Here is a 103,505-nt window from a genome sequence, read left to right as displayed (position 1 = left end):
CGGGGCGGGGCGCGGCGGGCGGTGCGGTGCGGGGCCGCCGGGGCGCGGCGGGGCGCGCGGCGGGGCGGGGCGAGGGGCGGTGCCGGGCGGGGCGCGGCGGGCGGTGCGGTGCGGGGCCGCCGGGGCGCGGCGGGGCGCGGCTGCAAGCGGGTGGAGCCCCGCGACCGGCCGCGGAGGGTGGGGCCGGCTCTCATTTGTCACCAGGGGGTCACTTGAGGGGCCGTCGACAGTAGCTTTCCAATGGGCGCCCAAGGGCCCCGACTTCCCCGAGGGTCTGATGAACCGGCCTCGTGGGGTCCTGTTTCCTCCTCCTCGAGGTCTCAGGTGCTCCCGGGAGGGAGCCCTCTCGAGGGCTGAACAGTTAGGAAGCTGGTTAGGCGCCCAGTTCCGTTCTGGGGGAGCTGTGCCCTGGCTTTTTGGCTAACCACTGCAGGACGAGGCTGCCTGCGAAGCCCAGAGGTGTTTTTGTGGGAGACCATGGCTTTGACAGCCTTGGGCCATCGGCCTGATGGCCCCCACCTGCCTGCCCGGGGAGGGGTCCTGCTTGGTAAACACACAAGTATAATTCTCCCTTCTAAGACTAAGGAAAGGGGCACTGCCGTGTATTAGCGCCAGAGACCTCTCACCTGGGGCCAGAGTTTTGAAATAAAAAAATCAGTACATGGGAATACTGTCTAACAATGCAACGGAATGGTGGAAACCAAACTGCCTGTCTTTCAGAGCTTTTGACGCAGTAGCAATAGATACACACTCCCCTCCGCGGGGAATAGGAAGTAAGAATTCAGGGACTGTCACTCCACTGCCACACAATAGTAGTTCACCAGCCCCTTACCTCACAATGCACCCCTTTGGAAAGGGGGGATTTTGTCATAAACATGTCATATTGCACAACCTGACAAGGGACTGTTACTTACCTTGCTCTCCACCTCATGGGACTGATCTGTAAGCACGTTTCTAAAGGTTCTGGAAATGCGCCTAAGGTAGAATTGGGCAACATTTACCGGCAGATGCAGTTTGGCCTGCAGTGAGTAGGGTGGTGAATTCAGTACTCGAGTCCCTGGAGTCTGATTCGACAGCTTATACTCCTAACCACGGCAAAATGCTACCTAATGTATTTATTAACTATATTAGGTATTTTTGCCAATATTAAACGGCCCAATCTGTATACACCAGGTAGTTTGGTGCCATTCCAGTCCATTCTAAATATCACATCAAGAATTATTTTACCAAATTTACGGAAACGGGTAATATATTCCACTGCTCAGAATCATTTGATGAAGTCCAATGTCTTCTCCCTCACTACAGTGAAAACACACCCAGCACTTTCTCTTCACCTCATTTGTTGCCTAGGCTTGAGGAATTCCTTCTCCTCTTACTTACCCCTAAAACACCTGCCCGCCAATCAAGGCTCAGCTCCTCAATCAAGATTCCACCTTCTCTGAGATGACCTCTCAGATTCTTCCAGGTGGATCTCTCTTGCTTCCACACAACAGAGTACTTGGAACCTTGTCATCCAGTCTGCCTTTGATCAGTTATTTATGTATTGATCTTCCTCCCCTCCCAGCTCAGAGAGTGCCAGGACCACATCCCTGCACCGAGTGCTTTGCTCAGTGCCTGACAGCCAGTAGGCAGCCATATTTTTTCTCACTTTCTATTTTGAAATAATTATATACTCACAGGGTTGCAACAAAAAGAAAACCAAAGTTCCCTTGTACCTTTCACCCATCCTCCCTCAACAGTATAACATATTACATATCCATGGTAAAATAGTCATCCCTAAATTCTCCTTTGATTGTTTAGCTGAATTGAATTCCTTTCCCTAAGGAGAAAGGACATCTTGGTTTTACTTTTTGTGTAACTTTTCATCCCCATTTCAAATCTTCTTCCTCAGTATCCTCAATACCTAGGCCAAATTCCCACAAAACATTACACAGTGTCATGTAGCCAGATTAGGTGCACCTGTTTGTGAAAATAACCACTTCAAAAAGTCACTGACTTTTAATGGTTTGGAAGAAGGCAGAGTTGCAGTCCAGAAATCACTTGGTTAGACTTGGGGTATAGCAGAGTTTTCTGTTTCCAGGAGTCAAGCAATCTGTGTGGTTAGAATTCCCAGCTTTAGACCTGCAGGTTAGAGTATTTACAATGATCAGGATAGTTCTGTGGTGTAAATACATGCTTTTACTTCATTTACTTGCTTTGATTAAATTTGCATATTTATACTTGATACTTTGTACTTTGAAAGTCCAAATTTTATGTACCTTACAAAATTATGTTGGATAAACATGCAGTGTTCAATAAATGGATGACTAAAACTTGCTGTCCTCTTTAGAAATGCTTAATTTCTATGTCAGAAAACAAAATTTCAAAATAGAATCCCTAAGATGTGGTAGTTGTGCTTTTGATCTGAGATTGCAAAAGCAATTTAGGGTTAGGGAAACTGATTTCATTCAGAGACATTGTTCTTAGCACTGTCTTATTTATATACTTTAAACATTTTTATTTATTATTCTTTTATTTTCTGAGTGCACATCCTACTGCTTTAAAATGTTTTCCATGGTATGATCTGAGGAGTACTACAAAGAATCCTCTCCCTCAAAATTCTCTTCTCCACCATCTGGGGTGCCTGAAACTCCATCCCAAATTATTCATGCCTTTGGATTAGGCCTATCATTTCTTAGAGGAGACACATTTATCCGAATTTCTTCCCTTTGGGAGCATTGAGAGAGAATGGCCCCAAATCAATATTGAGGCAGAGAACTAGAGGGGACATTAGCACAGACCCTGGGATCCTGTTAAAAGGCAGATTATGATTTAGTGCAGCTGGGGCAGGGCCAGAGTGCTTTCATTTCCAGCATACCCCCAGCTCCCTGCTGCTGTTGCTGTTCATGACCACATTTTGACGAACCAGGGACTAAAGCAGGAAGAGCAAAGCCCTGGAAGGCTGGAGGGCAGGCGCCATCTGAGCAAGGCCCTGGGGCCCCAGCTAGAAGAGGGATGAGGTAGAAGGAACAGAAGAAAGGACTCGGGGGCAAGTAAAGGATGAGAAAGACCAGCTTGACTCAATTTTGCTTGAGGCTATTGTTTCAGGGCAAAGGAGACACACACACACATATTTTAACCTATTACCTAATAAAATCTACTGTATAACTGAGGTCTACTTGTTAGTCTTGAGAATGTTGGTTGTTAGCGAGGTTTTTCTAAGATAATTCTGTGCTTCTCAAACTGGGTGCCTTTTGCTCCCTGATAATGCATCTGGAGGAACAAACATCCCTTCGAAGATCTGGGAAGAAAAAAATATGTTTTTGTATTAAAATAAACTCACATATCATGGAGTAGACTACAGCATGTAGATAAATTTTAAAGAGTAAACGTGAGAGTTTATGCTCCCATATCCTGCCCCCTTCCAGCATTTTCCTTTCTTTTGCAGAAAGGAGTGCCTCTGGTCCAAGGGTCAAAAAACTCTGACTAGGATAATGCCTATAAAGCAATTATAAACAGGACCTTTTTCTTTCTATTATTGATTTTTTTAATTGTTGTTTCCTTTTTCCTTAGTTCCTTTACTGGTAAGGAGATTTCTGGCTTCATTTCTGTCTCACTGCCCTTTCCTCTATGCAAATAATGATGGTCTGTCTTCTTTGCCTTCCTCCAGCATAACATTGCTCTTTGGCCTTGGCCTTTTCTGAGCCCCCTCTTATCACACACACACCCCTCCCCAGTCTGTCTATCAGTCTTACTTAACTTCTTAAATGTGTGAATTACTAAGGGCAGACTTTGGGTCCAGAGTTATGCTTGCCTCTAAAAGGGCTTGACAAGCACGGAAAGAGCCAAGGAACAACTCATCTTGCCAATGAACTTTTGTTTCAACTGCTAGTATTTAGCTCTGACTGTGAGTTATTAAGATATGCATTTAAAAAACAACAACAACAACAACAACAAAACAACCTGCAGAGAGGCTCTGCCTCTTTTTTGTCATCTCCACCGTTACTGTAACTCTCTCCAGTTCAATGGTATCTCCCAGTGCAAGATCTAGACGTGAACACTCAGGAAGTGTTAGACTGGGCTGGCCAGCCCAAAGGCACTACATCTCATAGCCAGCAGGGGACACGTTATTTGGCTTCCTAGTGCCTGGAATTTTACCAAATGACCACATGACTTCAAACCAGCTTTGGTTTATTTTGAAACATGGCTCCCCTCCAATGACCCATTGTCTCAATCCTCTGAGAAGGATGCCTTACAAAATTTGAATAATGGCTCTTTTCCTTGCCAAAGGGTTGCTAATAACCCCTAGTTTTTTTTTTGTTGTTGTTGTTGTTTTATTAAAAAAATTTAAGCCAAGGTTTTTAAATTGATGTCTAATGTCTTTAGGTTTTCTTAGGCTCCAAGACAAGAATGAGGGTGAGAGTAGAGTAAGAAAAGGAGGACTCTCTTGCTTAAGGACACCTGTGTACATGCTTATCTATAAAGAATAGAAGACTTCTTTCTAGAGTAATTATTGCTTGGGAGAAAAAAGAAGTTAGGACTTGATTATGCAAGGTAGTGCCAAGTTTCTTTCTCAGTGACCCTTGAGAATCAGTTAAGCCCCATTGCACATTCTGAAACCTCGCCCTGGGCAGTGTTCTACTGCCTCTGCAGCCTCCCTGGTATTTTGTTCCTCATAATCTACTCCAGATAGAAGGAAAATACTTAGCTAGGTCAGAAATTGCTCAGGCCAGTGCATTTGGGTACAGAGAGAAATTATCAGGTGACTTTAAGAGTCCTTTAACAGCCCTTTCAATCAGGCGCACTGGTCATTCCATTTGAGGTTTTGTTTCTCTAGTACATTCTAAATCATCGAAGTTTAATTACAAAGGACTTAATAAATACCTGAACTTTTGGTACAAGGATGGTAATTGAGTGGTAAAATAAGGAAATAAACCAAATGAAGATTTCAATTTTAAATCAATTAATGTTATAGGGATAGTAGGAAAAACAAAAACAAAAACAAACTGGTCTCCCTCTACTCCTAAGAAAGAGAGGCCAAAATTGTATTCCTGGAATTCCATTCAGGGGAGCTTGCACAAGGGGAGAGGAAGGACATGGTGGGGCAAGCCTGCAGTTAGGTGAGTGGGGAGGAGCAAATAGTGGTCATGGAGGAGTAAAAGTGGTTTTGGATGATGGAAGAAGGAGAGGACAGGATACAGGAAAGGGAGAAGGTGACAGGGCCTGGCTTGCCCCTAACTTTGGCAGCCCGGGTCCGTAAATAATTTAAAGTTATAAATCAAGCTAACTGATGGTTAATAAAATAGTTCTATATTCCAGTCTTCACAAGGACATCTTCATAAAGACTCAGAAGGCCAGGTTTGAATTTAGTATATTCAGATTCTTCAGAAATATTTGCCAGAATACCATGGCCCAATGCCAATCTCTGGTCTCCCTACTCTTTCCACCCCAGCTCCTTCCTGCACCATACTGTAAGGGGTCTCAGGTGGACACGTGTAGATGCTCCCCCCCCCCAGCCCTCATCCCCAGGCTCTAGTCATACCCCCCACCCCTCAATGCCCTGGCAAATGGATGCTTCAAGGCCATCCCTTGGGCCTGGGGGTGCATATACTGGGACTGAGAACCCATGGAAAAGGCCCACAAAGGCCCTAAAAGTGGGCTATGGTGTGGTGAGGGTTCCAAGTGGGCAGGTCTCCTTGTGTCCATAGACTCCCTGCCTTGTGGAGGGAGCTATGGCTGGAGGAAGGTCAGAATCAGGCTCTCTAAAGCACAGGGGCCATGCCAAGGTCTAAGGCTGGTACCGGTTGGAAGACCTGGCCAGTGCTCCCATGAAGAACGTCTTCAGAAGTGGCATGTGAATATCCAGGCTGTGTCCTTGAAGCTGAAAGGCCCCAGGCCCACACTTGTCAAGGAAGTTTCAGAGTCTCCTGTCTTAAGTGGACCATACTGGGTTGGACCCACACGCATCTCTGTGGTCACCAGTGTAGACTGAAGAGCAAAGGCCTTGCCTTCTCTCCATTTTCACGAGACCAGGAAAGACCCCAGATCCCAGGTGACCCAAGGACTGTGGTAGGAACCCCCAAACAGACAGTCTCCCTGGCTAGTGGGGAGCACACAGTCATATTTAATCTTATTTAGAAAAAGACTGTGACATATCTGTACTCCCTCCTAGAGTGATACATACATTGATTATAACAAAAACATAAACCACATTATCCAACTTCTGAATCTTTGTAGTATTCTTTGTAGTGCTTATTACACTGGCATTCTGCCTTGTTTCCCTTTGTGAACTGGTCTTAAACATTATAAATTCCTTGAAGGCATTTAGTGGCTTATTTATCAATGGGTTCTTGACTGAATCCATCACAATGCCATGCACACATCAGACGTCAAAACTCATTTATTGAGCTGAAGAAGATTTCAGAATTCGTTATAGGAGTGGATAGTTAAGGACCTATTGCCTTGTTTCAATGTTTCTTGGAACAGTCTAGTGGTTTTTTTCCCTGCTTCTGTATTAATTTAGATGAGAACATTCATTAAACTCTCTTTTAGAGTAATAAATGTGATCCTTTGAAATTTTTAATAAATATTAGTGTCCCCCAATACTTTTTTGGTAAATTCCCGTGACATATAATTTTTTTTAAGTAGAGTGGAATGTAAACAAAATAAGAGCCAAATTATGGGGAAACTAAAATAGAAATGGTAGCTTCTGACATTTTTTTTTTGCTCTTGCAGCTTCAAAATAGACCTCTTCCTCCTTACTGAAACTTTGTAGTATGTCAGTAGCTTTAATAGAAGATATCATATATTAAAAAGTAATATTAAATTTTAAAAAAAACCTTAAAAGGAAAAAAAATTTTAAAGTAATACTAACTAGCACAAATGTAGTGAGAGAACAGAAGACATGACTGGGGAACCCAAATGTCATAAGGGTGTTTTATGGTCATGTTTAGGCATTTTTATAAATGGCCTAACAAACTTGACCATGACTTGGCAAAGCTGGTCAATGTTCATTTGCTTTGAGTTAGGCAATCAGCTCAGCTTCAGCACTATGGCCCTCACTGAGCAGCCAGACTGCAAGGGCCACACTGCTTGGTTTTGCTGCACCATCGTTTATTTGGTTTGCACATAGAGATACGGTCTTCACATCTTTATAGAAAAGTCAGGCTTCCTTTATATAAACTCTCTTACCAAATTCCGTGTCAATAGATTTCCTGATTAAAACAGGTGTTGACATAGGGATTGCACACATTATTTCTGAGTTCATGAGAACACAGGAGCAGGTGTGATAGTCAACATTCTTAACAACCAGTAGATTAAGATGACCAATGAATCAGAGTAGAAAAGGAAGCCGACATTGTTCTGAAAAGAACTGTACAGTTTTGCCCCCCACTGTTCCCACATATACTCCAACTCCTTGGATTGTCCACCCTTCCCTTTCTGAGCCCTACAACAACCCAGATCTATGGTGACCATGACAACTTCCCAGCACAATCTGGAAAGAAAGGATCATCTGACGTGTATGTTGTGCCAGGATTGATTCCATGGGCCCACCTACAAGGAACAATGTATTTAGCACCTCAAACAAAAGGCCAAGAAGGAAAAAAAGAGGGGGGCGGTTAAGAAGGAATAAATAGTAATGATGTGATACCTCACTCATACTTCTACTCCACTCTCATAACTGAAATTTTATTTGTAGTATCAGGAAGAGTGGAGGACATTGCTGAAAAGATTAAGTAAGACCTAATTCAAATGTGTCTCAACTACTAGGTTCTTAAAAACAGCTTCCCTTCATTGCAATGGATGCCATCAGCAAACCTTAAATCTGTAACCACTCTGTAGCCTGCAACAGCCCTTCATCATGAGGACCAGTTAGTGGAGCCAGGATGCCACACTAGCGGAGGGGAGATGGAGGTCTTATTTCCCAGGCTTTTGTCTTCAGTTCTGCGTCTGGCCACACTATCCTAAACACCTACTGTGCCATTTCATCATAAACACCTCAGAGTTACTGTATCATTAATTGAATGCTCTTTGCATTCTACTGAGAAAACTTGTTGGAAGTTATAGACTTTAAGAAGTCTTTTAGTGAATTCAAATGTGAAATAAAGCACAGATCCACTGGTGTTAAGCAGGCCTGTGTGAAATAAACACTGCTTGGCTTAGAAAAATCCATTAGATTTAAGAGAAAGATGGTTGTTAAGAGTCTATCATCAAGGAAAGGACTGTGGGAAGATGAGTAGGAAGCTCCAGGAATCAGTCCCTCCACCAAAACTACTACTGAACTGGCAGGAACTGTCTGAGCCAGCTATTTTGAAGCTCTGGAGTCTACTGGAACACAGCGCAGCATCCAGGGAGGAGGAGGAGGAGGAAGAGGCTAGTAAATCACAGAAAATGCCTGTGAGTTCCAGCCTCCCTGCAGCAGCTATAATGCCACATCCCCTGGCCTCATGGCAGGCAGCAGTGGAGGCTGCAGCTTGGGCTCCTGACACGGCTGGGTGGGACATGAGGAGCTAGTCTTCCACATTCTGGAATGGGGATGTGGGGAGGGATCTGACTGCTGATTACTGTTTTTTCTCAACTACCTCAGATCATAGGAGGCTGGCCCTGAGGGTGGCCCTTGTTCCAAACCCCCTTGGGCAAATTTGGCCGAGGAATCTTGAAAACAGTAACCTTCCTCAAAACTACGCAAAACAGTGAAAAGGCTGCATTAACTGAGCAAGTGCCAAGTCAAGAAAACACAGCATCAGAAGCCATAGAAGGAGCTCCTGGCACCCTTGCCGGCCCCTCCTTCACCCCCTCCACAAGAAAAGTTGTGGCCAGCTTCATCGTGGGTTCCTGGTCCTGTTCCAGAGGGAGCAGAGTGGCCTCTGTGCACAAACTGGGGTGTATGTCTGTGACTGCCAATCTATTGGGTGGAAATCTGAGGGACTGAGCTGGCAAATTTGCCTCAGGCTCATTCTCCCAGAGTTCAGCCTGAGGGCAGAGAAATTGCTTGCATGACACTTGGCACATTTTGAGAAACAAGCCAAAGTGGTCTGGGATGAAGGACTACCTGCATGCATTAAGTCACACAAGAGAGCCCCTAGGAGGGAGTAAGTCTATTTCAAATGGAATAGAGGAAGTGTTCACTTGAGTTCCTGTAAACTGTAAAGGGAGGCATTCCTAAGGCCAAGAGCCAGCACAGGCCCAGGAAAAGAATCAGGCTCCATGGCTCCAACCAAGTTCATATAAGACAGAGAAGCACCTGAACTTCACTGTTGCCTCAAGCTGATCTTCTTGATGGGAAGGCTGAGCTCTGAAGGAGACCACCAGCCTAAACAGAGCCAATTTGCAAATACTGTGCCAAGTCTACCCATGGGAAAGAATTGTCTCTTCAACAGATGGCACTGGGAAAACTGGATGTCCATATGCAAAAGAATGATGGTGAGCCCCTACCTCACACCATATACAAAAATCAACTCAAAATGGAACCAGAACTATAAAACTCCTAGAAGAAAATATAGGGAAGCATCCACAGGACCTTGTGTTAGGCAATGGTTGCTTAGACTTTACACCCAAAGCAGAAGCAACAACAACAACAACAAAAATACATAAATAGGACGTCAAAATTAAAAAGTTTTGTGCATCAAAGGACTTTATCATGAAAGTAAAAAGGCAACCTATAAAATGGGAGAAAATATTTGGAAACTACATATGTGATAAAGGTTTACTATCCAGAATGTATAAAGAAATCCTACAATTCAACAACAAAAAGACAAACAACCCAATCAAAAAATGGGCAAAAGGCTTGAATAGACATTTCACCGAAGAAGATATATAAATGACCAAAAAGCACATGAAAGAATGCTTCACATCACACACACTTGAGTAGTTACTATTTAAAAAAAACTAAAATGTTGGAGAGGATGTGAAGAAATAGGAACAATTGTTCCTTGTTGGCGCAGGCACTATGGAAGGCAGTTTGGCAATTCCTCAGAAAGTTAAGTGTAGAATTACCACATGACCCAGCAATCCTACTTCTAGGTATATACCCAAAAGAATTGAAAGCAAGGATTCAGACAGATATTTGCACATTGACGTCCACAGCAGCATTATTTACAATTGCTAAAAGATGGAAGCAACCCATGTACCCATCAATCGATGAGTGGATAAAGAAAATGTGGTGTAGAAGTATAATACAATAGAATATTATTCAGCCCTAAAAAGGAATGATGTTCTGATACATGCAACAACATGGATGAATCTTGAAGACTTCATGTTGAATGACACAAGCCAGACACAGGACAAATATTGCATGATCTCGCTGATATGAAATACTTAGAATAAGGAAACTCATAGAGTCAGAAACTAGAATACAGGTTATCAGGGGCTGGGGTGGGGATAGGGAATGGGGAGTTAATGCTTAAGTTGCATACAGTTTCTAGTTGAGGTGATGGAAAAGTTTTGGTAATGGATGGTGGTGATAGCACAACAAACTGTGAATATAATAAACAGGACTGAATTACATTTTGAATGTGGTTAAAAGGAAAAATTTTAGGTTGTATGTTACTAGAATAAAAATTACTGGAATAAAAATTAAAGAAAAAAGCATAGGCCTGAACAAAACAGTGAACACTAATGTTAATCATGGACTCTAGTTAATAGTATGATTATAAGAATGTTCTTTCATCAGTAACAACTGTATCACTCCAATGCAAGGAGTTAATAATAGGGTGATATATATAACTCTGTATTTTATGCATGATTGTTCCATAAGCCTAAACTTCCCTAACACAAAAAAAGACTCTACCACAATGTATTGTGCAGTTACAGTCTACTGTTTTAAACTAAATTAGCTGCTTTTGTTTATTCTATAGTTTGTTTTTTAAAAAATAAAGTACAGGGAAGCGGACTTGGCCCAATGGATAGGGCATCTGCCTACCACATGGGAGGACTGCGGTTCAAACCCCGGGCCTCCCTGACCCGTGTGGAGCTGGCCCATGCACAGTGCTGATGCTTTGCAAGGAGTGCCCTGCCATGCAGGGGTGTCCCCCGCGTAGGGGAGCCCACACGCAAGGAGTGCACCCCGTAAGGAGAGCTGCCCAACACGAAAGAAAGCGCAGCCTGCCCAGGAATGGTACCGCACACACAGAGAGCTGGCACAACAAGATGATGCAACAACAAAAAAAGAAATACAGATTCCTGGTGCTGCTGATAAGGATAGAAGCGGTCACAGAAGAACACGCAGTGAATGGACACAGAGAAGAGAAAACCGGGGTGGGGGGGCATGGGTGTGAGAAATTAAAAATAAATGAATAAATAAATCTTTAAAAAAAATACAGTGACCAAGCACAGATAATAAGGACCAAATTGCTGCGTTCAAATGAGATCTCGTTTGCAATTTTTAATTGAGCAATCCATGCAAACATTTTTTTTTCAACATTAGGAGGAAAGAAAATGACCACGCTTGGGTGCCTGATGGACAAAAAAAAAGCTTTCTCATTGCAATCACGTTTCAAAGCAGTCGAGTGCAGGGAGGCAGGGCCCCGGCCCTCAATGTTCTTCAGGATCACTTGATTGCAAGTCTCTCAAATAGGAATCAATTATGTTAGGAGGCACACCTTGCAAGAGGAGCCTGCAGAAGGAAAGCCCACCTAAGGAGAAAAAGAGGAAGAACAAACGTCAAAGCCGTCTACAGGAAAAATCACTGAAATAATACTCTTGGACTAGCTGCCTGGAAAGGCGAATAATTATGTTCCAGTTAGTTACAAAGATTCATTCAGTCCCTACTTGGAAATCCTCTCCTGGTTTTAGTACATTTAGAATTTAAAGCATTTGGCATCTGGAAAGAAAAGCAAATTCCCAGCAGACCCTTAGCAGTTTTTCTTCCTACTGTTATTCAAGCTTGGTTTAAATTCCTAAATGGTTGGAAAGTATTTTTTACTCTGTGAGAGGTTAGGTGATTCCTCTACAGATAATTTAAGTGTTCCAGCTCAATGACAGAATAAATGCATAACATGCTATGGATCCATGGGAAGGTCTGTTTCCAGTTTGTTAATATTGTCTTAAGCACAGAGTTCTGATTCAAATACACAGGAAATGGGAAAAAAGACTACTTCTTTAATGTTGGCTGTTGCACATTCAAAACATTGTCAAAAGTGCAAAAATTGGAAATATTTTGTTAAAAATAGTAATACCTGTCCAATACCTTCTGAAGGTGAGAGAAACAACTACTAATGTTTTATACTTACCTTCTGGGTTTCTGAATTATATATTTTTTAAAAGTACCCTTTAAGAGAGAACCCATGAACCCATAAAAACTTATGGTCCTTTGGAAAAGTGCTTCACTACTTGCTAATAAATTCACGTACAGACAAAAACAGCATGCTATTTGAACATTCTTAACACTTCTTTAATGCAAATCTGAGAAAGTCATTCTCCTTTTTAAAAATAAAATTCAAGTCACATATTGGTAGAAGTGATGCCATTTATGTACATGTCCATTCCTTGATGCAAAGAGTTCAGAATGCTTGGGTGCCACTCAGTTTCATCTACATTAAATGCTTTAATTCATGCATTCAACAATTTGTTTCATGTCAACAGGAGATTTTTGTGACAAATAAATACTAGCTGTTAATCTCAAGATAATGAAATACAAATTAAAACTACAAAGTTAGCCATTTTAAATAGTCTATTTTCATTGGATTACATAATGAAAATCATGCCATACTCCACAGGCTTTGTATGGCTTATGATAGTCATAAGCTTCATATGCCAAAATCATATGAAAGCTTACCTTAGATGACAATATACATTCAAAAATCCTTATTGTGCTACAACTAAGGAAAAGAGAGAGAAAGAGAGAGAGAGAAGTTGTAAGCATTAATAAAGTGCTAACACCAAAATTGAGTGCTTGTTGGATGAAATTATGGTCATGATTATGATGAGGTGATTTCATTAATCCTTAGTCATGTGAAAGACGTAGGAAAATAGAAGCACATGGAATGAAGGGCAGGGATCCAGTCACTGCAAAAGGATAATTAATATGTAAAAGATTTATTAATAGGCACAACCACAAAAATTGATTTCTACCACTTTGTTTGAGCAGGTGGCAGAGCCAATCTGATTATACAGTGAATATTTGTAGAAAAAGCTTCCAAACCATTAGCTTAAAAAACAAACACTACAACATATATATATTGTGTTTTTCAACAAAAGAAAAACATAGACAATAGACAAAGCATTAGTATACATATATATATGTTGAAATTCTAAAAGGCAAAATTATCAAGTAGATCTAAATATTAGACTATTATGTTTTATAATATTGTATTCTGAATTGATTATATATATATAAAACTGATCTAAAGAAAAATAAAGTTTAGCAAACTTAGGCTACAAAGTGACTATATATAATCTACAAAACCATAAAAAAAGAGCCCCAATTCTTTCCTCTTTTGAAAAGCTGACATTTCTGGGAAATCAGAGAACAAGCTTTGTAAACTTGGACAAAGATCTCCTCATTATAGTTTACATTAGGCTGCTTATCCAACAACTCTTAATCTGCTCTTCCTAATGGGGGCAAATCATGTGTCTATGATAGGACCCATTTATAACTTTATGCATTTTATAATGGGCCCTAGGAGTTTCTTTCTTTTAATTAGTTCATAAATATATGAAACAATTTCAGTCCATGAAAAGGTCAAAAATGTCCAGCAGATAGATGGATTAAAGATATGCTACTGGTTAATTTATAATTGGAAAATCTTAAGTGTGAAAGTTTCTATAGATAGGATCTATTTTTGTTTCTGTCCTACCGCCATCAGAAATTCCCAGAACACTTTTTCTAAAACTTAGCAATTTAAAAACGTTCAGTTTTCCAAGTTTCAACATGAATCTATACTGGAAGCTGTCTTCAAGAAAGAATATATCTCTCCATATCTGAAAAAAATGATAATATTAAAGAAATGTCATTGTTTCAAAGTTTTGATAGGCTTATATATATAAAATGAGGTCATCTGCAAATGTAGTTTTCTGCCTTTACAATTTGGAACCTGCAGGAAAGTATTTAGTTTTCTGACATAACTTGGTTCTATATTACTTAATATCCTTGAATAATTTGGCCTTCCTTGTTCATGGCATAAACACTGTATGCCATGAGCTGCTAAAAAATATAATTAAAAGCAAAAGAGAAAATCAAGCTTTACATGCAAAGTGCGTTTTCATGTAAGAGGAATGGAACGGAAAGTAGAAATATCCAGTGGGATATGAACTTTTTAAACCTGTTGCTGCCCCTCCAGGAAGACTGGTTGTCCAGGGGTATTTACTCCTTGATATATCACTGCAGAATTAGAATATTTGTACCAGTATTTATTTATTCTCATTTGACATTCTTACCTTTTTTTTTTTCACAGCTTTACTTGATTCAAGTCACCTATTATCAGATAACAATCTGATGATAAACAATCTCAGCTTTATTTTTAGGACCAAAAGCTTTTACCAATATATCAGTTGATACCTTATTATGAATTTACATATAGAATACATTATTCATATCATTTAATTCAATTACAAATTATAAAGAATATGCCATCTGTATTCATAACATTGTAAAGTCCCAAATGTTGAACCACTTATGAAAATATTTTATATCATTAGCAACATTCAATTATTTTCAAAGCATGTGTAAGTGGTATTGTTGATAATTTTTTTGGATATGTTGAAACATCAGTAATACCTTAGAACTAATAAGGCTAAGAATTTAGAGACTATATGTATTTGCAACTGTCATCTTAATCTGCATTTAAAGCTAATAAGGCAGCTGAAAAAATAACATATTTGTAAGGACTATCGCAGTAGTAAGATTTGAAATTTTCTAAGAATATTAAATGCTTTATACTTGAGAGGAAAATGAAAAATATTTTTCCTGTCACTCAATAATGAATCTAATATACTGTATACCTGACAGAGAAACTATAAAAAATATATATTGTTTTTTAAAAAGTTATAAAAGGAAATTATTTTTTTCAAGAAGTTCTCTACTATATTTGTACTAGATTTATGACTAAAAACTTAAAAAAATATATATATACCCTAAGCATTTAAAATAGATATTTACATTGTAGTTTTGTATGAGTAAAGCCTAGTAGTCTTTCTGATTTTTAGATGATAATTTTCTCATGTAGAGAGGTAGGAAAAATAAAGACCTTGGTTATACAGAATGACAATATATTACAATAGGAACAAAAGAAAACACATTAGGATCACATCATCTATTATAATGGTGACTGGCAGTTGCAGGAATTTTCATGGTGTTCTTCTAAAGTAGGTTTTAACTGACAAGAAGACATTCAGTATAAAAATTATAACTAAGTAATATGAAAAAGTTGATTAAGCTTGCAGGTTATAGTAAGACATTTCTATCACATAAATCCTTATGTGTTTTCTTGGTTTAAATTAGTTGCAACAATTCTGACAACCAGTATAAATGAAATGCATACCTATAAATAGAAATTCCCTAGTGAAATTTAAAAAGCAGCTGCTTAAAAGATGTACATGCTATATTCTATATACATTATATCAAATACTAAATTTTACCTCCCCTATATATTGGACATTTCACAAAATAGTAAACTGAGCAAAAATCAGCATGAATTCCTTAATTGCAGTTTCATTAGATGATTAGAAGCACTAGGCTTTTATTTACAGATGTACTACTTCACCAAAGTAATAGCCCCTTGACTTTATGTATTCTCATCATGCTGCAAACATCTTAGCATTCCATTGAAATTAATATTCCTTTTGTTAAGAAGAATTGCAAGGGATAAAAAGAAGTCTACTTAAATAATCAAATAGCCTTAAACAAATAAATCAGAATGAATGGAGAATGTCAAGTTCTTTTCTCTCCCATCCTCTCAGCCCCACCCTGATAACTTTGGCAGGCAATTGGATTTTGCAGGAAAAACAATAATTAAGTGATTTTCTTTTAACTTTAGCCTCCTATAAATGAGGTCTTGGATATCATACCTTTCACCTCCAGTTTGCATTCGATCTCCACCGTCCCAAGGTCATTGACTGCTTTGCAGCAGTAGGTGCCTCCATCATAGGGGCTAGGCTTGCGAATCTCCAGAGTACAGACGCCCTGGTTGCTAAACATCCTGTATCTTGGGTCATCCACAATAGCAACTTTGTTTTTCATCCAGGTTATTTTCGGCTGAAATTAAGATGGAAGAAAGTTAGGTAAAACTGTACTTGTATTTAGCATATTAATAGTCCATCAAAATCAGTGACAGAATTTCAAAGCCTTGCATAGAAAGAAAGCACATCTAAGAAGAATCCACATCTACTTTTTTTTTTTTAGCTTTTTTTAAAATTCGTTTTTTTTTAAATCTTTTTAAAAAATTTATTGAAGTATATCACTCATACATAAACTCCACATCTACTTGAGCACTGTTTCTTTCCAGTGAAATTCTACTCAGTGCTTGGCAAAAACGCAAATGAGCGGTCCTGGACAAATTAACCAGATTTCTACAGAGGACGGCTCAACGGCAATCTTCCCAAACAAATTCAGTTACATTTAAATCTGATCTACAGGTCCATGAGGTTAATTCATTCTAGATAGCATATATTGCTGGGCATTTTTCAGATAATCTCCTCCAACCAGACAATGCACGATTAGTAATGATCCAATTGCCCAGGAAGATGACTCCATTCTCCTTGGAGATTCTCTAAACTACATTTCATTCCATTGATCCTTCGCACCTTTTTCATAGTCTTCTCCTTCTTTCTGCAAATGTCCCCACCCTATATTCCCTCTTTCACCTATTCTATTATTCTAATTTTTGCTCAGATCCTAGATGTGGGAAAGTGTGGCAGGGGGAGGGGACGGGGCATATGAAAATGCTCTGTATTTTTTTAATGTAACATTTATGTAATCTAAAGTTTCTTTTAAAATAAATAAATAAATAAACCTTTCTAAAACTCTTCAATTAGATGTAATTCTCCCTTCCTAGCACTCTGTGCCCTCATCACAGCACATTTTATATTCCACCTTGCATTATAGTCTACTAGTCATTTTGCTTTAATCTACTACAAAAAATTTGATGAATCAACATTACCATCTATTTTTCAGATGACACGATATTACCTCCATCTCCTTACCTCTCAGTTCTTTTGAAAATAGGTCGTTTGATTTCCTTGGATGGTATCCCTTAGTTAGTAAAGATATATAAGCATTGTGAATAGTGTACTTAATTAACGACCAATACTAACACCCCCCATCTCCCTCCTCCATCTCAAAGACGCACTTGGAAGGTCAGTTGATATTATTACTTACAATTATAACATGGCAAATATAAAAGAATGAGTTTGAGGTTGAGACAAATTTAACTCATGTGATAGAAGAGCACAGTACCTTAGGGTTTCCTCGGACACTGCAGTTCAAGGTGGCATTGTAACCAGCTATAGCATAGGTGTTTACCAAAGGCTGAGTAAACATGGGTGCCTCAGTGAAATCGAAGTCATCATACACGGGGTTTTTGTAGATTTTACCTTAAAAACACGCATTAAAAATTTACAAATCGATCTGAGAATATATTATTTTTGGCATATTTTACTCATGATTAAAACTTCCCTGAGCTTAGAAAACCTATAAAAACATGAGCATACACTACACGCATACATTCAGAAGTGTACTCATACATAGCCCATCACGCAAGCCAGAGTGGCCCTTTGAAAAGGGAACAAATCTTGAGAAAAATTTGGTGTCTGTTTGAATATTTTGATCAGAAATGTCTACTGATGTGAAAGAAACAAGGATGAGCTTTAAGAAGGAGAATAATTTATGAGGAAATGAAAGAAAGATGGACTTCAGCTTCTCCTTCCATTGCAAAATGGAATAAAAGTAGCACATGCTCAAGAAATATTAATACATGCCTATTGTCCTATCTTCCCTGTAATTTTAACCAGTTACAGACCAACTGACCAAAAGATGGAATGAATCAAAGCTATATTTTAAAAATGCAATAATTATATGACTTTACTTGAAAATTGTAATTTTACTTGACTTTTTTGCTGTAATTTAAAAATGCATGTTTTTAAAAAAATTAGTTTCTTGTTCCCTTTTTGCCACATCTCTACTTCTTTCAGTCTTCCCCATCTAGTCACTGAAAACCAGTCCACCACCAACTCACCATCCTTGGCAATTAGGGCACTCTCTTTAGTCATTGTTGCATCCTCACTGAGGCCACACATGTTTTCAGCAAAGACCCGGAAATAATATTCATTTCCTATGACCAATTCGGTAATGGTGGCATTGGTTCGGTGATAATGCTCAATAACGGTAAACCATTCCTGAAAGAAAAAAACAATAATTTGAGGACAGTCACCCAAAAATACACAAACTTTGCAACTGTTGAATAGAAAAACATAACAGGGATGTCTAATCAGTATTGACTTTGAATTATGTACCCCAACAAGAGACATGTTCTTAATCCACATTTCTGTGAGTGAAAACCCATATGTAAGTAGGACCCTTTGAAGATATATTTATCAGTGAAGGTGTGGACTCATTTATGACTAGGATCTCCTAAGATTCTCTTTTGGTGTTAACAATGGAATCAGAATGGACCTTAATCCATCTGACTAGAGGCTTCATAAAGAGAAGAAACTGGGAAGTCAGAGAAAACCACACAAAGGAGGTAAAGGACATGTCCATGTGAGGACTGTCACCACCAGAAACCTACAGACTTTGGAGGAGGAAGCATGATCTTTCCAATGCCTTGAGTTGGGACTTCTGGCCTCTAAAATTGTTAGCCAAAAGATTCTGGTTGTTTAGGCTAACCTATTGCGTGGTATTTGTCCTAGCAGCATTAGGAAATAGACATTAGTTTAAAGAAAATAGCACCAAATGAATTCACATTTTGAGAATAACAGTGTATATTTACTTTGTTTAATACTTTATACTTTATTTACATTTGTCTATATCATTTAATCTTTACTTAAATATTAAATTAATACCCTAGATGTAACCTATAACTTTTATATTTTCTTCATAACTACACTATTATCTACCATCTTTCTAACCATCCATTCATCTATCAATCATCTGTATCTTTTGTATAATGAAGTATAATTCTAAAATTTACTACCAACTTATCTATTACGTGGAAGAGATGATGCTAAATCACTATAGAAAAATTTGCCCAATATTATTAAATTAGGTTCTTTCAGATGTTTGCTCAGACATCACCTCCTTGTAGGGCCCTCCTCCCTAAACTTCCTCCTACCATTTTGGTCATACTCTATCACTTTAACCTGGTTAAATTTCCTTCATAGCACTTTCTACCTTAAGCTATATTATATATTTACTATTTTACTTATTTACTCCGTATCTCCTCTACTGTAATGTATATTTCATGATGTTAGAGACTGACTTTTTGTTCTCATCCCTTCCCCAATGTCTGCCACAGTACCTGGCTCAAATAAATATTTATTGAATACCTGAATGAATGAATGACAACTTAAAGCTACAGTAACTTTTTTTCTATTTTCACCTCATCATACCAAGAATGACAGTGGTTTCAAAGTTTATCCTTCAATCAGCAGAAAGCCACATTGTACCACAATTTTAAACATACCACGAACTGAGAAAATATATTTGCCGACAAAAAAAGACAGTTAATAATGGAACTTTTAGGGACCATTGTTACCTATGAATTTGAGTATTTTTAAGACACCAGGCAAATTTAGTTACACCCTCCTCTATTCCTAAAACATCTTATGCAAACCTTTATTCCAAATTTATTGTATTATCATTTGATTTTACGACTTCTCGCCTAGACCGTGAGGAGGAGCAGTCTTTTTTTTTTTTTTTAGTTACTGGATAGAATACCTAGGAAGTGAATGAATTAATGAATGTTTAAACACATATAATGAAAACAGTGTCTAGGAGAGGTATGAATGACTACAGAAATACACGTGAAGAACAGCATCTGTAGCCACAATGAGGTAATGGAGTAATCGCCTAGGAAGTGCCCTGGGCAGAGCAAACATCTTCTGGTCTCTAGGTGGTCTTCCTCTGTCGAAATGCAACAGACACACTGGCATATAGGGGTTGGGAATGTCACCTTTCTTAGGAAGATCTCAGTCCCATGGAACAGCAGGAAATCCCTGGCTCCTTGGGACTTGACTGAATTTCCAAGAAGACAAATGTCAGGCTGGTATCATGGGGCAGATGAATGGGCGGCGGCGGGAGGAGGGGGTGCTAGCTGAAGGGTAAGCCTGGACTCACTGCAGGTATCTCGCCCAAGGCCAAGGAGGAGCCCTCATTGCTAAGGAAGTCCAAGCTATTCAGGCCCTTCCCTTGCAGAGTCTTCCATCTGCCCAGCCCTCAAGCTGTCCAGGTTTAGATGAAAGATGCCGCTTTAAATGCCAACTCTGATTTCGCCATGTAATACCAACCCAGCGGGGGAAAGATGTGCTAGAAATAGCTTAGGGAAAAGGCTTGAAATCCTTTGGTGATGAGTCTTACGGCTATTTAGACTGCCTTATACAACCTTCTCCCTACATAACTTCATGAACTAAGATCTTACTGAAGTCTACTAGTAAAAATGCTTAAAGCCTTCCTGTCAATAGCATGAAGGATGATGTCTAACTCTCCCTCTGAGGATAAAAAATGGTTCTTGGTTGCTGTGTGTCCAATGTTCATTTTTTCATTCATTCACTTACAGTTAGAGCAAAAGTAGAATGTAGTGGACAGATTCTGATTTAGAAAGACCCAGACTTTGCCATTTAAATGCTGGTGACCTCCAGCAAGTCATTTATCCATTCTGAGCTTCAGTTTCTTTATCCATAAAACAGGGATAATAATTTGTATTCCATCTGGGTTGTTTCTTGAGCACCCAAGCACTTTACTTCCTCAGAACCTATGCACATTTTATTCCCTTTAGAATATTTCTTTTCTAACTGTGCCTCTTTTTAAAAAGATATAAATTCACACTATCCAACATTTCACAAGGAATGTAAACCTCGGTCAGGTTTATATGAGTGTAAACCTGAGTCAGAATCCAGAGTAAACATTTGTTGAACAAATGAAACTGTTGAATCTCATTAGGCATTGTGCCAGCTGTTTATATTGTTTGGTCTTATAATAACCAGGCAAGGTAGTAGTGCCCCCATTTTACAGATGAGGAAAATGGGGGATCAAAGAGGTTCCGTGACCATTCGTGGACACGTGGTCCCACGTGGTCGTGAATGGCCATGCCAGGATTTAAATCCACCTCTCTGGAGCTCCAAAGGCCCCACCCTTTCTGCTATGCCACACACCTTCTCCAAGGCCCCTGTGGTTCATTGCCAGAGAGGACTTCACACCTCCCTCTTTACCTCCAAGAATATGGTATTTTCCTGATTTGAAAGCAAACTCTTTGCTGCTGCTGAAGCAGAGAAAGCCAAACCGTACCATGCTCTTCTTGTCAGCCTTCTGGATTGTGTACCCTGTAATGGCAGCGTTCCCATCATCCTTTGGTGGTGTCCACGTTAGAGCAACATTCTCCCCCCAGACGTCCTCAATCTTCACAACTTGGGGTGGGCCTGGACGGTCTACGAGGATAAAATCATCGGGAGGACAAAGTCATGGCACCACTGTGAGGCCACTTTCCCTTCTGACCTATGGCTTGTGACCTGGGGGATAGTTTTAAATGTCTTCCCTGTCGTACGGTGGCAGTGCTCTACCAGACCTCTCCCACAGGGGCCTCTGAAACCCTGCACCTTCCATTAGAATGGTGCCATGTCAGAGCAGCCTCAACATTCCTCTCAACTCAACAAAAACAAAGACGTCTAGCCAGTGGGGAAAAATGCTTAAAGGACACAGGGAAGCGGACTTGGCCCAATGCATAGAGCATCCCCTACCACATGGGAGGCCCGTGGTTCAAACCCCAGGCTTCCTTGACCTGTGTGGAGCTGGCCCACGTGCAGTGCTGATGCGCGCAAGGAGTGCCGTGCCACGCAGTGGTGTCCCCACATAGGGGAGCCCCATGTGCAAGGAGTGCACCCCGTAAGGAGAGCCACCCAGCACGAAAGAAAGTGCAGCCTGCCCAGGAATGGTGCCACACACATGGAGAGCTGACACAACAAGATGATGCAACAAAAAGAAACACAGATTCCCAGTGCTGCTGATAAGGATAGAAGCAGTCAAAGAGGAACACACAGCAAATGGACACAGAGAGCAGACAACTGGGGGGGGGGGGGGGGGCGGGTAGAAATAAATAATAAAAAATAAAGGACATAAACTTTTGTCCAAGGGGAGGCTTGCCACAGGAAGTTGCCCTTTTAATTACAGAACATCAAATTTCTGCAAATTGGCTAAAAGAAAATAGTAAAAATGTTTGGAAACAAGGCTTCTCCTAGATCACTTCCTAAATTAGTTTCTTGACATTGCAAAAATTGTAAAGCAGTTCAAGTGAGAGGGGTCCACCTGTAAGGGATCCATTCTCTATTTCTCTAACTCTGGATATACAAAACTAACCTTATTTGTTATTTGGACAGGTAAGTATAGCCCTTGGAATCAACAATTCAGTGCTTAACTATTTAGCTTTGTTTAACTATGTCTTCCTTACATGCAATAAAAAGTCCTTACTCTTCATTAGAACGTCATTATTAGCAAATTTTAGTGGCAGTAAGAAGCATGTTAAACTATATTTAGAATTTACCAAGTTTTTTATGCAAGAATTAAACACAGGAAATGGTTTTATCACTGGGGAATTGAGAAACCAAGAGTAAGAGAGAAGTTGGATTGTAACATAGTCCAGACGGTTTTCACTAAAAAGCACATACATTAATTTTCTTTTATGAATGCCCTAAACCTTCCATGATTAATCTTTTTATTCAGTGAAAAATTATTTTGAAATACTAACAAATCTTACGGCCTTGTCTATTTTTAAAAATTCAGAATTTGATGTAGAGGCAACCTAACAGAAATCCCTTCTTCTACCTTAGTGACGAGGACAATTAGTCCCTAGACTGCTCTGACAGACGTTCTTGTTGCTCCCTCCAAACCTACCAACGATCTGGATATCTATCGATGCGCTTTCCACAAACTTGTCCACTTTGACTATGAGATCATATTTCCCAGAGTGGCTCCTCTCTGCTTTTCTGATAAATATGATTGTATCAGTCTCAGAGTTACGAATGTTTATTTGATTCTTATCAATTTCGGCACCGTTCTTCTTCCAGGTTAGTTCTGGTCTTGGTTTCCCCTAAAAAAGAAAGACAGGAAAAACAGAAGGGGTGAGAATCAGATTGTCTCGTGACGTTCTGTTCAACATCACAAAGGCAACAGTGGCTTAACACTTTCTCAGCAGTGCTGCAGGACACAGTCTGGCGGTGGGTGACTACAGCAGAAACGGTCATTCTGTGGGCAAGGTGTGATGTCAGGAGCATGACGTTTCTCCTCACCCTTTATCCTCACATTGAGATAAGTATCATTATCCTCATTTTGAGCTGCAGAGTTAAATGACTTGCCCGACGGCTTACTGCTAAGCAAAGGCTGGAACCAGGTCTTGTACCCGTGTCTCTCCAGCCCCGAGCCTGCACAGTGCAAGCATGATGTTGAAGAGCATGGATTCTGGGCCCACAGAATCTGTGTTTGGATCCTCTACCAGTGATGAGTTGTGTGACTTTGGGCAGGTTACTTAAACTCTCTGTGCCTCAGTCTTCCAAGCTATAAAATGGGAACAACGATAGTACCTAACTCACAGGGTGGCTATAAAAATTAAGGTTCTTAGAAAGCTTTTGGCACACTACATGAGAATTTTATTAATATTATCTAAATGTTAATGATTCTTGTTCCACTGTATCATGTGGCTCTCATTTCAGCTGTGTCTATAATTCTCTGTGCTATCTGCTGAAACTTTTCAAAAGCAGCCCTTTCAAAAGTTATAATCTCATTGATGGATATGAGTTTGTTTATATTACAAAGGAACTTCCTAGAATTTCTGAGGACTTAGGCTCTCCTCTGCAGACAAGAACCAAGCATTCATCAGCTCAGGCCAGCTGGGCACAGCCTTCCTAGGTACCTCTACTGGGGCTTTCTGATAGGTTACAAGAAGTGATGTGGTCCACAGAGCTTAAAGAACCCCTGCCCACAGAGTTTGAAAATAGATTGTGGGTGCTGTGACTTGCACATGGGAAGCAAAGAATAATATTGTTAAAGGTAGATAAAAACAGTTCCAGGTCTTACTTCTTTAGATGTACCACTTGCTATTAGCCATTGGGGGGAAAAGTGAGTTCTCTGATTATATAATAGAATGGGGAACAAAGCACTGGATTACATTTCAGGGGACATGGTCTCTTCCATTTACTTGTTGTGTGACCCTGGGCAAGCCACTTACCTTCTCTGAGTGTAACTATACAAACTATAGAGTTCCAATAGACTATAGTGTGCAAATACACATACTATACTGTACAGCAATACAAACAGTATGCCCAAATCTCATCACTACCCTTCCTAGAGACTAGGCAGCCCCTGGGACGTAATACTTATGAGGTACCTGTCCTCATGCTGCTTTCCTCTCCCGACCCAGCTACAGAAGCTAAATCCAGAGATCCCCCAAGATCCAGGAACCAGGATTAGCTCTAGTGGTAGGAATGGTGTTAAAACTAGAGGGCTGATTCAGCAGCCGCAATCCAGAGCTGGGTGGTGCCAAGGGCCTGCCTTGGAGCCTCTCCTGGCTTGATTGGAAGCTGTTGGAAGGTGTGGGAAGAATCTTGCCAAGCCTGTCTTTCCTCCTCTGTTTCGCATTCTACTGGGCTTTTGTTCTTACTTCACACACGTGTGTTTATGGGAAGATACCTGCCTCTTGGGAGGGCAGTGCAATGAAGACCCTGAAGAGTTTCTCACTTTAGCTTGGTTTTCATTGGCAACTCTGTGCATGCATATGTGTGTATATGTTCACATATGTGCAGGGACCTAAATTCTCATTCTAAAGCCATGCTGTCTGAGGCAAAAGCCACTAGCTGCATATGGCTATTTCAACTAAAATCAATTAAAATGAAAGAAAATTTAAAATTCAGTTCCTCCATCATACAGGCCACATTTCAGTGGACACATTTGGCTAGTGGTGGCCAAAGTAGACAGCACAGACTGAGAACATTCTCATCAACACACAAAGTTCCATTGGACAGCATTGTCTAGAGGCATAAGAGGAGGCAAATGAAAAAGGAGACGGGTGGACAGTGTGTGTAAGAGGCCAAAAGCGATCACTGTGGGGAAGTCTGGGTAATCTGGTGAATGACAGGCTCTTTGCTAGAGCAATGATTTAATGATGTCCACATATTTCAGTTAGTGGCATCAAGACTTCAAATTTCCTGCAAGATTTCAAAATTATCCCTCTTATTGGAATTTAGTTTTGGTTAGGGGTAACTATGGGAGGAAGCATTTTACTGAAAATGAAGATCAGTGTTACGAACTGGACAGAAAGAATTTTCAAGATTTTTTCTTTAGGTATTTTTCTCCCTTTTCCTCCCTGTCCCATCCTACCTAGGCCAGAGCTTCAGGCAAGACTACCTCTAATTTATCTCATGCAGAAGGAAAATCTACAACAGTTTTATAGATTTCTCTACATCTGTAGCAGAAAATTGTTTAATCTTCCCACAAATCTCTTCCATTATTTACCTACTCTTCCTTTGAAGAAATCCTGACTTATGAGGAACTCGAGTGCCTCTCTCTACTTCTTAAACACCCCAGCACTGGGAAGAGAAAACGAGTGACCCTGAAACATTACCTGGAAAGGTATAACCAGATTGACGGCTTCTCCAACTCTCCGGATATAGGTTTGCTTCAGGTGCCTTGGGATGCGGATTTTTGGAGGCTCTGAGTGAGGGTAAAATAGCATAATTTTGTAATGAGTATCCTTTACTAGAAATAGGCTTATAGAAACATAATGCAGGATGCTCACTGGGAGATATCCCAGTGGTCATGTCTCTGCAGTGAATCTTAGATTATATATGGTAACTTAGATTCAAAATGTTTCTTCAAGCAGAGAAGGGTTGTTTTAACAGTTTAACTCAGCAAATTTTCTCTTGGACCTCTCTGACTTCACTACGACTTCATGTTTTCATTCTTGTTGTGAGCCTAAAGCAACTTCTTTGAAAACCCCTAAATTTTTTTTTTTGGACCTTATACATATTTTCCATAGTTTCTAAGAAATGATTATATTGTCTAATGAACATTCCATAAAAGATCTGCAGGTGCTGCTTTAGCTAATAGACCTGCTCATTCTTTCTCCCCAGAAAAAAATGTTTTAAGCACCTGCTATTAGCACTTAAAAATGTTTTAAGCACTTGCTATTCAGGGGATTCAGTTGAACCTTTTTAGGTGACTAGGGTGAAGGACATAACAGGAGGCCCTAGCCCACTGTCTATTAATACTCATTAATTAAAAAGATACTATCACATGTTGCTGCAAACCCCTCACGGTTAGTGAGTCAAAGGCTCACAGGCTCACAGGGACCAAGCAGGTCTCACTACTTGGGTGCTTAGTCTGTGCTGGACACTGGACTAAATGCTTACATGAAACACCTAATTTAAACCTCACAGCCACCCGAGGGGGAGGCACCACTTTTACCCCCACTTTATAGAGGAGGAAATTGAAGCACAGGATGTGAAGTAACTCGCTCAAGGTGGCACAGCCAGGATTAGAACGTGGAATCAGAGGAGAGTGCCTGCGCTCTGCCTTGAGGTGCTCACCACACATGAGGTGTTTATTATTGTTGCTGTTACTGTCATTGAGTGTTACAGCCAGAACTGACCTTGGAAACCCTCCAACTCCCTGTATCTTTATATACGAGGTTCCTGAGACCCAGCAAGGGCCCACAGTTATTTAAACCATAATAATAATAATAGCTAATAATATTGAGTACTTAATGTGCCAACTGCTCTATTCGCCACTCTTATTTAATGCACACAACCCCTTGACATAGAAAATATTATTATTATCTTCAACATTTACAAATAAAGAAATTAAGGCTTAGAAAGATGAAGACTTGCCCATGGTCCCACAGTTAATAAATGGTGGAAATAGGATTAAATCTATGCAGATTGTCTCTAGAGCCTACTAAGAAAATGTGCACGTATCATTCTTTTTTCTTTGATTCCTCTATCTATTCATCCTTCCATCCATCCACTCATCCAAGTCTTAATATATTCCCGGAAGGTGTGAGGCAACCACACCATGAGTCGGTGGCAGAATAGAGTCCAGCACCTGGGTCCCTGGTCCAATGTTCTTTCCCATGGAGCTGTGGTTCTCAAACTTTTTGGTCTCAGTACTCCCTTGCACTCTGAAAAATTGTCAGCCTCCCCCCAAAGCTTTTGTGTATATGGGCTATATCTATCAATATTTACCATTTAGAAATTGTTTAAGTATTTGTGTATATAGTCATTTGAAAATATTAACATAATGTTTTAATATAGAATAATGATATATTAATTAACCAAAAAATAGTGAGGGACGAACTTAGCCCAGTGGATAGGGCGTCCGTCAATCACATGGGAGGTCCGCGGTTCAAACCCCGGGCCTCCTTGACCCGTGTGGAGCTGGCCCACGCGCAGTGCTGATGCGCACAAGGAGTGCCCTGCCACGCAGGGGTGTCCCCGTGTAGGGGAGCTCCACATGCAAGGAGTGTGCCCTGTAAGGAGAGCTGCCCAGTGCGAAAGAAAGTTCAGCCTGCCCAGGAATGGTGCTGCACACACAGAGAACTGACACAACAAGATAACGCAACAAAAAGAAACACAGATTCCTGTGCCGCTGACAATAACAGAAGTGGACAAAGAAGAACACGCAGCAAATGGACACAGAGAGCAGACAACGGGGGGATTGCGGGGGAAGGGGAGAGAAATAAATAAATAAATAAATACATACATACATAATAAAAATAAAAAAAGACTTCATTTTTAAAAACTAGTGAGATGAATGGCATTATTTTACATTTGGGCAAATCTCTTTTATGTCTGACTAAATAGAGGACAGAAGGATTCTTATATCTGCTTCTACATCCAGGGTGTTGCAATATATTGTATTGATTGAAATATATAAAGAAAATCAAACTTCCACAGATAGGTAGTTGGAAAATGGAAGAATATTTTAATAAAATCTTAGATAACTGTGGATACTCTTCTTTGATTCTACACTAAAACATAATAAATGTTAGTTTCTGAAAAGTTGGTTGCAATGTGGAATCTGAAATCGTATCAGTAAACTTTTTGTATTGTTACATTGAAATCCACTGGTCTATCTTACACTTTGAATGTCTCTTTCACCCATGAATGATTTTGTAATATGCATTGGTCATTTGAGAAATGTTGCTACTAAATTATGCAGTTCTTCTAAATTCTGATACATTCCATTACATAATATTTTGAAAATTCATTCCTTAATATCAGCATCTATTTTATCAGAAACATCTTTAAGTATTGGGAAGTTGTCAAGTTCAGGGTGATGGATACAGGTTTTCCAAAATTCTAATTTTTGCTTGCAAGTTCAAATTTCATCACTGACAAGTTGACAACAAATACTGTTTTCCTTGAAGTAACTAACTCACTCCATTCATTTTCCAGGCAATGTCTACCAAATACCCATCACTGATGAACTATGGTTGGTCCTGGTCATTTTCTCAAGTAAAAATGGAGTTTCATGAAAAAAGTATGCAGTGAAGCACTTCATACATACTTCACATTCCATCCGCCACACAGAGCATTTAAAAAAATGTGTTCTCAAAGATCAAGATTTAATAAAATCAGTCCTTTTTACTGCTTGATCAATAACCTTCTAATGCAAAACTGGCCCTTTTATTTGAACTCTGAGTACATTGTGGTGAAGAATACAAGGGTTACTGGTAGCTTGGTGTCATTGACTTGATTTGTGCTGAGGCACCAGCCAATTTACTCAGCATCGCCTTTGCACCAGTAGTGCCAATGTCAAGACATCGAAAGGAGCAAAGTGTTTGTATTATTTTGAAAAGTGTTCTGACCTGGCAACCCCACATGAGCCATGGCTGCAGCTCCAGGGGCAGTGTGCACTGCTGCCTCCATCCACTCTCTTTCCAATGTACTAGACTAGGCTCAGAGGACCTGGTGAGGTTCAGAGCACCAAGTTATAACAACTCACCATGATATCTCACACTTGCTTGTCTCTTTTCTGCCTGAAAAAACAAGAGCTATTTTGTTCATTTCAAACTCCCATGTTGGAATGAATAAAATATCAAAGAAGTGATGAAATAGGTTTTGAGGAAGAAAGTTTTTTTTAAAAAAAGTAAAATCAAACATTGTAAATGGAGTAAGAATTTTCAAAGCGTTGCCACCTACCTATTATTTCCCTCACAAGAATGGGCTGAGAGTAGTACTTGGGCTCGCTGGCGCCGGCTTTGTTGACAGCCTTCACGCGAACAAAGATCTTTGCATCCGTGGGCAGACCCGGGATGGTGAACTTGGTCTTATCGATCAGGTCTGTGTTTGCAACTATCCAGTCCTCAGCTAAAATCCACAGAAGAGAGAAAACAAGGAGGAAGAGTGCTCAGTGAAAGAACTCATCCTAACCATTACTGTAGACTCCAGATTAGTATTTTAGCCACCATTAAAGCATTTGGAGGGAATATCACTTTGGTCTGGTTTAGGCAAAAGGGTGGACATTTTTCTTATTTAAATGAAAAATGGCCTAAAATGATTAACACAAACAATAGGAAGGACAAACTATTGGATTCAGTTATTTCTGATAAAATCTCTTATTCAGGATACTAGTGTGTCCTGAAGAATAATAACTGTACCCAAGAATTTTATAGCAGTTTTATTCCAATTTGGATTTATAATGATTGATATAAGCAAAATATTTATCCATCTACATACATAAAATTCAGAAAAACAGGAAAACACTTTTCTTAGGGGTGAGAGACACAACTTTATACTGAGATAATCTCTGTTTTATCTTGGCTGATTATTATTGTATGACACACATCAGTATAGGGAATCTGATCACTTTCACATTTGTGAAGAAAAGCAGCTTATATCTATGGCAAAGAGGAAACACAGCTCACAAGCCAAAGCCTCATAAGGAGTTGGCACAATTTTTTTAGTTCAATCAAAAATTTGATTTAAAAAATTTTATTGTAGTAACTTTATCTTGTGCATTGTCAAGAAAATCTAAACCCAGCATCTACAGCTTATAAATATTTGAGCTTCTAAAAGTATGTATGTATTACACCCACAGGAATTTAAATAAATAAATAAATAAAAGCTTGGATCCCACGCTATCGATCCATCTCCCCAGTTCTAAGGGCTTTTTGTATGTGGGTGTGGGTGTGCTTCCTGCTGAGTCATGGAACATTCCCAGAAACTTTATCATATAGTAAGGAAGTTGAGAGCTTTCACAGAATACTTTACCTGGTAGATCATACGCAGCCTCCCCATTTTCATTAGACTGTTTTGCTGATGTACCTTTGAGAGTTCGTCATTAAAATTAATTAAAGACACCCACTTTTCACACCAGAAGAATATCGCATGAGTAGTCAGCATTCTCTGTTAGTAAAGTATGCAAAGTACGCAGGGACATTTGTCTTCAGTGCAGTGATGGAAGAGACCAAACACGTTAGTGGGGCTCCTCAGGAGAGGCACAGAGTGCTCTGTGGAGACTGTGGTTTTGTCCTGAGGCACCTGCCACAGTGAAGAGCAGGGAGAAGAAAAGAGAAGAGGAGACGGACATGGGCTGGGGGTTCCTCTAGCCGTGGGAACAAGAGGTAGAGAAGAACAAAGCAAAACCTGAAGAAAAAGGAGGAGAAGGCCCTAGGATCCCCAGGGGAGCAGAGCACAGGGGAAAGTCTGTCCTTGCTTCTGTCCCTGCCACTCCCAACCGGTGAAGGTCCTCCTAGGTCCCCAGGGATCCCAGTCCTCTTGTTGGGGCTCACTCATTAGAGCGACTCATTAGTCATTAGTCAAGGCACCTATGACTAGACCAGCCCTGCCTTACCAGGCCTGGAGTTCTGAAAGGAAATGAACACTGCCCCAGCAGCAGCTCGGGAAGAAGCTCCTGGTTGCGATGACGATGATCTCTGGTCAAGAAAACAAACTGAGCCTGCCCTGGTCCCTGCAATCCACATGGGTGGAGGGAAGCTTGCCCGTTCACAGGGCACATTGGGTATACCTCACTGATTTGGGAGAATGAGTTTCTAAATATCAGGAGAGGAGCATGTGAGCAGGGACTAGACTGGCTGCCCCTGAGAACATTTTCCTATCTCTTGTTCCAATGCCCCCAGGAGTAGAATGGAGAAGGTGGCAAGAAGCCACAATTATCTTGGTAGCTGGGAGGGGATGTGGATAACAAAAAATGACTTATGACTTTGCAAAAGAGACACAGCTTTAAGGAAATGGTCGGTTTGGAGCTCCCCTGTTGGTATTTTCACAGTCAAGAGACAATTGATGAGGAAGTGAAAAAAGGAGACTGAGAAAACACATAGGAAAGAGTAAAGTAAAGGAGAAATATTCAAGAGACAGCAGGATGGAAACAAGATGAAAAGGAAACAAAAACAATCCAGCCCTTCACACTGAACCACTTGAATTGAGGGAGACCGAGAAAAAGAAAATGGTGTTCAGGGGATGGGGGAAGGAATATGAAAGTTATTTAATACATGAAAGAAAGTTTCAAAGAAAGAAAAGAATGAAATAGAGTGAAGGAAGAAAACAAAGAAGAATAAAATGCTGCAGGCATTACAAAAAAACAACACCAAAAAAAAAAAAAAAGGCAGAAACAACACACAATCTTATATAAAAAAAGGGGGATTCTCTTACAGAATAAAACCTGAGATGTCTAAAAGCATTAAACACTACAGAAAATTAGTCTGGAGGACAGCAGCCATTAAAAGAGAAGAAGAATAAGGCAGCCACATAAAGGAAAGACCACAAGAAGAAAGATATACACGTTATAAAAGAACTTCCAGAGAAAGCTAATTCCAAAACGTTATGTGGCAAAATATATACAAAATAATGACTGTGTACATATACATATGTATATATGCATACATATGTATCTACACAGACCACACACAAAATTATGTAAAATACACTTCGTTGTATTTTATCTAAGGTGGGTAACATCAAAATGACAGCCATTTATCATTTTGCTGTATCTTCTTACTTTTTAAACCTATCAGAAAGAAAAGAGTAAAGAATTTGCTCTGTTTCATACATACATAAAATGTTTGTGCTCAGCAGCCAAATCACATATAAGACTGGGAAATTTGCTGGCTGGGCAATATAAAAAACAGAGTGGAATGCTCACAACTTTTTGAAATGTGGGGGGAAATGGAATCAGAATAACTCATATCCTGAAATGCTAAAAGTTTACCTGTTGCATTAGTGATGCTGGCCCCCTCCCTTGCTGGGCAGACCCTGGGAACTTTCTTATAATTAGTTTCCCCACTGGTTTTGGTGAGTGGATTTCCATGAGCGGAACACGCATAAACGGAACCAAGCATTACCAGCAAACTTCAGGTCCCCTCTCCTTCTCTTCCCTCTTGACCAGCAACGTGTGCCCCAAACCAGGGGACTGGGATTTCTTTCCCAGCAGTTTCCTCAACAGAGATTTCTTCTTCATAGCAGTTTTCCTCCCAGGGATGTCCTTTTGTGTTCACATTCCTGATTTCCCAAATGGACCCTGTAGTCTCTCCTTCCCTTGTAAGATCCATGTTAAAGTTTGGGGTCCAAAGAGTTTTCTTAGAGATTAAGTTGTAGGCTATTATTTGTGGAAATCCTAGCAGGCTTTTTTTTGCTAAATGGTTTACTACCATCATCTAGAATGAGGCTGGGACAGTTATATTCACCCATTTTCAAATGTCATCAACTTGTAGTCATGACAAGGGGGAACCGGAGATACGAAAGACTTGCAGTGAATTTTATGTCTCCTTGGTTTTCACGTACACTCTGGCCCATATTTGCTTTTGTCATTTTCTCTTGTTTCTATCAGTGATTTTAAATTTTGTCTTGTTTCTCTTCTCTTTCTGTATTTAAGCTATTAAATTTTTATATACTCAAGTCTGACATGTTACTGTCATATGTTGAATCTATTTCTTCTACCCTCTGAGATTTAATGCTTCTAACCCTTAGAGTTGTTAAATCTTTTTTTTTTTTTCTTTAAGAAGGCAGAGGATGCTCACCAGATATCCAATATATAGTCTCTCCTTATTAACTGGGAATAGGCAACTCTTTCTATAGCTAACCTTTGCGAGGTACAGGGTTTAGAATTTCCAAGTTGCTTCACCTAAGCTAGTCTTTCATTTTGCTGTGGTGCAACTGAAGAAGTAGAAGTCCCTGAAGTTTTGTCAGGGCCCTCCCTATGTCGTAATTCAATCATGTCAGCCTATCTGGGAGCCTCACCAGGATATTTTTTGAGATCTTAATTTATTAGCAGCAAGTACAAAGGAGGGACTAAATTTTTATACATCTTAGAAGGATGAACTTTGGCGCCATCACATTTTTAGTGGGAAGGAAATGAGCTCCCAAGAAAGAGAAACAAAAGAGGACACATTTCACCTATGATGGTGGCATTCATTTTAAGCCTAGGAAGTCATCTTAGTAGTTATACTTACTTCCTTCAAAGCAATACTCTAGCACATAGCCATCTAAACCTGCTGCACCAATCTGGTCTGGGGGCCGCCATCTCATCGTGACCGAGGTGTCAGTTACAGAATCAACAGCCAAAAGGGTAGGCGGGCTGGTTACAGCTTAAAAGATAAAAGGGAGAAAAAGAAGAAACTGTTAACTAGAGTTATGGCACAGGAAGTATGATAAAATGAACTATGATTGATATAAAATATATACAGCAGCCCCCAAATCTTAATAAAATTCAATAAAGACTTCTTGAGCATATGCTATATGTAAGGCAAAGACTTTAGAAATACTGCCAGATTCCCTCTACTTTGGGACATTGCTATAGGAAGACAAGAAACTGAAGGAAGTTGAAGAATCAAAATTTGGGATCCATGGATCTAGAGCAAATTTCCCATAACTCTCTAAATTTAACATGCAAACTCTTGTACTAAATCTTTTTTCAATCAGAAAAATGCATCACTATCATGAAATAATGGAGACATCTTCTGGGTTTGTTTGTTTTTCTTGCCTTCACTGAATTGAATTTTTTCATTCAAAAGATAATGTAAGGTGTGATTGTAAAGAAAATAGACTATTTTCCAAATGTGATTTGTTGAAATAATCTCAATTCCTTTTAGTTATAGTGTTCATACCAAGGAATTTCAGGAGGATAAATGGAAAATGGTCTTCTGTGAATGGACAAAGCTTCACCTTTTCAATGAGGAGTAGCAGCTGAAGCCACCCACAGCTGTCACAGGAATTCTTGGTGCTAAATTTCAGGGCCCGAATTGTGAAGATCTTCAATTCTACCAAGCTTGATTTTCAATTATTTAGGCAGCAAATTGTCCTACCCACCTCCAACCTCCTGCTCACCCACCACTCTAAGCAGAAGCTTCCAGGCCTTTTCCAGTGAGAGGTAAGAAGGAGAGTATCAGAATCTGGGACAATGATTCCCTTGACAAAGACACATCTCTCTGGACTCACCCAAGGGAACAAAAGGCTTGGAGGGCATACTGGGCTTGGAGATGCCGATGGCATTAACAGCAAAGATGCGGACCTCGTAGGCCACGCCTTCAATCATCTTCTTGGGCTCAAAAGTCGTTTCTTTGCAGAGATCAAAATTCAGCCGCATCCACCTGGAGCTTTGCTTCTTTTTCCTCTCAATAAAGTAACCTGGAGGTGACACAAAAGGAAAACTACAAGTTTTACCTCAGTCTTCAAAATTAAACTTTGGCAGATATTAGAAATTCTTAAAAATTTGCATAATCTCAGCATTCTAAGTGAAATAGTCCTCTTTTTATGTATTTTTAACCCATCTTATTCTTAATCAATCATTTGAAAGAGATTATAGGGAATACAAATATTAACATCATAGGATACTAATATAGATTGCATCTTTAAAACAAAATAGAATAGTTAAAAATAACAAGACTAGAAAAAATTAAAATTGTACCAGGAAGAGAAGAGAGGAAAAGATATTGTAGATATGTAGGCCATAGCAACTTATACAACTGCTCAAAATAAGCAATATATTTGGCTCTGAGTCCCAGCAATTAAGACAAGAAAGGGAAAATGGCCAGTTGTATGGGTCTCATTATCAATAAGGAGAAAAATTCTAGTTCCTTAGGGGAAGCAATTCCTTTTAAGCATTTATTTATTTATTTATTTTAAAAAAAAGATTTATTTATTTATTTAATTCCCCTCCCTCCCCTGGTTGTCTGTTCTCTGTGTCTATTTGCTGTGTCTTGTTTCTTTGTCCGCTTCTGTTGTCGTCAGCGGCATGGGAAGTGTGGGCGGCGCCATGGAGTTGGAACCGCAGACCTCCCATGTGGTAGACGGACGCCCTAACCACTGGGCCAAGTTCATTTCCCCCTTTTAAGCATTTAAAAGAAATTTATTCATAGGCCTATTCTATGGAACTAGACATTTCCTGACAAGAACAGCTTATATTGGACTTAGAGTTGTTTCCAAAGTAGACACTGAGTATAAATATAAAAAAGAAAACAGGTAATCAAATGATATTCTTCAGAGCTATTTAAATATAGACTAATTACAGAAGACCCCAAAATACATTTTAATTCCAATGGATATTTAAAGTCACAGTGTAATAAGTTTTCTTTTAAATGCAGTATTTTTAATGGATGCTCTGTGCATAAAGAGGACATCAACTCCATTGGCAGCTCCACAGGCTGACAAACATGCAGTTACCTAAGATTGGGGACCCCCCATCATAGACCGGAGGATCCCAGTTCATGATGCACCAATCATCTCCTACATCTGTCACATTCGGTGCCACTGGAGGATCAGGGATGTCTGTAGCAGATAAAAAACAAAATAAAATTAAAATAAAATGAAAGAGAGAGCACATGCAAAGGAAAATGGTAGTTGGAAAATAATGTTTATTAGTAATAGTCATAGAAGCACTGTTCTTTCTGAATACCTGTCTGTGTCTACTGAAAGGCAGTTAGTAAACAAATTTGGGTAAAAAGTCATGCTCAATAAGGGATAAGTGAAGGTGAGCCCAGTAAAAAGAAAAACAATGACTTCCCAAATCCTTTAAACTAATTAGAGAATAAGAGCCACGTGGAATGCAAGATTTGTTCTTTACCTAGAAAATAGTAACTAAGAAATTATTGTTTAAATGTTGGATATGGGTTTTTGGTTGATTTTTTTTTTTTTTAATACAAAACAAATCTCCAGCAGAACTGAATCAAGGCTAAATTATTGCAAATTTTACATCAGTTGGAAGATTCAAGACACTGACTGGTGGAAATCCAAGTTAGAAATGACATATCACTTGTCATGTCTTGTAAATATAGTTTAGTGTCTGATAATGTGATTTTTAGTTTTTATGTCAGTTTGAAATATGCTTCATAACAGAAAACTAAAACAAATAGAGATTAAGAGACCTTGGAATACCAGTTATCTCCTAGACCCATTTCACTTGGTTTCAGGCTTCAAAAAATGTACTTAGATGGTCATTTAAGCACCAAGGCAGATAATACTCTTCTCCAATGATTTTGATGTACGAAGTTATTTATGAATTGTGTTTTAGTGATATTTATAGGGCACCAAAATGACTGACCTTAGCTACTCATTCCTACAATAAGAGGCCCTCTGGAAGGCAAGGGAAGGGGAAAGGAGGGAAGAGGAAGGAAGGGAGAGGAGGGAAGGATAGAACTAGCAGTGGTAGAAAAAGAACGATGCTTACTTGTGAAATGCTGCTCTTCTGTGTGTTTTTTTTTTTGTTTTTTTTTTTGTTTTGTTTACTGTCCAGAAAAGTTAAGAGAACCAAAAGCCAGCAAAGTCTACTCTGCTTCTAGAGCTGTCAGCTTGATTCTAGAAGCTTGTTCACCTGGGGGACTTACCCACAACTTTAACCTTGATGCTTGCATGTGCTTCTCCAGCTTCATTTTTCAGATGTATGTTGTAAACACCCGAGTCATCCCTTTCAGCTACATCAATGACCAGAGTACTGCTGTCAGGGTAAGATTCTGCCCTTATCCTGCCACTGCCTTCCATAATAGCCTAAAAAGGAAAGAAAAAAATATGTGGCATGGCCTACATGACAACAAGAGCTACTTTGGAGTGTCTCAGAACATGAGCTAGACATTGTGCGAACTCCTACAATACATTTTCTCAGTTTAATCCTCCAACAACTCATATGCCAAAGATATTGTTACTCATTTTATACATGGGGAAACTGAGACTTAACTTGCCCAAGACCATATAGCTAAGAGGTGGTAGAGCTGAGATTTGACTCCAATGTCCACTAACCACTAACTCACCCAAGAGAAAGTTGGAGGACTAAAAATATAACTGTAGAAATTCTACATTCTAGGGGAGGGAGGTGTCTTTCAGTGTGAAATTAGAAATATTCAAACCCATAACAGAAATTAAATCATGATTTGTTCATTTCCTTAGACGTCTTGAAAATTTAAAAACAATAAAAAGGGCGAAAGAAGGTGGCAAGGTCAATTTTCTCAACAGATTGTTGAATACTGTTGAATTCTCCCCTTCTAATAGGACATGGAAGAATGAACACCTAATTTTCAAAGTGAAAACAGAGTAACGTTGAGCCTCCTATAATATTTACTTTCTTTTATTTTCTTCCCTTTTTACTTCTTTCCTTTCTTCTTTCTTAAACCAGAAATTTTAAGCAGCATGACAGTTTTCTGATACCCACATCATATTTTCTATATGACAACAAACAACTAATATACAAAGAGGAAAAACAGAGAAGGTCAAGGTAATATAAAAACTGGGTATTTGCCACTATTATGTTAACTCCCTACTTTTTTTGTATCTGGATTAAGCTCATTAATCTTTAAAAATATCAGATGAGGACAACAGTAATAATACTCAAAACGGTCTTCATAATTCTTCTATTTTAGAATAGAAAAAAATTTCCCCATATTAAACAAATTCTAGTTTTATGACTGTAAAAGATGCTCTGCTTTTTATTTTAATGTGAAAAGAAAAAGATTTACCTAGGGTGGAAAGAACATGGGTGTTAGATTATATTAGAGAAGACACAATGAAGCATATCTAGCACAGGTGGCTAGTTTGTCACTTCAGAAAGGTGATTTTCTGTCAGGAACTATCCTGATTTCTCCCAAAAGCCTCGATATGGGCAAGCCAGAACCTCTGCCTTAAGCTAGGGGATGACTTTGCTACTCCACTCAAGGCCCTATGAATTATGACATTTTCAAGTCTGATTGGGGGAACAAGCACTAATCCTGACCCTTTGTAAGCACCAGGCTTCTTCCTTTTAATCTGTCGGGATGATTCTTTCCCCAAGCTTGAGCAGTTTCCTCATAAACAAGCACTGAGAGGTACTCTACCGAATACCTGAAGGGCAGTCTCCACAGATCTCCAGGGTTCTTTCTCTTTGTCGTGCTCTCCTCCGATACATGTCTTGTGAAGCTGCTTTGGTCTCCCTGGGCTCAGGGAGTCTTGAACTCAGGGAGTCCACTGGGCTTTGCCCAAGTTCCCCTTTCCTGCACCACTGCCTGGAAATTCTCTCAAGGCAAGTAAGCTAGGGTAACCATAGGGCTCACCTCATTTGTCTCCCATTTCTCAGGGGTCACTGTGTTTCACTGCTGATTCCAATGTCTTGAAAATTGTTGGTTAATATATTTTTTCAGGGTTTTTTTTTGGGGGGGGGGATACATTTCAGATGAGTGGGTACACCTGGTCCCTGTTACTCCATCCTGGTTGGGAGTAGAAGTCTCATGTTCTGCTTTTTAAAAGTAAAACATTTTATGTAGGAAGCCACGGGGTCATGCTGAAGCTGGAATCCTCTACCATTCCAACTTTATTTTTCTCTCCCTGCTCACTCTGCCCCAGCCATGCTGATTTTCTTTCTATACCTTCAACACACCAAGCTCACTTGCTCTCCATGGCCTTTGCACTCAAATTGCCTCCATCTGGAAATCATTTCCCTTTGATCTTCACATAATGGGCTCTATATTTATTTGTTTATTTATTTATTTATTTATCCCCCCCCCCAGTTGTCTGCTCTCTGTGTCCATTCGCTGTGTGTTCTTCTGTGACCACTTCTATCCTTATCAGCAGCACCGGGAATCTGTGTTTCTTTTTGTTGCGTCATCTAGTTGTGTCAGCTCTGCGTGTGTGCTGTACCATTCTTGGGCAGGCTGCACTTTCTTTCGTGCTGGGCAGTTCTCCTTACGGGGTGGAACCGCACTCCTTGCACGTATGCGGGGGATACCCCTGCGTGGCAGGGCACTCCTTGCGAGCATCAGCACTGCCCATGGTTCAGCTCCACACGGGTCAAGGACGCCCGGGGTTTGAACCATGGACCTCCCATGTGGTAGGCGGATGGCCTAACCACTGGGCCAAGTCCGCTTCAATGGGCTCTTTTTTATTCATTAAAGCTGCCACGACCTAATCACTTGCTGTTTTATTATCTTCATAGCACTAATTATTATCCAAAGTTATTTTATTCATTTATTTATTTACTAATTCTTTGCCTACCTCTTTCCCACTCTATCCATGACACCCATTAGAATGTTAAAAGGGTCCTTGTGTTCACTGCACCTAAAAACATGCCTGGCACACAGTAGGTAGCCAGAAAGATAAGAAGTAAATGGATGGTTACCATATTTGTCTGGAAATCAAAGATCTTTTCTTTTTAAATGGAGTTACAGCTGGCATGTACCTCTGTACAATTTTTTTGCCTTCTCCCTTCTTCAGATGGCAGGGAGTAGAGAGGGCGGTGTGTGTATGCATGTGCACTTAGAGCAAACCTTATCTGCTCGGCTCCAGATGGCTTTAGGAGGAGGTTCTCCAGTGACGGGGATCTCAAGACGAAGTTTGTTTCCTGCGATTACTGTCACTGTATTGTCGGCATCAAGACCGTCCAAGATGATTCTCGGAGGATCTGGAAGATTAAACATGGTCTTTGTTATCAGACAGTCACTTGCATGGGAATATCTGGACTAAGTGTTTGGTGCTAAATGTTGATAGCAACCAATACGTTATCTAGTTAAGAGAACGTTAAGTCAAGGCAGTTGATGCCTAACACCTTGTAAAATGACTTCGTTGTAAGACTTTAAAAATTGAATGATTTATGGATTAGTGATTAAAACCAATTGATATTTTTTCTTTAAATATCACATATTTTAATTACATTACAATTCCAAAGTAAGTAGAAACAAACAAAAACAGAACTCCACAATGATTTCTTTTATCTACTCACCAATAACATGAACTTTGGCAGGCAAAGTCACAGAATAGGCATCTGGTGCAAACACATAATCACCTTCATCCTCAACGAGAGCATTGGCTATCACTAACTTGTGGATTCTAAGGAAATGAGAAAAACATATTTCTAACACACTGCAAAGATTTAGACGTCTATGACCAAAAGTGAAGAGATATATACTCAAATTATATGACTAATTTATTTGGTGCAAGCTGGCACATGAGAAAGAATTCTTAACTATCCTACTTATTGATTTACATCAATTCTTTATTTTGGATTATATAGAATTACCTCTGCAAAAACAGCCTGTTTATGATATATGTAAGAGTTTATTATTCCCTTTTCCATCTCATAACTTTAAAAAGCCTAAAATAAAACATTTCAATAATGCCATAGTTTAAGGTTTAAGAAATTACAAAGAATAATCTTGACTTTGGCTTCACATATCATACCTTAAACCAATTGTTTTTAAACTTATTTGGTCATGAACTCATGAATATCTGATGGACACTTTGAATCCACTCTCTTGAAAAGGACATGTATTGTTGTACACATAATTATTACAATTTCAGAGGATTTATAGAGGTCCTTGAAGTCCATTTCTCCTAAGGATCCATGGATCAAAGTTTAAGAAACCTTCCTTTAGAACTTAGCTAGATTCTAGGATTTATGCCCTAAAAATAAATTAGTGGAAAGATCAATTGAAGCTTATTGTTAATTTATTTTGACCAATTCCACAATTGGAATTCAGAGTCATTCTTACTTTATGTTTAGATGGAAAGAATCAGTCAATAGGTTTTGAATAGCAAACCACTGTAGGGTGGGGCGTAGACATAGGATAACTGGTAGAACCTGGCGTATAATAGAGAAATCACAAGCTCTTGCTAGTTGGAAATAAAGATACAGAAAAAAGACCCTTTCCTGATGGCCACTCTGCAAATATCCTCACAAAACAAGCAATTTATGAAGTGTAGAAAGAGGAGATGGGACCAACCCTTGCTTGTGGATCACTGCTTGCTTACCTTCCTTTGTGAACAACCTTTAGACGGTCACTCTCCTGAACAGGTAGACCATTTTTAGTCCATTTCCCTGGGATGTTTTCAGAGATTTCACATTTCAAACAGATTTCTTTCCCAAGTTTTACAGTCTGATCAGTCAGAGGTGTCAATATCTTCAAAGGTCTCACTATAGAAATAAATAAAACATTACAAATTTCAAACCTAAACTCTACACAAGGCAAAATGGTGTCATTTCATAATGGTACAATCAGTTCTGCAAGAGCAAATGTTTTGAAAATGAGCATCTGTTTCAATACACTTGATGTAACAGGGAACAGTTTAAGACTAGTACAAATTTCATGTTTGATTAAGCATGGTTGCACTCATGAGAAAAACTGGACGAATGCAGAAAGCTGCACCCAGCCGAACTGAGTAAGGTAGGAATGCACAAAATGCACTCCCACCCCCACACACACTGCAAACATGTCCCAGCTACTTCAGTTAACCTATGTGATATGAGCCACAGCCATTCACATCTGAAGTTCCAACCTTTCATTTGATTTCAAATCCTCCTTCTACCACTCCCAGTAACTTACAAGCTGCAACACTTCTGACATCCGCCTCCACAAGCAAATATTTCAAGGTAAAATGTCATATTTATTGTAGTAGTTATTAAGCTTTTAACATGTGTAAAACTGTGTTACTGTTTTTATTAGGTTCTTTGTTTTTATTTTTATTAATGTGTTGCAGACAGTTTTTAAAAAAATTTCTCTCCCCTCCCTCCATTGTCTGCTCTCTGTGTCCATTCGCTGTGTGTTCTTCTGTGTCTACTTGTATTATCATTAGGCAGCTCCAGGAACCGATCCTGGGACCTTCTGGAGTGAAAGAGAGCCAATCATTCTCTTGCACCACCTCAGCAACCTGGTCTGCTGCATCTCATATTATCTCTCCTCTGTGTCTCTTTTTGTTGCATCATCTTGTTGCACCAGCTCTCTGCATGGGCCAGCACTCCTGCGCAGAGCCAGCATTCCTGCATGGGGCAGCACTCCATGTAGGCCAGCACTCTGTGAGGGCCAGCTTGTCACAAGGGCCAGCTTGCCTTCACCAGGAGGCCCTGGGTATCAAACCCTGGACCTCCTATATGGTAGACAGGAGCCCAATTTCTTGAGCCACATCTGCCTCCCTGTTGCAGACAGTTTTTGAGTGTTGTGCCCATAACCCCATTTTCCCATAAACCTGAGGTTTTTATTGAGTGACTGCCTAACATAGTGATTTTCAAGAGTGTATATGTTGATTTATAGCAGAACTGACTATATTTGCTTTAAATGGATACAAATATAAGGTAAGAATCTATCTTTGAAATTTTTGGGGGGATATTAAACTAAAATTGCTAACTTCCATGAAACTTAAGAAGTGCATTGAGATTACTTCTGATATATGATGATCACAGGAATTGTAACTGGACTAAGAAAGAAATAAGGAAGCAGGACTTCTGCTCTGCAAATATTACCAATCATCCTGAGATATTTGCTGTTTTAATTCTCATGGGATGGACACTGCCATTGAGAACTATTATGGGACGTTTGGGGAAGTACATTAATTCTCTCATGCCTCTGGAGCCCATTAGCATATTCTCTCCCTTGGTTTGAATAACTTTCTTCCCTACAAATGTAATTGCAGAGTGTTGAGTGTTTATTTAAGGAATAGATAGGAAGTTTATCTATGGATTTAGCAAAGACTATTGGTGTTTGATATCACATCTAAGTATCTGCTATTTATTTATACGGTTTTGGGATTAAAATATTTCCTAAGCATTTGGGTAACTTTTCCTGCCAATGAGTTACAAAATTCTTCCCAAACTGATACTGTACTATTAAGTCGAGTGGAGGTTTCCCTCCCTTCTCAGAGAACCTGACCCAGATTGATCTGGCATGGGCATGCAGCTAAAATGGAATCTAAATTTATATATTTAAAATTGTCATAAGTAGGAAACGAGTAGATTGAAACTTTACTAAGACAGAACTAACACTTAAAATCATTAGTACGCTCAACCTGGAAGACATCTAAGGAAGTAAGGAAGTCTTACTTACAGTCAACACTAAGTTTAGCAGATGATTGTCCTCCTGTTGTCATTACTGAATATTCTGCAGTGTCAGCTTTTGTTGCACCTTCTATGATCAAAGTGTGTTTTTTGCCTTCAACTTTAATTCGGTATCTTGATCTTGGACCAGGGATGATCTCCTCACCATTCTTAAACCTGAGTTAAAATGGATTATTAAAAAGCCTTACAAAGGATCCTTCAGGAGACAGGCCTTGTTGGCCTTGTTTATTGCTTTATTCCAATGTCTTGCAGAGTGTCTGGCAGATATCAGACTCACAAGAACTATTTATTGAATTAAAGAAAGTATTAATCTATCAATGATGAGCATTATCTGCAAAATTACATTAAAAGACCACAAGCTGCCTCTTCTCATTTAACATCTTCTCATTTAGCATCATTAACATGCTAAGAGTGGATGTTACCCTCATGTGGGTTCTTGATGCACACTAGCAAGAATCATGTCATTTAATACATTTCAAAGATAGCCACGACTCTAGATTAGAATGAACAATCTACTTTGCACCAATTACTACAGATTCCTGTCATGCTATTTACTTCTCAACAAAGCATTTTCATGTTAAGGTTCTGACTCTTCTGTTTTCAGTTTTGAAATTACTCATAGGGAGCCTGAGAAAACCCTTCTCTCCCTGACCAAACAAAACAACAATATGCTTTTATTTTTAAAAGCAATTAGAGATTCTCAGCCTATAATATTTTTCTGAGGTATTGTAACATTAAGGTAAGTAGGAATTAAATGAAAAAAACAACAACATGCTTTTCCATGTAAGAAGATACACAACATGGAATAGTGAGAAGGAGCCTGATACAGAGGTTAAGTGCATCCATGGCCTTTGAAGTCAATGGTTAAGCTTGAGTCATCCACTTATCAGTAAGTGCCTATTCCTGCATACTCATTCATATAAATTTCTGGATCTTGTATCAGTCTAATACCTGAAAAAAATTCACGTGCTATTATACCATTTAGTTACTACTACCATGAATAAGATTGAGATGTTTTTCATATGTTTTTCATATGTTTAAGAGCTATTGCATATTTCCCATTTCGAACTATGAAAGTATATATATTTTTTGTCTCTTTAAAATGGACAGACCCCGGGAAAGCAATTTACCATTTCACATTGGCATCGTCCTCTGACACCTCACATTCTAACTCCACTCTCTCTCCACAGTAAGAGCTTACATCTTCCAGCTGTTTGGTCACCATAATTGGAGGCTCTAGTGTGAAAAATGGGAGGGGAGAGCAGAATCATTAAATGTCTGACTTGTTCACAGATGAAAAATCAACAGTAGGAAAGTATCTCTCACAGAACCATGGTTTCAATGGTAGTAGATGGTTGGTAGGTTTTTAATGTCTGTTCTGGGCAAAATAAATAGCTGGCAACCCTGGATTCTCCTCTGTTCTTGGAATTCCCCTAAACAAGTCATTGTTTCAGAAAGCAGACAAAAATGTCTATCAAATATCCTTCTTTTTGCACATGAAATGCCAGGTAGTTATTTCTCCTGAAGGAAAACCTTTACCTATAAAATTATTAGATTCTGGTTCTAAATGGATGATCAAGCTCTCAGCATTGTCTGTAATCAGAGGGTCTCATTACAAATAAAATAAATAATGTGTGGCTTCAGTGACACCCTCCTGCTTTTTCTACAATGTCTAAGTAAATAATGATCTTTAGTGCTTTCAGTGCCAGCCAATGATGCCTCCTTCCTAATGAAGCTTGTTTCCGGGGAAAACCTATTTGTGATCTGCTGAGGGGTTACCTCAGTAGAGTTGGTCAGACTTCAGAAACTATAACTAGAAGAATTATTTAGCAAAATAGTGCTTGCCTGGCACTAAAAACACAAAACACTCTTACTCAGCCGCGTTTTTTTCCCCTCCCCTCAGCTCTTCTAGTCCAACAAACCTGAGATCTAATCAGGGTACTCAATTACCAGAGTAGAGGAGCTTCGATGCAGAGGCAATCTAATAGGAAATCAGATAGTTTCTAGAGGATTTCCTCTACTCTGGAGCTGAATTGTTTACCACATCACTTTCATTTTGATAACTACCCCTGGAAGGACAGCAATCTGCTCTCAGGCAAGGCAGTAAGAGATTTCATTTTACCTCTTACAAAGAGCTCAGTGGAACATTTCTCATCACCAGCTGTGACATAGTACTCAGAATCATCTGTCAGTGCACAGTTATTGATAAACATGATTCTTTCACATCCTTTGTGTTCAAAGATGTATCTGTTTTAAATAGGAGGAAGATAAACAGAGTCCATGAAGTTGATTCTATTCTTCTCTTTCTGGCCAGCAAATTTGGCTTATAATTCAGTAATGCTTGAAAGCCAGACATATGATTTTTCATTTATGTAGTATATATTACATAGTTTAATTAACATCATATATGAAATCAATTTTCATCTTTAAAACACATACTGTAATACACAGACATATTTACATAAATTATTTAACTTCTGTGATTATTTTCTTTTACATAAGGCTTCTGTTTCAAATAGAAATCAGAACTATTTAAATTTTTCTAACCCACTGTTGGCTGATGGTGTCAGAGAGATTTTTAACTCTTCACATTTTCAAAATTAACAATTCATCTACTCCATAAGAGGGCAGTGGTTACATCTTATTCACTGATATATAATCATTAATATAGTTTCATTGAATATTGCATAGCCCAGTGGAAGAGTACATTTTGTTGGGTAAATAAATTAATATACCATCATATTATACTAAGAATATACTGAGAATTTGGAAACAGAAAACCGGAAGCTAAAGAAGATCACAAAATTCAATTTTCTGTGAGCTAAATTATGGAGAAGCATATTAGGGCATTATAGTAAACTAGAAAAAAAATTCTCATTTGGGAATTTTCCAAATTGAAAACTTCAAGACATTAAACATGTTTAGATAAAGAAAGCCAATTAAAGTTATGTTTTTGGTAAATTCATGTCATCCTCAAGAGATTTTTTTTACCAGGTATAAAGATTATCATTACAAAGTCATGCTATAGGAATGACCACATTAAGTAATTGGAAACCACTATGTATTCCAGAAGCGGCACATTTCCAAGATCAAAGTCTTTTGTAAATGCTTAAGTGGCTCCTATTAAAAAAATATATTGGGGTTGAAAATCTCAGGCAGGAAAGGATCTCTAAAAAGCAGTTTCATAATCAACTAGAGATACCATCAGACATCAGGGATTAGCCTTTCTCCTTCATTTGAGAGATAGCCAAAAAACAATAAAACACAGGCTTACATCCATATTTTAATGAACCTCAACATTAAACGGTTCTATTCGGATGTAATATTGTGAGTTAGTGTTCAAAACAGTGCTTGAAATGAATAAAGAAAATGTTTGGTCATTAGTGAATATAGATGCTATTCTGGAAAAACAAAACTCATCAAGATGATAAGCTATGATTCCCAGTTGGCATATAGAATATGTATTTCATATTTTTAAAAATGTTATTTTTAAAAATTGAGAGAAGTTTGGTATTGCTCTAAAACAATCACTTATAACCTAGGGCAACACAAAACCATCCTTGGGAATCATCTGCAATAGTTATACAACATTAAAACACCTAGAGTGAAAACATAAAACCAGGTTTGCTTCATATAGCACTATAATATTTTTTAAGATTTATTTTATTTATTTATTTCTTCCCCCACCCCTTCATTGTTCATGCTAGCTGAGTCTGTTAGTTATGTGCTTGTCTTCCTTTTAGGAGGCACTGGGAACTGAACCCAGGATTCCCCATTTGGGAAGGAGGCGCCTAACTGCTTTAGCCATCTCCACTCCCTGTTTTGTTGTGTCTCTCATTATGTTTCCTCCTTGTGTCTCTTGTTGCATGATCTTGCATCAGCTTGTCATGCCAGCCTGTCACGCCAGCTCGTGTCGTCCTCATCCTCCCTAGGAGGCACCAGGTACCAAGCCCAGGACTTCCCACATGGTAGGTGGGAGCTCAATTGCTTGAGCCACATCTGCTCCTCAGCACTGTAATTTCAATGGTTGCAAAATATATGGAAAGTGGTTTAAATTTTTACCCTCCCTCCATATGATTTTGCATCATAACGATTTAATTAAAAAGTGCCTTTACTCCCATAAAATGAAGTCAAACTATCGTTTGATTTAATTATACTTATCATTGGTTATTTGTAACCCTACTTACTTTGTACTGGGTCGAATTTCTTGGCCATTTTTATACCACTTCACCTCCAACTTTGGGTCTGCCAGTTCCACAACAAACCTTACTCTGCCTCCTTTATCAATCTGATATGCAGGATCAAGAATTTTTGCAAAAGCTGGTAGAGAGAAGAAATAAACATTCTATTAATGTATATATGTATATGACATTTTAAAAAATGAGTCGCTGAGAAGAAAAAACATGGGAATCTTCCAAATATCTTTTTATATTTTAGAATTCTGTGTCTATTTATATACAATAAGATGGTTAAAAGCTTAAAGGAAATTCACGTTTTTGGAAGAAATGTAAGAAAGTATAGTTGAGACTTTAAAAATTATTTTCCTAATTCTTCATGGAATGTTCAGTATAAAGCACCCAAATGAAATTGCACTTTTGGGACATGCTTACTTCCCTAGCATGATTATTATTAGGGTCACTGTAATTATTTCTATAAGGTCTGTGATATAGAAATCATAGAACTTATTAGATAAATACAGTGATTCATATTATTAAGTTGGATGCCTTTGAGTAATTGAAATAGTAGGCTTTTTGAAGCTTTTATACTATGGAGAACTGCCCAAATACTGGCATGTTTCAAACACCTCTTAAATGTGTGGTTAGGATCAGAGGAGTTCCAAATATTTTAATAAAAGAATATAGTAATTTTTTAAAATACTGCATCTAAGGGACCCTAAACAGGAGTAGTAGTTTAACTTTTTTTTGTTAACTCAGTAATGATTTTTTCCCCTGATTTTAAAGATAATTCTCATTTAGACAATTTGGAAAATACATGACAGTATGGAATGTTTCCTGAAGTTGTGCTCATATTTCCATCATTCCAACTTTATTATACTATTACTTAGAACAAACCCCATTCTACATATTTTAACAAGATGAAATAAACACTAAATGAAAAGGAAATTATGTATTATGCCTTCAGACATCATTTCAGGGTGAAGTGATGAGAATAAGAATGGCCAGTGTGGGGAAAGCAGATGTCAGCTGCTCCATACCTTAGCTGTCACGTTTGTGACTATCAAGTCCCAGACATGTCTGAAAAATAGAACTTCAGGAGTTCTGAGATTGTGGGAACGGCACAGTTAAGTGGGGAAAATACTTCTATATTTCCACAGTGGGTAAGGCTGATTAAGGGAGGACAAAATCTTTCTAGATTTCTCTGGGGTCATTTCTTAATTAGTTTACAGAGAGGTTTAGAAATAAAGGACAGATATTTTAAAAGAATTGGTGAGACTCTTTAAACTCTATTTGAATATTAATAGAATAAACAAACAGATTGATGTATTACCCCGATGTGTCATAAAACCTAGTAATTCACAATGACCCCCTTTAGGAAACTTTGAGAAGCTAATGATCAGGTAAAAATGTATTTTCCTTTCTTACTTTAAATGTCAACATGGCAAAGTATTTTTAAAAATACATCGAAAAGCACAATCACCCTCATCCATTCAGATCCCCAGCGAGCAGTTTCGCTGCTTTACAAAACAGTTACCCTATTGGTTGTGAGAAGTGAACTTCCCACCTCCTATGAAATGGGTGGAAGAATATGATGCAAAACAAAGAGACATCGAATCTACTCTGGAACCAAGAAACGAGAGTGAGGGAGACAAGGAGCCTTCAGAAAGGGAGGCTTCAAGGAGCTGAGAAGTTCCCAGCGGCTGTGGCATGTTTCATAATCTAAGTGGTATGTGAGGAGCTAATCTTCTTTGGAGACTTAAACTTCAGTAAGTCTGCCCCAAAGAAAACCAAGAGAAGCATAACTCCTGCACTCTATCCGATGCCACCCCAAATCTCGTGGGAGATTGAAAGTATCACGGGTCGGGTACCCGGTCATTTGCTTTTGCCCGCAAACGACAGGAGACACGCGCTCACCTGCGCTCTTCTTCTCCACCCTGCGCATGCGCTTGAGCCGCTTGAGCATGCCGCGCAGGTCAGTGATGCCGTACTGGAAGGCGATTTTCTCGTACTCGTTGGGGTTCGCGTTTTTGAGCAGCTCCCACACGTCCACCTCGGGTTCTTCCTCCTGCTGCTTCACCTCCCTAAAGTGGGAAGGATCGTTGTCTAGTTCAGTACTTGTTTCGGTTCAGTGTTCGAAGCTCCGTTTGTGGCCTGAGTACTTAAAGCTGAGAATTTAAGCCTATTTGCTTTGCTTGAAACCTTAGGGAAATTTGCAGATGTATAAGATCAAGTATGTGCACTTACATTAACACTTTCGTTTTCTTAGTTAGAAGCACAGTTTTGAGACGGGAGGCTATCAGGAAATATCTATACCTTTATTTTCAACCCCAAAGTCTAATTAGAAGATGGGATTTTGAGCAACGTAACAGTTTTCATATGGAATATGGATATTGAACTCATTTTGAAAAGTGGGTTAAGAATTGAAATATTTAAATATTGGCTTATGAGGGAGGGGGGAGATCTCTTTCTACCTTTGTTGATCTACATGCCCTAGCTATGTGTGGAGACACAATACATCCAGTATTTCAAACTTTTTGATTTTGCAAATAGCATTTTTCCTACCACATTAGTAAATATGTGCTTGAACCATTTTTGCTGTTTTTAATACAAAAATCATTTGAAACTCCCAGGAAGGTTTTTTAAAAAATGATTTTTATGCATATAGATATGCTTTTTTTCTAAATTGGCAGGGGGAAAGGAGAAAGCCAAATATTTCATACGAGTGCACTGTCTTTTTTTTTTTTAATTATTTATTTATTTTTTTAATTACATTATGAAAAATATGAGGTCCCATTCAACCCCACCGCCCCCGCCCCCCACTCCCCCCACAGCAACACTCTCTCCCATCATCATGACACATCCATTGCACCTGGTAAGTTCATCTCTGAGCATCACTGCACCCCATAGTCAATGGTCCACATCATAGCCCAGACTCTCTCACGTTCCATCCAGTGGGCCCTGGGGGGATCTATAATGTCCCGTAATTGTCCATGAAGGAGTGCACTGTCTTGAATGCTTTTTTAAATGTATGTGTTTTTTTTTTCTTTTGGAAATAGATTGCATATGATTCATTTAAAAATAAATGTAAACTGTAAAGCAAATGGGTTCCATGAACAAAGGGAAAAGTGACTCTTTAGTGTGGTTATCAATGAGTATTGATCACTGATTAAAGAATAAATATGACTAAGATTTAAAGTTCACTTGTCAGCACTTATTTCAGAATCACAAAATGAAACCATAACTCAGGAACAAACACTCTTTAGGGAAAGAGGCTTGGGGTAAATGCAGAATATAATTTGAAGTTATTTCCTTCACTGGCTAAATATTCCTGATTTTATTAAAACTTAATTGACTATTTTTATCAGGTTAATTTAGAGATCTTATAGTGACTACTAACTGTGAATAATGCTGGTTTGGATATGATTCTCCAGGAACGCTAGCCAAAACATCTTATACATCAATGTGAAAATGGATTCCTTCTATCATGTTAGGGAAAAATGAGGTGCAAATGTTGGGACTTTCTCATTAATTACACCGGTCTCAATTTCTTCTTTATACTCATATGCACTTGGAGAGGGAAATACTGGATTGTAATCACGAGTCAGGTAAATATGGGGAAGGGGGAGAATAGAAAAAGTAGCATATAGTTTGGGGTGGTAATGGGAAGGGGCCACTTCTAAATATCTAATTTCCATTTTACATTGTTCTGTTAAGTCTTTGTGGTATTGGGGGAGAAGGCTGAAGGAAATCTCCTGGAAAATAGAAGCGAGAGGTCATTGGTCCATCAGTAATGTTGGTGGGAAGGACTAAGGAGGAAATTTAAAAGTTGCCCTGTAATTGCAACATTGGTAATAATTTGCGAGAGCCACTAAATCTACTGCCTGAAAGCAGTCTAAATTTCAAATACATCCTTTAAGTATTACTGGAAAGTCCTGGAGAAGTGCAGTTAAAATGTATGTGTATGTACACACAAATGTATATATTTCTCTGCCTGTTTCCTCCATCCAGAATGTCGGCAACAGCCTCTGAAAATGATCACTGGCCCCTCTGACATTTTATTAATGTTGTATTTTTTTTTTGGTCACATTCCAGCCTAAATGTAGTCCCCAAATTGTAAAGTTATGCCATACTAGATTGTGTTAAATTTGTACTTCCAATAAGAATTACACAAATATACATGTCAATACCCTTCCAACACTGGTGAAAGGATATAAAGATATCAAACTAGACATAATTAAAATAGCTAATGAGGGGCAGAAGTCAAACACTTAGACATACCTAGATCCACGAGGTGAATATTTACATTAAGGAAGTCAGGAATAAAGACCATCATTTCCAGGGTGATTTCTTAAGTTGGTTTTGTTGGTGAATTCATAAAACCTATTATCCTCACCAGTTTTTCATTAATACACCAAAATATAATCCATCCCACCACATTCTTAGTCATATTAAATTCCATGTAAGAGCACCAATGACCTCTCGCCTATTCCTTCGAATACTTAATTGAACCCCACATTGTAAGGAGAAGCAGTTGTCATTTTGTACTGGAACATGGGATCGAAGCTCTCATCTGTAGCATTTCCTATAACTCATCTGGAATATGTTTAACGTCTTTAATTACCATAGTGGCCATACCTGACCTTCTTTACATAGCTATGTTAAGCTAAAGTAAGGAGAAAAATCCACATTCCTATAGGTAACTCTGCTTCCTTTTCAAGCATTGGGACAGACCTATATAACATCAACAGTACTTTCATCAAAGTACTATTCAAAGGACTACATCAAAATTTCTATAACTTGATAATCTCAGTGAATTACAAAGATAATATAGAAATTTTATGTAGAGTAAAATTTTCAAGTCTTTATATAAGTCAAATCCTATAGCAAATAGACATTAGTTCAAAAGATTTACTCTGTTTGAGCTAATGTCTATTTGACATAAGCTGGCTTTGCTCTTTTGTTGTACAGATGCTGGTCATAAGGATACTTATTCTGAAGGGGATTTTGCCACACACTCTTGAAAGAGCAGAAGTGGGAAGGAACCCCCTGCCATTACCACAATGAAAACACATGCAATTCACAAATTAGTAGGAAAATACAATGATTTTGAAAAATTGTACTAGTGGATTAGTATAGTATATTAATATAGTCATATTAACAACCTAATTATGAATCAAAATTATAGTTACAGAATGTAAAGAAAATGAAAACTGGAGACAAAAATGACTGCCCATTTTTTCTCACGATTTTTTTCTTTAGGCATTTTAATGATGTAATTAGCAGAGTTCTTTTACTCTGTGAACTACTGGTAGAACAAGTTTGTTCCTTCTTTTTCCTTTTTAATCAGAAAATGACATTTATTGTATCACAATATTTTTCCTTTTGCATGTATATTTTGTCTCTTGGAGAACATAAACTCTTCAAGGGAAAGTACCACATTTCATTGGTGGAAGTGAATATTTGATAACTGTTATGAGCCAGGACCTTTACATTTACATGATAACTCTATAAAGTAGTTATTCTCCCCTTTTACACATGTGGAAACCAAGTTTCAAAGAGGATATGTAATTTGACCGAAGTCACAATATTAGTGAATGGTAAGAGTTGAAACTCAAATCCGTGTTTTTCTACTACTTTATCCTTCTCACAAACATATATTCATTCTTTTCTGTGCCGAGCACTGATAGGCACTGCATCTCTTTTCCTCACAACATTTAGCATTATATTGTACACAAAGAAAGCATTTAGTATTTTCCTGGTTGAATAAATGATTACGAGGGGAAAAAAGTTCTCATGTCTTCTTTACTTTTGATTTATGTCATAACTTCTGGGAGAGATTCAGAGTGGTGTTTCTGGTATGCAGTCACAGGAAATAAGCTGACTCAAAGGGAACTTGGATCTGGCTTCCCATCCGGCCTCTACCTAGCAGTGTCACTTGGAATAAGTCACGTGACAGCTCTTGACCTTGGTTTTTTCACCTGTAGAGCAAGGAGCAGATGAGACTCGCTAAAGTTCACTTCAAAACTATCGTTATAAATAATTTTGGAAAATTAATAAATATTATTGAGGCTAATGATTATTTCAAGTGTCTACAGGAGAAAAGATATATTTAACTTTGCCAAAGTCTATCAATTGACCAATACCCATTGGCAATTAATAAACTGTACCTATTCATTTTTCTGTTCTCAACCTATATATTTAGAACTTGGGGTGAGTGTTTCTTTACAGGGACTTAAATATAGAGATCCAATTGAACTCCAAATATCATAAACACAAGCCTAGTTCATTACAAGTATCATTTTGTCCAGAAGCATATTTGTACTTACGCTCCTTTAACAACCATACAAAGCACTAGAAGTAATGAAAGGTGATCCTGAAAGTTAAATGAAAACTGATATCAGTATTTTATATTATTAATTTAAAATCGTGGCTTCACTGTTTATTTTTAAATTTGCTGAATAAAATACAATCCAAGCAAAAACCAATTTCTTTTAAATGAAAACTGATATCAGTATTTTATATTATTAATTTAAAATCGTGGCTTCACTGTTTATTTTTAAATTTGCTGAATAAAATACAATCCAAGCAAAAACCAATTTCTTTTGTTGCCTCTGCACTATTAAATATTTACGTATATATTACTTTATATCTATAACACACATATAATATAGCATATGACATGATTATGTATGGCTATGTATGGATAGAAATCCTATAAAATGGCTATTTACAAAATATCCATCATGAAATTCTATAAATTTTATTGCAAGGAAAAACAGTGTCAAGGGAGTGTGAATGATAATACTAACCATTTATTTCCATTTTTGCTACCATATTTTATCACTTCTGAAATGCATCTTTTTGGACATTTTTAACATCTCTGAAAGAAGGATGTATCTTATAATCGGTAGTGTGCCACAGTTATTTAATCGGGACAATTTTTTTATTGTCTGATGGCTTATAAAATATATAATCAACAGTGTGCCATAATTAACTATTTGAAGTAATTTTTTCATTGCCTAGTAGTTTATAAAATATGGGTATATCTTAAAATCAATGGTGTCTTAGAATTGATGAAATATAGTAAATCAAAAATAATATTTTAAAATAGGTCTGCCATTTACATGTGTGTGTATATATAATATATACACACATACATATATATAATATATAATATGTATAATATACATAAATAAAACACTTCTGCCAAAGTTGTGATACTGATTTTTTTTGGTCAGATACACAAATCAAAGGCAAGAGAATGGAATTTTGTTTATTCAATCATGAGAAGGAATGGTGTACAATCTTAGAGGTTTCTATGTGTTTGAATTTGTCTCAGTTTTCAAATCTCCCATCCTCAACTAAGAAAACATGTGAAGACTCAAGAAACATTTAAAAAGACATTTTAAAAGTGCTAGCTAAAATTTGCAACACAGATTAGTACACAGTTATTACTCTGTCTCTTTCTTAGTTGACTCTGTTAAATTCTAAAGGCACACCACATTTTAAGAAATGAAAATTCTTTGAAAAACATCCACTTTAAACTTGGCTTCTCTGAGTGGGTATCTAAAAGATCCAGGCCACAGCGCCTCAGTCCATCACTTGGTTCTCACCTACGTTTCAGGAGACCACTAAAGTCAAGTTCCCCTGCATCCTCTTGACCTTCTCCACTGTCATTAACAAAAGAAAAGCAAATCTGGGTTTAATGCCGGACACATACACAATTTCCCCAAACACTATACATATAACATATATGCAATTTTATACCAGCAAACAAGTCATGGGACTATGTCAACACAAACTATTTCTTTTCACACAAGTGACATTTTAAGTTTTTGGAATATGTACTTGTGGAAAAGTAAACATCAGCAGCTTATGTTATTCTATGATCTCATAAGACACATTTTTTGTAGATTGCATATATATAACTGCTTGGATTTGTGTTAAAACCAAGTAACACAAATACACTTAAACCAAGCAACACAAAGTACTTTGTTTTTGCAAGTTGGGGCCTCTGGAAACATACCTGAGTAAAAAGCAAAGGACTTTTGCTGATCTCTGTTATTCACATGAGACAGAGATTGGCTTGGTTCCGCCTTACAGGACAAAGTGTACCAAAGTCAAATATAGAAGCACAAAGCCTTATATTCAAAGGTAACCTCTTTATGTCCATGTCCCAGATAATGGGATAACAACACAGCATAAAATTAAAATGGAGCTAAAGCAGAGCTTTTAAAAAGATGCATTCCTTTCTGTTTTAAAGGGAAATAGTTATAACCTTTTAATTTTCTGGTAAATGTTTATACCTTTTAAAACTTAATTTTCAAAAATTTGTCTTTGAATTGTTAGTGACCCCTTCACTAGTAGTTTTTTAAAAGTGCTTTCCTCTAGAGAAATGCATCTTAAGTGAAGCATGAAGTCACCTTTGTGATTTCTTATAAACTCTAAACAGTAGCTATGGAGTTAACAGTTAAATGACACTCCACATTTACTTACATGTTAATTTTTTAAAGGAAAATTTTGTTTCCTGCTTTTTATAAATCTTAGTTATGGTCTGTGGGTTCAAAAGCAATTTGTGTAAATGTTAAGTTATAAGAATTGAACTCAAATCATGTGCTTTCAAAATTTCTTTAATAGCAGGTATCTGGAGAAGCCCTTTTGAGGTAAACACATTTCTGTTCTTTGAAAGCACAAAATTTAGCAAACCATGGCTCCATCTCTTAAAATATACTTGTACATGGTGCAAGCATAGTTTTAGACTCAGGTACTTGCTGAGCCTGGAGTGAAGAAAGATGGAATAGAATTTTAACAGTAATTTTCAAAATAGAAAAATATTAATCAATCACATAATATTAAATATCTTTTTAAAATAATGAAAATGTTTATGTAGTACAATTTAGGAGGGAAATATGTCTTTTATTAACAATAAATCAAGTTGTCTAATAATAGTATGGGAACAAAGATTCAAATTTAAGATGACTTTCCTTATAACAAAAAAAAAGAATATGGATTCAATCTTGGAAGAACAAAACATTTGTTCTCATTAGAGAATTTATATATGGAAGAATTGAGTACAGAGAGTAAATTAATGGCAGTAAGGGGCTAGTTCCATCTTTTATGGACTAGAAAAAAATGTCGGTTTTCTTCCTTGACCTCCTGATTTTCAGCCTTGAAAGTTGCATAATAAACCAAGGTATCTATGTTTTGCCTTTCTACAATGTTCTTTATTCCAGTAGACTCAATGGTTGTTTTATTTTAAAGGCTAATCTATTCTTTAAATGGTACTAACTTCTGTAAGTAGCCACTTAGTTGTGTTTTTTTCTCGGCACATGGTTTAACAGCTTCATAAGTGATTTCTAAAGAAAAAGCAAGCCAAACATTTTCTGACATTACTTAATGAATATCATGTAAAATGTGTATCTATCTATCTATCTATCTATCTATCTATCTATCTATCTATCTATCTATCTATCTATCTATCTGTCTGTCTGTCTGTCTGTCTGTCTGTCTGTCTGTCTGTCTGTCTGTCTGTCTGTCTGTCTACCTATCTTTTTGGCCATTGGGTGGAAAAATAATCCAATTAAGGAAGAAGCTATATATGAATAGACAGAAAATGCATCTTTATAAGACAACTGTGAAACCTGCAAACACGGGAGCTTCACTAGAGCAAGAACATTCTAAAAATTGATCAGTATATGCTTGATTTGGCATTAAACCCTTGACTTTTCTAGAACACCAACTTTTGAATATACGTATTTCATTATAGTGAAAAGGATTGCTGTCATTTGGAATATGTGATGTAGAAGAAAGGAAAGTTTGTTTTGGAAATCCTCCACTTCACATTCTAGAAAAACTACCTAGAGTCTCCTTTTGAAGTTACCTTCTCTTGAAAGCAGATCTGATGTCAATGTTTGGAGTAGTCCCGGTAGATTCTTTGAAAGGGAAGAAAACAATAAAAGAGACACCCGTTAAGAAGGCAGCTTTGTGTTCAGTTCCTGTGCAGGCTATGGGGATTCTTCAGATGGAAGCAATGCCAGTTGAAGGGGAAGGATGACTTTCTTCCTGGAAGGCTGAGCAGCAGAAGCATCAGCTGTTTGGGGTTACCTTGTCTAGTAGTGGTTCAGCCAGTCTGCCCATTGGAATGTAACTTTAAAAATATGTACAGCTCCCTGATCCTCCCTGATAGAGATTTTTATTTACCAGATCTGGGATGGGCATCCAAAATCAGTACTCCAGGTGATTCTCAGAGATGCCTTAATGTTAAGACAATGTTCACCTAATAATTTCCATCCTTTGATTCTGATCTGTTTAAAGTCTCTTGGGGTACACAGAAAAAAGGTCTTTCCCCTCTTCTGTGTGGCAACCTTTCCCCTATTTGCAAGGAGCCATCTCCCACACACTCAAGCTAGATAGGACCTATTGTCTAGACTGTTCATCCTCCTACTTACCCTAATCCCGAAGTGATCCAGGCTGAGAAATGACGCCCAAGGTCAAACACAGACCCCCAAATGTGGAGCAAGTAGCAGGCTACAGAAAACTGTATCATTCTTAAATCTAGATCTTGTACAATTTTAATAACTCACTTGAAAATTAGCTTTGTTCTTTGCAGCTGTATCTCACTTTGGATTCATCTTAAATTTATGATCTTTAAAGGCTGCCATGTCAACTTTCCATTTTGTATACTTATAGAAATGTGCTGGTTCCATCCCTTCCCCCCCAACCTAAATGCACACCTTCGTGTATATCCCTATTAAATTCACTCTGGACAGTACATTGAAGAAATGCATGGAGAGCTTCCATATCTGATATTAGTCCTTATAAGAGAAATACTCCCATCCACCTGGATCTCCTGACATCCTCATTCATATTACCTTACCCCCAAACCTGATAGGAATGAGTGGGCCAAATGAAACAGACATATTCAGTAGCAGGAGAAAAAAAAAAGTCATCACTCCCTTATCTAGGAGGTCAAAGGAAGAGAATTGGTCTTGACAAGAGACAGTTATCAATACAATTCCCCAAATTCCATTTTGAAATTGCCCTGTAACAACTGAACTCAACTGACTTGCTGAGACCACGGCAGTCAGAAACACAAAGTTTTAAAGAAGTCTTTTTCAAAATCTCATTATATTAGATAACTTTCTTCTTCATCCCCTCACACATTTTTTAAAAAATCACAATTATCCAGGCAAGAAGGCTCCCTTACCGTGCACTTCGAGATCGAATGAACAGCTGTCAAACTTATCCTTATAGGTGACCTCACACCTGTAGTTTCCTGCGTAGTTCTCTTTGGCCTTAATGATCTGCATCTCAAATGTGTACACCTGCAGTGAAAAGCACCCACACACCTTTCACACCTATCTTGCAAGCAGAAACACGCCATTGCATTTTAGTTATTTTTCAAATTCCTCAGCATTGGCTTAGAGACAGATGTACCTTTATCTAGGGATTCTAGTACAACGTTCTCAGTATAGGAGGGGCAAGTGCATTTCACTACCTATGGGCACAGCAGAGTGACCACAATAGGGTGTAGACCCTACAATAGCAACTCTAGCAGAATTTTCTGGCACTGAACTCTCTCAAATCTCACCCTGAAAATGACCCTTTTATCTACACAGAAAGAATGAGCTATCTGAGCTCCCGTGCAAGGAGTTCAGGGCCTTACCCGAGAGTGCCTCTCAAAAGTTTCCTTCAGCTGGAGGTGCTTCCCAGCTTTGCTGGCCAGGTCCATCCATTTCCCTTTAAACCATTTGATAGTGGGTTTTCTAAGAAGATCTTCAGCCTTGACTTTGGCTGTAAAGGTAATATTTTCACCTAGAAAAATCACAAATCAGTCAAGGGGTGATCTAAAAATACATGTGAGTTTTGACCTCATCTGGAAGGAGTTTGCTCAGGACTGTCCTGCATGGACTACCGTGTGATTGGCGCCCCCTGGAGTTGTATAACGGGATGGCCCTGATTTTTTTATGAGTTAACCTGAAAGTTCTCAGGATACTTCAATCTGTTCTGCTTTTGAGATTTATGGAACTGAAAAAGAGCAACAAGGAAATCCATGGAAATAACTATTCCATTTGGATATATATAAAAAATTTAGAGAAATGAAAGTGACAAAATATAGAAATATATTTGCGTATTTTGTCTTTTTTAATTAGGAAAGGTGACAGGAAGCCTGGAATTATGAGAATGTCTCTAAATGAAATTGATCTGTTTGAAGTGACTCCTGCTTATCTGTTTGTATTGACTAATTAGAAACTGAAGTCTTTTTTAAACTCTAGCCCCTCTGCCAGTGCAGCATCTCAGGGTCTCCCAGGAACAAAGAGGGAGTAAACATTTTTGTTCTCATGCAGTGTGCTTCTCATTCTAGACCTGAAGGAAATAATTTTGGAATATATTCAGCTATATGTGCTCTTTTGATAAGTGTCAAAGACTAGTTCTGATCACAATATATTCCTATAGAAAATATTTAATTAAAATTCCCGGAACCCTTCCTGGCAGGACCTTTGCTTCTTCTGTCTCCTCTGTGAGGCTCCATGCCCTCCAACCACAGCCCGTCCCTCTTCCAGGTCCCTCTCTAGCTCACCACCCTGTTTGTTTCCTTCATAGTACTTGGCTTTTGTGATTATTTGTTTAATTTCCTGTTGTCTGCTCCTTCCATTAGACTTTAAGTTCTGAGTGTTCACACATTATACTCAGTATTCAGCACAGTGCCTAAAACAGAAGGGTCAATGTTTTTGAATGAATATCTTAAAAGTTGAACCATCTCGACAACCAGCAAGATGGAAGAGGAGTAAGGAGCCTCCTAGAGTTAGTTCCTGCTACAGAGCAGTTAGTAAACACCCAGAGCTATCGGTTTGGGGACTCCAGGAGACCAAAAGAGCATCCTGCAGCATCCTTGAAGGAATGGAAGGAGAAGACTGCCCATCTGCGGAGAAGATTTGTAAATAGAGTGCCCCACGCCATGGAGGCCGGTGCCCATCCTCCACTGGAAACACAAGCCACCTCTGGAGCTGTTCTGTGGCTGAAATTAGAAGCTCCACTTCCAAAAAATGGGGAAAAGACAGTTGGCCAATGATTTCAGCTAGTGATTAGTAAATTTGGCAGGCTAAAGTACAAACCTAAGATCAGCTAAAGTTTGAACCTGTCCAAGGCAGAAAAGAGGCTGGTAGCCCTGCCATTTTGACTACACCCCCAGCAGACTGAAAATCACAGTGACAGTGGGGACCAGTTTCTTTTATCCAGATTGGCCTGCAGCCCTAGCCTAGGTTTCAGCCCCACCTCTGGCTGCACCAGCCTATCCAGGTACTGCAGGTACATTTGGCTGGCACAGACTGAATAATCAGAAGTTGTCTGGGGTAACTGTGGTCATCTTGGACCCTCATGGCATAGACTGTTACCCAAACTTGCAGCTCCATCCATCCCTGCTGCAGATAGGGGAGAAAGTGATGTGAAGCATCATCAGTCTCTTCGGGCAACTACAGTCCAAGCCTGCATGACTTGGATTATCCCACACAGCTGTGACTCTGTTCCTCCCCCTGGCAAAGGAGAAAGTTGGGAGAAGCTTCATTGGTCCCTGGTGAAATAAGGGCAGCTTGAAACTCCACAGATTATAGCACTAACTACATCCTTGACTACTACTACACAACCAACAAGGGAGAAAGGGCAGAAAACCCTAAACTAAAGAGAAAAACTGCACCCAGAATAAATACTCTAGTAAGCCAGATGCCAAGACACCAATAATAAATTACAATCCACACCAAGAAACAGGAAGATAAGGCCCAGTTAAAGGAACAGATAAGCCTCCAGATTACACAAAGGAGTTGAGACAACTAATCATAGATGCTCAAACAAATCTCCTTAATAAATTCAATGAGATAGCTAAAGAGATTAAGGATATTAAGAAGACATTGGGGGGCACCACCAGAAGCGAGGAAGCTGCTGTGTAATCACTGAGGAGCTGAGGTACTTTACTATCTTAAAATGCCGGATTACCTCGGTGCCGATCAGCGGAAAACCAAAGAGGATGAGAAGGACGACAAGTCCGTTCGAGCTCTGGATGAGGGGGATATTGCCTTGCTGAAAACTTATGGTCAGAGCACTTACTCTAGGCAGATCAAGCAGGTTGAAGATGACATTCAATAGCTTCTCAAGAAAATTAATGAGCTCACTGGTATTAAAGGGTCTGACACTGGCCTCGCCCCACCAGCCCTCTGGGATTTGGCAGCAGATAAGCAAACGCTCCAGAGTGAACAACCTTTACAGGTTGCAAGATGTACTAAGATTATCAATGCTGATTCGGAAGACCCAAAGTACATTATCAATGTGAAGCAGTTTGCCAAGTTTGTGGTGGACCTCAGTGATCAGGTGGCACCTACTGACATTGAAGAAGGAATGAGAGTTGGTGTGGACAGAAATAAGTATCAAATTCACATTCCACTGCCTTCTAAGATTGACCCAACAGTTACCATGATGCAGGTGGAAGAAAAACCTGATGTCACATACAGTGATGTTGGTGGCTGTAAGGAACAGATTGAGAAACTGCGAGAAGTAGTTGAAACCCCATTACTTCATCCAGAGAGGTTTGTTAACCTTGGCATTGAGCCTCCCAAGGGTGTGCTACTCTTTGGTCCACCAGGTACAGGGAAGACTCTCTGTGCTCGGGCAGTTGCTAACAGGACTGATGCTTGCTTCATTCGTGTTATTGGATCTGAACTTGTACAGAAATACATTGGTGAGGGTGCTCGAATGTTTCGTGAACTCTTTGAAATGGCCAGAACCAAAAAGGCCTGCCTTATATTCTTTGATGAAATTGATGCTATTGGAGGGGCTCGCTTTGATGACGGTGCTGGAGGTGACAATGAAGTACAGAGAACGATGTTGGAATTGATCAATCAGCTGGATGGCTTTGATCCTCGAGGCAATATTAAAGTGTTGATGGCCACTAACAGACCTGATACTTTGGATCCAGCACTGATGAGGCCAGGGAGATTGGATAGAAAGATTGAATTTAGCTTGCCTGATCTAGAGGATCGGACTCATATCTTTAAGATTCATGCTCATTCAATGAGTGTTGAAAGAGATATTAGATTTGAATTGTTAGCACGACTGTGTCCAAATAGCACTGGTGCTGAAATTAGAAGTGTCTGCACAGAAGCTGGTATGTTTGCAATTAGGGCTCGGCGAAAAATTGCTACTGAAAAGGATTTCTTAGAAGCTGTAAATAAGGTTATTAAATCCTATGCCAAATTTAGTGCTACTCCCCGCTACATAACGTACAACTGAGCTCCAGAGGCTTTCAAATGAAAATACTTGTTTTAGTTGGAATCTAAACCTTACATAGACTTGTTAACAACCATGTCACAAATAAATGGTTTAAAAATGAAAAAAAAAGAAGACATTGGATGAACACAAAAAAGAATTTGAAAACATACATAGAAAATAATAGATCTTATGGGAATGAAAAGCACAATAAATGAAATTAAAAAATACATTTGAATCATATAATAGCATATTTGAGGAGGCAGAAGAAATAATTTGTGAGCTTGAAGAAAGGCCTTTGAAAGGGAACATACAAAAGAACAGATGAAGAAAAGAATGGAAAAAATTGAACAAGATCTCAGGGAACTAAATGACAGCAAGAGACATGCAAACATATATGTCATGGGTGTCCCAGAAGGAGAAGAGAAGGGAAAAGGGGCAGAAGCAATATTTGAAAAAATAATGGTAGATAATTTCCCAACCCTATTGAAGGACATAGATATCCATGTCCAAGAAGTACAACATACTCCCATCCAAAAAAATCTGAATAAGACCAACTCCAACACACATACAAATCGAATGTCAAATGCCAAAGACAAAGAGAGAATTCTGAGAACAGCAAGAGAAAAGCAATGCATAACATATAAGGGATACCCAATAAATTAAATGCTGATTTCTCAGCAGAAACTATGGAGGCAAGAAGAGAGTAGTCTGACATATTTAAGATACTACAGGAAAAAAATTTCCGGCCAAGAATCTTCTATCCAGCAAGATTGTCCTTCAAAAATGAGGGTGAGTTTAGAATATTCACAGATAAACAGAAACTGAGAGAATTTCTAACCAAGAGATTGGATTTTCAGGAAATACTAAGGGGTGTGCTAGGGCCTGAAAAGAAAAGACAGGAGAGAGAGGCCAGGAAGAGAGTCTAGAAGTGAAGATTATATCAATAAAAGTAACTAAAATTGTCAAAAGAGTGGTGAAATTAAAATATGACAGATAAAATCCAAATATTCAGTAATAAACTCAACCAATGATGTAAAGCACTTGTATTCAGAAAACTACAACTCAATGTTAAAAGAAATTTAAAAAGGCCTAAATAATTGGAAGAACATTCCATGCTCATGGATTGGAAGACTGAAATATCTTAAGATGTCAATTCTACTCAAATTGATACACAGATTCAATGCAATTCCAATAAAAATTCTACCAGCAATTTTTAAATAAATGGAAAACATGATTATCAAATTTATGTGGAAGGGTAAAGGGTCCTGAATAGCCAGAAACATCTTAAAAAGGAAAAGTGAGGTTGGAGGGCTCTCATCTCCATACTTTAAATCACAGTACCTAGTGGTAAAAATGGGATGGCACTAGCATAAAGACAGATGCATAGACCAATGGAACCACATTTATGGTTCAGAAACAGACCCTCAAATGCATGGTCAAGGAATCTTTTACTAGCCTGTCAAACCCACCCAGCTCAGGCAGAACAGTCCATTCAACAAATGGTGCTGAGAGAACTACATATCCATAAACAAAAGAAGTAAAGAGGACCCCTATCAAACCTTACCCAAAAATTAACTCAAAATGGATCAAAAATCTAATATAAAAGCAAGAACCATAAAGCTTCTAGAAGAAAATGTAGGAAAATATCTTCAAGACCTGGTGGTAGGTGGTGGATTCTTAAAGGAGATAAGAGGAGGACTGAGATGGACTACTGGTGTTTAATTTATGTAGAAGTTTTAATTAGCTTTACTGTAAAAGTGTGGAAATTTAAAGAGTGGGTGGTAACATATAGTGAGTAACAGCTAGTTTATAAATGGGGATGTGGCTGAAAATGATAGTCTAGGGATATAAATGCCAATTGACAGAATGCTAGAGAATAATCTAGGAACTGAATAGCAGAGTAAACCAAGAGGTGGATGAGAATTCTGGTTGATGGTACAGAAGCAAAAGTGTCCTTTGTTAGCTAGAGCAAATGTACATCACTATTGCAGGGTGGTGGGAATGTGGAGAAGCATGGGAAAAATACAACTGGAATGACCTATGGACTGTGGTTAGCAGTAATAATGTAATATTCTTGCATCTATGTCAAAGACGTATTGTGTTGATAATGGAGCAGTATGGAAAAGGTGTCAAATGTACAATATGGATGTGGTAACTATCAGATGATATTATCTTATAAACTAACAAATGTTCCACCACAGTGTGGTGTGTTGATAGAGGGGCACATGTGCATGATTGTTTTGTAATTCTACAATTTCTGTCATAAGAATATTAAAAAATAATAATAATAGGGTGGGTTAGGGGAAAAACACACCAAATGTAAGATAAGGACTATAATTAGTAGTAAGATTTTGACAATATTCTATCATAATTTGTAACAAATGTCTCATGACAATGCAAGGTGCTGGTGGAGGGTTGATGTATGGGACCACTGTATGATGTTATGCATGTTTGCTTTGTAAGTTCACAACTTTTAGTATACACTTAATGTTTATGTATGTTCATAAATAAATGATATAAAGATAATAATAATAGGGTGGGTTGGGGGAAAATACTTTGGTTAGTAGTAATATTTTGACAATGCTCTTTAATCATTAGTTAAAAATGTTTAACAACAATGCAAGGTATTGGTGGTAGGGTGAGGTATGATAGTCCTGTGTGATGTTATATATGTTTGTTTTGTAAGTTCACAACTATGACTATACACTTAAAGTTAATGTAGGAGTGATATAGTTCAATAAATTTTTTTAAAAAGTTGAACCATCTCTCTACCTGTGTCTGAGATATTACACATTATGTGCAATAATCTAAAGCACATGTGCAGATATGTAGTCATTTTATGGAATTAAGTATGTTGTAATGACAGTAAACACTGATTCAGAGATTTATATGACATGTTTGAAATATACTGGTAGGTCCTATTATTTTTCCTACTTTATGGATGGGGAAGCTGAGGCAGAGAGAGGTTAAGCAACTTGTCCAAGGACCTAGTAAGAAGCAGAATCAAGATGCAATGCCAAGATGTATCTAGCTGCAGGGTCCAGGCACTCGACCACTATGCTGTGCTGCCTTGGCTGGCTAAAGGTTCCTGAAATGATGGCTGTCACTCACCTTTTCAGGTTATCAAAAACAGGATTTAGTATATACGTACAATGGAATACTATTCAGCCAGAAAAAGGAATGAAGGACTGATACATGCTACAATGTAGATGACCCTCAAAAACACTATATGAAGTGAAAGAAGCCAGACACAAAAGGTCACATATTGTATGATTCCATTTATAGCAAATATTCAGAATAGGTAAATCCATAGAGCCAGGAATCAGATTGGTGGTGGCCAGTAGCAGGGGAATAAAGAGTAGGTACTTCATGGGTGTGGGGTTTCCTTTTTGGGGTGAGACAAGGGTTTTGGAACTAGATAGACGTGATGGTTGTACAACATTGAAAATGTACTAAATGCCAACTAATTGTTCACTTTAAAATGGTTGATGTTATGCTAGTGAACTTCTCCTCAAACTTTTTTAAAAGTAGGATTTAATGCTAGGCACTCACCCACTTTCACTGTTCCTGTTTGAGGCTTTTCAACAAACAGTGTGGACATCTGAGAATTGGCATTCTGCTTGTCTTGTTCCTCCCCAGCAGGTGGTTCGCCAAGAGACCACTCTGATGAACAGAAAGGAGGGAGAGGGTTATTGCAGGGCCAGGTTCTTCTTAGGTAGGCTTACCTGAGGTGGTAGTGCTCATCATCACTGAAGCTGTTCTTTGTCTCATGAAACTGGATAGATATAACGTCATTCTTTAGATACCCCTTCCCAGCCCCCAGAAGCCATCAGGAGAGAGTGATGGATTCTTAGTTTTACAGAGATGTCTTTTCCATACAAAGGAACATTTTCTAATTCCTAGAAACAGTGAAACTTTACAGGTAAGTTGTGACTTTGTCTTTGTTGGCAGCGATGTTTCCTTTGTTTGATTCCCCATCCTGCCTATCACCTAATGGATAAATAATGAAAAAAATAAGTAAATTAAAGCAGTATTTTTCTAAGATGTTTGACTGGAAGGCCACATCTATACAACAATAGAATTGGTAAAGACTAAAGGGATGGGTCAGTTTGATTGTTCAGATACCAGAGCCTGGTTTGGTGTTTCTAGACTCCTTGCTATTGTATGATGAGATGATGCTATTATGGTTGTATAGATGTGGCCAGAGTTAAATGAGTAAGTAACAGAACCTGTAGCTAGAATATCAAGAATACTAGAAGTGTCCTTAAAAGGGAAAAAAAAGAGACAAAACCAGAAGAATTGAAAAGGAAAAAAAAAAACCCAACATTTTGAGGCTTTCCTGCAGAGAGAAGCTGAAAATCAAGTTGTTTTTGTTTTTTTAATTCATTTTTTTAAAAAATATTACATTCAAAAAATATGAGGTCCCATTCAACCCCACCGCCCCCACCCTCCACTCCCCCCACAGCAGCACTCTCTCCCATCATCATGACTCATCCATTGCACCTGGTAAGTACATCTCTGGGCATCGCTGCACCCCATAGTCAATGGTCCACATCATATGTTTTCGTTTTTTGTTGTTTTGTTTTGTTTTGCTATTTTTTGTTTAAACTCCAGGTCCTTGACTGGCATTAATCTGCAGTAAACTCCAGTGAGGAGGGTAGGGATGGAGAACTGTAAATATTCCCTCTGTCTCTGAAAGCTGAGTGCAGAAAAATTCAGTTTCAATACTTTAATAACTAGGGGAAAATTCATGGGACACCAACTCTTTACTTTGCTAATACACATTTAACTATTTTAGTTTTCATGTCTTAATCATACTTCATATTTCTGTCCACAGGAGAGCACTGTTTTCACAATTAAGTTGTGCAACCAAATTACATGGCTACACAATTATTTTTAAGACCCAAGTTAATGTTAGTGTTTTATTTAGTGTGTCTATGATATTAGTAGTGTAGTGAATAGTGGCCATTCATGTTTGGAATATGTAGACAATTTTTATTGTTTTGTTCCCTTCTACACCTGCTGTGTCTACAAAAGTGTCTGACTCATAGAAAGCCCACAGTAGGATCACAGTAGGCCTTCAAGATATATTCGTTGAATGAATGAATGAATGACCTCACAGAATTTTAGTTATAGCTGACAAGATGCATTTCTTTTCTTTTTCTTTTTTTTTTTTAGGATACATTTCAAAGTGTTTTGTTAATTGTAGGTAAAGTTCTACAAAAATGTAAATTATTATGTAACTTCCGCGCTTCCTTGGAAAGGAGATTTTTTAAAAGTTTTTTGATCTCTGTGACCTTGCTAAACTTGAAAAAAGGAGAGTAATAATAATAAAGATAAGCAAACACGCGGTATAGAGGGCTGGGTTCCTGAATCTTTGTGTCCATATGTCATGCAAAATTAATTATTTCTCAATGCATTAGTTTTCTTGTAAGTGGGAATGTAATGAAAGATTGCTGTAAGCTACAAACTGAGTCAAACAAAGATTAGAGTCAATAACGCTTCCAGAAATGAGGTCATTAGTGCTCGAATTAGGATGCGACCGGGATGCCTTGCTCCAGGAGGACGCTCACCTGAGTCTTTTCTCTCCAGGGCCCGACTACCCAAACCTGAAAGGAAAGCGTGATTTTGGATGATGCAAGGGAAGGAGAAAAAGAAGTGCTGACTTCAACATTCTTGGATTCCCCCAAACCCTGTCTCTTCTGGTGATGAGAAAAGAAACTAGACGTGGGCTTGGGTGGTAAATCAGTGGCGCTTCATCTATGAAAGCATCTATTAAAAGTATGTGTCTTATTTGAAAACAGTAATAAAGGAAGAAATCCAAAAAGCGTATGGCTGGAAATGGAACACAAACATTTTGCCCCTAAAACTTACACCCAACATTTACTAATTTCATAGAGAAGCCTCCTCTCTCTAAGCTCCTCAGGTAAACCCAAAAAAAAAAAAAATTTTTTTTTTTTCCTTTATAGCCAGTGTTTTCCTCTTGGCTGGCACAGGCACAGCCTGATGCTCCTGCTCTATTCTCTGGCTTTTCTTTTACTGTCAACTAATAAATACAAAATTGGGGGAAGGAGTTGGAAATATCCTAACCTGGTGGCAGGGCACTAGGTGGAGAGGCTTCCTCTTCATCTGAAACAAGAAATAGGAATGAAAAAGTCAAGGAGTAAAGGACTTCATCCAGAGTAACCTGAAAAAAAGAGAAATCTGAAAAAGAAGAGAGACTACACAAAACACTTTAAACTGATGAATAAGCCTTAGAATGTTTGGTACCTGGAAGGATAAACTTGAGTATTTCAGGCAAAAAATAAATAAATAAAAGGGTAAGAGAGTAGGGTAAGCAAAATAAAATTATAGATTAAAACATGGAATGTTATGCAAGTTTTTTAAAAAATGTGATTGATTATAGGTTAGGAAAAAAATAATGCTAAAAATCCAATCTTAATGAAATCAATAGAGGATGTGGTTTTCAAGTTCTTTTTACAACTAAAGTCCATGTCAGACATTATTCATATAGTACATTTATTTGGATACAAACAGAAAAGCATATATGTACTGGTTGAGAACTCTTCTTCTCTTACAAAAAAAAACTCATCATCAATTCCCCCTCCAACTTTAGGAACTAAAAGTCAAGATTAACCAATATAAATCAATTTGTCATACTTGCTAAGTTTGCCAATAATTACTTTAGGAACTTTATAAGCATTTCCCCAAGATTGTACTGGTGTTGACCAATGCGGTTTAATTGTTCAGTTACCCACATGTACATTTGTAAAATTCAAAATATGCCTTCATAGCATTTATATGCAGAGCCACTAAAATTCCCCTTAACTAAAATATCTGCACTTCAAAGTGTCTTTACATTTTGGATGCTTAAATAGGCATTTGGTGTTATTGAACTTCTGCCCTTCCCTTCCAAAGCATGAGGACTAGTGTTTGCATAAATAATAATAATCCTTGTACTTAAAATACTAGAATAGCTATAGATTTAAAAATACAAACCAAATGACTACATAAAATTGGATATAGAATAAACATGCACTTGAATGTCAGAGTGTATTTTAAAAATCCTGTTGAGAAGAGATAAAATAGCACATTTTAAAACAAACTATTAGAATATTTACTCCAAATATTAATTGCTGGCTGGAAATTTCATTTTCAAAATTGTCAACTAGGGCATGTTTTATTTATTTTTAATAAAATAACTAATGTAATATCTAGGGAATATGCCATATCTTCAGAACCAAAGGGGATTCACTAAGTACTGTGGGGATTGGGATTCTTCAGAGAAAGCTTTCCGTGATCAAAGAATGTGGAAAATGCTAGGCTTAATAAAGTTGAATGCTTGCATTTTATTGTGGTGTGAGTGTGTGCGTTGCTTATATTTACTGAGGGACATCTCAAAGTCTTCTATGTGCTAATGCAGTCTGACTGGGGTAGACAAGAAATGATACAGTAGTTAGTATTTCCCAAATTTAAAGTTCATCTTTGCATCTTTTTCTCCTGGGATATCCATTAACATTGCACAAAATTGTGCTGTTGGGAAGTACAGGCATTTCTGAGCTATCAGAAGAGAATCCTATATATTTTACGACAGATAATTAAAATTTTACATAATCAAAAATAAAATACCTTGCAATTTTTCTATAATATTATTTGTCAAAAAGTTAATTCAGTATTTAGATTAGTCATATTCTAATCTATTTAGAAGAATAGATTTCTTCTCATAATCTATTCAAAGGCTTTTATTTACTGAACTATGTAGAAAGTTTTGACTCAAAGTCCTGTAAAAATTAATGAAAATGAACCAACTCCTAGCAAGAAGCATCCTTTATTATGTATAAACTAGAAATGAGAACTATTCTGATTCCAGTGAGTACCATTTTATACAGGTTTTGTTGTTTTTTGTTTGCCTTGTTTGCCTTGTGCATAGGACATAATTAACCCTGAGTTAACTGTTTAGAATGCACAGTGATGGAGAAAAGATTTTTCATAAACTTTCATAAAATGAAATGAAGGAAGATAAGCTATTTTTAATCAAAATTTTGATGAGTGATTAATTTCAAAGTCCACTAAATGTTAAGAATATTTGGGTTTAATGTAACATTTTATGTAGTCCATGTATCTTTTAAAAATAAATTTAAAATGTATTTTTTTATAAAGGAGGAAGGACAGAGCAGATATGGCTCAGGTGCCTGGGCTCCCGCCTACCACATGGGAGTTGCTGGTTCGGATCCCAATGTCTCCTAAAGAGGACAGTGAGCTGGCATGATGGTCAGGTATGGCAAGCTGACACAACAAGAGACACATGAAGAAAAAACATGAGAGATACAATAAAGCAGGGAGCAAAGTTTCCCAATGCCTCCTAAAAGAAGACAGTGAGCTGACGTGATGGGCAGGTGTGGCAAGATAACACTACAAGATGACACAAGAGACATGGGGAAGAAAAACATAATGAGAGATACAACAAAAGCAGGGAGTGGAGGTGGCTCAAGCCATCAGGCACTTTCCTCCCACATCACAGGGCCCGGGTTTGGCTCCCAGTGCCTCCTAAAGAAACAAGGAAGATGAACAGTTACAGCAAGTGAAAAACAACAAGAGGGTGTGAAGAAAAAAAAAAGAATATTTGGGGTACATGCACAATTACTTTAGACTATCAAGGAATCACATATTAAAGCAGTATTTCAAAATATCAAGAAATATTGTTCCTTTAAGTGATTCAAAATTACTTCCAAGCAGCACTTACTTCTCAATTGGCAATATTTGATTCATTGCACATAAATTTTCAAACTTAAGAAAGTGAAAATATAATTGACAGTAGCAACATTTACTGTATCCCTTCTTTTAAAAGTAGCTTTAGTCCTGGTGCCCTTTTATACTAGGAAATGAAATTAAGATGGTCAGATTCTGATCTAAAATTCTTGAACAGTTGCCCAGTTGAATTTGGTTCAATTTGGTTGAATTGTTCTTATTTACTATGGAAAAACAGATGCTATTGCTAAAAGGGAAATTTGACCAGACAAATCTCTCTGGTTGGGTCCAATGTAACAACACATGGCATCACCCAAAGAACATGTTCAAATAAAAAAAAAATGCAATTTTTAAGTCATATATATTTTTTCTATTTAAAAGTGACTACAGTGATGAAGAAAACTTAAACGTCTGCTTTGGCTCCTTACAACACAACGGACGGTGAGCAGCAGAGCTGTCTCCCACAGCACCCAGAGGACAGTTTACCAAAGCAGACTGTAATCATCTTTAAGTCATGGGAAAATGACATTTGTAAAACCGTAAAAATGATTCTCTTAAACAACTGAAGTTCCCAGAGAAGAAAGTCTGGGAAGTAGAGAAAGAACTTGGTTTTGTATTACAGGGCTGGGAGTTAAGGAAGATACACATGAAATCTGGAATGTAAAAGGGAGCCTGGCTGTGAAACAAAAGATCCCCACAGATAGCAGAGTGTGCATATTCCTATAATTCTCCAAAATCTGTAGGGCGTAAAATAACTTGATTTAAAGTACCTTTTTAAAATTAAAATTTTAAGTAATGGAAACTTGGGACCATTGTTGAGATTTTAGAATAAAGACCAGAAGCATGTAAAATCCAAATTTATGTGACTGTAAACCAAACTGAACTAAATACTGATAAATACCTTGTTTGATTTAGACAAATTTATGAATTCCTCCAGCAGATTAATGAGTTGTAAATACTAGTGTATGTGACCAAGAAAACAACCATAACAACAACAACATACAGAAGACAGTACCAATGGCTAACATTAATTCATGTTTTGAGGCATTTGACTAATTTGTCATATTTTCTTAATGGGAAGAACCCTGCCTTCACAGTTTGATGCTTCTGAATAGGATTCATCTTATAACAAACACATGTATTTAATGAGTTTTTTTTTTCCTCCCCAAATCTATTATTAGATCACTGTAGCATCTTCTGATTGGTTGTGTCTTATAATTGAAAAGTATGGTGATAATTTTTAACAAAGTTCACTACAAAGAAGCAATCAATTAGAATACATAAGTAAAACACGGAGTCCCTTTAGAAGTTCTCTGATTAAACCCTAAAGGTAAAACTGCACCAAATATTTTAGCATTCTAGTTAAAAAGCACCAGAATAATGTTATTGCCAATGTAGAAAGATCTAAATGAAGAAAAAAAAAAACACAAATCATTTTTTAATTTAAAAAATCACATTATTCAGGAGGAAACATGCTGGAACTTCTGCTGATTCACTTCCTACTTTCCCAGCCACATTCATACCAAAAGGAAGAACTTTCGATTAAGATTATATGCGGTCGTTAATACGCACAGGGTACACTGATAATAGTTTATGCAGTAATGTTAATGTTATTTGTATGCCTGGAAAAAGAAAATAAGTTTTTACTTCCCTTGCAGTAATTACCAATTTTAATTTTTTAAAAAAAGAGAAATAAAGAGGCAGTAACTGTCTCAACTGGACTTACAAAAAAATATACAGACTATAAATCAATGGGATATAAAATTTTTAAAAATATTTTAAAATATCAGAACTTAAGAATCGAAATGAGTACTGACCTTCAAAGTAGTCTCTTGATTCTAATGCTGCCGCATCACTTTTGGAACCACCCACAGGACCAATTTCGGAACTGCCCACAGGGCCAGTTGTTAAGGCACAGAAGAGACCCAGTCTCATTAGCCTCTGTTCTCATACATGAGGTTGGTTGACCAAAAGAAAGGTCTGATCCCACTTGATCACCCACATTATTTTCTGCACATGGCCCTCCGTGACCTTGTCTGCTTCCAAAATTGAAATGCACCTGCCTTTGTTGGTGATCATTCTGCTCCCTAAAGCTTAAGTTGGCTCCAGGAGGACAGGACCTTTGTCCTGCTCACTTCTGTGTCCCCCATGCCCAAACCACACCTGGCACATAGCAGACACTCAGTAAATCCCTGCTGAGTAAATAGATGGTTAGTATTAAGGGCAGATATGGGGCCCTAATGAGGATACAGAACAGAATCTATATGTAGCATTCCATTGATTTGCCACCCATAATTATTCTGAAAGATCAAGCTATGGCAGCATAAATTGTATAAGGAAATTACCTCCCAGTGTGATCACTCTGAAAAAGGTTTGCACATCTGGCATCATTGTTTGGCTAAACACTCACATTTCTTTATTGTCATCACCACTGTTTCAATACCAGAAGACTTTGCCTGGGTCCCAGGACAAAGTGGGCAATATTAGGGAACAGGAAAGCTGGATAGACAACCAGTCCAGAGGCAAACAAGCAAGCAAGCAAACAACAACAAAACCTTTTCCTGGGAAACCAACTGTTTACGTTTACTCTAACTAAATCTGGAAACATTGATAAATCAGATCACAGACCTTTCTTATACAATTGACATAGGAACCAAACAACCCTGTGGCTACAAAAAATTTTTCAGCACATTTTGAAGCCATTCCAGAACAATCCCAGTCAATGTAGGAACGGTGTTTAGACCACATTTGTATGAAATGATGTTCTTAATAGTGACAGTTTTGGAGCTATTGATTAGATACACTTCAACTCATTGGAGTGCTGAAAATGTACTAATATCTGGGATAACCATTTTCAAAAGCTTTAAGCAAGGTGGTTTTAGAGCAGAAATCATCCATCAATTCAGTGGATGAGCACTCAGAATGCACAGTGCCAGTGCCTCATGCTGAATCATATTGACTGAATCATATTGACTAAGAGTAGGATTAGGATGTTTCATCCTCCAGCCCGGCATATACGTGGAACAGAAATAAAAATCTATCCAGAGTACTGTTTTCTGTTATGTCCAGCAGCTAAGCCAGCATGCAAATTCAATTATTCATTCATTCTACAAGTATTTATTAGGAGATTTCTGTGTGCAGCTCTCTGCCAGACACTGGAAGGAAGGAGATAAGGGAATGAAAGAGGTGTTAAGACATGGTGCCTCACTGTCAAAAAGCTTTCAACCTATTAGGAAAAGGAATTAAACATCAAAACATGATTAAGGGGAGAAAAGTGATTGAAGGACAGAGGCATAAGGTTCAAGAAAAATTAGGAGGAAGAAGGAGAGATAAAAGTTAGCTCTGATGGTCAAGGAAAGCTGTATAGAGAAGTGACACCTGAGCTGGACAGTTTGGAAAAACACAAAACCTAGTTGGACTGCAAGTCGGGGTAGGGATTTAGGCAGGGGAGGACATTGTAGTCGGTGCTGGAGAAAATGTGTGTTGCACCCCTCAATCCTGTTTATGCCAAAACATGGCTTCTCTCTCAACTGCGAATGTAGATGGAGCGATAATTATTGCATCTACTTTTGGCTTAAGTATTTTTTCTTTGCAATTTCCCTGACTTTGATGAAAGGGGGTAAGAGTTAAAGACCACTGTATCTTTAGAAATAACTTCCCTCCACTTATCTTCTTTATTTGGGAATGTCATTTTCCATCCCTAAATTGAGATTTGCTTCCTAAATATGTAGGGTTAATATGTACAAAGCAGCTTACATACCTGGGTCATGTCATGTGGCCATGACCTTACCTAATTTCTTTTCATGTCAGGGGAAAAAAAGCTACTAATTTCAGGATAGCCTAATCATCTGGCCTTGTTTTTTCATCATACTGTGTTCTCCAGAAAGAAAAGAGTTCAGTTTGTTAATTGGTTGGTTTGTTGAATTTATAGAAAGGCATTTCCTTTTTTTTTTTTCATTTAAGCATACAAATATAATATGGTGAGTTTTCAGATTAGGGGTCGGGCATAGGTTTGGTTTATGCTTTGACAACTTGCCCTCTGGGATTACATCATCTGCTCTGTTGGTTGAGCCTCACAGCCTGATCCAAGCACCTTTCCAAATTTGGAAACAGAGGTGTATGCCATCAGCCTTGTGGAGAATAATGTTACAAGAACTTCAGCCAGGATGTCCCAAACCTCTTTGAACCCATCTCATGGAAGGAGTTCTAGGAGTTTGCACTCTGCATTCCATAAGCAAATAACTTTCAGGCTGTGGTCCACATGGCCAGGATTAGTGATCATGTTACTATCCAGGGGAGCCACTGAAGGTCAAGGACAAAGCGGGTGTACTAACATTATGTGTTCATTTATGAGAGCGCAAGTTCAAGTTAGCTGAGGAAAAGTGGTCCAATGTACTGAAAGAAAGAAAAGAAAGTATTTTACTAATGAACAGGAGACAACAATAGAGTAGGAATTAGGTAATGAAATGCAACATATTAAGGACAAGATACTTAAAATTTTCTGTGATAGCAGTCATGAAATAATTGGTAATTTCAAAATTTAAGCTATATTATTCATTACCTAAATAAAAAGTGAACTTAAAAAAAATCATGCAACAAGCATTTAAAGCAGATTGGTCATCAAATCTACCCACATGAAAACTTCCCTCTACAGAAGAATAATGCTCTTTCGCTCAAGATAGATGGTCAGTAATGACAATGACTTCCTCCATCAGCAGACAAAGGAAATAATATCTCATGGATTTACAACAGTACATGATAGAGATTATTCATTTTCTAAAATGGAACTGTCTCGTATGAAGTAAAAACAGATTAATATTACAAGAATAAATGAGTTTCCAGTTTAGTAAGAGGTGACTCAATGTTTGCTTAAGGTTTTCAATCTGTATTAATCATTACATAAATCTACATGAATATATAGTGTGGCAAAATGAGATGCTAGCCTTCAAAATTACTGGTGAAACCTGGGAAGTTCACAAAGTAAAAAGAAAACATTCATTAAAAAAAAATGGGTGACTTAGATTAATTTTCCATATTGGTGTAATCCCAAAAAGATTCAACACCTCTTTCAGTTAGTGTTGTGCATTGCAACTTGGAAACTACCAGTTGGCTTACTGAATCTCAACAAGTGCTTGTGATATTTTTATTATTGTTGTTTTACTTTTAGAAATATGTGTAATGGAAACTTATTGAAGCCCCTTTTGTCATTATGCTCCTTGGTAAAATACAAGTGAGGAACTCTAAACCACGCTGATGAAAGACAGTGCAGAGAAATTCTATGCGGCCACCATGGCAATCATTATTGACCACTTTCTGCTTCTAATTTCGTTGAAATCTGCCCCCCTCTCCCTCCCTCCAACTCACCTTTTCCTGGTGCAGGGCTGGCATCCTTCTCTTTATTTGGTTCTGTGTGGAAAGTACAAGTACATTTTTGAAAGCGTCTTTTGAAAAAAAGCACAATACATTTTACTGTGTGGCAAGAAATGTGGGAAGGGGATGGTGAGATGGGAGGAAAGAACGATACAGAACCAATCAAAAACAATGCTACATACCCACTGATTAAGCTATACATGAATTGCGAAATTGAGAATTACAACTTAGATTCATATTAAACTTTTAATAAAAGCAATGAATAAATCTGATCTTTTTCCTTTTTAAAGTATACTTGGAAACATACAATGAAGAGTTTGTTAAACCAGTTATGCAGGGACCATGTTATAGAATGGTAGAGTGGAATTTAGTATAGAATGTGGGTCACTTCATTTTAGATCCCCACAAGGGACTTTTTAAGGAAGCTTTACCCATGTTGCAATTCCCACAGTTTGGGCATCTAGATAATATTATAAAAGGAGCAAGGGTATAATTGTACAATGTATATAGTTTCAAAGAAACTGTTTTGTTGTACATATTAATCTGGATTCAAGCAAGTGGCAACAAATGCAATATGAGAGTGGTAACATTTGATGTTATCATCTGGAATCATCTGATTCTCATTTAGAGAATCATATTTCTTTAGACACCTGCAAGTATTATCTAACTTCTGGTTTATATAAGAGAAGAATTGGTTCAAGCATGAACTCTCAGATTGTTTTTAACTGATGACTAGAGATCTGAATCTTAGTTAACTAAGAAGGACAATCTTAGTAGAGCTTGGAAGGAGACTTATTTTAACCAAAGGGAGTCAATATTGTGCAATGAATATGAAATATGGCATAATAAGGGAAATATTATGGTGAACAGCAAATGATCTGAAGAACAGGAGGGGAAGGTTATGTCAGTAGTGGCAAAAATAATAAATCTGTATGGGAACAGAAAATAAAAACTAACAAGGAAGAAGATCCTAAGAGGAATGTCACACATCTACCCTTGTTTCAAGATCTGGTCCAAAGAAAACTGAACTTGAGCTTGCCTTGTTTGAACGCACATAACTCTAAGCCTGTTCACTCAATTTGACTCTTCTGTACTATTTCAGGGTTTCAAATGTCCTTAACTGGATAAAGGGACCTGTCAGCAGTTAGATTCCTGCCATCCTGCAAAATGATCTCCAGGGTGGAAGAGCTTCATATCCTCTTATAAATTTCCATGTGAGAAGATGACAAAAAAACTGAGGCCTTATCAACCTCTGGGTTGGCCTAAATAACACCAACCTGCAGTCACCTCCCACCCTGATTTCACACACAGTGTCAATTCAAATAGCTGCAATTAATTCCATACTGCCTCATGAGGGTTCTTATAGTATTGCCTGATATTTTAATGTGGTAGCTGCATTTTATTTACTTTTCTTCCAATCTGTATTATATTTTCTACTTGGCTATAAGCAAACTGAGATGGGAAAGTGTTTTACTATTTAGCATTCCCCACTACATCCGGGACAGTATGTTTGCACCTAGGTACCATATGTGTTTGGTAGATAGCACTGCATTCTTCTGGAGGCTTAGCACAGAGTTGTGCACATGGTAAATGCCCAGTGAATAATTCCTGAGTGGATCCCGACTACTCATCTTGTTCAGGAGGAAGAGTGATGAGAGAGGCATTTTGGTGTCTTCATGGGAAATTGCACATGGCTTTGGTTGTGTCCATTAGGAGATTATTTGGCTGGGTCAGACAAATGATTCTGGAAGGCCACGTTGGGGGTTAAGAGTTCCCCTTGGACTTACACTTCCAATCTTCTTCTCTCCCTTAGGTCTCCAAGGACATAAAAGCAAGCTTCTCCTATTGTGTGTCGCTGGCGACAGCCTCAACCTGCCAGAGTTCACTGGGTCTCCTTCCTCGTTTTTTATTGCCACCTGGTGGACAACTGGGTACCAGGAACTGAAGAAGCTGATCCAGATGTTGAGTCTCAGAGACCATCAAATCTACCTGGAAACTTCCCTGAGGAGTTTCCTGAGGTGCCTAATGGTGATGTAGTGCAAGTCATGGAGCGGCTGCTGATCCTCCTGGTCTGAGCTGCTTCCCACCCCCACAAGAAAGGTGTGGTCTTTGTTTTCCCTTCACTATATACCCAAGGGCCCTGCAAAATGATTCAGCCTCTCGAAGGCTTAGCCTCCACAGCTGTAAAACGTGGGCATAATAACAACCTTTGCATAAAGCAATGGGTTTTATAAGACTCAATCAGATAATGTATATGAAGTGCCATCCAAGTCAGAATAACATGAGAGGGTTATAAAAACACAATGTATTATTATTATTACAAATCTATCACAAATATCGTCATCCAACTTCTTAGTAGGAGTTAGGGTAAAGCTCACAGCTTCAATCGAGGTCAAATAATGCTGGATAGACATTCTGTATTTACAGCTCAAACATCTGAGGCAGTGTCTTCACTCACCTTCTGGGGGCGGGGCTGGTGCTGGCTCTGGCGCTGGCACTTCATTTTCTAGAAATGAGAAGAGTGATGGAATTGTTAGGCTCTCTTATCACAGAGTAAAGCTACTTTCCACAGCCCTGGCTGCTCTCAACCCTAGACAGTCATCTTACCTGTGTGGAGACCGGAGCAGGGAAAGCATCAACCTGAGTCATCAAGATGCCCCAGACTCACTGCCTTTTTGATATGGGGTATGAGGGGAGGACCTAAATGGCATGGTGTTGTGATGGAAAGAGCACAGGTAAAATGGGGATCCAGTCGTGCCCTTGCATTTAGCTATCTCCTGGGGCAACAGGCAGGGTATTAAATGGTGCTGAGAAATATGGACACAACGACACCTACTTTATAGGGCTGTTGTGAGGATGAAATGAGACAGAGTGTGGAAAGCACATTCTATATAGCCTAAGGTATGGCTGGGGCTCAGCGAAGGAGACCCCTTTTCCTAGGGAGGAAGGGCACCGCAGCATCTAACACTGGCCTGCCCTCAAGAGAGACACTTTCTGAGTGATGATGAGAGACCAGAGGCCTCTGGCTTTGTAGTGATGCATTTTACTTTGTTCCCTGGGACACAGAATCAACCCCCTCTCATCATCCTTTCCTGACATGCATATGCCTGCAGTAGATTTCTACCTACACTTATCCAAAAGGTACAAAGTTCTGGTTTTGAGGCCTACTTGAATTTCAGCAAAATTCTAATGGTGCATACCTGGCTTTGGGAATCCAGTATTGTACAGTAGTCAAGCTATGAAGTCTGTTAAAGAAAACAGATTTCCAAGTAGCCAAAGGCATCCCCCATGACCAAAGAACATGCAGGATTTCCCCACTGATTCCCCATGGATGCCCAGAACTGGGAATTAGTGACCTGTGTGTGAACCAGGGCAGGAAGAGGCAGCTAGTGAAGGTGACCTCTTTTATTATAAAATTATCTTCCGCTTGATTATTAAATAAAATATCAAGCCAAAAGATTTCATATTATAAGCACATTGTAGAATTCTGGGAGCCTTATATTTGTCAGTACCTAAGAGTTTCTACATTTTTTCCACAAATGACTATTTCTGAGCAAGGGAGGACAATACCTTGCAAAAAGCAACCTGGGCAAACAGGCTTCTCTATGTCTTGGCCCCATGACCTGTTTTAGTCAGAACAGGTAAAATGAGCATCGAAAAAGAAATGATTTCTCCACAACAGAAATGAATGATTTCTCCATAACAGAAAGTAAAAAATAAGCAATGCACTGCTTCAAGGATGCTTCGGTGTCTTTTTCCATTACTCGTATTTTGCATGGGGTATGAACTCCAGTTTATTTTTAAAAAATGTCATTTAGATGGCCATAAATAAGGATATGGTAAGTGCGGGAGAACAAATATAGAGCCTTACAGGCTGGCAAAAGGAAACCTGGTGGGGATGTGATGCAATTCACAGATGTGTGAAAGCTCAACTGTCCCTTAGACAACATTGACAGAAATGCTTTCCCGTCTTTGCCACATCATGGAGAGGATCCACCAGAAGACAAAGTCCTTAGTCAAAGCATTTTATCTTCAGAGGTCTGAGTGCAGAAATGGAGATCTACTATTGACCTCTTAGATCGGGGTGCGCTGGGGCAGCCCATGGCTATCCGAAGGAAGAGAAGAAGCCAAGTCTTTTGACACACTGCCATTTGGACTGGACCACTGTCACACGATGCCTGAAGGTCTGTGAGGACATCTTCTTGGCTCTCTCTACAGTCAAATTTCCCTGCCCTCTGGCTCATTTTTTCCCCACAGCTGCAGGAATTATCTCTACCCACCATGTCACATGCCATTATTGTATCCGAGAGGTCCCTATTTGGGTAGGCCCAACTCTTCAGGTTCTTCCTCCCTCACCTGCCTCCTGCTGGGACCCCCTCCATTCGAAAGCTAGTTTCTCTGTTCACTTTCTGAACTTTCTGCCACTGAGAAGGGTAATGCTCTTCCGAACAGACCTCCTGCTTTTTCTCTCCATGTGATCAAGTCAGACCGACAGACCTGGGTTCGAATCCTGATTCTACACCTACGAGTTGTGTAATCTTGAGCAATTCCTTCATTTCTATCAGCCTCAGTTTCCTCATCTGTAAATAAGAATAATGAGACAAATGACTTCCTAGGGTGCTAATCTTTTGAAATGCACAGCACAGTTCCTAGCACGTAGAAAGGGCTCTAAAATAAACAGCCATAAATACTACCATCATTAGCCTGTGACAATCTTTGTCCATCTTATTCTCTCAGGATTCTGGACTACATCAAGATACACTATTCACTATGATGCAATTATTTTCCAGTTGTTTCAATATCTATGTACCGGCATGCTTTGGAGATATTGCAGGTTTGATTCCAGACCTTTTCAATAAAGCGAATATCACAAGAGCAAGTCATACAAATGTTTTGGTTTCCCAGTACATATAAAAGTTATGATTACACTGTACCATAGTTTATTAAGTGTGCAATAGCATTATGTCCAAAAACCAATGTACATTCCTTAATTAAAATGTGACAAAGACACAAACTGAGCACACGCTTTTGGAAAAATGGTTCTGATAGACCTACTCGACATAGGGCTGCCACAAACCTTCCATTTGTAAAAAACACAGTATCTGCAAAGCTCAATAAAGCAAAGTGCAATAAAATGAGGTATGCCTGCATATATATTTTTTCTTCCAAACTAAATAAGGGTGGGAATCTTCCATTTCTAACTCCCTGATATCTCTTGCTTAAAGGAAATTACATGCACACTAAATTGATTAAAAATTCAGAAGGACTTCTTTGGTGACTGTATAAACCATCAGATTAACTGCACTTTCTTAGCATCTATGCAGACAAAGGCCCATTTTGTTAAGGGAAGCAGTGGCTGCTTAAAATCCTGTTTTGGAAGTAAGGCTAAGGATGAATTCCAGTAAAAGAAATAAATGAGAGTAGTCTTGGACACTGACACTGAAACATGCCCTGAATGTGAATTCTGTTTCCATTGTGTCTGTAGCCCCGATGTTCTATGTGACAGGCATGACATTGAACCAAAAGGAGAATTTGAAGAGCTTAATCAACTTCAAACAGATCCACAAAGTGTAGGTCTTTAGCAGCCAACTCTATCAGGTAGTCAGAAATGCAGAAACATCATAAAATGATAATGCTGATACATGCTAGGATGGTTGCAGGAAGTGGAAGTAGGAAGATGCATGCCTGCCTGGTAAGTAGGCAGAGTTAGAACTTTTCCTTCTTGAAAAACACAGAAACCTCTGTGTTTTATAGCCAGTGAAGGGGTAAATAAATGATAACCACTTATTGGTATCAAAGTTGTACCTGGACCTAGTTTACACTAATTTTTATAAGCCTTCCAACTCTGTGAAGTCTGTCATATAATTATCCCCCTTTTGAAGATGGGCACTGAGACCCTGAGGCATCCCACAGCCCATGAAGGGTGGAGTCAGGCTCTCCACCTGACTCAAAGCCCAGGCTGCACCTCCCTTCTCAGCTGCTCACACTAAGGGAGGCAAACGAATTGGGCTGATGGGTTTTTCAGACATATTACTGCATATTTTCCACTGAATTGATTGTTCTTATTCTCAGGGACACATAGCTTCAGATGGACCCTGCTCCACCTGGAGGAGTGGAGTGTGTCTCAGTTTATTCCTTTATGAAGTGGAGGTAATAAGAGTACCTACCTGGAGGGTTGTTGGTGGGAATGAATGAGTAATGGGGGCAGAACATGGTAAACATTGTATACATTTGCTCTATTCTTGGTTATCACCAGTATTATAATTTTTACTTTGGCATGCCTGTAAGCAGAGCACATAAGTTGTGTGCTAATATTTGCCTTGTCTCTAGCATTGTGGGCTGCACAATGTTAGAGCATGATTGGAATTGGGGTAGAAACTGAGGAAGCTTCTGGGGATCAGATGGAGGAGACTGGCCCTTTTCACTGCCACCCCCCACTCCTCCTTTTTTCAGTTAGGCCAGTAAAAAGAATTTATTGGGAGATGGGGGGAAGGAGCAGAGCTTGCTGAGAAATGGGAGAGGAGGACAGAAATATGCACTGAGATTTGAAACCAGCTTCTCGAGGAGAGAGAGTCGGTTTTGGCTTATGTGGTCACCTTTTAAGCTCTTAATTATTCCTCCCCTTGCGAATGCTAAGGGGAGGGGCCCCTGCTGTTATTGGTAAAAGGGTAATAGTAATTGATTTCAATGACATTTACATATCATTACAGGGTTGGTACAATTATATAAATAGAGTAATTAATTAATGGAGTGGATGATAAAGATAGATGATAGGTAGGTAGGTAGGTAGATAGATAGATAGATAGATAGATAGATAGATAGATAGATAGATAGACAGACAGACAGATAGACCAACCGACCCCTAGTGGGACAGAAAGAGAAAATGAGCTCTCAGTAGTTTTCAGAGATGAGGAACCAAGAGTGGTGAAAGCCAATCAGAACATGACTCAGAGCAAAACTGAACTGTCCCCTGTGACTTAAAAGGAAATGCACAAAGGGAAGCGGATTTCGCTCAACAGACAGAGCATCCACCTACCACACGGGAGGTCCAGGCTTCAAACCCAGGGCCTTCTGACCCGTGTGATGAGCTGGCCCATGCGCAGTGCTGATGCACGCAAGGAGTGCCCTGCCACACAGGGATGTCCCCTGTGTAGCGGAGCCCCACGTGCAAGGAGTGTGCCCTGTAAGGAGAGCTGCCCAGCGCGAAAAAAGCACAGCCTGCCCAGGAGTGGCGCCGCACACACGGAGAGCTGACACAGCAAGATGACACAACAAAAAAGAGTCACAGATACCCAGTGTCATGGACAAGAATATAAGCGGGGAAACGAACTTGGCCCAGTGGTTAGGGCGTCCATCTACCACATGGGAGGTCCGCGGTTCAAACCCCGGGCCTCCTTGACCCGTGTGGAGCTGGCCCATGCACAGTGCTGATGGGCGCAAGGAGTGCCCTGCCACGCAGGGGTGTCCCCCGCGTAGGGGTGTCCCCCGCGTAGGGGTGTCCCCCGCGTAGGGGTGTCCCCCGTGTAGGGGAGCCCCACGCGCAAGGAGTGCACCCACTTGCAAGGAGTGCACCCGTAAGGAGAGCCGCCCAGCACAAAAGAAAGTGCAGCCTGCCCAGGAATGGCGCCGCCCACACTTCCATGCCGCTGACGACAACAGAAGCGGACAAAGAAACAAGACGCAGCAAACAGACACAGAGAACAGACAACCGGGGGAGAGGGGGGAATTAAATAAATAAATAAATCTTTAAAAAAAGAAAAAAGAAGATAAGCGGACACAGAAGAACACACAGCGAGTGGACACAAGAGCAGACAATTGGGCAGACAATTGGGGCGGGAGGGGGGGGGTGGTTGGCCGGGGAAAGGGAGAGAAGTAAAAACAAGTCTTGAAAAAAGAAACTACTTAAAAAAAAAAAAGCAATGCACATGCACCTCTCTTTATTCAAGTTCATTCCTTTGTCTCTGGTGAGATTGTCATGCTCAGTTTTGCCCACTCCTCTGAAAATCATTTGCATCTTCCCCAAATCCATTGGCTGCCTTAAAACAGTAATTCATTGACAGCAATTTCCATGGTTCCACCAAAGAGCGACTGTGTGCAGGAGCAACCCTTCAATCAGAATTCATTGAGCTCCCGTTAGGAATCTCCCAAGGGCACGGAGGTTATACACGTGGCTAAAATGAGATCCCTGTGATTATGAAGCTCTCCGGTAAGCGACTGCCCTATACCATCAACCAAGTCCCTCTCAAAACGTTCAAGACTCACCACCCTGGGCGCTCCTCTAGCCTCCTTGAACTGTGGTGTGTGTACAAACTCCCTGGGGGCCTGGATAAAGGGCAGACTCTGACCTGCAGGCTGCGTTTCTAACACGCCCCCAGGTGATGCTGATGCCATTGGCCCTCGGCCCACACCTTGGGTCACAAGGCTCAGCCACGCCCTCCGTGTCCCTGGTTCCTCTGGCCTTTCCACTGTCCTTGGGAATGCTCATGGTTTACAGGAGATGGAGACTTTTTCTTCTTTTGATCACAAGTTTCTTGAGGACAAAGCCCCTGTTTCCTCCTCCTTTTCACATTCCACACAGCAGGTGCTCCATAAGTACAGTTGACTGGCAGCCTGTTCCTACCCGCACAGACGCCCCTTCTTCTCGCTGCCAAGAAATGGAGACCTGTCCCCTGGCAAGGCACAAGAGGGCAGCTTTCCCAGTCGGCACTACCCACAGGGAACGATGTGCCTTCCACCCGCCACCCACCCGCTGGCTGAAGGCTCCGAGGCATTCTCCCAATCCCATCATTTGGATTTCCTCTCACTGTCCGCCCATGCTTTCCATTTCTTAAGAGCCAGAGAACAAATAAGGCTGGAGTTGACTTGAAGTTGTTACAATACACCCCTCGCCTTCCGAAGGAATCCCCACCCTACCGCATCGCCTTTTAAAGATCTGGGGTGGGAAAGCAACCAAGCAACTCGAGTCAAAGTTCCTGTCCCACCAGTTCCTTGGCAAATAAAACCCCTCAGTCACCCATGCCAGCTCCGTTGTCAAGCACGTCAGCTGCGTGTTAATTGTCAGGAAGCACCTGCCCTCGGTAAGCTCTCTAAATCTTAAGCAAGCAAACCGGTATTTATTGAGGTGAGGGCCTGCTATACTCCTTATTTAAAAGTCAAAGGGCAATTCCATGGGGGTTTTCTGTCAGGTGAATAAAGGTGACTTTTTGTTTCTTTCCCCACCTCTCATTGTCCCGGATGGACAACATACCAAGAGGACGGACTGAAGAAGCATGAATGTCTAAGTGGCTGTTTTTAAACTTCGTTGAATAAAACGAGGACACCAAAATGGCCTTCAAAAAAATGAGTCCAAGGAAATATAATTTAACTGGATACTGAACGAGCAACTGAAGCTAGTTTCTTCTTTGAGGCACATTTTTCTCTTTCCTACTTCACAGACAGAACTTCTTTCCCCCTGCAGCAGTGAAATGCTTTCCAAAGTCTTGATCTATGTATGGTGGGTTTTTCCTATGACCACGTGCTGCAAAAAGCACAGGTATGTCACCAATGGCATGGCCACACAGCGGGCCTGGGCACCTCCTGGATGGACACTGGTGAGAGCTGTTAAGTACCGCTCCGTAGGTGGTCATTGTGCTGCTTTTGAAAGACTGGAATCCCAGTAGCTCTGTAAATGGTTTTGCTCTCTCTGGTGGAGTCCATTTCTATTTGCATGATGAGGGGTCTCATGGTTAGTACTTGAAGGCGGAGAAACATCTGAAGTCTTATGGCATAAACCTGCCTCTCCCTACAAGTATGTTTCTGTACACTAAAATAATGTAAACAGCCCAGTCATCTGCTTCCCATGAACTCATTGTCTTAAACAAGGCATTGTCCTACTCAAAACCTGTTTTATGGGCCATAATATGCAATTTACTTTAGCTTTTTGATGGTATAGAGAGCATAATTTCATTTTATGTATATATTAAGCGGGCTTAGAAACAACAGTTGTTATCATGGAGTGGTAGAATCATTAGTCTTTTCTGTAGCTTTCTTTTTGTCAAAATTTTTTTTTTTTGTTTTTGAAAAATTAATGTTCTGAACCTATCATTTGGTAATTTGGGTGCAGGAGAAAATTGTATATTGTTCCTAATTATTACTTCTTATTCTCAGAATCAGATTCTGTGTTTGAAGTCAAATACATGAGTGCTTTATGTACAGCAAACAGCATGGTGGAAGCACATGTAGGTTGGACAGTTGAGCACCCACCTCCCACATGGGAAGTCCTGGGATCAGTTCCTAGTGCCGCCTTAAAAAACAAAGCAAAAACAAAAAGAACAAGCAAAACAAACAAAAAGAAACCCAGGGAAGCTGATGTGGCTCAGTGGTTCAGTGCCAGCTTCCCACATATGAGGTCCCAGGTTCACTCTCCCGCCCTGGTAACAAAAAAAAAAAAAAAAAAAAAGCCACCTCCCCAAAGCCATCCTGGTGATAAAGGCTCCACCTGGCCACCTCTTGTTCTGTCACTCTTGGTACTAAAGCATATTACCTGTCTTTTTAGATTAAATTTGTAATGAGTACTATCAGGTGTACCGCCTGTTGGTTGTGGGGTATGGCACATTGTACATTCTCTATCTGGATCTCAAATGTCTACCCAATGGCACAAGAGAAACTGCTTTAATATAAAATATCGTTTGCATGAGGATGCTCAAATTCTTAGAGAAATGTTGATTATATTGTCACCAAAAAATCAGCAAACGCAAAAGCCAGTGCTTATTGCTTATGCACACAAAATAAAGAATTCGGACAAAAATTAATGTTTGATTTTATGTTTTCACAGTTGTATGTTTATTTTTGTCTCCCACTCTATTCATTACAGTTTATGGGGCCCAGATATTTTCTATGTTGGGATTTAAAGGGGTAACATATTTTTAAGTGGTTTATAGTATTAGTTCTCAAAGTATGGTGTGGGATCCCCAAGAGTCCCTGTCCCTGAGGCCTTTTCAGAGAGTCTGTGAGATTAAAACTATTTTTACAATAATTCTAAGACCTTATTTGCCTTTTTCACTCACATTTTCTCACAGATATATATTGCAGTTTTCCAGGATACGTGCTGTGTGATGAGAGCATCTCTCTGCCAGCTAATAGAACATATGCTTGTATATTCTTGTGTTTTAAAAATTTATCAGTTATAATTTCTAATACATATTGATAGATATAATATTGATGGGTATTGATAAATAATATATAATATTAATAAATATTTTATATAACCCAGATAAACGAATACCCTTTAACTCCTCAATAATTATTAAGAATGCAAGTGGACCTGAGAAAAATGTTTGACAACTGCTGGTTTAGAATTTAACTTACTGAAAAAATCTCCTTTACAAACTATTTTGTGTGTGTACTTTTTTTTTTTTTTAAATAAACTCATGTCATACGCTCCATTTAGGGAAAATCTGCCACCTTGTTTGAAAGTTGAAAGTAAACTAAAAGAAGCATCCAAAATAAAAACCATAAGTTGGTTTGGGGGACAATAACATTTTTCTGTGTGCACAATAATAGGGACAAAGGGGCAATATTGACCGGTGCCACCTCCACTTTTCGGGATCCTGCTATTTAGCAACCTCGCTTATCGACATAACAGCTGCGGACCTGTAAATTAAAAGGGTATCAGAAGAGCAAAATATTTGCGTCACAAGCTCTAAGCGCTAAGACCGTCGGCACTTTGCTCAGCTGCGTCCCCGAGGCCCTCGCTGGGGGCAGGGGCGGGGACTCACCCGCGGTCCCGCGGGCGCGCGGCCAGCCCTGAGAGTCAGCGCAGCTTTACGTCTCGCGCCCCAGGCGCCTCGCTGGTGTCGCCCCAGTCCCAGCCCTGCCCAGCCAGATTAAAGAGGAAAGGGGAGAGTGGGGGGTAGCTTCAGACAAGAGTAAAAATAAAAGACGGTGGCCTTCCAGCAAGGGATGAAACAGGAAACTTAAGAAAAATTGAGCACAGATTTAAAATACAAGGCACCATGAGCCCGTTTAACCCAAGCGCAAACGATTTAGGCCCTCTGGATGGCGTGGTACGGAATTCATTAGCGATAATTTAAGACAAAGTTAAATTATATTCCTCATATTTTGTTTTTTAAAACAAGGAATAGTATCTTACATGTTAGAAATGTTTCCATCCAAATTGGTTGAAATAATTACGTTCAGTGATTCAAGAACTGAATTAACTTCCAGCTATCCAGAAAATCTAGCTATTCAGAATGATTCAACCAACTTAATACATATTTGTCTATAAATGACCCGTCTGTATTTATAGTGCCAGGGACTGTACTCTAAGGTTCTGCATAGATGAAGTCTAATTGTTCATCCAGTATGTGAATTTTCGATGACCCCATTATTCAGTATGATGGAATTTTCCGACTCCACAGGATTTGTTTTTTCATCTCCTAGTCTACTTGTTCTTACATCCTTCTAATTATGCAAGATTTTAACACAAGATGTCACTCCACCCAGGAAGAGGATTAAAATATGGTTGTTAATACTTAGCAACAAGCAGCCGCTGGCTTTTATCATGCAGGTGGATGAAAACAAGATCTTTTGCTAAGATCCTTTGACTTCCCTCTTTATCAAAACTCTCATCATTTTTTAAAGTAAGAACCAAATGGGGATTGGAGTGGTGTGGATGTGGTGGTGAAGGAAAAGCTTTCCTCGAATTGAAAAGGGTTACATCCGTTAACACAGGTCGAAAGGAAATTATTTCAAAAGTGATTTGAATCGTTAACAACTTCAGACTTTTGTCCCTCTTTGTGCCTTTCCAGGGGATGGAGAGGGGCAAAACCACAACCACATCACTCTTTTATATGGCTAGAGGATAAATCCCTCAAAGGTCTTGCCCCAAGCCTTTGCTGGACCTCACATTGGGTGACTTTAAAAATAGAGAAAGGAGAGGCCTGATGCCAGGTGGGGTCATAAAAATAAAATGCCAGAGCAGTAAACACAGCGGCACTCAATCAATCACCTTCCACCTCCATATGTGGTCATGGAGAGCTCTTCACGTGGCTATTCAGGAAAATTCAGATCAGAGGAACACCCCACCTACCAAAAACATCTCTACCAAGAAAAGAAATCTGAATGTTCAAAAAGCCCAAGCTTCTTAACCCTCGGTGGTGGAAATAGCTGCGTGTTCAACTGTATTTCTAAATGGGAAAAGACATACCACAATGTAACAGTGAAGACAACAGGTTACCATGGTCTGGTTGACAACTGGAGTCTCCCCAGCTGGACATGACACATTCCAGTGGGAACACAACAGAGGCCCTGGAGTACAGACCTCTTGTTTTATCTGAGCTTCCATGGCTAAGATGTTTCATCACAAGTAAAAAAGAAAAAAAAACCACTCATGACTATGGCTATGATAATAATAGAAACCACTTTTTTTTTCTGGAAATTTTTTTTTTTAAGGTACATGGGTCAGGGATTGAACCTTGGACCCCAGATATGGGAAGCCAGAGCTCAACCACTTGAGCTATATCCACTCTTGGAGTTTTAATAACTATATATTACCCCAAAGTGAAGAATTTACCAGTGATTGTTATATACTTTGCATTGGCAGGAATGCCCTCAAAGTTTATATTAAATATGAGATACCTAATTCCTATGAGAGACAAGATTTTTGAATCTGCAGTTGTGGAAGGAAAATTCTTGAGCTCTTATGAGAGTTTTACCTGATTTATCTCATCCAATTCTTATAAAGACCTGATGATTTAGACACTGTTATTGTTCACATTTTGCATATGGGAAAACAGAGGCATTCAGCATGTAATTAAATCAGTACATGGCACAACTAGATTTTGACCTATCTAGAATGTCTTATACATAGTGTACTTCATATCACTATGTTTAATAATGAATATTCTTCTTATTAATATGAATACAGAAAAAGCCAAAACACATACTACATACAGAATGGTCCTAAAGTTATCTACCTCAGAAAAAAAAAAGATATTAAAATGTAGTTGTACAAATTACTAGTTGTAAAAGCAAACCATTCTGTTCCAAGAGATATAAAATTTTACAGAAAGCAAAGGCCATTGCTCCTACAAGCAATGAATTCCTGATGAATTTAAAAAGAGATGTGATGCTAGTTAGAAGAAGATTTGGATGACATTGGAGAAGAAAGAAAAAATTGTTAGCCCTAGGTTCTGGTAAATATCTAAAGTACAAGTCAAAAGATGAATAAAGTTCTGTTGTACTGATATGCCAAACTGGCCTATAAAAGGATTCTCAAGGGAGCATAAAAAGGGTAAAAGTCTTAATCAAAGTTTATTCAGACTGGAAAGCTGATAGAAAGGCATAAAGACTATAGCTAGCTCTTTGTAAATTTATTTTGGAGAGAGAAATGAGCATGGGATTACATGATCCTGCCTTTCCCTCTGCCAAATCAATCACTTCATCCCAATCTAATAGAATCTCAACCTTTACTCTAGAGATGTACATAAAAGCCCATAACTAATCTGCCCCATGGATGGGAGTGCCATCCCTGAAATTGGGTTTACTGTCTATCCCTGTGGCTGTTCAAAACAAATGTATTATTTGAAAATTAAAATTGGGCCTATCTGTGCAGAGCAGACTTGAGTGCCACAGGCAGTATCATCATTTTGATTTGTAGGAGACCTATTCTTGTAAAAAGCTGTGTGGAAAGATGCCCTGCTTTTGGTTATGAGATCATTTGCATACATTGAGATAATTAAGTGATAAAATCTTCTTTTCTTTTTTCACAATTTCATCTTCCTTAATCAGTATGCTTTCAAATTTTAGGAAATGGTGTTTGAATGAAAAATAACTTCGTGATTAACTCATCACACTGTAATTCAGTAGCTGCTTTTCTGCTACTTTTCAGGTTTCAATACTCTGGACAAACCAAGGATTCCAAAAAGGCATCTGTTTCCATCAGGAACTGACATGGAATAAAAACAAAGGAGATGTGGCCACATCCCATTCGATACGTACATGAAATTAAAAATTTTCTTCTCACTTTTGATACCTAGAGCTCTAATTCTGTCTTTATCATCTAATATATCCCTGTATGCTTTGAGATGAGGTTTAGAATTACCCACAGGGTAACTGGCTGCCAAAAGTATTTTGTCTCTTAAATAGGTTTCATCACTATTAAGGAAAAGTATAGATAGAAATAGTAATTATTAATAATAATAAAAATTCATTTCTGTGAGTCCATAAAGAGCCTAAAAATAAAAGCTAATAAAACAAGCATAAGAAATTTAAGCAAAAATAACAAAAATGTTTTCTAGGATGGTAAAAAACCACAGCAATAATTTCCTTCACTGCAGCCACCTCCAGCAACTCTCAAAAATTGGAAGAAGAGAATATATTTGTGTACAGAAGTATTGCAAAAACATTGTTGTATAGTCACTCAAGGTTTTGAAGAGAACATTTACTTATTTGTGTGTGTGTGTGCCCAAGCAATTCATAAAAGCCACTCCAGTCTAGGCAGCTTATTCCAACATTCACGATGGATTCCAAGGTACTTTGAAATTGTTATAAATAAGAAAACCCTGTGAATTGTGTGTCCAGAAAGAGCTTAAAATAAAATGTTTAAGTGCTGTGCCTCAAGGCTAAAATAAAGGGAGCTGTTGAGAGGATAAAGGGTTTTAAGTGCTTCACATTTCCATTTCTCTTGGGTCCCTGCGCTGTCCAGAAAGCCTGACCTCTACTGTCAATCACGTCATGAACTCTTTACCCCTGACTTCACTGCTGTTTGAAAGGCCTGAAAACGACAGAGTGACTTCTTTAGACTTACTGGACGAGAAGCAAGAACACATCTTGTTTTCCAAAGTTTTTTTAAGGCGATATATTTAGGACGCTTGAGAGGAAAGAATTGGCCAGTCCTTTATTTATCTTCCTAACAGGTGCAGTACGGACAGTCATAAAAGCAGGCTACTGAGAAAGAATGATTCTGCCAAGTATTAAGCTCCTCTAGTGTGCATTTGCCCTAGCTTATTCCTTCTTACAACACAGAGTTCAAATCTATGCCACAAATCTCCAAAAGAGCATGGCAATGTTTTTTTAAGGCACCAAAAAAAAAGTGGTATACATTCATGCAAAGTCTTTTTTTGTGTGCACCTAATCCTCAACTTGGCCTAAATGAAGTTATGAAGTTAGGAGTTAAAAGGGAAATAATTGCCCTTGATAAAATACACTCTCTCCCCTCACTCCCCATTCTTCTCCCTAACTACACACAAATGAACTTTTCCCTAATTTGGGCTAAAAGTGATATTCTTTGTATAAGACAACTTTTCCAAGGACAAATTTATTTTGGTGTTTGAAGTAGGCCACCCAGTCCCATGCAGGTAGAAACTGAAGGTCAAGGAGTAAATATGAGAGGGAGGCTTCCCATCACTGGGCTCTTTTTTGATGATGACGCAGCCTCCAGCAATGCTTAAAAACAGGCAAGAGGTAATGAACGCTGCTCTACATTTCAGATAGGCTTGGGGCTTAGCAGAACAGTGAAATGTGATGAACTCCCTAGGGACCAAGAAAGAAAAGATAATAGAATGGGGGAAAACCCCAAAGGCCTGAAAAAAATCATTCTCTATTACCAACCAACTTCTCCCTTATTCCTACTTTTCAAGACCAAGTTCACTAGGTAAGAGACAGCAAAAGAATCTATAGCAAGCACACCAGGCCTTTGATTTCTGGAGTTATCAACTGGCCCCTTAAAACTGATGGTCATAAATGAACCCATGTTTTGTCATAGTTTTGAATTTTCAAGAAGAAATCTTACATGGAAGATGAGAACACTATAGGGACATTTCCAGGAATTTCTCTCCTTTTTCTACAAGTTTAGTACATAAAATGGAAAAGGGCCTGGTATATCACAAAATAAAAAGTGAAATTCATGTCAAGGCCTTAGCTGGATGTTTCAGAAGAAAAATTTTCTGAGTTCTGTAGAATCCAACAGTTAATGATTGTCGAAGTATATTCAAGAATCAGGCTTTGTGGTTTTAATTACTATATGCTGGTGAGAGAATATTCTGAGAAAATCTTTTTTTTGGGGGGGCTTAAGAGCCATTAATAATATTTTTTTAAACTATTAGAGATTCTACTGCAGAAGAAAAGCAATTGTGCTTTTCTAATTTCACGATGATAAAGTTAATTTTTGACAGGAAAAGAGGAATTTCCAGTGAAAGGTGATTCCTTTATATAGTAGGATCCAATGGCAATTAACTATGAGGGCTTTCAGGATAGAGGCAACATTGTATATATCTCTGAAACCCAGTGACTAGCACATAATAGGTGCTCAATTAGTAGTTGACATAAAAATGAATATATCAGTAAGGTACTCTGGGGGATGCCCACAATGAAGCTTCCTTCCATATCCTCTCTCACACTATTTGAATAGGCCAACTTAACTTACTAGGCCTCAGGTCTTGCATGAATCCCAAGCACAAGATAAGCCTTTTTTTCTGGAATGGGCAATACAAATAATATAGCTCTCCAAAGAATAAATACACAATGGATGAAGGTGGAGAAGATGGCAATGGGAAATGGCTGGTCCTTAAAAATAACACTTTCTTTCTCCAAAAGAGGTTACTGGGACACCAAGAATATTTTCAAGAGTCTAAATAAGGACTGTTGACTAATTACTTCCATTAGACTTCATCCTCAAGGTTCAAAGTTACACCTGCCCTTCCTCCTCCCCCCCTTAGAAAGTCCAGCTCTCCCAAGACCCAACATGAAGCTCCCAGAATTAAGTCGTCGTAGGTTAGGAAGGAGTTGACATTCTTTGCACCTTCAGGTGCTGAAAACTCAGCCTCTTTTGAAGAGTTGCCAGGTCCTCCCAGTTCCTGCAGATAATTTGAAATGACTCTGAAGGGTTGGTTTGGTGGCATGTTTTATTTTTGGGGCTGTCTTTCGAGGGATGCTTATATGGAACAAAACCAACCACAGTGAAAATAAAGTCACTGTTCAGAGAAGATGCAAGGATTAGAATAGTCAATGAATTGCCATATTCTTTACTCTTCTGATGTAAACAATATTAAATGCACTGATTTCATCAGGAAATCTCTTTAAGGTGCAATTCCTTTATGAATTAATTATTCTGGTAAGGAAACAAAAATCCCTGTACTTTCTCTCGAAGGAATTTAAGTATATCAGTATCTTTTTACCCCTACTCTCTACCATCCAAATTTAAACTAACCAAAGAATCTATGGATATAAAATTACTCTCCTTGGTTGGGGGTGGGGGAGAGGGAGAGTCATATACAATATGTCAACAGTGTTAACATAGCAAAAGAACCTAATGGAGATTTGGTATCCATGCCAATTTATCCCAAAAGCAAAGAGATACATATTAGGGACTTAAAGATACATTTTCTTCTTTGCAGCTCTAAAATCTCACTCTTTCTAAAGGTAGAAAGGATCCGATTCAAGTGTGTGACAAAAAGTAAAACTTCATAGCATCTAACAAGCAGAAGAATTTAATTAGCTTTATAGGCTCATTAGCCTGTCACCTCATTTATTAGATTTTCAGTTTTCTTGTCATTTTCAGAAATAACAAATACAGATTCATCCACTAAGTTCAGGATAATTAAAACAGTATTCTTTCCTCAGTCAGGAAACAGAATTCATTCCATCCAAGTAAGCCTTGAAGAGGCTAGTCAAGTGACAGATCAAATAAAACGGATACTTAATACATACGTAAATCATTTGCATTACAAATAAGGCATGTTAGCAGGGGTTGGACTAGCTGCCTGATAGTCTGGATTAAGTTCCCATATTAATGCATGCATTTGGTGTGGTTATTTTGGGTGGAAGACTTCATCCATCAATGCCCTCCGCCACTAAGTAAAGCCAACCTGTAAACTGATCACCACAGCCTGTCAACACTGGTTACTTAATTACATAAAGAAAATATATTTAAAAGACGTTTGGTAATTTGGCTAGTATTTCAAATTTGGGTCCAGTGTGTAGCATCTTTTTCAATGGTCTTCAAAATAATGGCAAGAAATAATTTTTTAAGAATTAAAGACAAAGCTGGAAAACAATACTATTTAATGTTCTCTGTTAATCATTTTTTGTGTGCTTTGATTTGCAGAAATGATAACAAACTTTTAGTGGGCACTAATGAAGACTAATATGAATAAAATGGCATTGTTTAAGACATTTTCATTGAAACTTAAGCTTAATATACCTGTGCTAATAATTTGTGGTTTTCATTAGCAATGTTAGTAAATACCAATTCTAACATATGCTATTAATTGGTAGTTTTAAAATACTGATAGACTCTTATAGAAAGGAAAAATCCTATTAATTGGAGGAAATACTCTTCTAATGAAAAGTATATTCATGTTTTAAATTGAATTATTTTTTTAAAGTTTACATATTATGATATTATCTATGTAAAACTTGTGAAAGAGCACAATCTATCAGTGATATTCAGAAGTATTCTCTTTATCCAGCTGTTTGATTTTCTTTCCATGCAAAATCTTAATAATGTAATAAATATGGAAGCTTCAAAAACACTGTTAAAAAGCAAAAACTTCCTGCATCTATATATTTTAAATGTCTTTCCATGAAAAATAGAGCAAATCTTAAAATATTGTCATAAATTCTTTTATGAACTCTTGATCAAATTTATCAAACATGTAAGAAAACATTCCAAGTTCCCTCCCAACATTGCATATTTGGTGAAAATTTTCTGATTGAACCTAAGAAAATATGTTTGAAAATGCAATCTGCTCACCATTGGCAATTAAGATCCTTAAATTACACTTTAAGGATCCCTTGCAATTGAATGATAAAATTCTAATTTGATCATTTTAGTCACTAGCCCTCCACAAACTATAATTAGATATTTTAATTGCCTATACTCTTGCTATGTTTTCCCTCTGTCTTTTTACTCTAAAGACATTTTTCCTTAAATCAGTGATTGTTATTATATTTTGCTTGAAAAACAATATTTGTTTTTCAAATGCCAAAATAAACAAACTTTATTAAAAAGTACAACAAAAAGATTTATGGATGATTCTTACCCTCTTTCTTAGTGGGTTCTGGCATGGCCACAATAAAAAGGTTATTTTCCAAAGAGTTTTCTCCCTTCCAGTCCTAGCTGAAAGAAACCCCACGAGCAGCTGAACGGTGGTGCAGGTCAGTGTGACAAGCAGTTGGGGAGGAATCCTGTGCTTTTATACTGCCTCTACACATCAATCACGTCGGCACCTCCCCTTCTGCAGAGCAAAGATGCTGGAACTTGACAGCCATGAGGACCTTTCTCACATCTGTTGTCTGTACTCTGCTCTCTTGCCTACTGGAAGGAATCTCTTGTCCATCTCATGTGGCTGATGAGAACACCTCTAACTTTCTAAATTCAGCTGCAGCCTCGCGCTCCTTCTTGTTCCTCTCCTTCTGCCTGACATATGCATGTGCTGACTCAGGATGCAAAAAAGTTTGCTTGACGGTAAAAATTAGATGGTAAATGATAATATGCTAATTCAATATATACCTTAATTCCACTAAGATTAGAAAGAAAAATCTCATCATTAAGATAATTTTTATGCTTCATCTTCAGCAGGTCTTAATTATTGGATTTCGATTTTTGTATCTTATTTTTTATTAATATGTCAAGTGCCAATGTTGAATATCTCGTCTTATTTTCTTCTCCAAGCATAGCAAAGTTCCTATTAAGGGATACGTAACCTTTGCCTTTTTTCAAAAAAGTACAGGGCATAAAAAGAATGAATTACTGATGCATGCTACAGTAGGGATGAAACTTGAAAACATTATGCTAAGTTAAAGAAGCCAGGTACAAAAGACCACATATCATAAGATTCTGTTCGTATAAAATGTCCTGGAAGATTAGTGGTTGCCAGGGGGTTGGCAGTAGATAGATAGGGGTGTGACTGCTAAAAGATATTGTTTTGTTTTTGTTTTTAGTGGGAGATGATGAAATGTTCTGGAATTAGATAATAGTGATGATTAAGCAATTTCGTGAATATACTGAAAATTACTGAATTGTGTACTTAGGATAATACAGGGCATGGAAGGAAGAAAAAAAGTCAGATAGCCCATCAGCCATTGTTTTGTTCCAAGATAGCAAACTGAAACATCTATCTAATTTAAGATATTGGTAAAATGTATTAGAATTGACTAGTTTCACCCCAAAACCTTATGAAACTAAGCTACAAAGTGGTCAAACTAAAAAAGACAACTTACTTTGTTCACACGCATAGCACCTCAGAGACTAGGATTAACATTAATTTATTTATAAAGATGACTACTCTTGCATCTTCATTGATGTGTGTGTGTGTGTGTGTGTTTTAAATAATTTTCAAGAGGCTTTGACTGATTTGTACCGAACCAGCCATCCTGTCTCGCTTAATTTCCTTTGTGGCCAAGAGAACAGCTGGTCAGACTTAGAATTACCAAACTCTGTGCCAAGTTGACTTTTCATATAGGGATGGAAACTCAGCTTAGCATCATGCTTTAGCTATGTCAAGGGGAAAAACCAGCCAAGAAAGTCCCTGAACATCTTTTACAAGGAAAGTCCTTCCTCCACCATAGAATGCTACTTAGCACATCATTTTGCTTTAATTTTAATTTTCCAGCTTTTCCAGCGCACCAAACACCACATAAGAAATGGACATCAGGGAAGAATGTCATGTTGCAGAATGTTTATATTGGTGGACAGATTTCACACATGCCACAAAAGAGGGTCCATGCCATGGGTGGCTTCTAATAAACTGCAGAAACCCACTGGGTTCATCATACACTGATCGTTTTACTGATGAGCATATGTGCCAGGAAATATTGAAACCCATGGAGAAAATATCTTTTGACCTGGGTAACTTTTTGGTAATAAAGGATTTGATTATAAAAAGAGAAAACATTATTGGAAGAATTGGAAGTATGGACAAATTCTAGGATAGACAGTTGTGCAGTGTATCAGATGGTTGAGGTAAAATTCAAAATTAGGATAAGTTGGCATGCATAATTTTCCCAGGACTGCATTGCTTTAGTGACTCATAACTCTTATTTCAGTGTGTAAATATCTGTCTAGAAGATTTCAGACTCCTTATCTCCAACCTGACTCTCAGGAAGGAGGGAAAATGGTCAACTGGGCTCTTTTCTTTTTCTTTTGTTAAATGCTTAATTGGATATTTCCTTCTGCATTATTTAGGATGAGGTTTGGCACTTATAACATAAAACCACAAAAAAACAACAGTTGAATCAAGAAAGAACTACTTCTCTCCTACATAAAGCCAGGTCCAGAGGCAAGCCTAGAGGCATTATGGTGTCATCAGGAATTGAGGCTCGTTATCTCTTCCTGCTCTAACATCCTCCACATAAATTCACGGTATAAGATGTCTGCTAGTGCTCTAGTCATCACATCCACATTCCAGGCAGCAGGAAAGAAGAAAGAAGGGCTCACCCTCTTCCTTTTAAGGACCATCTTAGAAGTCCCACATATACATCTAATGCTTCACATCCCACTGACCAGAACTTTGTTACATGACCATATTTGGCTACAAAAGAAACTGGAAAACGTAGTCTTTCATTTTCAGTGGCAATCAACTCTGTTATCAAATGAGAAATGGGGAGAAAGGTGTTGGGCAGGCAACTATCAATCTCTGCCATACCTTTCAAGATAAAAGCAGGGAAATGCATGTGGCTCAAACAGTTGGGTGCTCGCCTACCACATGGGAAGTCCCAGGTTTGTTTCCCGCTGCCTCCTAAAGAAGACGAGCAAGACAGAGACCTCATGCGATGGGCTGGCGCAGTGAGTTAACACAAGATGATGCAATGAGATGACGCAACGAAGGATAACCATGAGGAAACACAATAAGAAACACAACAAGGGGGAGTGGAGGTGGCTCAAGCCACTGCATGCCTCCCTCCCACATGAGAGGTCCTGGGTTCAATTCCTGGTGCCTCCTAAAAAGAATACAAGTACACAACAAGCAGACAGCAAGCACAAAACAATGGAGGAGGAGAGGGAGAAATAAATAAATAAAATAAATCTTTAAAAAATAAAAAAGATAAAAGCTACAATGTTCCCTGTACCAACCAAAGGTGCAAAAAAGTATAAATAATAAGTGAACAATCTCGTCTTCTTCCAATATCATCCTCATCCTAAAGCATGAGTTAGGGCCTAACTTTTCTCTACCCTCATACAAATACAAATTTGTATACATATGTAGGGAGTTCTTTATCTACATTTTGTGAAATGAGATCATACTATTTACATTACTCTTCAACTTGCTTTTTCCATTTAACCTGTCATAGACATCCCCCCATGCTAATGCATCTTTTTATTTTTTAAATATATTTTTATTTATTTTTAAAAGATACTTAGATTACATAAAATGTTACATAAAAAAAAAAAGGGATTCCCATATGCTCCACTCCTCACACCTCCCACTTTTCCCCACATTAACAACTTCTTTCATTAGTGTAGTACATTCATTGCAATTGATGAATACATTTTGGAATACTGCCACACAGCATGGATTATAGTTTACATTGTAGTTTATACTCTCTCCCACTCCATTCTTCAGGTTATGACCAGATACATAATGGCCTATATCTGTCTTGTCATTCAGGAAAATTCCAAGTCCTGAAAATGCCCCCCAATTACACCTCTGTTTCCCTCTCCCTGACTTCAGTATCTCCAGTGCCCACTGTCTCCATATCAATGATATGATTTCTTCCATTGCTAGAATCACAATAAGTCTATAATAGAATACCAGTAAGTCCACTCTAGTCCATATTTTGTTCCCTAATCTTGAGGATTCTAGGATGGTGATCCCCACTCCACCTCTAATTGAGAGGGGGCTTTGACCCCATATGCCCAATGAATGGGACTCTCTTGCTTGCAGTTATAGACTCTCTTGGTTCCTTTGTATAGTGGTTGTCCATCCTCACCTCCTTGTTGTCCTGGGTGAGTCCAATGAACTAGAGAGGAGGTGTTGCAACTCTGCTGAGGCTCAGGGCCCAGCTGGCACATGGTCAGCCCAGAGATTCAAGCCTCTTGAATATACACCTACCAACTCCAGTGCCAACTATAGGTTCAATAAAAGGGACAGAAGAGGCATGTGTAGAGAAGCCTCATCTCAGTCCAACTCTGTCACACTTGGGAGCACAAACTCCAAAGTAGGGTCCACTGGCAAGGCACCAAACTCCAGAGCTATCTGCCACGACCATAGGACCTGGTGTCTCTGTAGCCCTCAGGAGCCCTACTATTTGGGGTACTATCTACTTTGGCACTCTATGAGATCCTGCTGAAACATGCATAAGCGTTACCTAATGATCTCCCAACTCACTTTGAGGTCTCTTAGCCATATAAACTCATTTGTCTTTACCATTTCCTCCTTTTATTCAAGGTCTTTTTCCAGTTGCATCATCAGCAGTGCTTGGTAGTAATCCCTCTGTGCCAGGGAGGCTCATCTCCAGGAGACATGTCCCATGCTGACAGGAAGGAAATGCATTTATATGCTGAGTTTGGCTTAGAGAGAGGCCACATTTGAGCAACACGGAGGCTCTCAGGCACCCTACAACACTCTTAGGCACCCTACAATACTAGGCTAAGTTACAATTTCAAGAGCAAAATGCTCATAAGCCTAGTTGTCAATATTGAGGACCCATCAATGGACTATTCTTCTTCACTACTTGAGGGATTGTTGTTCCATTCGAGAATGTGGCAGAGTTCCCCAGGACAGGAAATCAGTATTCTTTCAGGTGTTGTATGAATCTCTCCCCACTGTGACAATGCCCCATCAACATTTGAACATATTTATATACCTTATATGTATGCTCAGGTGAACTTCCTCCCATGTATCCCCCATCGCTGACACCACATCAATGATCCTCCCTTGCCATTGTAACCATTCTGTGATCCAAAACTTCTTCCAAAATGAGGCCAAGAATATTGCCAAATTCAATTAGTAGGAAAATGAGACAGTAATGATAGGTTTAAACATAAGAAATAAAGTACATAATAATTTAGAAAAACTAAAACAAAAATAAAGTAAAATAAAATTGGGGTACTTAAAAAAAAGAAAAATATTTAAAAAAAATTTTTTTGACGTTTTTGCCTTTCATAACTGTAATAACTGTTACCCTGTATGTACAGTGGCATTTTCTTCCATTTCTTCCCCAGTGTCTTACTTTTTTCATTATGTCTTCAAAGAACTTTTAGGTTACAGTAAAGGCACATACAGAATATAGGGAACTCCCACATACCCAACATTTTTCCCCTTTCCTCCTTCCCTATTAATAACTCTTTTACACGTGGATGGTACATTTGTTACAACTGATGTACAAATACTGAAACATAGCTACTAACCATGGTCAGTAGTTTACATTATGGTTTACATTTTAGCCTATACGCTTTTATAAAATTTTCATGAAAATCCATCATTGCAAGATCATGCAGAACACTTCCATTGCCCCCTAACTACCCCCTCTTCCATCTATTCTATTCCTCCCTCCCCCTCTCCTAGGGGCTCACAGCGACCACCAGGCTTCACTCCTTGAAGGACAAGACCCATGACACCTGCAACAACGCTGAGGGCCCAACACACTAGTCCATCTTCCCCCATTAGGATCTGCCCATTCTCTTGAGAGACGCCCTTCTCTCTGTATGAGAACATATTGGCCTCACCATTATGTGGGTCTCCCCCTACTGATAATACACACTATGACAAAATGATCACTCACACATTTTCTAGAAGACAGCCCGAGGGGCACCCTGTCCCAAATGCCCCTCCTCCCCATCCAACATGCTAAACCAGCAACACTTCCTTGTCATATTGCCACAGAGTTTACTCAGCTTTGCAGTTTCAACCATGTACCCACCAATCTCCGGTGCTCACCTGCTCCCTCCCCCAACTCTCCCCCCCCCAGTTCCATGGACAGTCCAACCCATCCTCCCCACCCTAGTTCCCTGTCAAGCTTTCACCACCCAACCCAACAGTATCCCTACACCCCTGTCATATCCCTTCACTGCACAACTACTCACTTCCACCGTATCATAGATTTTGCCCATGTGGGTGTTGGCTCACAACCTTCCTCTCCCCACTCCCCCCCACCCCCAATTACCTGTAAACCTATTTTCCAGGTTCTAGCTTTCTGAGTCAGCTCGATTAGCTTAATTCATATCAGAGGTCATGTAATATTTGTCCTTCAATGCCTGGCTTGCTTCACTCAACATAAGGTCCTCAAGATTCATCCATGTTATCCCATGTGTTAGTACTGTATTCCTTCTTATAGCTGAATAATATTCCATTGTATGTATATGCCACATTTTGTTTATCCATTCATCTCTTGGTGGGCATTTGGGTTGATTCCATCCTTTGGCAATAGTGAATAATGCTGCTGTTAACACTGGTGTGCATATAGTGTCCTTACTTTCAATTCTTCTGGGTATATATCCAGCAGTGGAATTTCTGGGTCATATTGGCAGATCTATAGTAAGTTTTTTTGTTGTTATTTTTTTAAAGATTTATTTTATTTATTTCTCTCCCCTTCCCACTCCCCTTCCCCACCCCCGTTGTCTG

General features: G+C 38.7%; 1 protein-coding gene and 1 pseudogene across 5 annotated transcripts; one reads left to right on the top strand and one right to left on the bottom strand.

Moving 5' to 3' along the window:
* Positions 1-11,342: 11,342 nt before the first annotated feature.
* Positions 11,343-97,109, bottom strand: MYBPC1 (myosin binding protein C1). 5 transcript variants are annotated; one of them, XM_004469196.5, is made up of 32 exons: positions 96,984-97,096; positions 79,421-79,468; positions 76,957-76,998; positions 68,935-68,973; positions 68,418-68,453; positions 66,397-66,507; positions 59,252-59,400; positions 58,793-58,910; positions 57,467-57,518; positions 55,200-55,256; positions 49,501-49,667; positions 47,596-47,728; positions 45,531-45,655; positions 44,539-44,644; positions 43,398-43,564; positions 41,332-41,494; positions 40,304-40,410; positions 39,852-39,985; positions 36,951-37,110; positions 35,791-35,895; positions 34,567-34,755; positions 33,582-33,716; positions 29,314-29,481; positions 25,737-25,825; positions 23,015-23,210; positions 21,416-21,555; positions 18,150-18,309; positions 17,372-17,508; positions 15,985-16,171; positions 14,232-14,299; positions 12,755-12,797; positions 11,566-11,612 (listed from the first exon to the last, which is right to left on the bottom strand). In XM_004469196.5, the coding sequence occupies exons 1-30, from the start codon at positions 97,006-97,008 to the stop codon at positions 14,235-14,237; spliced, it is 3,510 nt and encodes a 1,169-aa protein (XP_004469253.2). In that variant the 5' UTR covers positions 97,009-97,096; the 3' UTR covers positions 11,566-11,612; positions 12,755-12,797; positions 14,232-14,234. The 5 variants fall into 5 exon arrangements, with proteins under 5 accessions (XP_023447691.2, XP_004469247.2, XP_023447690.2 ...); XM_023591921.3 differs by having other exon boundaries at positions 11,567-11,612; positions 14,241-14,299; XM_023591923.3 differs by lacking the exon at positions 14,232-14,299 and having other exon boundaries at positions 11,343-11,612.
* Positions 61,502-62,907, top strand: LOC101422938 (26S proteasome regulatory subunit 7 pseudogene; annotated as a pseudogene).
* Positions 97,110-103,505: the final 6,396 nt, after the last annotated feature.

This window comes from Dasypus novemcinctus, chromosome 12 (assembly GCF_030445035.2).
Source record: "Dasypus novemcinctus isolate mDasNov1 chromosome 12, mDasNov1.1.hap2, whole genome shotgun sequence".
Taxonomy (NCBI): domain Eukaryota; kingdom Metazoa; phylum Chordata; class Mammalia; order Cingulata; family Dasypodidae; genus Dasypus; species Dasypus novemcinctus.
The sequence above is the reverse complement of the archived record's forward strand: the minus strand, read 5'-3'. Positions and strand labels throughout refer to the sequence as shown.

Excerpts from the sequence above, each read along its gene's own strand:
- MYBPC1 (XM_004469190.5), bottom strand. The coding sequence starts at position 97,008 with ATGCCAGAACCCACTAAGAAAGAGG. Across the intron at positions 58,911-59,251 it reads CTTTTGAGAGGCACTCTCGG|GTGTACACATTTGAGATGCA; the intron begins GTAAGGCCCTGA and ends TTTTCACTGCAG. Across the intron at positions 49,668-55,199 it reads AGTGGTCTCCTGAAACGTAG|GGAGGTGAAGCAGCAGGAGG; the intron begins GTGAGAACCAAG and ends TTCCCACTTTAG.